Consider the following 144,179-nt stretch of genomic DNA (forward strand, 5'->3'; position numbering starts at 1 on the left):
ACAATGTTAAATTTTAATTCTGCCATTGTACCCCAGATGCACTGTTAAATAAATGTATATTTCTGGCTATGCAACAAAGGGAGATGAAGCAAACCTGAATGCTACTGATGCCACATAAAATGGGAGAAGGGTTAGGCAGGCTCAAATAACCATGAGCAATAGCTAATGACATGGTAACATCCAAGCTGCACCCTAGTTAATATGGTGTACGAATATCCGAGCTTACAGTGTACTGACACTTGGAGGAGTACTCCTGAGCAGCTGTAGTGGAGGTGCAACTTCAAGATGTAGAAGTGAGTTCTAGATGCCATTAGGAGTATGGCCTAGGTTACATAAGGTAGGTAGGCACTTCATATGGCATAGGGTAAAGTACCCTATGTTTGTGTAAGAGAAAGCTGGAGTAGACCGAAAGGATGATCCACACTGAAAGGGAAATGAGGGAAGGAGTAAGGGGACATTATGTCGGTAGGGAGTGTCTTTTTGTAGTAAGTGGTGTATTTGATTGTGTTTATAAGGAGAGTACACCACTATTAAATTTTTTTGGCCTACGCCAAGCAAGCAAAGTGAACGAACTCACTGGTATTCTGTAACCTTGATAAAATTGCATGAAGAGGGAAACAGAGGTCCAAGGTTTGTTACCAATTCACAGCATAGAGAGCATAAGTGTATCAGTTGCAGTAAAAGCAACAGAAGTTTGCAAATGCACTTCAGAATGTAAAGCCTCTGAGCTGAGACTAAGGGTGATAATGAGTCTGATGATACATATTTCACTATATGTTGCAGATCATATCCCAAGAATAACCGGGGGACAAACCTACCTCAACAATAATGAATTACCATGTTTTGTTTTAGGCACTGCAGAGAATATATGTTTGAATTGGTAGACTATATGTTATAAGGGGATTAATTGCTTGCACCCGGGAAATTTTATAGTTCTATGGAATATGAGATGTATTGGGTAGGGTTTAAAAGTACTTTTCTCAGAGGACGATAGTCTTAATTTAGGATATGTTACCTATTTATTTTCTTACATAAATTGCTGAATAAAATGAACACATGAATAAGAGAATGGTACGTAAATATACTTACCAATTGCCTGAGTGAACAGATGGAAATATGAAGATGGACCAGATGTCTGAAAGGCAGTGATGGCTAAGTAGAAGTTACAAATAATGGAACAATTGTTTTGGGTGGCTAGCCCACACAGATTATGATAAAGTTAATGTAAAATGGTGTAGTGTGCTTAATGTTGTTATGGAAAATTCTGTTAATGAAACAACTTTGTTGAAAAGATATACATATAAACAGAAAGGTGTGGCAGTACTGAGTAATTACTAAGATTTGCATCTTCCAAACACTGAAATATAAAAATAACGGTATGGGATTTAGTGTAAGCTACATTCTCATTTTGAAATGAGCTATAAAACATTATAAAATGGCATATTGCAAATTAATTTTTTTATGAAAGCAGTTAGAAGTAAAGAGCAAAGAAAGAATTATCATCTATGTTTATTGAGTTAAGCGCAAAGTCACTTGTAAAAAAGTGAAAGATAATTTTACTTGTTTAGGTAGTGGTGTTCTCATGACATCTTTCATCTTAAGTGATGAGGGGGGAGGGGGGGGGGGGAGGATATGAGAAGTAACATACCACTTTGAAGAAAGCAATGTGTTGGTATTCCCTCTGTCTGTGTACTCACCTAACAATGGATAGTTGTGACCTTGAGTAAGCATTTTTGTTATTTTAAGTGTTTGTTTTGGGTTGTGCAGGGAAATTTTGTTTCTTTCACACATGTCATGAGAGCAAAAGTGGGCTTAGTGTCTCTGCAAGGCAGGGTTGATGGGCAACAGGATTTGTGTGCACAGAGGTACCTGCTGTTCATGGCAGTTGTTCCATGAAAATGCCACCCCACCTTGTAGGTTCACTGCGGACCACAGAACCTCATCAGGTCAGACAATGGTCATGACATCACTTGTCATGAGAAACTCATAGAAGACAGATAGAGCTAAATGCCAAAGGCTAATATGTATAGTGAGTTTTGAAACTTCCTGGTAGATTAAAACTGTGTGCCGGACCGAGACACGAACTCGGGACCTGTTCGAGTCTCGGTCCGGCACACAGTTTTAATCTGCTAGGAAGTTTCATATCAGTGCACACTCCACTGCAGAGTGAAAATCTATTTCTGGATAGTGAGCTTTGTTAAATTCATATGCTATAGTAAAATTTTATGTGGAAAAAACACACACACACACACACACACACACACACACACACACACACTCTCTCTCTCTCTCTCTCTCTCTCTCTCTCTCTCTCTCTCTCTCTCTGCAGTCTCTGGTAACTGAAGCCACACTCCGAGCAGCAGCACCAGTGCATGCTGAGAATGGTGATGGGTGGGGGTAAGGAGGAGGCTGGGGCAGGGAGGGGGAGTGGGAGGACAGTGAAGTGCTTGAAGTGCTGCTGGGGAGCACGCAGGGACAAGGTGGAGAGAGTGTAGAGCAGCTATGTGCAGTCAGGATGTTAGCCAGGTGGGAGGGGAGAGGTGAGGAGAGAGAGAAGTAAAAAGACTGGGTGCAACTGTAGAAGAGGTCTGTGCAGTGCTGGAATGGGAACAGGGAATGGACCAGATGGGTGATGAAGGTTGGGGCCAAGAGGGTTATGGGAACATAGGATATACTGCAGGGAAAGTTCCCACCTGCACAATTCAGAAAAGCTGTGGTTGGTGGGAAGGATCCATATGGCACAGACTTTGAAGCAGTCATTGAAATGAACGATGTCATGGTGGGTGGCATGCTCAGCAACAGTGTGGTCCACTTGTCTCTTGGCTGCAGTTTATCAATGGCCACTCATGCGGACAGACAGCTTGTTGGTTGTCATACCCACATAGAATGTAGCACAGTGTTTGCAGCTGAGCTTGTAGATTACATGACTGGTTTCACAGGTAGCCCTGCCTTTGATGGGATAGGTGATGTTTGTGACTACGTGGTGGTGAGAGGATGTATGGGACAAGTCTTGCATCTAGGTCTATTACAGGGATACGAGCCATGAAGTAAGGGGCTGGGAGCAGAGGTTGTTTAGGGCTGGATAAACATATAGTGTAGGTTTTGTGGACGGCAGAACACCACTGTGGGAGGGGTGGGAAGGATAGTGGGCAGGACATTTCTCATTTTAGGGCACGATGAGGAGCTCAAACCTGGCGGGGAATGTAATTCAGTTGCTCCAGTCCAGGGTGGTACTGAGTTACGAGGAGAATACTCCTCTGTGGCCATATGATGAGACTTTGGGAGGTGGTGGGAGACTGGAAACATAAGGCATGGGAGATTTGTTTTTGTACAAGGTAGAGAGGACAGTTACGGTCTGTGAAGGCTTCAGTGAGACCCTCAGTATATTTCGAGAGGGACCGCTCGTCACTGCAGATGTGATGACCACGGGTGGCTAGCCGGTATGGAAGGGACTTCTTGGTATGGAACAGGTAGGAGCTGTCGAAGTGGAGGTATGGTTAGTGGTTAATAGGTTTGATAGGGACAGAGGTACTGACGTAGCCATCTTTGAGGTGGAGGCCAACATCTAGGAAGGTGGCTTGTTGGGTTGAATAGGACCAGGTGAAGCAAATGGGGGGGGGGGGGGGGGGGGGGAGTTGTTGAGGGTCTGGAGGAATGTAGATAGGGTGTCCTCACCCTTGATCCAGATCGCAAAGATGTCATCAGTGAATCTGAACTATGAGAGGGTTTTAGGATTCTGGATGTTTAGGAAGGATTCCTCTAGATGGCCCATGAATAGAATAGCAAAGGATGGTGCCATGCAGGTGTTCATAGCTGTACCCTGAATTTGTTTGTAGGTAATGCCTTCAAAGGAAAAGTAATTGTGGGTGAGGATATAGTTGGTCATGCCAACTAGGAAGGAGGTTGTTGGTTGGAGTCTGTCAGGCGTTGGGAAAGGTAGTGATCAATAGCGGTAAGGCCATGGGCATTAGGGATGTTAGTGTAAAGTGAGGTGGCATCAATAGTGATGAGCAAGACACCAAGTAGTAAAGGGTCAGGAACTGTGGAGAGTCAGTGGAGGAAATGGTTGTTATCATTTATATAGATTCCGGGTAATGGGTTGAAGGTGTTGGTCTACAAGAGCAGAGATTTTTTCAATGGGGGCACAGTAACCGCTACTATGGGGCATCCTGGATGGTTGTGTTTATGGACTTCAGGAAGCATGTAGAAGGTAGGTGTGCGGGGAGTGGTAGGGGTGAGCAGAGGTATGGACTCTGGGCAGAGGTTCTGGGATAGGTCTAAGGATTTCATGAGAGACTGGAGATCCCGCTGGATTTCTGGAATGGGGTCACTACAGCAAGGTTTGTATGTGGATGTATCTGACAGCTGGCGTAGTCCTTCCGACAGGTAATCTTTGGGGTTCAAAACAACACCAGTGGAACCTTTGTCCGCAGGTAGGGTTATAAGGTGGGGATCAGGTTTTAGATGGTAGACTGCGGTTCTTTCTGCAGATGTAATGTTAAGTTTGCATGTTGAGGGATGTGGGGAATGATGGTGAGGCAAGGTTCGCTGTTAAGAAATTCTGGAAAGTTAAAAGGGGTGATTTGGGGACAGTGCGGGTGGTTCATGGTTGGATCGAGGAGTGAACTGAGTTAGGCAGGGATCAGTATTGATCTTTGGTTGAGTCTGATTGGTAGGGTTGATGACAAAAAAGTGTTTCTGGGAGAAGGAGAGAAGGTCTTTAAAAAGTCCCATGACTGAATTTGGGAATGGGGCAAAAGGTGAGGCCATTGGAAAGGACTGATATTTCTGTGGGGCTAAGGCTTCTGAAGGATAGGTTCATGACTGTGTTTCAGGTCTGTTTTGGTTCTGGAATCTGTGTGGTGGAGGGAGGGAATTTTGAAGGGTGGGGTAAATGTAGTAGGTCTGCGAGGCAGGGTTTATGAACTGCAAGGTGACATGGGGGAGGTTGTTGTAGGAGTGGACAGTGGTACTCCAAGGTGGGAGTCGGGATTGAGCAGGATGGAGAGCTTTTTGTGGTGGCATTGTGCATGCTGTTCTAGCTCCTGGAGGGCATGAGTTTCAATGTGTGTTATGGGTTTCAGGAATTTCGGATTGCATACCACTGAACATACCATTTGAAAGACCTCTTAAACCATTTAGTTTCTTTATATTTTCAGCTTATTTGGCACTTACATGGTTTTTATATAAATGTATATAAAGAAGAACTAATGAATCCAGACATTTTGAATGGTAGCTTTTTTTTCTTTAATCTATTAGGAATGGTCTTGAAATCATACGTGTCAGTCCTTGTCCAGAACCATACAGGTACTGTGGTGGCTCCGAACCTCATGATAGTGTGATGGTAAGGTTATGGTTTCACATTTTCTCACTTCATTTTCAGTGGTGCCAAATACGCCATGGGTGGGTAGTTGGCAGCCCGTGGGCCACATCCAGCCCACAATTGGATTCAATCTGGCCTGTGGAAGAAAGTTCGGATGAACATTAATGAGTGTACTCTCAATAGTGTATGTACTGAGGCATATATGCTGGTGTAGTGTGTCGGGAAAGGAATGCCATTCATTTCAATCCTTTACCCCATAAACATTAACTTATGAATGCTATAGTTTTGACTTTTTGCATGACATGGTAGTCCACAAGCTTAATGAGCATGTGAATCAGATGTATGAATCAGGCCTGCAGGCAAGGTTGCCCATGCCTGAAATACCCTATCAGCAAGCAAAGGTTGCCCATGCCTGAAATACCCTATCAGGAGCCATGTAACTGTGACCCATGATTGGAAAGTAGTGAGCTATTTTGTTGGAAACAATAAACCCCTACCACAGGCAGTAGATGTTCACATTTGGCAAAACTTGTTTTTTGTAGATGTAGATATAGAAAAATTTCACATTTTAGTGTGCAAGCTAAACAGGCAAATAGTAAATTTTGATAAAATATGTAATTCGCTTTTCCAAATGGTGCAGTTCTCGAGTTTTTTGAAAATGGTCCTCAATTACTAACATTTGTATGCTTTTATTTTTAAAAGAATCCACTTTTAAACTGTCAACATGCAGCCATATTTACAAAACAATTTGTGGTGCAAATATAAAATGACTTGTTGCACATCATGATTTATCATGCAAGTGGTCAATAGAATATACCACTAATTAACCGCTAATTTTTTGAGAGAACTTGTTTCCTTCCAGGAAAGTCTGAGCTTCAGATATGTTTGAGGATACTACAAAAGACTGATGTTAGCAACATTTGTCTAGTCTGTGCATACAAATGTATTACCCCATTTTCAAATACTTTCTAGTATGGACTGTGCAAAAACTTTGAACAGTGTGGAACCACATGGCAATATCAAAGATGGTGCAAACAAGATGAGACAGGAAAGCATTTTGCTGTGAAAAAATAACAAACTTAACATGAATGTGAATAGTATTCATTTCCTGACTGTTACAAATTTTTCTCAGGTGTCATCATTTCTCAATGACAAAAACAACAATGTACAAAATGTGAATTAAAACACCACAGGTACCTGTAGTGATTATAGACCAAATATCAGTGATACCAGGAGAAATATTAAAATGCTTGAACCAAGATGGGATAAGAGAAATATTGAGATTATACAATAACAAACTTAATATGAATGTGAATAGTATTCATTTCCTGACTGTTACGAATTTTTCTCAGGTGTCATCATTTCTCAATGAGAAAAACAACAATGTACTAAATGTGAATTAAGACACCACAGGTACCTGTAGTGATTATAGACCAAATACCAGTGATACCAGACGAAATATCAAAATGCTTGAACCAAGATGGAATAAGAGAAATATTGAGATTATGTAATAAAATATATGACAGTGGTGAATGGCCTGAGAACGTTCTGACAACAGTAGTAATTCCATTACCAAAAAAACAAGGAACCAAAAAATACAGCGAGCACAGGACAATCAGCCTCATTTCACATGCAGCCAAAGTGATGTTAAGAATAATTAATAAAAGACTTGAAAATGTAATGGAGGAGAATCTTGGCAAGGCGCAGTTTGGCTTTAGATGGAATACGGGCACCAGAGATGCAATAGGGCTCCTACGAATCTTGGGAGAAAAGTTTATTGAAAAAGGAAGAGACCAATATATGTGCTTCATTGAGGTAGAAAAGGCATTTGACAATGTGGTTTGGGACAAGCTGGCGACTATAATGAGGGAAAAGAGAGTGGACTGGAAAACCAGAAGACTTGTAAACTCATTATATCTTAATCAAGAAGTTTCAATTAAAGTGAGAGGAGAAAGTACAAACTGGATCGGACTAGGAAAAGGAGTAAGATAAGGATGCTGTCTATCACCTACTCTTTTCAACCTCTACTTGGAAAACATGATTGACCAATGCTCATTAGATGACAAAGGCGTAGAAATTGGAGGAAGAAGAGGTTTGCTGATGACATGGTCCTTCTAGCCATAGGGGAAAATGAATTACAGGATTTGGTGGACACCATTGAAACTAACAGAAAAAAATATGGAATGAAAATTAACACAAATAAAACAACAGTATTGGCACTAGGAGAAAATAAGGAAATAAAAATTATGCTGAATGGAGAAATACTAGAACAGGTGCAAAATTTTAAGTATCTTGGAAGCAGGATAGACACTGACTGGAAGTGCACCACAGAAATTAAAACAAGGATAGCAATGGCAAAAGAAGCATTTTATAAGAAAAGGAGAATTTTCTGCAGCGGTCTGGACAGAGAACTCAGGAAGAGGCTCATAAAATGTCTTGTATGGAGTTTTCTTCTATGTGGCGCTGAAACATGGACTATGAGGAAGAAAGACAGAGAAAGGCTGGAGGCTTTTGAGATCCGGACATGGCAGAGGATGGAAAGAATAAGTTGGATGGACAGAGTAAAAAATGAAGAGGTACTGAGAAGAGTGGGAGAGAAAAGACAGTTACTAGATGTAATGAAGAGAAGAAATAGAAATAGGATTGGGCATATATTAAGAAAGAATGATAGGCTGATAAAAACAGTTTTAGAAGGTTATGTAGAAGTGAAAAAGAAGACAGGAAGGAAGAGATTCCAGATACTGGATGACATGATGGACGGTACGACATACAGCAGCCTTAAGAGGGAAGCAATGGATCGCAGAAAATGGAGAGGCAAAGGATCTGCGAATATAGCAGATAACTGATGATGATGATGATTATGATCAGTGACCTTCCAGCAACAAGTATATGTGAAATTGGCATTTATGCTGATAGCCAAGGGAGAGGAATAGCCTCTGAAGTGCAAATTATATGCAGATGTGAGATCAAAAGCATGGTAAAAAAGGCAGAAATTTCAAGGCAGCAACATCAGCCAGCCATGAAAAAATTTCAGCACTAAACAATAGCAGTTTTTCTGTCTTTCTCATGGGGACAAACAATGTAGGAAGGAACAATGCAAAAAGATTTTGTGCTTTCCCTTAAATAGAGACTGCACAAATTCAGAAATATGAATGTGATAGTGAACTGGTCCTGTATGAATAAGGAAGTAGAAAATACAAGTAAAACTTGTGCAAAATGTAAGCTGGGAATTTAAAAATGCAACAGTTGATGTAAGCTCTCCAGGGAAACAATTTCATACAGCATATGGCTTCTACATCAACAAACCAGGAAAGGCATTTGTAAGTCATAAGATCTCAGATATAGTTCATCTGAAATCAAACATGCACTGAGGTATTATGCAAGTCATACCTCTGAAAGGCAAAAGTGATGCATGTCTCGTATTCAGCTTGTGACATTATAAAACAGAACTGATTTCTGCTAAGACCAAGAACGATGATGAAAATACTTTTGTAGCAGAAGTAAACATCCCAGCAGTTCCAAATTAGGCAATTACAGGGTGTGTAATTTGGATTAGCCAAATGCAGATGAGTGCTTGCAAACCAGTGATAAAACATTTATGCTGCTGCATGTCACAATCTGTTGTATAAGAAATGAACTGTTATTATTGGAACATTTTTGTACCATTAAGGATGTAGATGTGACATGGTTATGTCGATGTGACATGGTTATCAGAAAACTGCCTAACAAAAAATCATGTTCACAGTTTCGTTCCTCAAGAATATGTTGTAGCTTATGTAATGTATAGGAAACACAGAGAAGTTGGTGATTCTGGAATTTATATGAAGCAAAGTTTTGAAAATTAGACACAATGCCATCTTGCTCAGAAATAAATAGTAAAAATTAGTAGTATAAGACTGACTGAAGAAATCACAATAATTGTTAATCTGTATAGGTCTACAAATGGAAATTCAAATGTATTTTTGAAATTTTTGAAGTAGCGGTTAAGAGCCTTTATAAGTTTAAAGCAAAGGTTGTTATCCATGGGGATTGCAATATTAAAACAGGAAATTCAAAGCAACAAGGCTCCAGAATATTTTTTTTTTCTTTTCTTTTAAAAAAAAAAAAAAAAAAAATATTTTAAGATCATCAGACTTGCATTGCACCAACAAGATGTGTCCTACTTGTAAGGATGCAAGTCTAGACAACATCATTTAACAAATGTAGAGACTTATGGTATATTTGTTCCCCATAAATAAAAAAGTTAGCTCCTCAGATAAATGCAAAACTTACCAACATTAAAGAATTCACATATAGAGGAATATGTGGCTAACCTTGCCGATGGGAGGTTTCACAGATTGTGTTCAATTGCTTTTAACGCTTTATCATAGAAAATTAATTTATTCCAATTGTCATGCCAAGGGGCCCAGGTTTGATTCCTGGCTGGGTCGGAGATTTTCTCCACTCAAGGGCTGGGTGTCATGTTGTTTTCGTCATCATCATCATTTCATTCCCATCAACGTGCAAGTTGCCGAAGTGGCATCCACGCAAAAGACTTGCACCAGGCAACCGGTCTGCCCGACGGGAGGCCCTAGCCACACGACATTTAAATTTTCAACTTATTCCAATGCATTTAGTGTGGCGTTAATAAGAGGTCAGACAGAGGAGCACATTATATTATTTATTGACAACTTAAAGAACACAAATTTGGACTCTGTATATGAGTGTCAGACAGGCAAAACTGCTTCCTGGCAGATTAAAACTATGTGCTGGACTGAAACTCGAACTCGGCACCTTTTCCTTTCACAGGAAAGTGCTCTACTGGCTGAGCTACCCATACACAACTCCTGACTCATCCTCACAGCTTTATTTCTGTCAGTACCTCATCTCCAAACTTCACAAGTTTAACACTCCTGAAAGAAAGGATATTGTGCACACTTGGCTTAGCCATAGCCTAGAGGATCTTTCCAGTATGAATTTTTCACTCTGCAGCAGAGTGTGCAAACATATGAACCTTCTTGGCAAATTAAAACTGTGTGCCAGACTGAGACTCAAACCTGGGACCATTGCATTTTGCAGGCAAATGCTCTACTGGCAGCTATCCAAGCACACCAGGAAATTTTATATCAGCACACACTCTGCTGTAGAGTGAGAAATTCATTTTGGAAACACCCCCAGGTTGTGGCTGAGCCATGTTTCTGCACTATCCTTTCTTCTGGCATTGCTAGTCCTGCAAGTTTCACAGAACAACTTCTGCAAAGTTTGGACGGTAGGAGATGAGGTATTGGCACAAGTAAAGCTGTGAGGAAAGGTTGTGAGTTGTGCTTGGGTAGCTTATCTGGCACAGCACTTGCTTGTTAGTTTGTGTCTTGGTGGAGCACACAGTTTTAATCTGTCAGGCAGTTTCATATCAGTGTACACTCCATTACAGAGTGAAAGGTCCATTCAGGAAAAACTGAAGTTGAAAATGATTTTAATGAATTTTTTTAAAATGTGGAGACTTATGGTGATTTTTTTTAAAATGTGGAGACTTATGGTATTTATGTTCCCCATTAATAAAAAAGTTAGCTCCTCAGATAAATGCAAAACTTACTAACATTAAAGAATTTGTTACCAGGGAAATGAATCACAAATACACCAATAGAAATACAGCAAACACTGACATTCCTAGGCACTGGCTGCTAACCAGTAACTCCCATACACTGAATGCCCTCGAAATATCTTACAAGTTTCCTCTCACTGCTCGATCCTTGCCATTTAAAAATTCAAAATGAAATTATATGACTTGCTCATATAAAAATCCATCTTACAATATAAAAGAGATCTGTGATATGGACAATTGATATTAATAGTTAAGATTATAGCTGTACATAAACTATTTAATTTGTACATGTAAAGTGAACATTAATTTTAATACTTTGATTCCAACTGCAACTTGCTATCACTGAGAAATCCTATTCTACTGTATGTGGTCAACGACAACTAAATGATGTGAATTTGAACTGATTTTGTAAATGGAAGTGATCTGCATTGTTCACCGTTTTCTAGTCATGTGGGCTGTTAACTGCACAAAGATTCTCGAGAATATGAGCTTGGAATTCAAGTGCGTATTCAATCCAAAAACTAAGTGAAATTCCATCAGGACCTGATGCTTTGTTTGCTTTAAGTAGTTTTAATTGATTTTCAGTACTGGTAGGCACTGATTGCAACCAAAAATAGAGCTTAGGGACATTTTCATCATCACACGGAGTGTGTACAAGAAAGCCAAACTAGACACCCAGGAGTACAAGGAGTGTTTATCGTGCAAGCAGAATCATTAAGGCTAGTGAGGTTCAAAATGAATCTGATGCTGAACTCATGTGGACAAGAGTAACTTTGGTAAGTGGACTTAAATTAATAACTGGATATTTCTACGGACCACAGTATCATTAGACTGTGTTTGTAGAGCCACTCAAATATAGCCTAATTCTGACAGCACGGAAATATGCTGAGCATAAGGTGCAAGTAGTAGATAGTAACTTTAAGCTGCCCAGCACTGACTGTGAATGTTACACATATATTATTAGTGGTAAAGACAAAAACAAAAACAGTCCTTTGAAGTAATACTGAAAACTGTTTGACAACTTCCTCAATCAACTAGTTTGACAACCCACACATGAAGCAAATATTTTAGACCTCCACATTTTAAGAATGTCACCAATGAGTAACAAATTACTGACCATGATGCTGTTACAACAACAGTTACCAAAAGAAAGAAGACCATCCAGAAAGTCAGGAGAGTTTTGTATTTGGTTGTACTAACAGATAGTTACTATCAACTTACTTAAGGATGAATTGAGAAGATTCTCAAATGAAATTTTCAGTCTGCAGCAGAGTGTGTGATGATATGGAACTTCCTGACAGATTAAAACTGTGTGCTAGACCGGGCACGTGCTCAACCAACTGAGCTACCCAAGCACAACTCATGACCTGCCCTCACAGCTTCAGCTTTTGAAAATATTTCATTCCAATACAGTGGCAACTGCAGAACAATTGTGGTTAAAGATAAAATCCTTATAATCCACTGTCTGTATAAGTACGTTCTGAGTAAATTTATATTATGATACCAATGACAATAATACTACTTGGAGAATGTTGGAAAAACAGAGATTTATTTATTTATTCCACGTGATCTGATGGTACACAGTGTGTTGCAGATGTCGGAAAATATCAGTTAACATTGTTAATACATATTAACACAGGCCTATAGTATCCTAATGTATTATATTGCTTAATGTTTTCAATTTAACACAAATAGCAAGATTACTGTTCTAAGTATTCATTTACAGAGTAAAAACAGTGACACAACAAATATGACTTCATGGCTTTGGGAAGATTGTTGAACGGTTGGAGGCCCATGTGGAAAGCTCCCTTTTTGCAGGCAGTATGCGTCAAGCACACAAATATTGAACTAAAAACTGTATCTAATCACTTATCTGACTATAAACAAATAAAGTGTGGTGTACCCCAAGGATCCGTATTCGGACCCCTTCTGTTTCTTCTGTACATAAATGATCTAAGCTTAAATATTGATGCACACAAATCAATCATATTTGCAGATGACACCACAATTCTACTAAAAGGAGACGACGATGAACAGTTACAGCAGACAGTAAACACGGTCACGAAACAACTTAGCAGCTGGGCACAGAGTAATCAGCTTGTAATAAACAGTAAGAAAACCGTTGCTCTAAAATTCCACAATGTTCCTAATAAGGACATGTTTATCCCATCAGTCTCTATCAATGACGAACCAGTTGGTAACAGTACTGACACCAAATTCTTAGGACTTTGGCTGCAGAGTAACATCAGATGGAATAAGCATATTGAATATCTCAATGCAGAACTGAGCAAAACATGTTATCTTCTTTGTTCATTAAAATCATGCTGTAGTGAGAAAACAGTATTGAATGCATATCATGTGTACTTTCATTCTCGTCTTAGATATGGGGTCACCTTCTGGGGAAACTCTAAAATAGCTAATAGCACTTTTAAACTACAAAAAAGGGCCATTAGAATCTTGTTTGGGTGCAAGCCTAAAGACTCTTGTAAACCCCTGTTTAAGAAATCTGGTATTCCCCCATTACCATGTGTATACATTATGGAAACCCTTTTGTTCTTTAAATTAAATGTAATAGGCAAGGACCAGAGACTACAAAAAAACTGTGATATACATGAGCACTTTACCAGAGAAAACAGAAACTTACATATTACTCAAATCAGCACAGCACTGTGCCAAAAAGGTACTTTTCACATGGGAGTTAAGCTTTATAACAAACTTCCTGAAAACATAAAAGCTATCACTGAGGTCAATACATTTGGAAAATCTCTAAAGTCACATTTACAGCATCACTGCTTCTACTCCATTGAAGAATATTTATATTTATGAAATGTGTTATATAAATACTTACGTGTAAAGTGTATTATTGTAAGCTTAAATATGTATGCCTTGAAATTACTTTCAGACTGTATATTTATAACTTGACTTGTCCAATGTCTTATGCATAAGCTGCTATGTAGACAACAGGATCAATAAAATACAATCTACAATCTACACAGTTGAGTGTTTGTACGTAAAACATGCAGATTTGTGTTTTTCCTGGTGTTGTGTTCATGTATTTCATTATTTTTTATGACTCTGGTGTCAGTTGGCACTATGTGGTTTCTGAAAAATTTTAAGTCTCGAGAATGTATAGGCAAGGCAGTGTAAGGATTTCCAACTTTCTGAAGATGGGTTTGCAGGAGTCTCTGGGTTTTCTCCCAGTAATAATCCTCATTGCTCTCTTCTGGATTCTGAATGTGCTCAAGCAGTTGAAATTTCCCCAGAATATCACACCATATTTTAGGTGGGCTTTTATGTAAGTGTAGTAAGCGCTGGTTAATGTTTTCAGGCTATCACATGATTTCAGTACACTCAATGCATAACAGCCAGTACTAATTCTGGCATTTACCTTTCCTGTATGTGTATTCCATTTCAAGTTATCTTGAACCCACAGACCAAGGAATTTGAGAACAGTGTCGGTATCTATTGGCTGGTTATTTACAGTGACAAATGGCTGAGAGGAATTGGCATTTTGTGCTGTGTGAAAGTTCATGGAAGCTGTCTTTTTGGTGTTGATAGTTAATCTGTTGATTTTAGCCCAGTTGCAGAGTTGTTCAGTGACCAAGTTCACAGCTTACGATACTCTTGCTACAAGTAACTTCAAGGAAGCTGATAGAGAAAACTTAGTGGCAACTCATGAATGTGTAAGGAAGCCTGTGTGTGAAGCCTACAATAATTTTAAAGATCTATCAGAAAATACCAAGAAGTTCTGTTTATATGTGAAGTCAATGAATGGATCCAAACATTCCATTCAATCTCTTATGCATCTATCTACTGTTCAAACTGAAGACACAGACAGAAAGTTGAAATATTAAATTGTGCATTTAAAAAGTATTTACACATGAGGATACTCAAGTAAATATTCAATAATTGATATTAGCATTTCCAGTATCGAAAAACAAGTGAGACCACTTAAAGCAACAAAGCACCAAGCCCTGACAGAATTCACATTAGAATTTCATTGAACACACTGTGGAATCAGACCCTTTGCTAGATCGTATTCATTAAGAATATCTTGTGCAATGAATAATCTCAAGTGAGTGAAAAAAAAATGTATGTCACTCCTTATTACAAGCAAAGGTAAAAGATGGAGGATCAGTATTACAGACCAATACAACTGTGTCTCTCTGCAGGAACTGAGAGCATATTTTAAGCTACGATATTATGACATTCCTGGAGAGAAACGAGATTCTCTCAAAAACCACAGCTTGCTTTATTCATACACAACATTTGGCAAAGAACAGAAGTAAGTAAACAAGTAGGTTCCATCTTCCTAGATTTCCAAGCAGTTTTCAACACTGTACAACATTATCAATTACTAATCAAGATATAATCACACAGAGTTTTGTCACAAATATGATAGGCTTAATGAATATTTTATTAATAGAATCCAGTATCCAGTGAGTTATACTAGTGGGCTAATCTTCTATAGAGGTGAAAGTACCATTGGGTGTGCCCTAAGGGAATGTAATAGAATCTGTAATGTTCTCAATATACATAAACAATGTATCAGATAGGATCAGCAGCACTATAAGATTGTTTTCCGATGATGCTGTTGTATTGTCATTGGTCAATCGTAAGAAAATGCTTAGACCTGCACAAAAGTCCCACTTGTCATAATGAAAGGAAACTCTCTTTAAATTGAGATAAATGGAAGGTAATGCCTATAACAAAGAGAAAGACATAAATAGCATTTGATTAACAAGGTTAGTGGTGAACATCTTGAGCATATCACATTGTGTAAGTGTTTGGCACTAATACTAAGAGGCAATATTTAAGTGGGAGGGTAGTGTAAAATCAGTGTTAGGAAAGACAAATGGAAGGCCTGGATTTGTTGGATGGGTTCTAGGAAAATATCGTGCATCTGTAAAGGAAACTGCATACAAGACATTAGCACATTCAATTCTACAGTACTGTTCCAACGTTTGAATTCTTTGTCGAGTGTGCATTAGGACAGACATTGAACGAATTCAGAGATCTTCAGTCAGGACTGTAATAGGTTGGTGGAGCCCATATGAAAGTGTAACAGAAATGCTTGGGGAACTTAAATGGGAATCTTTGAAAGAAAGAGGCATAGTTCTCAAATCCTATTGAGTAAATTTAGAGAAAATTTATTCAAAAAAGAGAGTATAACCATTCTGCTGTTACCATCATATATCTTGTGTAGTAATTGTGAGCTCAAGATAAGAGACTTTAGAGCACATATAAAGGTAAATAGATAGACACTTTCCCTCAGTGGATATCCAAATAAAATAAATTGATAATTTTGGTGTGGTGTAGCCTCTGTCATACACTGTACAATAGCTTGCAGATTACATGTGGAGATTTAGAGGTTTTTATCTGTCATTTCTTTTTTCTCTGCTCTGTCTGGTGGCTATGGGTGAGTTTTAAGTTACCTCAAATATACTTCAGTACACATGTAATGTTGTCATATGTCAGATGTAACCAGTGTAACATGAGGTAGCTTCCTGTGTAATTTCCCCTTTTTGGTACTCTTTGTCACTAGGAACTTGCCTTTAATAGTTGATGGACTAATCATGTTTCAGGATACACTGTTTACCTCATATTTGATGGTGTAGTGGATAAAATACTATTTTTCACAGTATTTTTGTGGCCAAGCAGTGGAGACTGAATGGAGGGCACTGTAGTGTTTGGGAATGGTTTACCTTGGCAGCTACTTTCTGTTACCTGAATTTAAGTGACACATTTTAGTCATTGCTGTAAAAGAGATCAAGAAGAAATCTGGCTATAAAACTTTGTACTTCTTTCAGGCTTATGAATGTGAAGTATATCTGTAGCTTGAATTTTTTACTGTTACAAACGTACAGGGTTTGTTCTATTGCAAGTTGAAAAATTGATAGAGATTTCTGTAGATGAACTCCTTGACACCTGTCCATGCCAGATGTTGATCCAGTCCTTACATGTCAGCATTGAATGAAGAAAATATGGGAATCTGAAACATCACAAAGGACTCCATGTGCAATCTTGAGAAGACGAAGTCTGCTATAATGAATGCTGTGAATGATGAAATCTCCACAAACACTGATACATCCTCAAGTTAACCATTTACTTTCTTGTTGTTTGAACACTATAATCCTCATAACATTTCTTTTTTGTACTATATATTCTTAATGGATGTGAGAGATCAAGTCCTCCCTAATCTAAGTTAGTTAATTTTCTCATTTATAATGTCTCAGCATGTCCCAACACTTTTACTATAATCTAGAAATTTGTGCAACTCCAACAGGCTTCACAGATTCTCAAAACAATTTTCATTTAAAAGAAAAGCTATACGCACGGACGGCCTCTATTTGAAGTCTTTCTACACTTTTCCTCTCTCTCTCCTCCCCCCCCCCCCCCCCCCTCTCTGCCTCTTACAAACACACTGATGGAAAAAATTGCAACACCAAGAAGCAGTTGTGACATAAAAAAAAGATCATAAATGTTTATTCAAATTGCCCATCACTCACATAAGAGTGCTGTTAGTAGCACCACTATGAGGATGCAAAGCAGGCTTACTTCAAATACACGCTGTAACGGTTGTGAGTGTTAGTTACCTTTGAAATTGGACATGGTGAATTGATATTAGTCAGGGATGCCTTTAAGGTGTCAAAGATGCCATTATCAACACCTCACTGAGCTTGAACAAGATTGTGTAATAGGGCTGTGAGAAGCTGAATGTTCCTCATGTGATATTGCAAAGACTTGGCAAGAAAGCAGCCACTGTACATGACTGCTGGGAGTGATGGTCAAGAGACTGTACGTTCACAAGAAGACTGGATTCCGGATGGTCACATGGTACTACTGCGGAGGAAGACCATCTTGTTCAGTGTATGGCTCAGTCACATCGTACTGCATCTGCAGCCACAATTTGAGCAACAGTTGGCACCAGACACAACTAACAGTTACAAACCAGTTACTGCAAGAACAGCTCTGAGCCAGACTCCATGTAGCACATATTTCACTGACCCCAAACGACCACTACTTGTGACTTCAGTGGGGTCAAGCAACAGTTCATTGGAGGGCAGGGTGGAGATCTGTTGTGTTTTCTGATGAAAACTGGTTCTGCCTCGGTTCCAGTGATGGCTGTGTGTTGGCACGAGGAGGCCAGTTGAGGACCTACACCTAACCTCTCTGCATGCTAGACACACTGGACCTAAACCTGGAGTTATGGTCTGCAGTGTGATTTCTTATGACAGCAGGAGCACTCTCGTGGTTATCCGATGCATCCTGACTGCAAAACGGTATGTCCATCTGGTGAATCTACCTCTTGTGCTGCCATTCATGAACAGCATTTCAGGGGGTTTTCCAACAGGGCAACGATTCGCTCACATACTACTGTTATTATCCAAAATGCCCTACAGAGTGTTGACATGTTGCCTTGGGCTGCTCGATCACCATATCTGCCTCCAATCGAGCACATATGGGACATCATCATACAAAAACTTCAGTATCAACCACAACAGCATTAACTGTCCCTATATGGACCTAAGTGCAACAGTTATGGAACTCCATACCACAAACTGGTTCCCAACACCTGTATAACACAATGCTTGCATGTTTGTGCGTTTGCATTCAACATTCGATGGTTACACTGGTTATTAATGCAGGTGGTAGTACTAGCAGTCAAGGGTGTATAAAATTTGCTAAGGAGAGGTGGAAAACAGAGTAGTGTTCTCATAGTGCAGGCGAAGGGTGGAAGCATTTACAAAATAGCTAAGTTTGTAAGTTGTTTGTGTGCCATCATAGTTACAGTATTCCAAAATGACACTAACCAAAATTGGCGTCAAGGCAACTGTGGTGCACCATGGACCATAGATGACAGGGGAGAATGACAGTTGCAGAGAAGTCTACGGGAGAATAGACATAAAACTGCAGAACAATTGACCTCCCAGATGAACCAAGGGGCTACCAACAGTGTCTCCTTGATGAACATTCTCTGAACATGGCTGCATATGGTTCTCCACAGCAGGCAAGTAGTTCATGCACCCATTCTTACTACTGTCCGTCGGTGACGAAGGCTGGAATTTGCATGGCTATACCACAACTGGAAGTCTATTTAAAGATGACAGGTGGCCTATTTAGATGAATCACAATTTATACTCTTTTGGACAGATGGCCATTGGCGTGTACTGCCTTGCAATAATCGTCAGGCGAGGAAGGGAATGTTATGGACTAGGGAATGGTTACCTGGCATTCCCTGAGTGATCTCATCATTCTGGAAGGCACAGTGAATCAACACAAGTATATATCTATCCTTGGAAACCATGTCCACCCCTACATGCATGTTTCTTTTTTTCCTCAGCATGATAGCATCTACCAGCAAGACAATGCAATGTGTCACACAGCTCACCATGAATGCGTGTAATTTGAAGAGCACCAAGATGAGTTCACAGTCTCTACTTGCCATCAAACTTCCCAGATTTAAACTTAATCGAGAATCTGTGGGACCATCTCAATCAGGCTGTTTGTGCCATGGATCGTCAACTGACAAAACTGCTGCAGCTGGCCACGGCATTGGAGTCAGTATGGCGCCTCGTCCCTGTCGGTACCTTCCTGAACCTGACTGACTCTTTCTGCATGTCCACACTCCAAAAAGATTGTTATTCAGACTTCTAACAGGAGGTCACATTAATGTGACAGGATCATATATCAATTAAATGAAACACTTTTTGCCTTGTTACACAAAACTTTATTATTTTTGTACAACCTAGGTTTCTGGTTGTATGCCAACTTTCCGGTACACACCAATTCCAAATATGGCAACCAAGCAAAGAAAAAAACATGCGAACTAATTTATCTATAAATGTTCAACTTAAATTACGAAAGTTATCTTTGTTGACTATTTTGGTAGGGTTAAATTTATATTGTCACCTTATGACACTCATTAATAGAGGATTCCTCTATGAATAAATGTACACTGGAGTGCAGATATGTATACAGGAAAGGGTATTTGTACAATTATCTACTTACTAGCTGAGGTGCCTGGTTTTACTCAAGGAGTTTATATGAGATTGTGAGGTAGCTGGAATAAAAGGATAAATTTTATAAAGTATAAGAGGTAAAAAAATTATACTGAAAACTATTCTAACTACTTACAATACTTGTTAAAGTATAAGAGGTAAAAAATGTTATTGAAAACAATTTACAATATTTGTTTATAAACAACATTTTCCATTTTGTTATCCACGGTATATATGTACAATTTTTTTTAAATTTCCTGCTCAAGAGCAAGATATGTATAGGTGACCATGAGAGAAGCAGAAGTCTTTGAGGTTGATGCCATAATATTTTAATGGATGTTGCAGGGCATCATATGAATGGTGTACCTCTGCAATGCGTTGTAGTCCTGCTCTTCTTCATTGTACAATTATATCACAGCTTGTGTTTTCATTGTCCCAAATTACAATGAAGACTTTGTTATCTGAGGTGAATTAAATCGATGTAACTTTGTAGTCAGTAGAAATCATTTGGTCTAGTGCTGTTTCAAAACTGTGTATCAGTTGTGTATCAATTTATGTGGAGCTGCTTCCAGTGGTGGTAACTTAATTTTTCCACTCATGCAACAGAATCCTCATGTTTCTCTACAGAATTTTTTTCACATTGCAAAACTGGCAGATTTTATCCATATCTCCAGTTCTGATGTGTTTGTTATATTCTTTTGTTGGGTCGTAATGGAATGCTTGAATTGATAAGTTTTACCCTGTTCACTTGTCTTTGCCCCTGATTCTCCTAGGATAATATTTTCATGGCTGGCTTGAGTTCACAGTCTTTTATTATAAGACTGTGTTCCAATTCTTAATTCTTCCATCTGTTCATTTTGGTATTCTTCAGTTTCTCTGCTTCTCACAGTGCTCATTGTCGCTCGTTGGGAACCTAAACATGCTCACGCTCTTCGTCTGTTCACTGTTCATTCCAATTTTGCCATTTTGCTTCAGAACTGGCAAGATCTCCTCCTCTTTTATATTTGGGCATTGTCTAAATAAATCAAATCAACATTTTATTAAAAATTACACTAAGTACACTTTATACACTTTTCACATTTTTCGATTTATATTCAGTCACTGACTTCTCACTTCACTGTTTGTTTTTATTCACCCACTGCACTACTTTTTTAGTTCCTCCCTTCGTCACTAATAAGAAACTGACATTTGAGCCCATGAAGGGTCTTGCTTTATATACCCCTACCAATGGGTAGCCCCACCAGTGGTGAATTCCAGAATGTACCAAAACGGCTTCGAGGGGTCCACAATGTTCCAGAACATTCCATAACATTCGCGAGTGTTCTGAAATGTTCCACAACGATCTGGGATGTTCCCAAACATTCTGGAATCTTCCCGAATGAATAATTGAATTGAGTTTGTTCATTTAACAGTAAATGTTGGAATACATAGATATATGTGGTTTTTTTCATATTGAGTGAGCTTTGAACCTTTCCCGTCTGTGTGTGGAACTTCTACAACTATTACATATTGTGGTTCTTGTTTAAGCAATGTTCAGCAAAGGATGGATGTGGCTTATTCATCTCCAGTTTGTACGGTTTTCTTTGAGCCTATTACAGATCTACTTTCCAGTCCAGCCTATATAGCAGGACTGACGATTTTACCAGATTACCTTATAAACTGTACTTTTATGATGTCAAATTGTTTATCTTCTGAACTGAAGAAACATCTACCTAATGTCTGTGGGACACTGATGAAAATTTGGATCCAGAAACACAGAAACTAGACACAATCACCTTTTATAATTCAAATGGAGCAGGAATCAATACCCAGATGATATACAATGTTTCAGATCCAGGTATCAAGAGGAGAGAGTTTTTGAAAACTCTTGAAGTTGGGATTAATGAAGGACCATCTCGAACCTCAAGAACCAAAATCATGTCTTTACCCAGGAGTATCAAGGAATATCTATACAGCTTCAGATACAAAGGAATTGAAATGCCCACTGTAGGAACACCATGAAAAGTCAGGTGCCAGTGCTACCTTTCATAAAGATGAAAAATATGGTAACAATTATTACATGTATTTCACGTAATAAACTGACTTGTAAAGAGCAAAGCACTGCACAGCTCAATACAACACCTGTTTTGAAGTCCAAAAAGACCAAATTAACATTCATAGTTGATCAAACACACTCAAGATTTTTATTTACATTTATTGCTTTTTATTTATGTTTAATTGCTATTTTTTTACAAACTAAACTCACTGCATGTCTATAATAACCATAAATAGCTGCAAGTACATAATTTAGGCACCAAACTTCGAATCAGGAGGATGGTGAGCACAGTACAGCCGTTCTGAACAGGGTAACAATTATTACTTGTATTTCATGTAATTATTGTCTTGTAAAGCACACAGCACTGCACAGTTCAATGCAATGCCTAGTTTGAAGCTCAAAAAGACAAAATTAACTTTCATATGTCCTTCAAATGCACTCTTTTATTCTGTGTTCTGTTCTGAGTTGAAAATAAAAGTTTTGATTAACATTTATTGCTTTTTATTTATGTTTAATTGCTATTTAAACTCACTGCATGTCTATAGTAACCATAAATAGCTGCAAGTACATAATTTTAGGCACTAAACTGTGAATAAGGAGGATGGTGAGCACAGTACACCATGCAAGCAATAAAGGAACAAAAAGAGGAACGACTACCTTAGGGTTACCTGAGAATATTATCAATAATGGTGGATAGAAACTCATTACTTGTAGCTTTTGTTTTTAAACAATGGAGAGTCCAGGATGGAATAACAAAATTATGAAAAAGATATGTTGTTGCCCATCATATAGAGAAGATGATGGGTTGCACACAGGTGAAACAAAAAGACTGTTATACACTTAAACTTTCAGGCAAAAGCCTTCTTTTGAAATACAAAACACACACACACACACACACACACACACACACACACACACACAAGCACGACACACACACTGTGTGTGAGTTAGATTTAAGTTTTCAGTCAAAGTGCCTTCTTCCAAAATAGTAAACAACACACATTCACACCAACACAACTCACACATGCTGTGTGAGTCGTGATTGTGTCAACGTGTGTGTTTTCTATTTAAAAAGAAGGCATTTTGGTCTAAGAATCATATGTATAGCAGTCTTTTTGCTGTGCCTGTCTGCAACTCAATGTCTCCTCTATATGGTAAGTAGCAATCTATCCTTTTCAATTAAAATATAACAAAGAAAATCTATCCAATTACATTACAATCAGTCCTTTTCATAATGTAGCTATAATTTTTACTGTATTCTTGGGAATTGGTAATAGAAAGGAGATGGTGGATCATGTGGAATGCTGCAAGTTTTTGAGCTGTTGGATGTAAAGAGCTGAAATGAATGTGTCAGTGGAGGAGTCTTTCCATTAAACGTTAAATTCATGGTTCCCATTTCCTATCTGTAAGTTGAAGTCTAGGAAATTAATGGTGGAACCCCCTAACTTCTCATATAGACTTTTATGTCAGTATGCCACTGGTTACTATTTTCCATGAAGTTCTGGAGCTGTCTAGCGGAACCTTTCCACATAGAAAGAAGATTACCAACAAACATATCTGTACCAATATACTCAATATTTTACCAGTAGTTCACTCTTAAGAGAACATAGTTGAATCAATTAAAATTTTAGTTTTATGATGAGTTTGGGAAATGAAAGTGACACATGTAGAAATCTACATGTATGCAGAAGTCCAACACAACTAGGAATTGACTTGGAGATCACTGCTGTGTTTTAGAGAGACCACTCCTGCAGTAATAGTAAATGGAACAGTTTCAGAGGCTGCTGACATGACACTCAAGTACAGAAAGGGCAATGTGCATAACAGCAGTGCATTCAATTGCATCTGGGTTGAGGGTCTCCAATACATGTGACACTCCATCTCCAAAGCCATGCAGACATTAAGCTTCTTAATTGTCACCATGTCAATGGTGTACTGTGAGTGTCTTGCTACAGCAGAAAATTAGTGGTCCCAGAGGCAGCTGCCATTGTCAGTGACATGCTGATAAAAGTGTTGCCATTAACAGATTAATTGTAACAATGGATACACAGACTATAGAACAGCAAAATTTTGTACATGGCTGCACGTTCAGAGACCGTGAATAGTTACAATTGAAAGAAAACAACCCTCGGTCACTATTTTTAATGAATTAACCGGGTTTCAACACTGCTAGGAGTGTCTTCCTAAGAATTTAAATCTAAGAATTGTCTATAACATGGTCACAGAATTATGACTAAAAATGTATGATACAGAGTATAAGTACAGAATCATCGTGAAAGACTGGCAGTACTTATATGTCATTTATAAAATAATAAATATGCCAAAAGCGCATTAGTCACAAAGATATTTAAGATAAAAAATTGTGATGGCGAGCCACTAAGGACTGCTCATTACTTACGCTGTTACAGGTTGCAACCTGTAACCGTGTAAGTGACGAGCAGCCCTTAGTGGCTCGCCATCACAATTTTTTATCTTAAATATCTTTGTGGCTAATGCCCTTTTGGCATATTTATTATTCTATAAATGACATATAAGTACTGCCTGTCTTTCACGATGATTCTGTACTTATACTCTGTATCATACATTTTTAGTCATAATTCTGTGACCATGTAATAGACCATTCGTTGATTTAAATTCTGAGAAAGACACTCCTAGCAGTGTTGAAACCCGGTTAATTCATTAAAAATAGTGACCGAGGGCTGTTTTCTTTCAATTGTAGCTATAGTACAGCCTATCAGTCATCAATCCAATCCTTGACAATAGTAATTGGTAAGCACCCACAACCACCTCCTCGCTGTGGGATACAGAAGTCACCAAACCACATTTTTGTCTCGGTTCACAGCCATGTCACATGGCATGGGTATGGAAACCCTTCCAATGGAGACTGGGACTATAAAAAAAGTTTGCCTGCATAAATGAGGCATGATACCTAGTGATGGCTGGGTACAAATATCAAACTTGCCAACTGGGTACCTATGTGAGGGATGTTTACACTGCATGAAGTGGGATCCCTCCATCTCTTTCTTACGGAAAACAATAAAGTAACCTACTTCATTTGCATCTCACTGTTCACCTGCAGCAACCTACGCAGAATATGTATGCCTTAGATCCATCTGTGACCAAACTTTTCTAGTTGTGGAGAGCATTTTAGATAGTAGTTACACGTTCCATAGATCATTTGAACAATTCTTCTATCAAAATGATGTGGAACAGGTAACTTTATAGGATATGTATACATGATTAGTGTTACCATTAATGAACACATTATTATTTTAGTCCTACTCACGCAGCCACACATTTTTTATGTATATATACTGGCTACCAGTTGCTAAGTAGAAATCTGTCAATGGTATAGAAGCAGTTGTCAAGGAGAAATGATTTACAATCAGATTTCAAACTTGCTTCACTATCTCTACGACATTTTATGTTACTGGACAAATGATCAAAAGTTTTTGCTGATGCATACTGACATCCTCTCTGAGCCACTGACAGCTTTAATAATGGGTAAAAAAAGGTCATTTGCCCCTCTAGTGTTGCAGGTATGTACCTCGCTGTTCTTCTCAAATTGCGGTGGATTATTAACGACAAACCTCACTGGCCAACATACGTATTTTGACGGTGCAGTTAAAGTGCCTAGCTCTTCATAGAGGTATCTACATAATGTCTGTGGGTGAACACCACATATTATTCGCTCACTTTTGTGCAAATAATACGTTTTTTCAAAGTGATGGTTACCCCAGAAAATTATTCCATATGACATTACTGAGCAGAAATACACAGGATGTTGATATGCTTTTTTCCAAGGTCAGCAATTACAGAAAGAGCAAAAGTAGCTGAACTTAATTGTTTGAGAAGCTCGGTAAAAATCTTCTTCCAATTCAAGTTTTTGCCAATATGTATACCCAAAAATTTGGAACATTCTACCCTACTTATTGACTCCTGCTCATATATGATAAATCAATTGTTGCTAGACTATCCATTTACAGAACTGAATGCGGTAAGTTTTTTCCAAAATTCAGGGAGAGTCCATTTTCAGATAACCACTTAATAACTCTTTCGACAACTTCATTTACCAACTCTTTGGTTGCTTTGTCTCTAATGGGATTTATTATAACACTATTATCTTCTGTAAAAAGTACTATTTTGTTTGCTGAATGTTAAGGAGAAGGTCATTCACATACATAAGGAATAGGAGTGGTCTAAAAATTGAACCCTATGGGTCTTCCTTTATGATTTCACCCTCCTCCCCCCCCCCCCCCCCCCCCTCCAATCACTAAAATAATCTACCTTTCCGACATTATGTGAATTATTCAGCACAACCTTTTACATTCTGATTGCCAAGTATGATTCAAACTAGCTGCGAGTAAAGCCATCAATTCTACAATCATGAATTTTTCTGCAAGAGTATCATGGTCTACACATTCAAACACCTGGGAAAGATCACAGAAAATACTAACTGGCAATATATTATTATTTAAGGCTTGTACTGTTTGATGAGTGAATGTATAAATAGCATTCTCAGTCGAGCAACCTTTCTGGAAACCAAACTGTGATATGCTAAGTACGGTACCTTGTTTCCGCTTAAGTGTGCGACTAGTCATGGATACATTACTTTCTCAAATATTTTGGGGAAAGTTGTCAGTAAGGAAATAGACAACAACTGTTTCAGTCTGTCTCATCACTATTCTTATGAAGTGGTTTAATAATTGCATATTTTAAACTGTCTGGATAAATTCACTGTGCCAGTGATGCATCGCATGTCTCACTAAGGACATTACTTATTAAATTGTAATAACTTTTCAAAATTTTGTTTGAAATTCCACCAACCGTACAAGAGCTTTTGTTTTTTAGAATTTTCAGAATTGTATTAATTTCAGTGAAGGATGTTGGGTGCTATTTCTAGTTGCTTAAAGTTTTGTGGAATGACATTTTTAATATAGTGTCTTGCTTCCTCAACTGAACCATTTAATCCTGTATTTGCTGCTTCAGTTTCCAGTTGTTGTGAAAGCCTATTTGAAAACATATGATCATATTCTTGTACACTAGTCTGAACACTGCTTACAGATGTACTCACAATGTAACTTTTTTCCCTCTCTTTTATTTCAGTCAATAGATACTGCCTACACAAGTCCATATTGTCAACCATAAACCCCACAAGTAAGTATATGTTCTGCAAGTCAATGTAAGAATATTTCACTTGTTTACACAGAGGTCAACAAAAGGTCTGTGAGTTGTTATTATGAGCACTCTGGATTGCTTTAGAGCTAAAAATATTCTTTACTTCGATTGAGAAGGTTCCAAATACTATCCCATATGACATCATGGAATGAAAGTATGCTCAGAAAAAATCTCTGTGAATTGAGAAGGTTCAAAATACTATTCACATGACAGCATGAAATGAAAGTATGCTCAGAAAAAAGTCTGTATTTTACAAAAAGTTAACAACATTCTAAACATCAAAGTACCTGTTTTCAGCTTAGCTGCACTTGCCAGTATTTTGAACAACTGTGATTGAGAGACATAGTAAGTCATGTGATAGAGGTAAATTAACAGCAATTAATTCATCTATAAAAAGCCTTTTGCTTGAAATATACAAAAACTTTAGTCAAAGATCTTACAGGAATCCTGGAAAATTCAAATCTTGTGTAAATTGATTCCACAGATTGATTATATGAGCAACCCCAGCATTGAAACACATTTTAAACAGCTGCAAATGGGTAGAACAACTTTCCTGACAGAATTTCTCATAGGTTTTACTTTTGGCACACTGCAGAAAAGCTACTTTTCAAACTAATATTCATCAAAAATCTCTGCTGCGGTTAACACTATCACATCAGATGACTTGAAAACATTGAAAGTCACATCGATGCTTGAAATTATATTCAATATCTCAAATGTCAGTGAGTTGAAGGACCATGTGACATATTCTAAGCTTGAACAAACTGATACTGTTTCACAAATGCAGCCGCTCTTTCAGGTAGGAATCAATAAAAAATAAACACAAATTTAGGAAGTGTCAGTCTCGTAAAACAGGGCTAATTATCTTTATAAATAACATCTTGCAAGCTTTGGACCCAAAGGAACACACAATTTTTGCCTTCCTCAATTTCCAAACATATTCAACACTGTATTAGTGTTAATATAGTAACAAAAATAATAAATTTTTAACAATATAATGTAATACAGATGCAGACTCTTTAGAGCAATACACCAACATTCTCACCTCAGCCTTCAGTGGATGAATTACCCCACCAGCCTAGTTAAAAATCAGATTTCCTGTGTCATCACATCCAATCCTGGTACTGCTGATCCCTCCAAAACACAACTTTGGAGCACACCACTTGTCACTCAGTATTATCCTGCTCTTGAATATATTAATCAGCTATGTCAACAAGGCCATGACTTCCTAAAAATCATGCCCTTAAATGAGATCCATTCTGTCTGAGATTTTGCCCACCACACCTAGAATAGATTTTAGTTGTCCTCCCAATCCCCACAATATTCTTGTCAGACCCTAAAATGCTCCTTCTGCACCCATGTGCCTACCCTATGGTTCTTGCACTTGTGACTGTCCCTGATGCATGACTTGCCCTATGCACCCTCCTACCACCACATATATAAGCCCTGATAATGGCAAAACTATCAAAGGGAGGGCCACCTGCAAAACGATATGTCATATACCAGCTGTTATGTAAACACTGTTTGGCCTTTCACATTGGCATGACTACTACCCAGTTTTCACTTGGGATGAATGGGCATAGGCAGAGGGCATATGCTGGCAACACACAATATCCTGTTACAGAGCATTTCTACAACATGACAGTCATGAGCTCGGTGCCTGTTTCACCACATGTGCCATGTGGATACTCTCTCCTGACACCAGTTTCTCAGAACTCTGCAGATGGGAACTAGCACTACAACATGTCCTTGGTTCTTGCCACCCACTTGGCCTCAGTTTACATTAATTTATTCCATCTCAGCATTTCTTCACATTAACTACTCCTTCCATCAGTCCATTTTTGTTTCCTACATCTTTAATTTTCTGACCCCTCTATTTTTCACTGCGCCCCTCCCACCTCTGTTACATACAGTGCACTTAGCTTTTCACTCTTATCAACTCATGCACAATGTTTTAGAAATAATCTCTGCATATTACCCTGTCTTCCAACCTTAAGCTCTCAGGTTTTCAAGTCTCGTCTGCTGCAATCCCTGAGAACCAGTCCTTCCTTCTCATCCCATCCGGTAAGTCTCCCCTGACCCGGGGTTCTGGGTAACTTTTCTAAATTCCACCCCTTTTTCCTAAAGCTCTCCATTTCCTATCCCTTCACCCCTCTTCACTCCCCTTCAACTCTTCTGTTGGAAGAAGGAGCAACTGGCTCCAGAAGCTTCCGTAAGTAAAACCTTTTTTGATATGTGTGTTCTCCTGCCGCCACTTGGTGAGTAGATTTTTTTATCTACTGTTTTAGTGTTGACTGACAACAAACATATAAGTAATGCACTGAAAGTAGGGCAACAGGGCCATAATATCTTTATTGACTGATGTAAATCATTCAAACTGCACAAGTTGTAGTGACTCTTGCTACTCAACATACCTTCAACAAAAGTGACACTTTTTTTGCCATCACTGAATCCAACTCATGAACCCTTTTTGAAATAAAACTCTTAGTGCACTTTCATCTCTCTTTCTTCACAGTCACTTTCACTCAGTCCCTGAAGACTGTCCTTCATTCAATCAAAACGTGGAAATTGTACAGCGCCACATATCAACTGTATGGTGGATTTGTGTTCCGGAAACTTTTGGGTACTCCTTGTAATTTTCTGGTCATGTGATTTGAGTTTACATTGCAATGGTTAATTGGTATAGTTTTCATTCTTAAGCATTCACCCCCCCCCCCCCAATGGCCTCTCAAAGAAATCTTTTAGTTATACTTTTCAGCCTCAGGTCAAATATAATTTTAAAAATTCATTAACAAAACATATACTTGTTCCCCAGGGACGTGCCTGGTCTCTTTAGTCCCTAAGCTGCTGGAATGCTTTAACATGTAGTTTACTATTGTCAGTACAGCAGATTTCCACTAAATTAAGGTGATTACACCCTTGTCATCCCAAAAAAACAGCCACCATGACTTCTCATATTCTTAGGTCTTGGAGGTCTTCCATGAACTGACTCTTTGTTTCTCAATCATAAAGATATGACCACATTTCATCTCTGCCACCAGATCACAAAAATGTCAGTTTCTTCAAGCAGATCACAGCAGACTTGCCCCCTTGTCTTTCTGAAATTGAGTGTTGTCTAATGAAATACCCCTTTTAGACATATTCTTTTTGATAACATAAGCATTGCACCACCTCATGTATGACATTGTGACCACAGTTGAAATATGCAGCAAGGTAAGGAATTGTGACATATTAATCCATACAAATCAATTATCCACTTGCAGAAAATTTGTGTCATGTGGCTGTTTAATAGTCTCTTGCTGTGATATTTGTATTTAATGTTGGTTTCACCTACTGTATACATTTTCATCCACCTGTTCTCACTGGTCTGGTCAATGCTGTCACCTTCGTATGCATGTCAGACAGGTTTCACCACATCTTCATCAAAAACTCAGTGCTTCTGCTTGGAATCCATTATTCACCTAGATAGAAAAAAAAAATTTCTGAAATACCTGTACAGAGTAAGAGTTACTCCAACTACATGAGCAATTTGAACAATCTACATCGCCTTAGAAACAAATTATGGCCTATTTTCTATTATCTTTGGTACATTTCTCACACAAATAAACAATGTATATATACAAGTAAGTGACTCCTTCAAAGAATGCTCGGATGTTATCATTTACAAGTAACATATGAGATACAGGAAGAAGGACACTCTAGTTACTCATCAAACATGCTGTTACCCACAGGAAAGCATCAATGCTGCTGGATAACAGTAAATAAATTCATGACAACTTGGACAAAATTTCCACCAATGACAAAGAATTGGGGTTTGCTTTAAATGATGTTAAATGCGTATTTATATACAGAAGCAGATGAATAGTACTAAATTATGACATTAATGATAAGCATCTGTATTAAGTTACAGTATATAAATATTTAGGGTAATATTAAAAAGAAATATGAAATGAAACAGATACATGGAATCAGCTTTAGAGGACCTGAGTATAAAACATTTGTTGGACTTATTGTGGGAAAAATGTGAACACATATAAGATAAACAAACTGACTGTGTCTCAGGATTGCCATAAGAGCAGCTTGAAGAAAGAAGTCAAAGGAATTTAGATATATTACGACAGGTGTTTAACCAGGGGAACCAGGGGCCAGTTTAGTCCATAGAAAAATTACACAGATGTGATCAGGAAAGTTATATGGGAATCTAAAACAGCTTTCATTGATTGTGTTCCATACCTTTGATAAATCAAAGAACTGACATACTGTAACAGATGAAACTGTTTCAGATGTTACAATATGTCATTTCTACATAATGTGGGAATGTTTATAGGAAAGGCAATGAAATGCTGTTGAACAAATGTACAGATATAAAGATGCAAACCTCCTCCCATGAACCATGAACGTTGCCGTTGGTGGGGAGGCTTGCGTGGCTCAGCAATAAACATAGCCGTACCGTAGGTGCAACCACAATGGAAGGGTATCTGCTGAGAGGCCAGACAAACATGTGGTTTCTGAAGAGGGGCAGCAGCTTTTTCAGTGGTTGCAGGAGCAACAGTCTGGATGATTAGCTGATCTGACCTTGTAACATTAACCAAAATGGAGTTGCTGTGCTGGTACTGCGAACAGCTGAAAGCATGGGGAAACCACAGCTGTAGTTTTCCCTGAGGGCATTTACTGTATGGTTAAATGATGATGGTGTCCTCTAGGGTAAAATATTTCAGAGGTAAAATAGTTCCCCATTCAGATCTCCGGGCTGGGACTCCTCAGAAAGATGTCGTTATCAGGAGAAAGAGAACTGGCGTTCCAAGCATTGGAGCGTGGAATGTCAGACCTCTTTGTCGGGCAGGCAGATTAGAAAATTTAAAAAGGGAAGTGGATACGTTAAAGCTTCATATAGTGGGAATTAGTGAAGTTCAGTGGCAGGAGGAACAAGACTTCTGGTCAGGTGAATACAGGGTTACAAATACAAAATCAAATAGGGGTAATGCAAGAGTAGGTTTGATAATGAATTAAAAAAAAAAAAAAAAAAAAAAAAAAAAAAAAAAAAAAAAAAAAAAAAAAAAAGGAGTGCAGTATAGTGAACACATTATAGTAGCCAAGATAGACATGAAGTTTATATACCAACTAGATGATTAAGAGATTGAAGAAATGTGTGATGCGATAAAAGACATTATTCAGATACTGAAGGGAGACGAAAATTTAATTGTCATGGGGAACTCGAATTCGGTGGTAGGAAAAGGAAGAGAAGGAAAAGTAGTGGGTGAATATGGATTGGGGGTAAGAAATGAAAGAGGAATCCGTCTGGTAGAATTTTGCACAGAGCATAATCATAGCTAACACTTAGTTCAAGAATCATAAAAGAAGGTTGTATACATGGAAGAATCCTGGAGATACTAGAAGGTATCAGATAGATTATATAATGGTAAGACAGAGATTTAGATAGATTATATAATGGTAAGACAGAGATTTAGGAACCAGGTTTTAAATTGTAAGACATTTCCAGGGGCAGATGTGGACTCTGACCACAATTTATTGGTTATGAACTGTGGATTAAAACTGAAGAAACTGCAAAAAAGGTGGCAATTTAAGGAGATGGGACCTGGATAAACTGACTAAACCAGAGGTTGTACAGAGCTTCAGGGAGAGCATATGGGAAAAATTGACAAGAATGGAGGAAAGAAATACAGTAGATGAAGAATGGGTAGCTTTGAGGGATGAAGTAGTGAAGGCAGCAGAGGATCAAGTAGGTAAAAAGATGAGGGCTAGTAGAAATCCTTGGGTAACAAGAGATGCTGAATTTAATTGGTAAAAGGAGAAGATAAAAAAAATGCAATAAGTGAAGCAGGCGAAAAGGAATACAAACGTCTCAAAAATGAGATCGACAGGAAGTGTAAAATGGCTAAGCAGGGATGGCTGGAGGACAAATGTAAGGATGTAGAGGCATATATGATTAGGGGCAAGATAGATGCTGCTTACAGTAAAATTAGAGAGACCTTTGGAGAAAAGAGAACACCTGTATGAATATCAAGAACTCAGATAGAAAACCAGTTCTGAGCAAGGAAGGGAAAGCAGAAAGGTGGAAGGAGTATGTAGAGGGTCTATACAAGGGTGATGTACTTGAGGGCAATATGGAAATGGAAGAGGACGTAGATGAAAATGAAATGGGAGATGTGATACTACGTGAAGATTTGACAAAGTACTGAAAGATCTATGTCGAAACAAGGGCCTCGGAGCAGAAAACATTCCATAGCCTTGGGAGAGCCAGCCATGACAAAACTCTACCATCTGCTGAGCAAGATGTACGAGACAGGCGAAATACCCTCAGACTTCAAGAAGAATATAGTAATTGTAATCCCAAAGAAACCAGGTGTTGATAGGTGCAGAAATAACTGAAATTTCAGTTTAATAAGTCATGGCTACAAAATACTAACACAAATTCTTTTAAGACGAATGGAAAAACTGGTAGAAGCTGACCTCAGGGAAGATCAGTTTGGATTCCGTAGAACTGTTGGAACACGTGAGGCAATACTGACCCTACAACTTATCTTAGAAATTAGATTCCGGAAAGGCAAACATACATTTCTAACATTTGTAGACTTAGAGAAAGCTTTCGACAATACTGACTGGAAAACTCTGAAGGTGGCAGGGGTCTAATACAGGGAGCAAAAGGCTATATAAAATTTGCACAGAAACCCGATGGAAATTATAAGAGTCAAGGGGCATGAAAGGGAAGCAGTGGTTGGGAATGGAGTGAGACAGGGTTGTAGCCTGTCCCTGATGTTATTCAATCTTTATACTGAGCAAGCAGTAAAGGAAACAAAAGAAAAATTTGGAGTAGGAATTAAAATCCATGGAGAAGAAATAAAAACTTTGATGTTTGCCGATGACATTGTAATTCTGTCAGAGACAGCAAAGGACTTAGAAGAGCAGCTGAATGGAATGGATAGTGTCTTGAAAGGAGGATGTAAGATGAACAACAACAAAAGCAAATAGAGGATAATGGAATTTAGTCGAATTACATCAGGTGATGCTGAGGGAATTACATTAGGTGGTGGTGGTGGTGGTTAGTGTTTAACGTCCCGTCGACAACGAGGTCATTAGAGACGGAGCTCATGCTCGGGTTAGGGAAGGATTGGGAAGGAAATCGGCCGTGCCCTTTCAAAGGAACCATCCCGGCATTTGCCTGAAGCGATTTAGGGAAATCACGGAAAACCTAAATCAGGATGGCTGGAGACGGGATTGAACCGTCGTCCTCCCGAATGCGAGTCCAGTTTACATTAGGAAATGAGACACTTAAAGTAGTGGATGAGTTTTGCTGTTTGGAGAGCAAAATAACTGATGATGGTCAAAGTAAAGAGGATATAAAATGTAGACTGACAATGGCAAGGAAAGCATTAACGAAGAAAAGAAATTTGTTAACATCGGGTATAGATTTAAGTGTCAGGAAGTCTTTTCTGAAAGTATCTGTACGGAGTGTAGCCATGTATGGAAGTGAAACATGAACAATAAATAGTTTAGACAAGAAGAGTATAGAAGCTTCTGAAATGTGATGCTATGGAAGAATGTTGAAGATTAGATGGGTAGATCACATAACTAATTAGGAGGTATGGAATGGAAATGGGAAGAAGAGAAATTTGTGGTACAACTTGACTAGAAGAAGGGATCAGTTGGTAGGACACACTCTAAGACATCAAGAGATCATAAGTTTAGCACTGGAGGGAAGTGCGGAGGTAAAAACTGTAAAGGGAGACCAAGGCATGAATACACTAAGCAGATTCAGAAGGATGCAGGTTGCAGTAGTTACTCAGAGATGAAGAACCCTGCGCAGGATAGAGTAGCATGGAGAGCTGCATCAACCTGTCTCTGGACTGAAGACCACCACCACAACAACAACAAAGTTGCAGATGCAGTGCACAAAAAATTTTGTCTCACAGTTCTTTTAATTTAATAGTAAAAAAATGAGTATACTCAATAATGACAAATCATTCTCATGGTGACAGAAGGAGGTCTAAAGTTGTTCTATTGGTTTATGCGGTTTATATTAGCTGCATACGTAGCATGTTAAAAATCACATTGTTCAATACTTACATTGATGATGCAGTCTACAGGTGAATTTCTAGGATAAACATTGGGATACACTGTAACAATTCTGTATCATTAAAATCACTCCTATACGTTGATGGCCTTAAACTGATTTTTTTCAAGAGAAGACAATTTACAAAAAGCAATTTATGAACTGAATAAAACATGTACAGAATATAGTATGAACGTATTTTCAAATAAATTTAAGTTAATGGCAGTTTATAGACATGATTCAGGGAGAACTAAAATTGTAGTTAATGAAAAAATAGTAGAACAGGTAGAATATTTTAATTATCTTAGATGTAAAATATCATATGAATATGAAGGAAGATACATGGATTAAGTTGAATAGATTTGAAAATATCTGAGGAACAGTTAACAGAACTTTAAAGCATAAAACATAGAATGAAAAATGATTGAAATTTTATAAAACATTCACACTGCCAACCCTATTACAGTAGAACATCGAATATCCAAAGAAGCCCATCCCCCTTCCCAGCAGCACCACACCAACACCCAAAATAGCAGCCATTTGCACTCCATTAAGATCACTTGTGTCAACTTTGGCACACAATGGAAACTTGTGATATAAAACACCTAAACTTAAATGTGTTGTCCTTTCTATGAGAGAGAAATATGAGACTAATAAAAAGGTTAGATGAAGATGGATCTACAACCATGTTATCTAATGAGTATAAGGTTGGTGAGTTGACAGTTATGGATATAAAAAGCAAAAGATGAGCATCACAAATTTTATATCTAAGCTTGATTATACTGATGGATTGACAAGTTGTAAAACTATGAAGCTTGCCATGTAAACATATCTAAATGATGATGCTTACAAGTGGTCTACACAAAAAAGATCATAATGAGAACCTATCTCTGAACACATTCTATTTGAAAAGGCAATTCAATTTAATGAAAATCTTGGAGTGTCATTGAAGTTTAAAGCAAACACGAGCTGGTTCAAATGTTTAAGTCAAGACATGGCACTTGTGAGCTGCAAATGGAGAAAAACCATCTGCTAATTCTTTCAAAATCTAACTAAGGGATGTATTGATGGAAGAAGATTATGCTCTCGAAAATATTTACAATGTTGATAAAACTGGGCTCAAATGGAAATTTTTGCCAATAAACTCTTGGTTCATGTTGTGAATTAGCAGCACCATGTCCTAAAACATGAAAGGAGTGTATTACAGCTAAAAGCTTGGGCTAATGCCACTGGCAGCTACAGAATGCCTATGTTCATCAATGGTACAAGTAAGAAACAGTGTGTTTCAAAAATGTTAATATTTCTGTGATGCCGACTGTTGACACCTTACAAAAGCACACAAGGATAGATATTATGATTCCAAAATGGTTCATGGTTTTTATTTATTTATTTATTTATTGTTCTGTGGGACCAAATTAACGAGAAGTCTCCATGGTCATGGAACGAGTCAATACATGGAATTATAACACGATAGTAGAAACAGATAAAATGAAATATAAAAAACATATTCAGGCGACAAGTCGTAAGTTTAAATAACGAAAATCAACAATGTAACACTAGAATTTGCTTAATTTTTTAGCTCTTCCAGGAGCTCCTCGACAGAATAGGAGGAGTGAGCCATGAGGAAACTCTTCAGTTAAGACTTAAAAGAGTTTGGGCTACTGCTAAGATTTTTGAGTTCTTGTGGTAGCTTATTGAAAATGGATGCAGCAGAATACTGCACTCCTTTCTGCACAAGAGTCAAGTAAGTGTATTCCACTTGCAGATTTGATTTCTGCCTAGTATTAACTGAGTGAAAGTTGCTAACTCTTGGGAATAGGCTAATATTGCTAACAACAAATGACAATAAAGAAAATATATACTGTGAGGGCAATGTCAGAATTCCCAGACTATTGAATAGGGGTCGACAAGAGGTTCTCGAACTTACACCACACATAGCTCAAACAGCCCGTTTTTGAGCCAAAAATACCCTTTTTGAATCAGAAGAATTACCCCAAAAAATAATACCATATGACATAAGCGTATGAAAATATGCGAAGGCGGCTACTTTTTGTGTTGAAGTGTCACTTATTTCAGATACTGTTCTAATGGTAAATAAAGCAGCATTTAGTTTCTGAACCAGATCCTGGACATGAGCTTTCCAGAACAGCTTACTATCTATCCGAACGCCTAGGAACTTGAACTGTTCCGTCTCGCTTATATTATGCCCATTCTGTCTGATCAAAATATCGGTTCGTGTTGAATTGTGAGTTAGAAACTGTAAAAACTGAATCTTACTGTGATTTAGCATCAAATTATTTTCCACAAGCCACGAACTTATTTCATGAACTACATTATTTGATACTGTTTCAATATTACACACAAGATCCTTCACTACCAAGCTGGTGTCATCAGCAAACAGAAATATTTTTCAATCACCTGTAATACTAGAAGGCATATCAACCCTTGGGGAATGCCCCACTTAACATTGCCCCATTGGGACTGAACATCACTACCACTCTCAATATTGCGGAGAATTACCTTCTGCTTTCTGTTCTTAAAGTAAGAGGCGAACCAACTGTAAGCTACTCCGCTTACTCCATAATGGTCCAACTTCTGCAGTAATATTTTGTGGTCAACACAGTAAAAAGCATTCGTTAAATCAAAGAAAACACCTAGCGTTCGCAACCTTTTATTTAATCCGTCCAAAACCTCACAGAGAAAAGAGAATACAGCATTTTCAGTTGTTAAACCATTTCTAAAACCAAACTGAATGTTTGACAGCAAATTATGTGAATTTAAATGCTCCAGTAACCTTGTATATACAACCTTCTCGATAACTTTCGCATACACCAATGGCATAGAAATAGGTCTAAAATTGTCAACATTATCAATGTCTCCCTTTTTATAAAGTGGCTTCACTACCGAGTACTTTAATCGGTCAGGAAACCGACTACTTCTAAAGGAAAAGTTACAGATATGGCTAAGTACTGGGCTAACATACATAGAACAATACTTCAGTATTCTGCTAGATACCCCGTCATATCCGTGAGAGTTCTTGGTCTTTAGTGATTTAATCATTAACTCAATCTCCCTCTTGTCAGTATCATGGAGGAGCATTTCAGGTAACAGTCTCGGAACTCTTTTTTCTATGAGTGCTATATGATTCACTGTTTGGACTAGGTTTCTGTTTAGTTCACCTGCTATATTCAGAAAGTGATTATTAAATACTGTACATATATGCGACTTATCAGTAACACGGACATTCCCACTACGTACTGATTCAATATCCTCGACCTGTCTCTGCAAACCAGCCACTTCCTTTACGACTGACCATATGATTTTAATTTTATCCTGAGACTTAGCTATTCTATCTGCATACCACATACTTTTTGCCTTCCTAATAACTTTTTTAAGCACCTTACAATACTGTTTGTAATGGACTGCTGCATTTAGATTGTGACTGTTTCTAACGTTTTGATATAATTGCCACTTTGTTCTACAAGATATTCTTATCCCTTTAGTCAGCCACCCAGGCTGCATGTTTGTGCTAGTACCCTGTTTTGAACGTTCTAACGGAAAGCAACTTTCAAAGAGCACAAGAAAAGATTTGAGGAAAGCATTATATTTATCGTCTACTGTATCAGCACTATAAACATCTTGCCACTCTTGTTCCTTGATAAGGTTTACAAAGGTCTCTACAGCAACTGGATCAGCTTTCCTAAACAATTGATGACTATATTTAACACGTGTTGCAGCACAAAAATCTTTTAGACTTAAAATTTGTGCATCATGATCTGAAAGGCCATTCACCTTTTCGCTAACAGAATGCCCTTCTAGTAATGAGGAATGAACAAAAATGTTGTCTATGGTTGTTCTACTGTTCCCTTGCACTCTCGTTGGAAAGAATACAGTTTGCATAAGATTATATGAATTAAGGAGGTCTACCAGCATCCTTTTCCTTGCACAATCACTTATACAATTAATATTGAAGTCACCACATATAACTAACTTTTTGTATTTACTATAAAGTGAACCAATACCTCCTCTAGCTTTAGCAAAAATGTTGTGAAATTGGAGTCTGGGGATCTATAAATAACAACAGTTAGAAGTTTAGCTCCATTAAATTTAACCAAACCTGCACAACATTCAAACACCTTTTCAGTGCAGTACTTTGAAACATCAACTGACTCAAATGGGATGCCATTTTTCACATACATGGCTACTCCCCCACACCACAAAGAGCTCCTAGAAAAGCTGCCAGCCAACCTGTATCCTGGTAAAGGAAGCCTCTGAATTATCTCCTTATTTAAGAAGTGTTCAGATATACCAATAATTTCAGAGTCAACATCTATAAGCATTTCACTAACTTTATCTCTAATACCTTGTATATTTTGATGAAATATACTAATTCCCTCATTACTTGGATACCTACGCTTTGTTGAAAGTGGTTCCTTTGTTAGAGAGACTTCCCTTAAGCAGGAATACCTATCAGCTGACTTCAGTCTAAAAAAGGTGCAGCTCTAACACCCACTACTGCAGGAATTTTCCCATGAGTGATCCCACCACCCCCACCTATGCTGTCACCTATAAGCTTTGCCAACCTCCCCTTCCCATACCTGTTGAGGTGCAGGCCATGTCTAGTGAAACCCGTCCTGCTGACACACTCCACCGACACCACTGAAATGTGACCCATGCTTTCTGTCATCAGTGCACCCCTAAGTCTCATGTTATTACGCCGACGGCTGTATTAAGATGAGGCCGATCGTGATGCTAAAACAGTTCCACGAAATGCATATTTGTGTTGCCAGTCTGAGTGGCTATCTTTTCCAGGTCACCATGTATGTCATACTCCCCATCCCTATCAATACTATTACCAGTTCCACGAAATGCATATTTGTGTTGCCAGTCTGAGTGGCTATCTTTTCCAGGTCACCATGTATGTCATACTCCCCATCCCTATCAATACTATTACCAGCCCCACCCACAATCACTAACTGATCCTCTTTAGTGAAATCCCTACATAACCCCTCCTATGTCAACAGTCACCTGAGGTAATCCTGCATTAGGCTTCACAATGGTGGTGACCTGGTACTCACTCCCCAACACTTCCTGCAACTGCTGGCCTACACCTCTGCCATGAGAACTACCTAACAGCAGAACCTTCTTCTTCCTCTTCGCCTTTGCAACTGTCCTAGCCACTGTAACTGCTCAGGTCTGCTGCATACTTCCTACATCTACAGCTACTAGAGATTCCTCTCCATTAGACTCTGACAGTTGGTCATATCTATTGCAAACACCAATAGTAAAACTATCTGAAAATCTTCTTCTCCTAGCAGATCTCTTGCCAACAGCCAGCTCCCATTCCCCAACCCCCTTCTCCCTCCTCATCCTATCTAGCTCCTCCTGTGCATTTTTCAACTGCACCTGAAGGGCACAGATCTTACACTCACGCTCCTCTATCAACTTACTCTTGCTGCATAACCTGCAGTTCCAGGAGAGGATCTCACCAGAATGCCCACTGGCTTCCCCACTGCATTCCCCCCAGTGAAAATACTTCGAACCAGTCTCACACCGCAATCCACTACTCACGAACCTACGGCAAAGCCCACACTTCTCACTCATGGTAAAATGTTACAGTTGTTGAAACAAGAAAACTACTTTATCTAAGTTCCGCTACTACAATAAGAAGATGTTAAAAACCTGGCTACAATAATCACAAAATTACTCTACAAGGGAAGTAACTACTATTATTAACAGTACTAATCAACAAAAAATGAGAATATAACACAAGACTAATACAGAAAGAGAATCAAACGTCTAATGACACAATAATGAAACTGAAAACAGTTCCCAAAAGGTTCTTCTGAAATTATTTCACCAGAAAACACCAAAAACACCGACTGAAGACTACTAAAGTTCCTAAATAAACCACTACACACAAACAATTAATTAGTACTTAGCTTTTGATGCGCCGCTATAGCTGCAACTGGTCAGCGCGGAATGTAAACACAGGCAAGAGGTTGAGTTGCTCGATACAAAACACTCACAAATATCAGGTCACACCACAAGAAAGGCAGAGGTGAATGAAGAAACCACTAATAAGTCACTTATATAGTAAATATTATCACAAAAACCGTTAAAATATGTATCTGAAACCTAAAAATATATAAAAACTTAGAGAGCGATCTCACACGCAGTCACTCGCTTATGATGTCAGACCAAAGACTTCTGTAACCTCTGTAAAAGCTCATCAGTTAAATAATGGCAAAAGGTAGAAAACATTACTGCTCCTTGACAAAGCAGCAACTTATTCATCATGTGTTATCTTAAATGAAAAATTACAAGTTTGTGAAAGTGATGTTTCTTCCACTTAACATAACCTCCTTATAAAAGCCCAGGATCAAAGTGATATTGAGACTTTCAAATGGTACTAACGAAAAGAAGTGTTACATAAGTTATTGTTAGAAATATAAGAGGAGGTAGAAGGAAGTCTGTTAAGCTTTGCCAAGAAAAACACTTGCTTCATGTCATGAATTAATAGAACCTGGTCCTAAAATATGAAAGGATCATATTACTGCCAAATCGTCATGAATGTGATGAAGGAGACATTCAAAAATGAATTAGAGTTGAAAATACAGATCCAGGGCACCAAATCCTGTATGATAGCAAAATTGTAAACCTAATCACTGATGAAGCTGATGCCACCAGCATTTCATCAACTAGTGGTCCAGAAAATGAAGATGAAAACATACCTTCTGATTCTAAAGCATTTACATGTTTCGATACTTCTTTGCGATGGTTTGAGCTGAAGATGAAAGCAGTCATTATCAGATAACTGTCCTGAAAAAAGTATGTGACTTAGCTGCTCGTAAGCAGGCAGGCTTGCTTTGACACACAAAATCAAGGATTTTTTTAAGCTTTAATTGCTTACATGTATAACGTACATGCAAAATGCATATGTATTACATATTTTTTATTTACTGGACTGTACTACATACATTCTTACTGTAATTTCCTTTGTAATAACAAAAGACATTCATGTTGTTGTAAATATATGTATTTTTATTGGTAAATAAAAGTATACAGTACAGTTATCTGAATAAATCGGTATTCTGCACATCCATGTCCCCCATTTAGTTCGGATAACTAATGCTTTACCATATATGGAAGTGAATCGTGGATACTGAATAAAAGATAATAAAAACAAATACAAGGAGTATAAATGAAATTTCTTACAGCAGTGAATTTAAAAGACTAGATAAGTAATATGAAATAAAGATATTTGAAAGGAGTTGAGAATTAAAAAACAAAAAGAAATGGAATGAACATCTACAAAGAATGGATCTACAGAGGCAACAAAACAGTGGAAGAATATTTAAACTTATGGCAGTATTACTATGCACAATTTCTAAAGGCTCTTAGCAATCAAATAAAACTATGGAATGTAAATAAATAATGTGAGAAATATTTCTGCAAAATACTATTTTCCTTAAATGAAAATGTGATACTAATTGCACCTAGACCTTTTAATTTGGACCTTCTTTGATGCATGAAAGTCTGATGATTTTGTACCATTCAAAATGTTTTTGCTCATTCCCTATATTAAGTACTTAACAGTATTGGTGTGCCATACCAATAAGCAGCCTTGTGAGTTATTAGTAGTATGGTATTCTGCCTTACAGCAGGTCTTGTCATGGGTTAAGCCTCTTCCACTTTTGTCTGTCCATAGTCAGTCTTTTCATTTCTGAATATTTGTTTCCTTTGATATAGTCCAGCATTTGATATCTTCTTTTTCCTCTTCCCCTTTTTCCCACCACCGTTCCTTCTGTTCCGTCCTTTCATAAACAGTCCCTCCTCAAATAATGTCCAATCCAGTTCCGTTTTCTATTTCTGATGGCTTTCAGCGTGTTTTTGTCTTCTCCAACTCTTCTTAATACTTCTTCATTCCTTACTCAGTCTTCCCAGTTCACTTCCGCCATTCTTCTCCACATCCACATCTCTAGTGCCTCCAATCTTCTTTCATTTTCCTTCCTCAATGTCCAGGTCTCCACACCTTATAGTGCAATGCTCCAGATGTAACATTTGGTAAATCTTTTCCTCAGATCTTTGTTTAGTGGTGAATATAGTGTTTATTCATGTGTGTTTTTGTGTGCAGTGAGTGTTTCTATTATTTAGAAAAATGAATGAAGATGTTGCATATAGTCCTTCTGGTGGCTTGCCATCAACTTTTGTGTCACTTCTGTGATGCATTAACCCATTACATGTTCGTATCTTTTACAAATTATAAGACAGGTGCCCTGGGGGATGAAGATGGCCATCTTTGCAGCCAATGTGCTATGAGCCGATCCCCATACTTTAGCTTCCAGCATAAGTGCCAAGTTAAAGTGTGCAGATAGTATTTGTTCTCTCATTTTGAAATGACTTCTGTCAACAAATACTATCACAGTTTGGGAACAATGCATAGAGAAAGAAATTATTCAAAAAAGTAGGTGCTGCAACAACAAAAACAAAGAAGCAGAGGAATCTCTGAAAGAGTGTTTCCATAATTTCAAATTGCTATGTTAAAATGAGTTGTTACAGAATCTCCCACTGTTGAGTAGAATTACTTAAACTATAGACAGTCTGCTACAGAAACGTTAAGAAATTTCTTTTAAAAATATGCAAAACAGGATAATAATGAGAGCCTCTGTCATAGTTCAAGAATTGTCATCTCACATGCTAAGAATGTAATTACAGTGCAGTAGACTCTTGACTATCTGGCCTAATGTGGTGGAAGGTCTAGCAGGATAACAAAAAAGCCAGGTAGGTTGGAGTACTATAAATCCTCTCTTCCAACCTCAAACTTACCATCAAAATGCCCTTTCTTTATACAAAAACTGTATTTTATTAATAATTTCTGCCTTATTTCAAATACATGCTAGTTATAATTGTGTTGTTATGTAAGTACTGCATCCTTCAAAAATTCTACATCTACATCCATACTCTGCAAGCCACCTGATGTTGTGTGGCAGAGGGTACCTTGAGTACCTCTTTCGTTTCTCCCCTCTATTCCAGTCTCATATTGTTCGTGGAAAGAAAGATTGTTGGTATGCCTCTGTGTGGGCTCTAATCTCTCTGATTTAAAAAAAAATGGCTCTGAGCACTATGGGACTTAACAGCTGTGGTCATCAGTCCCCTAGAACTTAGAACTACTTAAACCTAACTAACCTAAGGACATCACACACATCCATGCCCGAGGCAGGATTCGAACTCTCTGATTTTATCCTCATGGTCTCTTCGCGAGATATATGTAGGAGGGAGCAATATACTGCTTGACTCCTCGATGAAGGTATGTTCTCGAAACTTCAACAAAACCCGTACCGAGCTACTGAGCGTCTCTCTTGTACAGCCTTCCACTGTAGTTTATCTATCAACTCCGTAATGCTTTTGCGATTACCAAATGATCCTGTAACAAAGTGCGCTGCTCTCCATTGGATCTTCTCTATCTCTTCTATCAACCCTACTGGTACGGATCCCACACCGGTGAGCAGTATTCACGCAGTGGGCGAACAAGTGTACTGTAACCTACTTCCTTTGTTTTTGGACTGCATTTCCTTAGGATTCTTCCAATGAATTGTTTATTACATGAAACATAAAACGCTCTTCAGTGTAAAGTATAAACGTATGATTTCAGACGTGAAAAACCAGTGTGAAAGTTTCAGGTTTGAGGCACCGAAAAAGTCTTTGTTAGATGACTGTTTCTCTCCCTTGGCCATCTTTCACACTGCAATATCCTTCCACTTTCTCAAACAGATGATATCAGCTGTCATTGCTTCCATCTGCTCACTAATTTACTGCAGTGCTGCCACAATCATCTCGAACCCTTCCAAATGTTGAATAAGATTTCTTCTTTCATCTAAGTTTGCTTAGTCCTCTTATGTTACTTCCCTCTGCATCACTATTTCCACAATATCATTATCAGTTAGTTCATCAACTACATCATTTGCCATCCATTCTGTGATGTCTTCTGCATTGACGTCCTCAGGGGCTGATACATTTTTGAGTGATAGACAGTATCACCATTTCCATCTCTGACTTCAGTTTCACACACGGATTCAAAGTTAAAATGTCCATCAATTGTACAACTGTTCACCAGAAACTCCCTCCTCATCAATTAACTTCAAAAGATAGTCTTTAAACAATGGCACAGCCAGTTTGTCAGTAGATACAGCCTCTCCACTAATGGTAATCTGGTGAATATTGAATGTTCTTTTCCACTGATCCAACCACCAATCGGTGACAGTAAATTCTGAATCTTGCCATTGAAATTGCAATGCTTTTCCTGCAATATTGGCCCCATAAGGGGCAAATGTTTTCCTCTTATATGTTCATGTCACAAAAATAAAACTTCCTTAATTTCTTTATGCTTACCTTTCAACATTGTCTTCGTTACTTTTATTTTACTTCCATTAGCTTGGTAAGCTAACTACTTTTCTATTTCTTCCAGTCTCCAAACGTATTTTGTCTTCCCCCTGACTTCCAAGTAACAGTTTTGGCTGCTAGCCCAAGAAACAGTCACATTATAACACACAGTTTCATATCTATAGTCAGAACAACTTTTTTCACCCATTTTGGAGTCTGTAATTAAAACATAAAGAACTACACAAAACAATAATTTAACAATGCACGCACTTTGATGTCTGATATGTAACTGAAGAAACAAAGAACACACGGTTTCCAACAGAGCTGCTGTCTATATGTGTCCATTGTTGTTTTGAATGCTGGAAGAGGTCTCATACTATAGTTTATTGAAGAGTGGTTCTGGTAATTTATCCAATATTAACAATACGGAATGGACTTCAGTACTGCGATTCCAGATGTGCTAGAAGCACAAAAGACACACAAAACATTTTGAAAGGCCACACAGCATTGTAACCAGTGCCACATGCTAAAGCTATGAAAAGTACAGTATGCACAATAAATTAATCCTCATTTTATCATGGACATGTATTATTGCAGTATTGATTAAGTTGGCCAGATAGTACGACAACTGAATAGTCATGAGCTGGATACTTGAAAGTGTACTAAAGAAGATGAACTAAAGAGCGTAATAAAACTGTAAAAGCAGAATGTAACTACTAATCACTGTAACATTTTAAACATACATGTATACTGAATGCAGACTATCCATTAATGTATTTCCCATAGATAAGATGTTTATTGAAGGACATGTGAGATTTACAGGTATGCAGCATTTGTTCGATATTCCATTTGGTAGGTTGTCGTAGATTCACAGTCAGCAAGTGCATTTGTGTTGCTGGAAGAATAAGGAAACTGGAACAAAAAAAGACATTGTAAGACTTTGCAGGAAATAAACAATCAATATTTGTCTATTGTTTACAGCATTTTCCGGTGCTAGAGGAAGAAATCAGTCATATGACAAATAAATACACAGAACATACACACAAGAATGGTCCATATTCAGAAGCTCATTAAAATTATTTTCCCTACAGTACATGGGCCCAACTATCACCATCAATCACCACAAAATACAGTATAGCACATTGATTGCAGAAGCTTCTGTGCATGTTTCTCATCATCTGAAAATTCCTGGGAAGGTTCAGGGAGTAATTGAGTGTAAATTTTGTGTTTTGTTAAGTCTTCAGTTGTCTCTACTTGTAAAATATACAATACAGTAATTAAAATGCTCATGAGTGTGAAGCATTTCTGCAAACATGGATTAGGCACTATTCAGTTATAATGAATAGCTGGCTGTAGTAATAATTCATCAACTTTAATTCAAAGTGTTGTTGACGCTTTGAAACTACTGAAGGATCTTTTTAGAGCTTCGGTATTCTCAATGACAAGCTGGATATTGACACTGTCGCTATAATATTGAATGTTGCATGTATGTGCTCTTCATCTCACATGTGTACTCTTCATCTCAATATACGCTACAGGTTCTGCTTTTGGGAAAGCTAGATCTAGTCTGTTGATTGAGAATGTGGTAGGTGTTCTGTACGTATAAAATTGAAAACTTTTTTCAGGGCAAGTAATCTTACTGACTTGACTGTCATGACTGCAGTGGCTGTTGAATGATACTATGAAAAACGAAAACTTGTTGAAATTACTACAGGTCATGATGTACTATTTGACGCAACAGCTGAATAAAGTCTTATGCACTGAATGAACTGTTTAGGACATCAGAGAAAAATTAGCCAGGCAAATGTTGCGTTTGTCCATTGGCAGTTACAGTTGTCATTGTGCTGAGGTTGAGTCTTGGTTCAATGATGAAAATTGTGCAGGTAGGAGCAGAACATGGTGGTATATCTGCTTCCAGTGGCAAGTATTACATAGTCAAAAGAAGCTTTTGCAGTCTTTCTCCTTGACAAGCTGAGCAAATAATTTCTTTACCACGTAACAGTAGTTTTTGTTTTTGGATTTGTGAGACAAAGAAATGGCCTTTAGTCAATATTCTGGGGTAATTAATGAATATACAGGGTGTCTCTCCTATTTTTCTCTAGTGTTTCTGCAGATATTTTCAGTTTTGTTTTTGCAACATGTAGCTGGTGTCAGCCCAAACAAATCCTCCTCATCATGTCTTTCATAAATGCCCAGTGCCAATAGAAAGTGTTGGTTTGTTACATACTGCAACCAAAATGATTTTTAAATAGAGTGCTCCTGGATTAGTCTAGTGTGTTACTCATTCTATCAATATGTATTACAGAAACAGTAAAATACAAGGAATAACCAGCACTCAAGCAGCAACTGAGCAGTGCGCTGCTGCGAGGTGGTAGCAGTCAGCATGGGCCAGGTTGGTGCTGTAGCTGCTGGAGTACTTATGTTTTACTGTCCCTGTTAATACAAATGCTAAACCGAATATCAGTCTGGTGGAGTCTCCTATCTGAGGAATTTCCAACCAGAAACTGGCCAATTCCTGTAGCAGCAAATAAATATCACTTATCTGCACATTAAATAAGTGCCCTCCAGCAGGTGAAGAAAGGGTTCTTCCTTGCACCGAGGGTAAAGGGTACGAAGACCACATTAAATATTAAATATTGGCTGACTCCTCATAAGTACCCACTCCTTCATACTACAGTAATCTACACCACATAAGTGCTCGCCCCTTAAAGAGAAAAAGAAAATTGTTACTTGACTTCAATATTAATGTTATGATTCCTCATGAATCTTAACAGTATTCATCAACCATACACCCTAGCGCGCATTACTTAACCTCCATATTAATGTTATGATTCTTCAGAAATCTTCACATTATTCGGTCCATCATAATACACCTTAGTAGGTGCTGCACTCTAGCAAGGGCACAGAGATCTCTAGATCAACATACAAAATTTATAATAATTAAATATCATTTCATATATAGCTAAACTTCCTCCCCCTTCATGTACTAGCAGTTACTCATATTCTTCCCACTATGATTATCTAATTACTTCTCAATCCCTTACAGTTAATAAGACAAATGTATTGTTATCAATGAAGCTTCCAAAAATAAACACAGTTTTAAATCTTTGTGAAGCCAAACGTTTTATCCCCCAAGCAACTCCTCATAGTCTGAAGATCCTGGAGATACTTCAATATACTAAATTTTGAAATGGCATATTAGTCAATTGGTAAAGCTTTTCATAATAACTGTCACATTATATCTGCATTAAATTCAATAACACTTATTGTCAGTGTTGGTGTATCATGTTCTGTAATAATTCTAGTCTCTTTACGAATTTGTGCTACAAAAATGTATGCCAGTGAGAGTGTCTTCCACTCTCCTCAGCCTGAGGCAGTGGACCAGTATGGTTCAGTGCCACAAAATTACTAAGTGCCTCTGGTATGATTAAATATAAGATATTGTATGCACCTGTAGTAAATAGTTCACTTGCTGACACATACTAAATCTTATGAATGCTTTCTTCATGATATTAATCAAACTTAAAGTAATAATGCTTCTTTACGTGGAGCTCACACATCTTTTGTCCAAAATACAAATTCTTCAACTGTATACTCAATTCATGTTTGATATAGTCAAAGTTGAAGTAACTATGCATATGTGGATCATGTATCCTTAAAGTTATGAAATGAGGTTCCAACTTCAATTTGTAGTAATATGAGCTATTGGTAATAGCAGCAGGCAGTAAATCTTCAGTCGGAACTTCTTAGTAATGAGAGAGCTTGGTAACTTGCCAGAAGTTATAACAGTCAATAAGGTACTGGTAACAATGTACAAAGAGATACAGTTAGTAATAACTGAAGATAGCAAATCCTTACTAGCAGCAAATGCTACTAAAAGCTCTGTACTAACAATAGCTGAAAAATTCTTAGTGGTAGCTGAAGATCGCATGTTCTCATTAGTAGCAGATGACAGATGGTAACAATTTGTCAGTAGCAACTGAGTCTATCAATGTATCAGTACTAATAGGAGAGAGTAGTTTGTTATCTATTAAATGTTGAGTCACTTCACTATCATCAGAGGATTCTCCATAACCTGTAATTCGTCTAACGGTTGCATGTCATTTCTGATTATTGTAACAGTTTTCACATTCTTAATTATCACCTGTTCTAAATTATCTAATGTTTCTCATAACTTTGTTTCTAACATGTTCTTCATCCACTGTACTATCTTGCACTAAACTAATAGCAACAACTTGTTCAATACTGCCATCTACTGTTTCTTCCACTAAATTTAAACGATCATTGCACTCTCATATTAATCATCTATATTAGTTATTTCTTCCCTTTTCTCTAGTAATTCATTACAGAGAGCAGACTAATGTTAAACCTTAATAACACGGTTTCACTATTATGTGGCTCATCTGTATCTCCTTCTGGGAACCGAGCCACACCCTATCCTGTCTTAATATATCTGTGATAATGTTTTGCTTTTTCTATAACCTGGTGACTTTCCCCCTTTGTTTCATTTGACCTGTTATTACTTGAGCTATTGCTGTTTTGTCATTTGTCAAATAATTTATCAAGTGTATTAATCTGTTCAAGATACTCCAATAATGTTGATACCTTTTCCCAATCTTTACCAAAGGGTTTATCCTTTACCCTCCATGGCAAACTACTAATAAGCACCGGCCACACTGTGGCCGAGCGGTTCTAGGCGCTTCAATCCGGAACCACGCTGCTGTTATGGCCGCAGGTTCAAATCCTACCTCGGGCATGGATGTGTGTGATGTCCTTAGGTTAGTTAGGTTTAAGTAGTTCTAAGTCTAGGGGACTGATGAACTCAGATGTTAAGTCCCATAGTGCTTAGAGCCATTTGAACCATTTACTAATAAGCACATCTAATAAATTGCCTTCTATAATAGGCTCATTCAAATATTTTGCTTTATTGAATTGGCATTCAACAAAAGCTCTATATCCTTTCTAACTACTATTGTATGGTTCTGAGTTAAATAATTCCAAGAATATATTTATTTTGTACACCTTCATTCCAATCTTTGGATTTAGAAACTGTCTCAGAATCTTCCAACTGTAACACACCTCATTGTGTGGTATCTCTCCTACCTAGCTTACAACAAAATGGATTTTTTTATGTCACTCCAGATCTTGAGTAACATACCTTTCAATGTTTTCAGAAATAATACTTCTCTTTATGTAGCAAACGTTGGAAATCCATGGATTAACCCTTTGTGGCGTACAGCACATAGGTAATTGCAACCTTTGTCTTGTAATTTAAATTTGGCTATTATATCTTCTAATTATTTTCTTATCTAAAGTCTTGCACTTTCCAAGTTTAGATAATTATTTATTAGTGATACCTATCTAGTAGACCTTTTATTCCTTTTAATGACAATTATGAAAGGGGCAGATTGCTATAACAGAGGTGTTGATCAACAGACAGGCACAACAAAAAAACTACTAAACACATCCACCAGACAGCCTTCTTCTGAATTAGAAACCATACACATAGTGTTCCTGTTGTGCCTGTCTGCGACCAATATCTCCGCTACATGAAATTGCCTACTTTCAGAGCTACGACTCGTACATCTTCGTTACTGTGAAACATATATCATCTACTAAACAAGTACTCATAGCACTTTAAGGTATGCATTTTAAAGATCAGATTTACAAGATAATTTTTTCATGTTTTGGTCCTTACTGCCTGCACCCAAAATACGCAAAACAAAGAGCTTGTAATAGAAGACTATTTTTCAGAGTACTGAAGATGAATAAGTGCTCATAGCTCTTAATACATGCATTTTAGAGCTCATGTTTACAAGACTTTTTTGCTTCAAATGATTGTTCCCATCACATTCATTAATACTGACCATTCCTCCTGAGCCACCTTGAAGATGTAGAACTTCTGTGTTGTGGTGAAGTATTTCATCCATGACAATATGTTTTGTAATCTCGTTCCTTACACAGGATTCAAATACAACTGTAGAGATTTGTAACTGTTAGAGCTCTGAGACCTTTAAAGGGAATGTCAGGGTATCAAAGGACAAGTACCCTTCATCAGAAAAGTTCCAGGACAGGTTTTTTCCTAGCTTCTATTGATGTAGTCTCCTTGGCTGTCTGTACACAATTGCCAACGTTTCTGGAGGTCTTGGAAGCAAAGCAGAGTATTTTCAGCTGTGATGGTTGTAAGCTCATTTGCCACAGCCAGTTGGATGTCTGCAAAATCCTGATGAAGCTTTCCTTCCAGCCAGCTTTCACTCACAGAAACAAAAAAGAATCACAAGGTGAGAGTTTGGGTGAAGATGATGAATGTGGGATGGAATAAGAGAATGTCTGGCAAGATATTCAATAAGAAATAAAGTGGTATGAGGTTTTGCATTGTCATCCAGTATGAACCAGTCCTGAGAATGCCATAAATCAGGATGGCAATATCGAATTGCTCGTTGCAAACATTTCAAGATTTCATTGTGGGATGGAATAAGAGAATGTCTGGCAAGATATTCAATAAGAAATAAAGTGGTATGAGGTTTTGCATTGTCATGCAGTATGAACCAGTCCTGAGAATGCCATAAATCAGGATGGCAATATCGAATTGCTCATTGCAAACATTTCAAGATTTCATTGTAAAAAGTTTGGCTTGCTGTTTGACCTAGAGAAAACATACTCATGGCGATCTAATACTTTGCCATCAAAGAATGCGATCAACATTGTCTTGTTCTCAAAGGCAGTCGTTTGACTTTTTTCCGAGGCCGCTGTCCCACGACTCCACCATTCAGCACTCTGATGCTTCACGTGAGGGTCATACCGGTAGCACCAACTTTCATCCCCAGCAATAATCTTTGACAGAAATGTGGGATTACATCTCACTCTATCCAGTAGTTCTTCAGAAATTCTTCAACCTTCCACTTTTTGTTCATCTGTTAGTGTATGAGGGACAAGTTTTGCATTAAGTTTAAGCTTCCCTAAATCTTCGCGTCAAATCTTATGAGACACATCACAATTCAAATTAAGTCCTTCTGAAATCATACACACGTTACACGGCAGTTTTCTTGCAATAACTGCCTTACATGGTAAACATTTGCATCAGTATGTGCTGTAGACATGCGACTAGCTCCAGGACTGTTTTGCACTGAATCTCCACCTTCGCAAAACCTTCTGCGCCACTCAAAAACACGACTTATTGAAAGTGTCTTACCTGCATATGCTTGCGTAATCACGGTCCTTGTTTCATTAGGGGTTTTCCCGAGCTAAGCACAGAACTTGATGTTCACTCCTCACTCACAATCAGCACCCATTATGTCACCGTAACTAATGTGCAAAGAACCCAAATGGTGTGTTGGTAAGCACAGCCCTGCCATCTAGTGAGTTTGCAAAGAAACATAGCCAAGATCATTTCAAGGACCTGCATATATCAGGTAACATAAACACGTTTGTTCCTGTTTACTATTGCAAAATCAAAAATTTAAAAAAAAACTCTGTCCTGGAACTTTTCTGGTAAAGGAAGTAGTTCACAGTATATGAGCTGTTTAAAAATATGGATTTTTAAACGGTTATTAAGATAAGTAGAAAGTACCCATATTGGCAACCTTTGAAATGTATCACAGGAAGATAATAACTGCTTACAGGAACTTTGTTTCTGTGAGATCTTTTTGTGGATAAGCTAAAAATGCCCTTCACAGTTAATCTTGGAATCAATATGAATTTAAGTTTGATATTTGTAGTTCATATTTCATTACAGCAGTTCACTGATTGCTAATTAATTCAAGAGAAAGTCAGATGTTTCCAGCAATATCTTAAGCAGAATTGAAATATTGTGATGCACAGAAAATTTAAGTTTTATAATCATTTTAACAGATGAAATACAAAGTTACGTAATAGGGCAGATTATTCATAGCAACGCTTAAGGAGAACCCAAAGATACAGCTTGGCAGTCATCAGTAAAAATTTTTAGTAAGAAACAATATACATTTCTGACACACAAGCTCCCAATCTTCAATTCTCAGAGCTTTTTAACTGTCATGCTTCCAATGTATGAGTTTACAAATTTCTTCTTTATTTCCAGGCCAATGTTTGATGTTGCCTGATTTCATACATTCAAGGCAGCTGCTTTCTTTTGGATAAGCCTAACTTTTTAAATAGTATTCCTGTCATTACCATCTGCAATATTTGTGTGTAATGTTTAGTTTTCCTCTTTAATGAAATCAGTTGGTTAGACAAAATATTGTAAATTATTCATGTGCTCTTACAATTCATTCTTGCTACCACAAGATTTCGGTACCATTGCTCCACTTCACATTGTCATAGGTGTTCAAGATATTAAGATGTATTTTCTTATTTCTTAGACAGCATCAGCATAGCTTCTTGAGTACCTTCACATTTTCCAAACACACAGTTATTGTTGTTCAGTCCCACTGGCATTTCTCTTTAAAATTTCTTATTATGCATGATAGTTAACATGCATGTATCATTAAAGTGAATATGTAAATGCTTCCATGTCTCTGCTTGGACATGTTTTGGAAGTGTAAGCGTAGTACTATTTTTGAAACATAATGTCAATTATCACAAAACAAATTTTGAAAATCATACTGAACAATGTTCTGATCCCATTATTTTAATAGTTTCAGTAGCTCCCAGGGTGTTTTACAGGCATCTTTGTCACTGAAACTTTTGATACGTCACAACTTTCTCAAATTCAAACAAGCTGAAACACATGATCATGTAGTTATTATGATGTTTGTTAATTTTTGTTTAATCTACTTCTTTGCAATGTCACTTCATTCTAGAATCATTTTCACAGTTATCCATTCTCTACTGAGTTCATTGATGTCCTTGCCTGCCAGGACTTTATCAACTGATCAACAAGTCAACTCACAAGAATCAGCACTGAAATGTACAACAGCATGACCAAGAAAATTTTGACTGTTATGACCAGTGGTAATGTCTATCTGAAGAATAACACAAAGGAATCTGTAAAAAATGCAATGTGATCATCACCAGCAGTATTGTTAAGTGTCCAATAAAATTCTGATCAAATTCCAGGTCTCCAGTAAACATATGAGCAGTTTTTCTGGGCAAAGACAGCATAAAAATAAACTGTGAAGTGAGTTACTGCTCTGGTGATGATTATACACAATCCATCAAGAGGCTCTGTCCATCACAAGCAACTGTATTGCAATGAGTAGTGCAAATACACAAGAATACCTCCATCAGATCTGGCACAGTCTGAAATGCCCAACCAAAACTCTCAGGCCCTCACTCCCAGTATCCAGTCAGTATGGCCTCAATCTGGTAGTTCTATGTCTGCTTTGACATGTTGAAAGTGTGTTGTGGTGGCAGTCACTGATAAAATGGTGTCCAGTTTGCTGCCCTTCTGGATGAAAGGCGATACTACGAATAGAGGAGGGAATAGTCATGTAGGTGCAATAGTGGTGGTTGTGATAGTTGTAGGATGCAAAATGGTAGGTACTGTCTAACTGTGGTGCTGTACCTGTTTCGTTAATACAAGGTGGTAAGTGCAGGGGCGGCAGTGTTGCTGGTGACTGCATTAGGAAGAGTGCATTCGGTGGAAGGGCATTTGGGACCAAATGGCTATCAGTGGAGTTTGTCTACAGCTTGATTATGACTGGCAAATCTGAGTTTGCATGCACTGGCCTGCAAGAACAAAGATAAGCATTTGTGCTGCAACTGTTGTGTCAATAGTAAGAAACTACAAAGATGCGGTTACCCTTGTGGTTAATCATAACTACCAGTGATCATTCTCTATGCCATCTAAAGGCACATACTCAGACTGGAGCACTATCCTCCTTTTTGGCTGGTCAGGCGAAGACAGTGACTGACAACAATGACTGCATAAGGTAGAATCATAGTCTTTGATCTACAATGCCCAATATGCGCTCAAGAAGAATGTTAGCCATGCTTGAGTACACGTTTTACCCAATGGCTTTCCCATCCCATTCTTTGAAAGTCTTGTACAGTTAATACTTGATTTTTTTGTCCACTTCCCACAGACAGTATTTTCAGTATCCCTATTGTGTCCTGCCAATATATGGAAAGCTGGACCAAACTCTTCATATGGGTTACCCCCTGCGGCTGTGTGGAGAAGGCCCTAAATGTTAACTTATAAGGTCTGTTGGATAAGCAAAAAAATAATACCCTTGTTTTGCACTGAACAAGATTTACTATGAGTTATTGAAAGATGACTGAGTAGTGACATAATATTCGCTGACGATCTACGCCTCCCTGCTAATTTTGTTGGTGAGTGGGGTCCTGGTCACTTGCCTCTGCTAGTTTTGTCTCCATGACAGAAAAATTATTTATGGTTTTCTTCATCCTTACACAGGTCAAATATGTGGCAGAGGCACAATGGTGTATACACATTCATGTGCTTGCTGGTTGGTATAGAAGAACATTATGAATCAAATTGAACAACAAAATACAACATAGACGGTCATTAAGAAAACTGAGTGAACAACATGGTCTGCAGGAAAACGTTACTGGTAGAATGGACAGATGTGACAGAGATGCTTTAATACAACCATAATTTTATAGTCTGTAAGAGGAGAGAGAGGAAAGAAACATCTACATTCACATCTACAGCTAAATGATTACTATTCACATACAAGTGTCAAAGGGTGGTAGACACCTTTTCAAACCAAACTGCACATGTTTGGAAACATTTGTCAGGTTAGATGAAAAGGGTGCAGGGAATAAAAGTCTTCAGAGACAGAAAAAAACCTTTACTGAAAAAAAAAAGCATTCTATTCAAAATATGGACATTTTTGCACAACTATGATATCAAAATACACTGCTGTGTAGCATTCACTACCATATTGCTCCACCATGTGTGTTTTAATATCCAGGGACTTTTGTTGGCATGCAGTCCACAGTGTGTGGGGAGAGGCCTATGACACTGCACTGAATGTTTGTAAGATGAACCATCATTGAAATGCTGCAGGTCTTAAAAATATTGATTATGTGCAATCACTGCACATCTCTCAAATTACCCTCTACACTGACAAAAGGCCAAAAGCATGACAGCCCACCTTCCTGCTGTACTTGTGAGAATGCATGCTTGAGATGTGCATTGGTACCTTGCTGCTTTCACAGTCTTCTATGAATAAAATAGAACAGATAATACATCAAACAACTCCTCTACTCACTGACAACAAGAACCTAATGTTGCTGACCCTGATTCTGTTATTCCAGGTGTTCTGTTGTCCACCTTCTTCACACATCACAGTGTCCGGGATTTGTACTGTTGTTTGGAATAGGAGTCTAAGTGGCCAAAGTGTATGTGTAGCATGTTACCTGGGTCAATATAGTGCTTCCTGTTGCCTGTAACATGGCACTGGGCATTTCTGTTCAACTCTCTTTGGGATACCTACGCAAATAGATGTAGACAGCAGTTATCAGGTGCTGTTGTTGATCATAGCCAACGATTGTGAGGCACCCCTTGAATATTTTGAGTCTTGCGGTAGGGGTGTAAGCCAATTTGGTGGGAAATTTTCCATGTTCCTGACAATTCTTGCTGTAAAGAACAATGTGTGTACAACTTAAGCTTGAAATGATCTTTCAATGCAGCTGACAAACTTTATAGAACACATGAGCTGCACTTTCCCTTCCATGAATGGTGATCATACAAATGGCTGTAATTATCAACTTTCCGTGGTCAAAATAGTATTGAGTAGAGGTTTTGAAATCAGTAAACACAAACTATGCTAGTGATGAGGGTGCTGCAAAACTTTTTACGCAATTTTTGTCTCTTGAATAGCATGTGAGAAAAAATATTTTGATACAAGCTGTGATTTCTCTATTTTATAACAATATACATGTGAGTGGAAAGCAGTGGAATATTTTGCAATTTGGAGGAAAAAGTAGTTGATTTAAGTTTCAAGAAAAAATTTCACTGCTATGAAAAATGCCTTTCCCTTCAATATTGACATCCCAGGTCACTTATCATATCTGTGACCTTCTCTCCCCTATTTTGTGAGAAGGCAAAATGAATGACCCTTCTTTGGATTTTTCATACCAGTATGCTGTGCACCAGTGAAGTTTCGAACTGTTCTGGCAGATGGCAGAGCCATAGTCAAAATGGCATCACTTATGACTCATGTTACAAGCAGCTCCATGATCAGCCACACTCGGATGCCATTATTCATGCCGACCAGCACATCACAACTTGACAATTGGCTCTACAGTTGTCGGTCGGCAGTGGAAGTGCATCTGCAATGATTGAGACTCTCGGATATTCAAAGAGGTGCTCATGATGGGTTCCACAAATGCTCAAAGTGGGCTACAAGATTCAAAGAAAGGCCATTTCATCTCAATTGTTGGAGCTTAAAGATTCCCTACGGGCAACACACTTCGAAGATGATGAGAGTGTCAGTCATGCAGTGAAAACATGTCTATGCCTACAGAACAAGAGCTTCTACCAGCAGAGAATACATGCTCTTCCACGACGTTGGCATATGGCCATAGAATGTGATGGAGACAATGTAGAAAAATAGGACATGAGCAAGGCATGTTGTTGTATATTGTCACTAAATTCTGACTCTTTAACAATAAATATGTTCTGAAGAAAAAGGGGAATTACTTATTTAACGATCCTCATATTATGGTATATATTAGAAGGGAGGCTTTCAAATACTTTTCCATTGTATATTTGTCCCTTTCTGTTACAAAATGAAGTGCATAATTTTCCAAAATTTACAACTGCAAAATCAGTGTCTATACTCTGAGTGATAGTTGCAGAATCTCAGTGCATTTGTTGATCTGTACTATATATTATTTCCAATTCATGTTGTTATAAATATGTACAAGTGCATATTTAGAGACTAAGAAACATGCAGGATTCAAAAATGTCAACATCAAGGTGGAGGAGGTGCAGTACCATGGACAGTGGACAACTGTACAGAAATGCTATTCAAATCAGCAGCAATACAGACAACTTTCAAAGGATAAAAGTGTTTGATTTTAGGGGTATAGTTTTCGAAAAGAACTAGAAGTTCTGTTACACAAGGCTGTTAGACAACTCACACGCATAATAGTAGTGGTTAATATAAATACTAACACACTGAAAGAAAGCTGTTATACTAGGAGTTTCAGAGATCTAACCAACACTTACGATCTAAATCTAGTAGCAAATAGTCCCACAATATGCAGTAGAGATACAACACTGTGAACATAACTATAAATAAATGCAGGAAGGAAATCAGAGACCCTAAAGAAGTCACTAATATTTTCAATCAACATTAAGTTGAGGTAGTGAACAACTAAAAAAGCAAAATTCTCCTGACACAAAATGATACAAAGCACTCCTCATTAGACAAAAGTTTTTTCCTTCTCCCAACAAATGAACCTGAATTAGTAAAAGTAATACACTGATTAAAAACATAAAATACTGTGGGAACACACAGTATATCTACTACACTAATTAAATGCTGCCTGCAGTATGTGGTAAAGCCTCTGATTTTTCTCATAAACTTAACTGCGGAAGAAGGAATATTCCCAACATGTTAAAAAAGAGTAAAGTGATCCCTAATTTTCAAAGAATGCAGCAAGTAAGAGCCAGGAAATAACCAACCCAATAACTATTACACCTGCCTTTTCTAAAATCATAGAATGTGTGAATTAAAGACAGAATAGTAAATTTTATAGAAAAATGCAATGCTTTGAATGATGCCCACCATAGATTTACAAAGGGTAGATTAACCAGTACAGCAATAGCTGAATTTATAGTGTGCATAACTATGACACTAGATAATCAAATGGAAGTATGTTTTATGTTTCTTGACCTTTCTAAACACTTTGAATGTGTATGCCACAACATATTATTAGGAAAGCTTAAGTGCTACGGTGTAAGGGGGAACACAATCAACATCATAAAATCATTCATGGAAAATAGATAACTGTGTGTAGGAATAAAGCAAAATCTGAACAATACTATTACAAATGTCTACTCAAATTTTGAATCCATTAAATATGGATCAGTGCAGGGCGCATCACTTTTTATTTTATGTGTAAATGATATGATCAAAATAGTAGGTGGAAATGCTGTCATGTATGCAGATGACACTTCAATTGGTATAAGTAGTGTTTCAACAGACGACTTACAAAAGCAAGCTTCTCTAAATATGTAAAAAATTATTCCAAAAGAAATAATCTTTTTATAAACATAAATAAAACCACATATACGCAAATACCTGCAAACAAAACGCATAAATTGAACGATATTGTCGTCAAGCATAAAGACTTGGATCTAAAAGAGACAGAAATTTATTAATTCCCGGCTGTGACAGTGGATAGGTACTTGACATGCCAGTATGTTTTTAATGAGAAAAATGTTGAGGACAATAAACACACCAACACTACTAACAAGCAATATGAGCTAGTGCATTCACAAATTTCATATGGTTTCCTGGTCTGGGGAAATTCTGCAAAAGTGCACATACAAAGAGTACTAAACCTACAATAGATACCTGTAAGATGCATAGCAAAATTATCTCCTAGACATCCCTGCTGAAATAAATTCATAGAACAAAACATTTTAACAGGAGTGTCGCTATAGATATGTGAAACAATTATATTTGTAAAAAGTAACCATGCTGCATTGTTAAACAGAGATATCCATAACTATAGCACAAGAAATAAAAATGATTATCATATTGAAGGAAATCGACACAGATTAACTGAAAAAGAATCTGCAAAAGCAGGATGCCTTCTCTACAACAGATTGCCAATCTATATAAGGATAACAGACAACATATCTGTTTTTAAAAATAAACTAAAATATCACTTGATTAAAATTTGTCCATACAGCATTAAAGAATACCTTCAAGTAAAAAATTAATGTAATGTTTCATATGTAACTGTGAAAATACGTAAAAAACTTTCAGAAAGCATAAATTGATTATTAATCATTGGTAATTATGTATGTAAATTATGTTTATATATCAATGTTTTTAGATACTTGTATTTTAGAGGCCTTATTTGAAGAAATCAGTCATTTTATTGATATACGCATGTAGTTACAAATTTTTGAAAATTGTAATTTTTCAAACTTCATGTAAACTTGTCAAGCACCATTGTACAGGATGGTCCACAGCCATAAATAAATAGCTAAATACAGGAAAAAAGCAAATGGAGAGCTAAGCAACTAGTTAAAATGCTATTTACATTTGAAACATAGTACCTATAGTTTTATACATATACAATTATGTTAAAGTTTCTTGAGAAGAAATATTGCATATCATGTGATAGTTCTGTTCATGTTTCACAATTACTGGTACAATATGGATACCTACATTGAATCATTTTAATTAGCCCAAAAAGAAATAAAAATCATACCTCAGTTACATACAATACCACCAGTTCATGCAATTGAAATATAATTTACACGCCCTAGGCTAATCTGAAAGGCTTAGTTTTTTTAAAAAAAAAAAAAAAAAAAAAAAAAAAAAAAAAAAAAAAAAAAAAAAAAAAAAAAAAGAACATGGATCATATTCACAACAACTTGCTATGATGTGGAACATGACAATTGTTTGAAAACAATATATATTTACTCTGTGAAAATATTGGTACATGCTGGATTTTGTAGAAATTCCTACTACAAACCTACAAATCTAGTACAACCACATACAGATACTATGTATTTAAAAACATATCTATGAAACTGAAGGAAACATCATCAGAAGAAATCGTGTTATACCAGAAGGTACAGTAGTACTGTCATAAAATATAGAGCTATTTATAGAACTAGGCCTAATGTGTCATCTACTACTTAGGAGCATGTATAATTAAGTGTCAATAATGACAAAAGTGTTGACAGGTAGCCTTGCATGATAAACTCTATAAACACAGGAATATAACATTAACAATTTTTTATACCATGACAAGGAAAATTAATGTTATTAGTTAAATAGTAATAAATCAACTCAAATTTGTTTTACTTCTAGAAAAGCAGGAATCAAATCTTCTATCTACATTCAAGAGTTAGGCATATGAAGAAAGATTTAATATGTTTACCTGCTTTACACACAAAAGCCAGAAGCAGAAACTGTACTAGTACTATATGACCAGCTGTTTCTCCATCTTCTACAGAATCACTTGCCACAGACTTATCGCCAGATGGAGGACCAGGTTGTCCATCTTCGTTTTCATTTTGTTCGTCTGTAACATCCTCTGGATTGCCTGTCGCTTCTCCTTCTGCGTTGCCTGTCGCTTCTCCTTCTGCATCTCCGGTACTCGATGGCGGCTCAGCAGCATCATCATTCTCATCAGGATCATCTGCAGCCTCACTATCTTCAGTATCCATTGCCTCTTCATCGGTGATGTCGAGGTCGTCAAGCAGTTTATACGACTGAATATCGCCAATCTTGTATTGTGAGACTTTAGGTTCGAAATGTCTATTAACACCAGCATCCACTGCAGTGGATAATCTGGAGGAAGTAGTTTTATGCAAAATAGTATTGCTCTTGTACGCAGTGAACGAGGTAGTCCTAAGACGTCGATATTTGCTATCATAAATGCTGTTCTCCATTGTAGGGGCAAGACCACTAGCATCATCCATTACAGTGGAAGATGGAAGCGAAATGAATTTTTTAACTTGACTGTTGGTGGCAGAGTGCTTTCGGGATAGTGAATCCCCATCAAGTGTCTCATCGTCTACTGTAATATAAGGTTTAAATGGCTGTTTAACAGATTTGCTTTCCAACTTCGTTTTCCCGACTGACCTCGATCTTGGACGAGCACCAACCGCTGGTTTCCTTCTACCGCTTTCATGCTTGGTAGTGCCAACGTCTACTATTACAGGCTGTTTAATCATACTTGCTTTATAACCTGAACAACTTTTTTTTACAAACAACTGGGCAAATCCGACAGGAACACTGTGTAAGCTTCGACTTCTATCAATTATACTGTTTCAAAGCTACTGATCTAAATAAAACAGACAACAGCGAACTCAAAGTAATATTTGTGGCGGAAAAGTAGGCTAAAAACACACCAGAAATTCAGGTGAGATCTGTATACATATGAATATTACTCGTGATTTCGATTTCAATTTCTACATCCCAACTGCATGTTCCTCCTTATGTTGTTTAAATTACGACTAGCTTTATCCAGAGATATGGACTCCACGTGGAGAGTACATATTGTTGCGCAGCAGCTTCTTTCCAACATCGCATAATATTCGCTCTTCATTTACTAAACTGACCAATGACGTCAAAAATCAAAAGATTTTCTTCCGTAAGGAGCTTGTACAGTATAAAAGATGAAACATAACCTGTTTCGTCATGAATGTTGAATCGCTAAAATTTTCTTTCCCTAATACCAAAAATTGCAGGTCCCTGTAAGAACATTTTTACAGCTGTCCTGCCACATGACTAATATATGCCCCTATTACACGATGCACCTAAACCAACTTTTACACTGCAGCGAACACAAGCGAACGTGCAACAGTGAACGAGAATTCTCTCTAGCGTTAACGGTAGAAGCGCGTGCGCAAACGGCTTTTCGCCCCGCGCGTAATGTACGCTGAATTTCGCTTGTCATCCGCTGGTTCTCGATTTTTGTGCGCACCATCAAAGGTAGTTCGTGTCCCTCTCCGCTTTGGCGCTAGCAATACAGAAAGCTTGCGTCTGCTATCTTGTCCACTTTTATTGTCGTTCAGTCGGTGAAATGAGTGCCATGAGGGATGGAGTGGGCTGTAGAAAATGTTATGTATCTGATAGAAGAATATAGATATACACATGGTTCTACAATCGAAGAGATACACCTCGCAAATGCTATGCAGTGAAATTGCACAGCCATTAACAGTAGTAATAAATAAAAGCCTCCGAGCAGGGGAATTTCCAGACTTCCTGAAAGTAGCACGCACAGTGCCTGTTTACAAAAAAAGTCAGTCCACGTGAAGTGTCAAGCTACAGGCCCATATCTATAATACCAGTACTAGTGAAAATGATGGAGTCTGTAATGAAAGAACAACTATTAAGTTACTTTGAAGGAAATAGTATTTTTTATGATGCACTACATGGCTTTCGGAAGGGCAGGTCAACAACAACAGCTGTATTTGACTTAGTTACAAACATAAGTCAGGGTTTAGAAGGCAAAGAGTCTATAGCACTAGTACTCTGTGACCTTAGTAAGGCATTTGACTAAATTCCACATAAGGCCCTGCTCAGAAAGCTAAAAACATATGATATAGGGGAATCTGGCCTGCAAACTCTTGAATCCTACCTGAGAAACAGAAGACAGATTGTCTCCGTGCAAGGAACTGATACAGGTGAGAAGAAGCTACAGCATGATGTGCCACAGGGATCAGTAATATGGCCCCTGCTGTTCCTTATCTTCGTAAATGTTATAGGCTCCAATGGGCACACCTTGCAGTTTGTGGCTGATACAACCTTGTTCTCAAAAAGAGAAAATTTTGTACAGGCAGTCCAACAAGTAGAAGTCTTGTTCAATAAAGCTAAGGCCTGGTTTATCATGAACAAAATGAAAATTAATGAAGAAAAAACTCAGAGGATGATATGCATCCTCAGCAATACTGGAGCACTGGCTAACACAGCAGATGTCAAACTTCTGGGCTTTCTCATTGATTCCAAATTAACCTGGCAACAGCACATCAAGCATGTATGTTCCAAACTTTCGTGGGTCCTGTGCCACTTGAGGAAACTGAAAAGTATAGTACCAGAACAGTGGCTGCTAACTGTGTACTATGCAACGTTCCACAGCCACATCAGTCATGGGCTGCCGTTTTGGGGCCATTCTGCAGACTGCAAGAATGTGCTCTTACTGCAAAAGAAAGCAATGAGGATCATTACTTCGGTCATATAGAAGGTGGCGGAAAGTGTAAACTGCGAGTGTGTTAGCTCTACAAATATAAACGTAAATTGAACGAAAAATGTACGACATACGTAAAAATAAGTGAATACTGCAATGGTAAATGCATTGTGCGTGATATTATAACTCAAGTGTCCGGAAATTCGGTCTAGAAATAGTGAACTACTGGTATGTATATGAAGTCAAATGAAATGGCTCATGAGTGTGATGTGTGCAATGTTCTACCACACGGAAATACAGCTGTTGAAAGTGAAAATATACCATGTAAAAAATGTGTAACAGATATCGAACATTTAAAAGAGTGTATCATAAGTATGCAAGCAGTGATTAACACTTTAAAGAATGATTTAACGAAACTTCGAAGTGAAAATACCGAACTGATAGGTTATCTGAAATCGAGTGCACCAATCAAAACAAAACCGACAGAAACTGTAAATAGTGAGAAAGAAAAGCAGCATCAATGGATCAGAAGCAATAATACTACAGTGAAGGACTCAAGAGCTTGTGTTATGACGTGCCCTTACAAAACCAACAGCGTTAATACAAATAAAAACTGTAAAAAAAGCGATCGACCTGTGCCCCCAAAAAATGATACACAGTGATAACAAGAGACAGAACATATTAATTCTTTCTGACAGCCATGGTCGTCACTGTGCAAAAATTATGATCAGTTCTCAAAATCAAAAACACTACATCTCTTCCGTAATAAAGCCTAACCCACAGTTAAAGGACGTGGTTTCTAACATAGACGGGAAGACGAAAGAATATACGAAAAATGACAGTGTCATAATTATAGGTGGGACTAACGACATCCTAAAGAAATTTTAGGATTTCAAATGTGCCTTAACAGATTCTTTTCATAAGACAATCCACACAAAAGTTATCTTGTGCGTAATTCCGTGCAGATACGATGTACCAGAACTGAACAACAGAATCTATGCTCCAAACGAATTCTAAATGAGGGCTAATGAGGACTACAAAAAATTATGAGCATGTAATGGTAATCGACGTCAACACATTCCTCAGTAGAAGCGATTATGCAAAGTTTGGACTTCACTTGCGAATGGAAGGGAAAGAGAAATTATGTAGACATTTACAACTAGCAGTAGGTGCCAATCTGCAAATATCGGCTCTAACATACATACAATGTGAAGACCTTTCAGCAAATATGACAGTGAAAACACAAGAAGAATCAGCAGCAGAAATGGACTTATCCAACTCAATAGTTATGAAAGGTAAACGAGGTGGCGCAAAAAAGAACTGCACTACACCTTCATCACTCAAAGAAGACACAGCAAAACAAAACTACCATCGACTAAACCAGGCTATGATACCGGCTAAAGCATCTAACCCAAAAAAAGCAGCAGAACCAAGTTCCACACCTGAAGATATTCAAGATACAACAAGAAGAACTGGGCACAGGAAACCAGAAGCAGTAGGCCTTCCTACAGGAGACCCACTAAGAACATCGGCAGATACAATCTCAAAAGTATCACCAAGGACATCTAATTTTACACGTATCAGTGAACACCAACAATCAACTACTACCACCCCAGCAACAGGAGGAAGTTCAGCAATTCCACTGAAAAGAAACGTAAGACGACCATCTACAATATTTTTTATTCCCAAAAAGCCTCTAGACCAAATTAGGATTATTAGTTCACCTATCAACACCACCTCCAGTAGCAGTCCTTGCAGGAAAAACAGAAACCACCTCAACATCGACCACACAAGTAAAATGACCGGAAAGATGGAGAATTGCCCCTTTTTACCATCAGGACATTTTCTTATGACCAATGAAAAAAACCAACTCATGCTTCTAGATGAGAATGAAGATTTCCCACACAATTTAAATTCAGGAATAAAGGTAAGTGGTCAACCAAGTACAATCAGAACAAACCTAAAATCTCACCAGATCACTTTTCTTCATCAGAATATACAGTCACTTAGTAATAAAGTAAGAGAGCTTGAAATCTTGTTATCAAGTGAACTCAGATATGTTAATATACTGTGCTTAACTGAACACTGACTGAAAGAAAATGAGTTAAAGACAGTGAAAATAATGGATTATGTGTTAGCAGCACAAACTTGTAGAAATCAGTTTACACATGGAGGGAACTGCATATACATAAAGAAAGATATCGAATTCAATAACTTAGACAATGCTGAATCCTTAAACACTGAGAAGGCATAGAAATTCCAGCATTCAAGTCAATTTTAATATGTTTATATAGATATCCAGATACCCACCTAAAGAAATTCGACACTCAGCTAGATACTTTACTAAATAAAGTAGTAACAAATCGAAAAACAGTTCTTATATGTGGAGACCTAAATGTAGACTTTAATAAGCGAAGCAATTCAAAATCTGAGCTGATGAACATACACTCCTGGAAATGGAAAAAAGAACACATTGACACCGGTGTGTCAGACCCACCATACTTGCTCCGGACACTGCGAGAGGGCTGTACAAGCAATGATCACACGCACGGCACAGCGGACACACCAGGAACCGCGGTGTTGGCCGTCGAATGGCGCTAGCTGCGCCGCATTTGTGCACCGCCGCCGTCAGTGTCAGCCAGTTTGCCGTGGCATACGGAGCTCCATCGCAGTCTTTAACACTGGTAGCATGCCGCGACAGCGTGGACGTGAACCGTATGTGCAGTTGACGGACTTTGAGCGAGGGCGTATAGTGGGCATGCGGGAGGCCGGGTGGACGTACCGCCGAATTGCTCAACACGTGGGGCGTGAGGTCTCCACAGTACATCGATGTTGTCGCCAGTGGTCGGCGGAAGGTGCACGTGCCCATCGACCTGGGACCGGACCGCAGCGACGCACGGATGCACGCCAAGACCATAGGATGCTACGCAGTGCCGTAGGGGACCGCACCGCCACTTCCCAGCAAATTACGGACACTGTTGCTCCTGGGGTATCGGCGAGGACCATTCGCAACCGTCTCCATGTAGCTGGGCTACGGTCCCGCACACCATTAGGCCGTCTTCCGCTCACGCCCCAACATCGTGCAGCCCGCCTCCAGTGGTGTCGCGACAGGCGTGAATGGAGGGACGAATGGAGACGTGTCGTCTTCAGCGATGAGAGTCGCTTCTGCCTTGGTGCCAATGATGGTCGTATGCGTGTTTGGCGCCATGCAGGTGAGCGCCACAATCAGGACTGCATACGACCGAGGCACACAGGGCCAACACCCGGCATCATGGTGTGGGGAGCGATCTCCTACACTGGCCGTACACCACTGGTGATCGTCGAGGGGACACTGAATAGTGCACGGTACATCCAAACCGTCATCGAACCCATCGTTCTAGCCATTCCTAGACCGGCAAGGGAACTTGCTGTCCCAACAGGACAATGCACGTCCGCATGTATCCCGTGCCACCCAACGTGCTCTAGAAGGTGTAAGTCAACTACCCTGGCCAGCAAGATCTCCGGATCTGTCCCCCATTGAGCATGTTTGGGACTGGATGAAGCGTCGTCTCACGCGGTCTGCACGTCCAGCACGAACGCTGGTCCAACTGAGGCGCCAGGTGGAAATGGCATGGCAAGCCGTTCCACAGGACTACATCCAGCATCTCTACGATCGTCTCCATGGGAGAATAGCAGCCTGCATTGCTGCGAAAGGTGGATATACACTGTACTAGTGCCGACATTGTGCATGCTCTGTTGCCTGTGTCTATGTGCCTGTGGTTCTGTCAGTGTGATCATGTGATGTATCAGACCCCAGGAATGTGTCAATAAAGTTTCCCCTTCCTGGGACAATGAATTCACGGTGTTCTTATTTCAATTTCCAGGAGTGTATTAACAGCCAATAATTTGGAGATTACAATACACTCCCCTAGTACTACCATAGACCAAATATTAATTAGCTCCAAAACAAAATATAAATCAGTTATAATTAAAGCTGGACTGGCAGACCATCATGCACAGGCTATAAGCTTTTGTGTAAGCACTAATCTATCCTATAATTATATGAGGAAGACTACACACATGGGCAGAACTTTCAGTAATACTGCAGTACAAACATTCCAGAACTATCTCCAACAAGAATCATGGGTGATAGTGTATAGTACAGAAAATATTTCTGATAAGTTTCAGACGTTCATGAATATTTTTAAATATTATTTTGATCTTGCTTTTCCACTGAAAGCCAAAACAACCCAAACCACTAAAAGCAACAAGTGGATTACTAGTGGTATAAGGAAATCTTGTGCTAGAAAATGGTACCTTCACTATATTGCAAGAAGCTACAACACAACTCAGGAGCTTGATAGTTACTTTAAAAAATATAAATCTATCTTAAATAAAATAATAAAGGAGGCAAAGAAACGAGACAGTGACAAATACATAGAACATGCTTCAAACAGAACCTAAGCAATCTGGCAAGTTGTAAAGAAAGAAACCCAATCTTACAAAAATAGAGTTAATAATATAGTATTAAAGGCTGGCTTGGAAAACATTAATAACCCACAGAAAGTAGCTAATATGTTTAATAACTATTTTATAAGTGTAACAGAGAAACTACTACAACAGACCTCTAATAGAAAACAGCATACAGAAACAGGGAAAAAAGTCTCAAGCGCATCAATGTTTCTGTACCCAACAAATGTAGAAGAAGTACAGATTACAATAAAAAGTCTCAAAATGAAGCACTCTGCAGGTATAGATGATATTCTGATTTCATTATAAAGCAGTGTGGAGACTTGATTACTGAGCCCTTAACCCATCTATGTAACCTATCTTTTGCTACAGGAACTTTTCCTTCATGTTGAAAATAGCAAAAGTAAAGCCATTATACAAGAAAGGAAACAAAGATTATATTTCCAACTACAGACCACTGGCACTCCTGTCTGTTTTCTCAAAAATATTAGAAAGGATTTTCAATAAGAGGCTTACAGACTTCTTAGAGGATAATGGCAATCTGTCAGAATCACAACATGGATTTAGAGCAAACCGCTCAACCGAATCAGCAGTTCACTCCCTTCTATTAGAGGCACTGATAGCATTAGACAACAAAAAACTTACCATGGGCATATTTTTAGATTTGTCAAAGGCATTTGACACCATAAACCATGACAAATTGCTACACAAGCTAGAAAATCTTGGCATTAGGGGAACAGCCAACAACTGGCTCAGTTCTTATCTTAAGAACAGGGAACATTATGTGGAAATATATAAAGAAAGGGACATTGTCATTAAGGAATATAATGCCAAGCTACTGACTGTTAAATATGGAGTGCCACAAGGATCAGTAATGGGTCCTGTTCTGTTCTTACTCTATGTAAATGACCTAAATATATGCAATGACAGCAGTAAAATATTTCAATTTGCTGATGATACGAGTGTTCTAATTACAGGAAACTCAGAAGAAACTCTTGTAATAAAAATAAAAGAAGCCACTGACAGGCTAACATGTTACTTTGATGACAATGACTTAATAATAAAAACTGTAGCTATGGATATACACGCAGCACAAACAAAAAATCTGACATCACCCAATCAAGAGCTATATGGACAGACAATTGCCAAAACAGTCTGTACCAAATTTATTGGACTTCATCTACAAGACAACTTGAAATGTAAAGCACATATTGAGCAAATGAACAAAAAATTAAGTACTTCTTGTTTTGTGTTACATACATTAAAATTGTACCAGCTACAACACCCTTCAGTGTGTATATTATGCAGTTGTACACTTTCACCTCTGGTATGGGATTATGTTCTGGTGAAATTTTGGAGATGCGATCAAAACATTCAAAATTAAAAAAAAAGAATTATAAGAATAATGGAAGGGGTAGATAATCGCAAATCATGTAGACCATTGTTTCAAAGAAGGATGATCCTGCCAGTTCCTTGCATACATATACTTGAAAATATAATGTAACTAAAGCAAAACTTACATACAAAAAGATCACTCATCACTCAAAATCACACAATACACAACTATGATACAAGACAAAAATTAGATGTACATGTTCAAAGCGCCAACACAAAGTTATTTCAAAATGGGCTCATCCATCCTAGTATCAAACTATACAATGCCTTACCAGATACCATTAAACACATACAAATCACTGGTCACTTCAAATCTAAACTGAAGTCGTACTTGATTGATCACTGCTTTTACACAGTAAATGAATATCTACAAAACTAAATTTTTCTGTGTTAACCCATTGTAGTCTCATTCAGAAGAACATTTGTATTTTATCTCTCTGTATATAGTGTAACAACATTTATTTAAGTATTCATCATTAATTGATACATTAATGTGTGTTATTATGTACAAAGGTATATTATATGTAAAACTGTTAATATTAACATAAAAATCCAAATATCGCTTGCACATTGTGCAGCTGTAGATGAAAATGGATCAATAAGTCAAGCAATCAATCAATCAAAAAAAACAGACCACTGTAAACCTATTTTCACCAGGTTAAGAGTTCTGTCTGTTTACAGCCAGTATATATTGAACTGCTGCTTCCACATAAAGAGAAACCATGATATTTACAGAAAGAGAAATGAAGTTCACAGATACAGCACTCGCAACAAAGGCAGTATCGACATGCCAAGGTGTTGATTAGCAAAGACACAAAACAGCTTCCCAATGGTGGCCCTAAAATTGTTTAATGCTCTACCTGATGAATTCAGTCTTTACCATAGGACCAGTTTAAAACGACTATTTTGTGCAAGCTAAAAGAGCAACCCTTCTGCAGTATTGAAGGATTCTTCTCTAGAAATAGCATAGTGTTTACTTGAGCTGCAGCTCAGTTCCATGACTCCAACAGAAACCATTATATTTAATTTCATTATATACTTGTATCTATTTTATTGTTGTGATATTATTGTAATCTAATTTATAACTTAAATAAATCTTGCAGTATTAAATTACTATCATAGTAGAGTTATATTCATGTATTTTGATAATGTTGTAACTTGACACTGTCTGTCCAGTTGGGGCTGGTGAATGACATTTAATTGGTAGTAGAGGTAATAAAGGCAAATAAACATGATTCGTAGAAAATTGCTGAAGCTGTCAAACAGTCTAATGGGGGACATGACAAAGAACCTGCTTGTGAAAAGGTAGCCTTTTCATTACATGTTTTCAGACGTTCAGAGTGCGTAACTCTTGATCGTGAACACCTAGGATGTTGCTGTATTAAAGCCTGATCAAAGAAGACCAAAACTAGTTGAATAGGTGAAAAAAAATTCTTGGAGCAGCAAATTCTTGTACAGTGGTAGGTGGGAGTGACGTGAACAACAAACTAAGGCTCCTGACATGGGGTGTGAGCGTAGGTGTGGGGATACGTTTAGAGGTAGCTTTTTTATGTTGAATAATTCGAGAAAAGCGGCTTGTAGCGAAATTGTTGCAAAGCATAAAATTAAATTTCCTATAAAAAAAAGCCCTACTTTTTTTTCTCTTGCTCCAATAGTTTCTGTGTTGAAGGGGATAGAAAAATCGAAGATTAATAAAACAGTGTTTCAATAGTATAAAATTAATGTTTACTGATAAACGAAGAGCGATGAGAACCAACATTAAATGTCACCAATGAGCTGGTACTCCATACGGGAGGGAGAGTGTTTATATCCACAAAGTGTGTTATACTTCATTGAATACAGACATAAGTTGCTAAGTGGAGCTAAAATTGTACCACAAGGAAAGGATATAGACAGATGTAGTGTTCTTCGAGGAAAGGCAACTTCCCACACAAGTGTTGCTCTCTTTTTTGTTTACAGGCAGATTACACCTCCTCAGCCAGTTCTCTTACGTGAGTACACAAAGTAACTTCACAGAATTTGTGTCTATGTAGTGGATTTATTTTCAAATTATTAAGAGAATACTTATTTGCAGTTGCTGAAGTAACTTTTTGTAAAATACTTTCCCATAAACGATGGTTGACAAGTAATTACCTTGTGTGATGTTGTTAGTGACCTCTGTATTGTTTGAGGGAAAGGGACTGGACTGGTAAATGTGTTCTAGTCATTTGGTAGTGAAAATGAATGACTAAAACTTACTACACTTCTCACACCATTACTTACAGTACTGGTAGACTGCATAAATATCTTCCATTAAAGAATTACCGGAATATGTGGAGAGCACTGCACTGAGTGAAGCCACTTACTGCACACAACTGTAGTATATCTTGTAAAGTCAGTATGAATATGTCTGAAGGAATGGGACTGATGACATTCAAGTTTAGGTGAAAACTTTATAACGCTAAGATCACATAAATACTTCTTTATTTACAACAACTGGTTTTGACAATCATTGCTGTCCTCTTGAGGGAGTTCAAAATTTTTTGTTACAAAACGAATTCATTTAGAGTTGGAACCTCACACCGAATTTTCACGTTATCGGATAAAAAAATAGCAGATTATACAAAGGCTTCTCATAAATAAAACATTAAAATTCAAAAAGCTCCTTGTGCACATGAGCACGACCATGAATGTATCGCTCACAGATGATTGTTACACCATAAAAATCGCTGTACACGATAAAATGCACGGTAGCACATATGTTTACATTAGCTTGACACAGTCTAATCACTGAAGATCCTCCTTACATGGCATGTAAGGAACATACAACTTTCGAGTTATTCAAGAAAACATAGAAAAGTGACCTTTCAGTGTACCACTGCTCTAATGCTCACACCCCAGTGGTTCAGGAACTGAAGTGTGTTGTTCATAGTGCTACCTCTGCCACTGCACAGAAATTCACGACTAAACGATTTTTTCCTGTAATTTTCTTTGTTGACTGAACTATTATGCCAACACTACTGCATGACATTAGATCAAATATTACACACACACACACACACACACACACACACACACACACACACATATATATATATATATATATATATATATATATATATATATATATATATTTGCGCACTTTGACGTCTCAGCGCGATTCCTCACATACTAATATGTCTCTCACGAAATTTCATCCTGCTGTTATTTCCGGCAGTAAACAGACATTAAACATTGGCAATCTGGCAACACTGTAATCACCTGTACTGTGACTACTTCCGTGAGGATGTAGGAGTAGAGCTGCACAGTATGCGCAGGAGCTAGTGTTTTGGGTTAGCATTCAGGAAAGCAAGGGTTCAATTCTGGGTCTAGGCATATTTGTCTCATTTGATAAATGTTGTCTGTGGTATGGTATCTGCCGTCTTAATCTTCATAAAGCGATAACAGTGGGTCTTCTATAAAGCATTTGCACTTACTTACTTACTAAGTACAATCGTTTTCATTGGTCAACTATTAGAGAAGCCTTTTGCACATCATGCACATGAATTGTTTCTCACCACTGCATCTACTAGGTTCCAAACCTGTTTTCTTTGTATCCTCCCTCAGTGGTACCATCGAATAGTATCGACTATTATTCTTGCCACATTCACTTCATTACATTTCGTTGGGGCCATATGTCAGCAGTAGGACTAGCAACGTGCTTTGCAAATAATTTCCAGACTTAGTTACCATTTGTATGTATTATCACCATAAGCCACTAATTATGCCTTTCGATGTTGAGTCTGATAAGCCCATACTGTTTAGTATAAGCCACTAATTATGCCTTTCGATGTTGAGTCTGATAAGCCCATACTGTTTAGTATCTCCATGCATTGCTATCATTATTATCGATGGAAATGTGGAAACATCACGTCCATTATCGTTAGGGAAATAGTATAACTCACTTAAACCTTGAAAACCTTCCAATGTAGCAGCAGTAACCGATCTAACAATGTATATATATATATATATATATATATATATATATATATATATATATATATATATATATATATATATATATATATATCAGATACTGCTGCTACAATGGCAGGTTATATATGTCCACTCATTTGTAGTGTTTCATTGAGGTATTTGAAGTTTGCCGTTTTGTAAATCGTGCCGTACTGTGTGTTCATAGATGAGAGTTTCTTTTTGCTCATAAACTGTGTTTTTTCGTAAGAGATCTGTAGTCCAGTTTTGGAAGCGATTTCATGTAGTTTTTCAATAGCTCCTTTTGTTTCGCTTATACCTTACGGGACAATCGCCACATCGTCTGCAGAAGCCAGACATTTAATCTGTAAGTTTCCTAAGGTTATCCCCTGTTGCGATATTTCCCATTCTTTTATTACTTTGTCTAACACTAGATTGAAAATGAGAGCAGAGAGGCCATCGCCTTGTCGTCGGACACCTGAGCGAATTTCAAAGGGCTCTGATAGTTCCCCACAGAACTTTACTTTGGAAATTTCCTGCCTTGTAGCAGCAGTAACCGATCTAACAATATATATATGTATATATATTGTTAGATCTACAGTACTACATGAGATACACTGTGACAAATGAACAGGCATAAAATACCAAGGTGAAGCTAAAGACATGAAGCTCACAAGAAGCATGGACAGAGGACCAGAAACAGAAACACAGCGAGCAATAAGGAAAGTTTGGACAGCAAGGAAGGCAGCAAAAGGAATTGGCCATGTAGTTAAGTCTAGCTGCGCTCTTTAAGGGCAAAACACCAATAACAATAATAATATGGTTTAATTACTGTAATAGTTTGTTTATGCAATAAATTTTGAAGCTACATTTAGTTTTTGGTATCACTGTCTGAGACACCATGCATCTAATATCACTCAAACTGTTGTGCCTCTCAAAATTTGTTGAATTATTTTATGCATCACATTTTATAATTTGATGTGTGTCTGAGAACTTAAAAATAACTCAATTCCTATTTTCTTTAAGAATGACCATCAATAATTACATGTAGTATACTCCAACTTATATATACTGAAGCCCAATGGAAATGGTATAGACATGTGTAGTCAAATACAGAGATATGTAAACAGGCAGACAACCTGATGAATCCATGGAGAATGCATGCCACCAGGGGACTGTTCAAGATGGTGAAGGCTCTGTAATGGTGTGGGGTGTCTGCATTTGGAGTGATATGGGACACCTGATACGTTTAGATATGACTCTGACAGGTGACACATATGTAAGCGTCCTGTCTGATGAACTGCATCCATTCATGTCCATTGTGCATTCCAATGGACTTGGGCAATTCCATCAGGAGAATGTGACACACCACACGTCCAGAATTGCTACAGTGTGGCTCCAGGAACACTCTTTTGGGTTTAAACACTTTCACTGTCCATGAAACTCCACAGACATGAGCATTACTGAGAATATTTGGGTGCCTTGCAACGTGCTGTTCAGATGAGATTTCCACCCCCTTGTACTCTTATGGATTTATGTATAGACCTGTAGAATTCTTGGGGTCAGTTCCCTCCAGCACTACTTCAAACATTAGTCGAGTCTATGCCATGCCGTGTTGTGACTCTTCTGCGTGCTCCTGGGGGCACTACACAATATTAGGCAGGTGTACCTGCTTCTTTGGCTCTTCAGTGTAGTATGAGGCATAACATAATTCTACGGATATTGAGAGAAGCCTGACTTTGTTTGAGTGATATTAGATGCATGAGGTCCCAGACAGTGGTACCATAAACTAAATATGTGTTCAAAGTTAATCGCATAAACAAATTGTTGTAGAAATTAAATTATTATAGATAAATAAAGATAATGTATAATATTGTTTAACCTACTGTTGTTCAGTTTTGGGATGAAACAGCACCAGCCTAAGTGTTATAGATCAAGAGTAATGCAGTCTGTAATTATGGGACGAAAATGCTACCTGTTCGTGAACAGCTCGCCTTGGCTGTTTTACACGAGTGACTTTCTGGTCAAAATCGACTTCTCGTAGTGTGTGCACCTTTCATTTCTATGTGTATGTCAGCAGCAAACCATGACACAAATGTTTATGTGATATCAAATGATCTGTGAAATGTGCTGAATGTGGAGTTCTAAATTTCTGAGTATGTTACAAATTGTGCATGTGCAGGAGAGAACCATGGCGGCGTACGCTAATATTGAAAGTTATCCTATTCTTGCCAAGCTTATTCCTTGTATGAATATAATGCTTGTGGTTTTGACTTCTTAATGTTTGTTGTTTCTGTGACCCACTGGAAAGGTCCTGATATTTTCCCTATTAGTGCTCTGCTACAAGAGAGACGTAATATGTGTAAACAAAAAGGTATTTTCATTCCACGAAGAAAAGACTTACACTAAGCTTAAACAAGAAAGTAAATAGATGAACGTGTTTCAATGAAAATTATTTCAACAGTTAAAAAGTCGGAATATTACGGGAGAAAAATAATTATCGATGTTACTTTTCTCTAAACAAGAAAACACTATACGAATGACAAAGTTAAAGCGCACATTTTACTGCTTACTCGAAATTGCTTGATAGTAGTAGTAGTTTATACATGTACTTGAGGAATAAATTTCGACGTTCTGAAATGGCGCTATTTGCTGCGTTCTACATATTGTTTGACAGTAGAAGTAGTAGTAGTAGTAGTAGCAGCAGCAGCAGTAGCAGCAGTAGTAGTATTAGTAGTAGTAGCAATAATAGTTTGCATATTCTCTCAGGCAAATAAATGTAAAAGTTCTAAAATGTTTGGACAACACTTCTTTTGTTCTGTCAGTTCTCTTGACTATAAAGAATTTGCAACACGATCTTTGACAAGAACTTCAATTACGAATTCTACTTTGGTCATGACATAGGAGCAAAATTGGAAACTTGCCTTTAATACTTCCAAGATGTTAATTACACACAGAGTTGTCAAAGAAAAGAACATTGAAAGAATGAGAAATGACCTGAGACTAACAGAGTGATCCAGTATATTAACGAGTGAGAAAGATGTTATTAATGAATGCTTTTCCACATTCATTTCCACCATAAAACATGCAATAGACAGTAAAAGCCTCCTAATTACTACAAGATACAAGATTAGCAACAGGCACAAACCAGAACATACAAAAATTTGGTACACACCACTTCTCAATAAAATCAGAATACTATTACTCAATTCTGAAGGACAAAATTGCAAACAGTTTTGAGAAAATAACAACATCAGCCTAATAAAAATCTACAAACCTGAGCTTAGAGCAGTACAATTCAAAGCAAATCAAGAGTACATGTTAAACTGCAAAAATAAATGTAAGATAGCCTGAAATGAAGTGAAAAGTGAGAGAAAACGTGGGGAAGAATGAAATCACTATTCCAGTTAACTATAACACTCCCAACGGATATTTTGTAAGCTCTACAAGTCCTCTTGTATCATAAAATGATAATACATCTGATGCTGGGGCCTCATTTTTGCAATCACAGAGTAAATCAAATGACAGTTTCGCTTTGAGAACAACTGTTGCTGCACACATTACTAACGCCATAAACAAGCTGAACAGCTCCAGAGCAGAGGACTTCTATGGGTTCAGTAACTATGTTCTAAAATCTACAAATAAGGAAATCAGAAAGCCTCTGCTCTATCTTGTAAACAATTTATTTTTGATGTTAGTACTTTCCCCGCATGCCCTAAAATTACAGATACATTTCCTGTAAACAAACCAGGGGACAGAAGTATACCAGATAACTACAGACCAGTATTAATTGTCCCTATAATATCTAAAATCTTCGAGAGCTGCAAATATATATATATACAGATCTACAGGCATTTTCAGAATAAAAACTTACCGAATGAAGGCCAGTTGGGATTCAGGTGAAGTCAATCGACCATAAAAGCTGTTGAAGGTCTGTTAACTGCAAGTTTCAATAATTATGGAAGGAAACTGATCGCTTGTGCTACACTTGGAGACTTATGTAAATCTTTTGATTTTTGTATCACATGATATTATTGCAAAAAGCTAGAATACTATAATTCTAGAGATAAACTACTAAATTTGGTTAAATCCTACAAAAGCAACAGAAAACAATTAGTGCATATCAACAAGGAGACGTCAAAACTAATGAAAATTAATAGGAATCCCCCAGGGCTCTGTCCTTGGGCCATTCCTTTTCATTGTCTACTAGCTTAGCACCTGCTACTTTGCTCACATAGACTATATAGTCTGCACATATTTTTTGTTTTTCTTTAATACAATTTTTGTGTTGTTCACAAAATGCAACACATTCTAAGCTTTTCACACTGATTTGGACGATAGAAGCATTTTTTTCCAATGTACTGACTAAAAAGCGATTCTGATAGCTAAGGTTTTGTTAATCCTTATCGCAAATCATTGAACTCTGAGACCCACCATTCATTTTAAATGTGATAGCACTGTCCAAAACCGCAGCCTCCCTTTGCAGTATCTTCATTCTAATACTGGACATGTGGCAACATTCATCAATCAGTTTCACTTTGTCTGTCTTGCAATAATATATATTATTTAGAGTGCAAAATTGTGTGCCTGCTGGACCATTGTTTCACATTATGTATAATAAGAAGGTTAAGCCCAATTGACCACATGTTTTTAGTTACTACATATTTTGCTCTCAATTGCATTTTCAGATTTTTTATTTTATAGCCTTTTTCATATGCACCAACTTATATTATTTTTCAGCTATAACATGGAGCTACTTTCTAAGAGGAATAAGATGTTCTGCAGGTGATTCAAATTTTGAAACTTGGATGCAAGAGCAGATATGTGATATAGGTCAGGAGGTAAATGGGAGCCACAGCATCATTGATGGTTCTAACGCTGGTTCTGATTTTATGGTAGTTGATGGTCTTCATGAAACATAGAGCAATACTAGTGAAGCAAATGCTTTATCAGAAGAAGATCTTGTGAACTGTGCTACAGATAATTATTCGCAGCTAACACAGTACATATATGGCGAAGATAATTTCAATTGGGAATGTGCAGAACCTGTTAGAGCAAGAATAACATTTCATTACAACATTTTGAAGGGAGCAATGATCACACTAAAAGCAAAAATCGAATTTTGGCGGTAATGCCTACTGAATCTCAACTAAGTGAATTTTTTGATGACATGTTGGAGGTATACAAAGTGATAGAATGGAAAAGAGGCAGATGTGTATTCAGTATCTCACATCAAAGTAAAAAATTGCTTATCAAAAAAAAAAAAAGGTTCAAATGGCTCTGAGCACTATGGGACTTAACATCTATGGTCATCAGTCCCCTAGAACTTAGAACTACTTAAACCTAACTAACCTAAGGACAGCACACAACACCCAGCCATCACGAGGCAGAGAAAATCCCTGACCCCGCCGGGAATCGAACCCGGGAACCCGGGTGTGGGAAGCGAGAACGCTACCGCACGACCACGAGATGTGGGCAAAAATGGCTTATCAGTGCACCAAATGTTGTCAGTCAACTTGCCTAGAATGCAGTATGTAGATGTGTATCAACCACGCAAAAGCCCTCTAAATTAATATTTTCAGTTAACTTGATATTGATTTCGTTTACATTTACTGCAATACTTCATTTATACTCATGATTATTGTGACTTTGCGTAACAATATTAATAGCCATTTAAGGACTCACGCTAAATGACTACAAATACGTATGGTGTTTCATTTTCATTTTGAATAATGTAATCAACAAACTCTTTATAAGCGCTGAATTTTATTGCATCCACTTATAATGTGGAATAGTTGACTATTCACCTGATTTTTGTCAGCTAATATGAAGATATGTGATAAAAAAAATTGTCGGGTCTATGAGACTGCATGTTCATAGTTGCACACATTTAAGAGGTGTTTTAGGTTAAGGGTTAATTATGCCTTTGTATTCTTGTGGTGATATTTCCACAGAGACTTTCATTCGCTGACACATATTTCTTTATATCTAACCGAGAAATGAAGTCCCGATTTCATAGACTTAGCTTTAAACTTTTTAATATAATGAACAATTTTCTTAAAAATTTTCATCCCCTATTTGACCCTCTGAGGCTTTTAATTTGCCAAAACAGTCAAACATGTATCTTTTTTATTTCTAACACAGAAGACAACTACAAAATTTTGTAGATTTTGGTTGAAAAAGTTTCCATTATGAAATATTTCTGTAAATACTTTTATCCCCTGTTTCACTGCCATAGGGGTTGACATTCCAAAAACACTCAAGAAATATTTTTTTATTTCTAACTGAGAAACCAAACACAAATTTTTAAAGATTTAGCTTTGAAAATGCTTTCATAATGAACTAATTTCATAAAACTTTTCATCCCCTATTTCACTCCCTTAGGTGGTTGAATTTCCAAGAACACTGAAACACACATTTTTTAAAATTTCTAACAGGCAGTCAAATGCCAATTTTCATAGACGCAGCTTTAAAAATGCTTTAATAACAACTTAATTTTTAAAATAGCTTTCACCTAGTATTTTATCCCCTTAGTGGTTCAGTTTCTAAAACTGCTGAAACACATATTTTTTAAATTTCTAACCAAGAAACAAAATGCCAATTTTCGTAGTTCTAGGTCCGAAATTCCTTTAATGAAGAATTTCCAAAAAGCTTTTTGTAGCTGAAGTATTTCCAAAAATATCTTTGTAAACAATGCCCGAAGTACATGACCCACCCCATGCTCTCCATGTTTAAAGTTTGTATTCTTAGTGGTTTGGACAGCTCTCCATATTTCAACCTTCTGTTCTTAGCGGTTCAGTCTGGGTAATGATAAGTCAGTGAATCAGTCAGGCCCTATTTCATCCGCTTAGGGATTGAATTTCCAAAAACAGAGAAACATGTTTGTCTCATTTTTGACTGAGAAGCGAAGTACAAATTTTCTCAGATTCAGCTTCAGAAATGCTTTCATAATGACATATTTTATTAAAAAGTTTCATCCACTATTTGACCACTTTATGGGCTGAATTTCCAAAAACAATGAAACACGTATTTTGTTCTGTATCAGACTTTCCCGACGTAGCAACTGCTTCAAGGCTTCGAATCGGATAATGTTGTGGAAACTGCACAATCAGCTTCAGAAATGCTTTCATAATGACATATTTTATTAAAATTTTTCATCCACTATTTGGTCACTTTATGGGCTGAATTTCCAAAAACAATGAAACATGTATTTTGTTCTGTATCAGACTTTCCCGACGTAGCAACTGCTTCAAGGCTTCGAATCGGATAATGTTGTGGAAACTGCACAATATTTCAACGAGACAGCTGTTCATCATCTGCAAGTGCGTACTGACGTGTTGCTGCAATAGCTCACCAATATATATGCTGAGTCGCTAGAAAAGAGCAGGCGCCAAGGGATGGGGCTACATTGTCATCGTAGACGAATGGTAGAGCACGGCGACCTCCAGTGTCCTCTGCCGGGGAAACGAACCACGGTCTTCACATTCACGACCCGGGAAAAGTACGACCGCAAACAGATGCCCGGTGCGCGCGCGGGCAGTGTGTTGGCGACCAGTTTAAGAGTGCGGACACTGAGTCTCCTCTGTGTTCACTCGGATTCGTTCTTCGGCGGCCGATGATGCCTTAGTACCACCAACGCTGGTTCTCATGCCTTGCTGAGTTGAAATTCTGTGCCTCTGTTGATCAGGTCGTTACTTATATGTATTTCGAATGCTTCTTTAATGATGGAGTCACAGTACGTGGAAGCGAACGAAAGGACCTTTGCCTGTCCGTATGTAATGCAGTGTCCTGTGTCACGACAGTGTTCAGGCACAGCAGACTTTTCTGGCTAACCCATTTTGGTGTGAGGTCTATGTTCAGCACATCTATCCTTAATAACAGTGCGACACGTCTGGCCAACGTATGATTTCCCTTACTGGAACGGGCTAAGCTCTGATGATAAGCTTCCCGCATCTGACATGATTCTAGTCCTAAGAACGAGAGTCTGTAGCACGCTACTGTGCTGAGATGGATGATGACGGCTCATACCTCACAGCTTGTAGATATAGGTCTGTGTGCGTGGGTTAACGAAATGCACTGTGACCCAAGGAACCATCTAGTTTTCTGTGGGACCAAGATATCTGAGAATGGGAGGTCTCCATTTCTCTCCACTTCCATGGTGAAGCAAATGTTCATATGGATGGAGTTAAGGTACTCCAGAAATGCAGGGAGCGTTGCTACTGCGTGTGGCTAAGTTACAAAACTGTCGTCAGCATATCTCCATAAACATTTAAGTTTCAATATCGCTGACTGCAGTGCTTTTTCCTTGAAGTCTTTCATAAAAAGGTTGGCTATTATAGGAGACCAAGGGCTACCCATAGCAACACTGTCAGTCTGATCGAAGTATTGTTCATTAAATGAAAAGTAAGTCAAGGTAGCGCAGTTTGAATAGATATAAGATGAAATAAGGCGTTAGGCTTGCAGGGCCATAACCAGGATGCCCGCACCGAAGCAGAACATCAACACTGAAGAAAGGAAAGCTCTCTGTTCCTTGAGAGAAAACACAGAAATAGTGATTTTACCTGCTGACAGGGGAAACGCTGTTGTTCTTTTGCCTACAACATCTTATTTCGGCAAGATGACGGATTTAATGCTGGATTTAGCTTATCGTTTTCTCTCGAAGGATCCAACTGACGCAGTACGATGGAAGACATCAGCGCTCCTCAAATCCAGCCAGTTTCCTTAACATCTTAAAAAGAGCTTAAGAGTACAAGCGCCCATTCCACCACGACTTCACGGGCTGAATAAGATCCATAGATTTACACAAGTAACTCTGGTAGATTACAGACGCTAAGTTGGAAAAGGACAGCTTACATTTGTTCAAACACGCGCTTACCTCGACTTACGTTTTATTTAATGGACAATATTTTGAGCAGACTGACGGTATTGCAACGGGTAACCCTTTGTCTCCCATACTAGCTAACCGTTTTATGGGAGACTCCGAGGAAAAAGCACTGCAGTCAGCAGTGTTGAAACCTAACTGTTTCTGAAGATATGTGGACGACAGTTTTGTTGCTTGGTCAATGGAGCAGCAACGCTTCCTGCATTTCTGGAATACCTTAACTCCATCCATTCGAATATTTGCTTCACCATGGAAGTGGAGATAAATGGAGACCTCCATTTCTTAAAGGTCTTGGTCCGCAGAAAACAAGACGGTTCCTTGGGTCACAGTGCATTCCGTAAACTGACTAATACTGACCTGTATCTATGAACTACGAGCTATAAGCTGTCATCACCCTATCAACGCAGTGGCGTGTTACAGACTCTCGTTCATAGGGCTAGAATCATGTCAGATGCAGGAAGCTTATCATCAGAGCTTGGCCTTCTTTGCTCTGCGTTTGCACAAAATGGGTACTCTCATGAACAGATCCGTAATGCATCTATGCCTGCACACACAAAATATCAAGAACAGCCAGAAGAAACGGAGAACTCTACGAGGTTGGTTTTTCTACGTTATGTTTGTGGTGTGTCGTTCAAGAGTGGTAGGCTGCTAAAAAAACGTCCTCTAGCGCAAGTGCAAACTCTGCTGCGTTATGGTAAAGATAACCTAGGTCTAGGGCGACCAGGGATATATAAATCCCGTGCCAGTGTGGGAAACCATAAGTTGGCCAGACGTGTCGCACTGTTGAGGATAGATGCTTTGAACATAGATCGCACACCAGACTGGGTCAGCCAGAAAAGTCTGCTGTGGCTGAACAGTGTCTCGATACGGGACATAGCATGAAATATGGAGAGATAAAGGTCCTCTCGTCCACTTCCACGTACTGCGACTCCGTCATTAAAGAAGCAACCGAAATACATATAAGTAACGACCTGATCAATAGAAGTATGGGATTTCAACTCAGTAAAACATGGGAACTAATATTTGCAGTACTAAGGCGTCGTCGGCCGCAGACGAACGAATCCGAGTGAGCACAGACGAAGAATCAGAGTCCACACACTTAAACTGGTCGCCTGGTCGCGAATGTGAAGACAGTGGCGCACTCCTACAGCCTAGGACACTGGATGTCGCCGTGCTCTACGATGACGCTGTAACCCCACCCCTTGGCGCCTGCACTTTTCTAGAGAGTCAGCATATATTGGCGAGATATTGCAGCAACCCATCAGTAAGCACCTGAAGATGACAACTGTCTCGCTGAAATATTGTGCAGCTTCCACAACATTGAATCACATATTTTGTTACTTTAAACTGAGAAATCAAATATGTGTTTCATGGATGTAGCTTTTAAAATGCTCAAGTAGTACATTAATAATGATCTAGTTTTAAAAAAATTCTCTCATTATTTCACTGCCTTGGGGTTTAATTTCCAAAAGTGCTGATACATGTGTTGTATTACTTCTGACCAAGGAACCAAATACCACTTTTTGTAGTTCTAGCTTCAAAATTGCCTAAATAGTGACATATTACCAAAAAAACCTTTCATCTCTTGTTTCGCCCTGTTAGGCATGGAATTTTGTAAATCCCTGTCTTAGACGAGACCCTTTCCAAATTTTAGGTTTCTGCCCATAGTGGTCTGGGCTGGGAGATGATGAGTCAGTCGGTCAGAACATTCCTTTTATGTATATAAAGGTTAATGATTTCTGAATCTATAAGGCATACACAACAGTTTTGTATTTTAAAGATATGACAATGGTCTCAACTGGTGAGAATATGCAGGTAGTTATAGCTATTTGAAAAAAGTAGTTAGTGGTGTAAAGCTAACCAGCTAAGCAGAAATAAAATGGACAGAGGAAATACACTTTAATGCACAAAAAGAAGAGAATCAAAATGTCATACTGCTGGGCTTCATAATAGACCAAGGACTCTCATAGGATGAGTATATAAAATATCTGACTAGTAAATATGCATATATGATTTTCCTACTGTATTCTATCAACAAAAAATTACTGTTTCTCTGTTACTATGCATTCCTTCAGTCACAGCTGCAATATGGGGTACTGTTATGGGAAAATTCACTAGGCGCAAACTGAGTTTTCAGACTGCAGAAAAAAGCAGTCAGATGTATTCAGGGATTGGGGTCTTAGAGAATTTCTATAAGAAACACGTCAGTCGACTCAATATCACACACTCAGACCTTCATATGTATAATTGCTTAATATATGTCAAAGAAAAGTTGCACAAATTTACTCCAAGAATGAATGTACATATGCACAGTACCAGAAACAACTGCTTGCTATACATACTATATTCAAGGCAGACACTAACACGTAACAGCTACAAACATTGAAGTCTGAAGATGTATAATAAACTGTCACAATCATTAAAAATCTTCACTCTAAGTAAATTTAAGGTAGTATTAGAGGTATTGTTTTAAAAATATGGCTTATTATTCACCAGATGAATACCTCGAAAGTAACCTGAAGGTCATGTATAATGACAAAAAAAACCTAAGTATTAGTAAATGAGACTGTCGCAGCTTTGTAACCATAATATACTTTTTCTTTCATCTAAAATGTACTATACCAAGTACATAATGTGAAACTGAAAGGAAAATGTGTGTAATTCTGTAATTAATAATCAGATGTATTATGGAAGAGGTGATGTGTTTATTTATGTACGATTCTGTAGATATGTAATGGCATACACTAGAATGTAAGTTGTATAATCACAATCATCAAATTTTTGAAAGTGTTAAAACTGTATGAATTTACCTAAAAAGTATAAGTACATGTATTACTTCAATTGACAAAGTCAGATCGTGGTAAACATGCTGAAAGGCTAATGAATAAATATCTAAACATCAATAAAGTCTATTATCATTGCTTGCTCCTGAATTTTGTTCCTATATTTCAGAAAAAAGGGTAGCCCCTCATAAAGTTACTTTAGCATTCATATGTCAAGCTGCACAGCATACAGCCCTCACAACACGTATAGTGTCGGTGCTGACATGTAAATGAAAGGTCCTTCAAAACAGGCTATGCTCATAACAGGAATCAAACGCCAGGGACACTGTTTTAAACTCACTTGTCTTGAGTAGTTAATTGGGACAAGAAAAGTCAGTCGTGTAAAAGGGCTTAGATGCTTGCACTAAGTTGGAATGGGGTGAACAAGCAGTAGCTTCGTAATTATTTTATTAAAAATGAAAAGCACAGTAAGTTTCTATTATGCTGATTAAAATTTAAAATGTAAGGAACACTTGATCATTCTCATTGCTTATGTTCATGCTTATCTGTAATTACATGACTAATAAATCCCTGCTACTGAGTTTTGAGATAAATAAAAATGGTTTATCTGGGATTGTGAGGGCATTTTTATGTAAAAACGCTAAAAACTTTTTAAAATAAAGTAAATGTTATTAACATTCTTCATCTTTATTCTTCATGTCTACATATTTTTTTCTCTATATAGTCACTGCAGTGCTGAATGTATTTCTTCCAACTAGAGACCAGCTTGTTGATAATATCATTAAAGAATATTTGACTTTGTTGCTGGAGCCACAACCTCATCTCCGCTTGAAGTGCTTCATTACTGTAATAGTGAAGTCATTGAAGGAGTTCTTTAAGTTTTGGAAACAGGTGAGGTTCAGAGTAGCCAAGTCAGCACTGAATGCAGGATGACCGATGACAGTGAACCCAAGGCATCAGATTGTTGCAGATGCCTCACTTCTCGTGTGTGGTCTGGCATTGTTATGCTGAAGGAGAGTGTGCTCCATGCATGAATGATCTCTTCTGTTTCTCACACACTGACATAGTTACATTGCCATGCTACATGCTGCAATTCAGAGCCCTCTAGTTTGAGAAGGTTGCAAATATGTAGTCACGAAGAATAAAGACGTAATAGAATGTTAATAACTTTTATTTTATTTAAAAATCTTTAAGTGTTTTCACATAAATATTTGGAAGCATTCGGTCGAATAACCTATGTGACAGACAGCATGTATATTACACATTTCATTACTCATATTTTTTTGTCATTATCTCATTTATATCTACATTAATAAAATCATTGAAGTACTTTGCATATGTCACTGCTGACATCAGAAACTGTCTGTTACTAGCTGCAGTGACTGGCATTGTCTGTGATTTTTAATATCTGCCACACAAAGTGATTAGCCCTGTGCCCTGTTGATACTCATAGCAAATGCAAGTTAGCTGGGAAAATGCAATTGCTTTAAATCTAAAGGCATATTTCAATCACTGGGTGTCAACAGGTATGTGATGAATGAATATGTCTTCCCCTGTGGCATTCATATAAATCAGGTTCTAGGGTCCTGTTCTGAGTTTTGCAAATATACACCAATTTCATACCAAAAGTTTAGTAATAACAATTACATCATAGATTTTAATAATAAAAATAACTGTGAAACATGGACTAAACATCTTACAGGGTATATATCATAAACAACAGCATCTAATCAATAAATAGGAGTTTGCAATCATGTTTCTGTCAAATTCTAGAGCTTTTACCCATCCTGCAATCTAGTGAAGTCTGATGGTACTATCTCTATGATGGCTATTTCAGCTGTAATTTACTCTCATGACAGGAATTATAATCAGTTTGCGATAATATATTTCGTTTGTTAGGCTTTTAATTTTTCATTAATTTTCTTCGTTGTTTCATCTGAATACAGAAAATTCAAGTTTGTCAGTCAAGAACTTTGAAGTATATTGGTGATATATTTTTCGAGATATTCAGGATATATATATACACACACAGGATGGTCCAAAAGTCCGGAAACACCCTCATAAAATTCAAATGCAGTAGCAAACAAGGAAACAGAGTCCCTACACACGAGGAACGGGAAGGGGGGAACTTTATAGGCTATGCCACCAACATGGCAGCCATCTTGAAAGCCGCCATCTTGGATTCAACTCCAAAATTTAAAATAGGAATGTGGTCATGTGACGTATCAAACAGATAGAGAATTTCACCAGAAAAACTATGCCGTTGTTATTTTAAACATTATGCAATCTTATGTAGACAGTGATCTTCTTATCATCTTGAAAGAAAAGTATGTAAATTTTCATCATGATCGAAGTAAAACTGTAGAAATATGTGAACTACAAACAAGTGGACAGTCTTCTTTCTATATATAGAGATTGCAGCTTCTGAAATGCGCGACAAAGAAATGGTTCAAATGGCTCTGAGCACTATGAGACTTAACTCCTGAGGTCGTCAGCCCCTAGGACTTAGAACTACTTAAACCTAACTAACCTAAGGACATCACCCACAACCATGCCCGAGGCAGGATTCGAGCCTGCGACCGTAGCGGTCACGCGGTTCCAGACTGCAGCGCCTAGAACCGCTCGGCCACTCCGGCCGGCAAAATGCGAGACAGTCAATAACATAAATGTCTCTGGTTGCTAATAACCAGTGTTAATGTTAGCCTTTCTTGCAGTTATGTTGATAGTAATTAGCATCCTGCTTTTAAATGTCCTCCTCAATTGTAACGAGAAAGTGGCAAAAAGTGTCAACCTACGTATGGATAACGCTTAGGACTAGTACTAAGGAAAGGTGGAACTGCAATTTGGTGTTAAGTTCAAAGCCTCCATGCATTTCATGTTTATATATGTTTCCTGACACTTTAACAGAACAAACAGTAATAAATACTCGCGTTTTCGAGGTACCTTAAATTCAGGTATCATTAAAACTGTGTATTTTGTAATATACAAGTGTAAGTCCGAAAACCACCAAATATGACATGTTAACTTCACAGACACTGAAATCCTGTCAGCTGCATGATTATCACATGTTCTCTTCTGTTCCCTCCACTGTAAACGCCTCGTCACAGGTAGAAATACTGATGGCACATACTAGCGAATCTTTGCGCATTGTTCCTGTGAATGCTCATTCACTCATGTGTACTTGTGATTACTTGATGTAAAATGAGCTTAAGGTGACATGACGTTAGTGGCAGAAATATACCAACCGGAAGTGCCAATGATTGTAATGTGTGAAGTATCTCTCTCTTCATCATCTGTGTGTAGGCTAGGAAATAAATGGGAAGCATTCGGCTCGATTCACACGGTGGGCAACGTCACGTCAACGTCAGTGACGTCACACACCGTGAAAAATTCACTTGCATTCACACTACACAGAACGTCAAGCGACGGCAAAACTTCAACCACGTTTTGGTGCTTTATTGGAAACTCGCAGAACACGAGAGAGGATGGCGAACATTATTATATTTAGTCTTGATGAACTTGCTACGATTGCAATTGCTTTAGATGATGAGGAAAGAGAGCAGAAATTGGCAAGGCAATCAAAACGAACGTGGGTGAAGAAAATGATTTTGAAGAGAATGTGTGAAGGCAAATATCACACATTGTATAAAGAGCTGGAAGAAGAGGAGACATCGTTTTATAAATATTTACTAATGTCGAGACAGCAATTTTTTAATTTGCTGTCTTTGATAAGCAACAGCATCAAAGCAGATATAAACATGCTCCGTGCAATTTCTCCACGAGAAAAACTAATGGTTTGTTTGAGATGAGTCTGATGCTTCAGCTTTACCAATTCCTTTGAGGGTTCCTGTGCTGTACCTTTGCGTATTTTATAGAATAGAATATTTATTGTAATACTGCACACTATCAACAAAATGATCTATAGGCTAAACATTCACAATTTATGGCCCCTTGTTATGTAGATCTAAGTCTGCTACAGTTCGTCCTTCATAAACTTGGCACTGCAGAGAACCAACTGCACACTGTATATGAATGTGGAACATCGAAATTTTTACTGCAGTTGTAGTTAAAGAAGCTGTATCCATACGAAATGTTGAGTGAGACTCAGTACGAGAAAGTGTGTAAATAAATACTATACATAAGTAAAATATACCCAAAATGGCTATGTGGCGTAGAATACTCATATTTGCTTCGGAATGATAAGTATTACATACAAACATAGTCGAAATAAACTTTCACGACTTGCGAATAATTGTGAAATTGGAAAGTAGGAAGGCTGTAACCTCTGCTAAGCGTTTTCACCTCCTAATCGTGAGTACATAAATACATAAATAGATGCAGGTGCGGTGTTATACATCTAAATACATTACATACAAAATAAATATAATCTGCTGTAGGCCTACAATATTCATACAGTTATTTACCTTCTTTAAACAAAGTGTCGCTGTATGTTTTGCAGCTCATGTCATACAACTCCACATTTTGGCGAGCAAGTTCGATTAACTTCTCGTCGTTCATGTTTATATAAAAACATTTTGTAACTAAAAATTCAGTAGATATTTTCAATGTGGAGAACACTGCTATCAGAATCGAACTCGTGACATGCGAGCAGCCGCAGAACAGACAGAAAAGTAACAGCCAATCGTAAGCAGTTCGCCAACCACGTGACCCCCACTGTCAACGTCAAACTATTCTTTCGAAGTATACCGGCCGGCAGGCAAACTGACGTTGACGTGACGTTGCGCACCGTGTGAACCTCGCCATTTGAAATCACTGGACGAATATTTTACGTCACGTGACCCGCATTGACGTTGTCATGACGTTGGCCACCGTGTGAATCGAGCCTTCATTTCACACTAGGTGAGGAGATCCCTGCGGCATAGTGACGTAACGCTACGTCATCGTGACGTAAATAAACCTAAATCGACCTATGCAGTTGTACCATAGAGGTTGCACGATAACGTGAAAGCTAAATGTAAATATAGGTGTAGAAACGAAGTTAAAGCAGTTGTGTGGTATGCTCATACCTGTTGAATTACTTATTAAGCTGCAATCCCAACAATTTTGGATGTTATTGTGTGTTTCTTGAAGATAATGGATGTCTGAACGAAGGAACCATAACGAAAGAAAAAAAGAAATGCTTGCAGTCATTTTTTTTAATCCGATGAATCGTCCATAAATCATGTGGACAGAAGCGTGAAATAATTAATTATTAAGCTGTAATCCAAAGAATTTGGGATGTTATTCGGTATTCCATGAACACAACGAAAGTAAAAAAAAGCTTGTAGTCATTTTTTAAAAAAATCCCATGAATCATGCATGATTGTGTCGACCTAAACGTGAAATAATAAATTATTAAGCTCTAATCCCAAGAATGTGGGATGTTATTGTGTGTTTCATGAACATAGCGAGTATCTGAACGAAGGAACCATAATCACAATGAAAGTCAAAAAAAGCGAGTAGCCATTTTTTTTTAAATCCGATTAATTGCACATAAATCATGTGGACAGAAACGTGAAATAGTGAGAAATTAAAGTGTTTCGTATTTTTATAAAAGCCACTGGAGTGTACATAATTTTTCTGGGCAGAAACGTTATACCGACAAATTAATGTGGTTCCAAAGATAATAGCGAATATTGCTGGAATTTTTTTTTTTTTTTTGCCTTCATGTTGCAGATAAACTCAGAAAATTTTGCTGATGATTATAATATATAGTGTAACCTGTTCATAACACGTCATTATTTTTCTTTATACGCTGTATACTGAGAAAAAACAATGATATTTCGTCTATAATTGTTACTCACATTTTAATATTTAAGCAATATCAGCTATAAAAATGATACTGAACGCTGACTGTCACAATGGCTGAGCAACTTGAGAAAATAACCTCTACAACGGTTTGTACACTTGGAAGATCCAAGGGATTTTCTATCAGAGGAAAAGGAAGATGATAGAAACACTATTATCCATCCAATTATATCAATTTCACTTGGGAACGCTGTTTTCCAGCAGTTTTAGACTCAGGCAGTCCTGTTTTTGTTGTAAGCCATGTCATGTCTAGTCATTGTTGTAAAATCACAGTCTGTCCAGTACTTCGCTTGCAGAAGACACGAATTAAGGGTGCCATTGCCGGGAAGAGTGTGGATGTGGGGCAAAAACGAACATAGATTTTAAGTGTCAGGGTCGTAGTCTTTCAGCAAACTTCGTGATTGGGCCCCTCCTGTCCACTCAAATGATCTTAGGGGTAGACTTTTTAAGTGCACATAAGGTGATGTTAAACCTCAATGAAGGGTAAACTTGATTGTCTACAATCTGAGGAATGAATCTTCCCTCAAGAGGAAGATGCTAATTGTCTATGTTTTCGAAGAGAACAAAATCTGTACTCCTCACAGATCAGCATCTGTGACAAATTAAATTTAGAATATGATTCGTGACAGAACACTAATAAGGTCATAGAAATAGATCGCGTAATCCATGAGAAAGTAGAAAGCGCACAACAGTGCTCAGTGGGTGACAAATAAGACCTTGCAAACATGTTGCATAATCCTGCTGAAAACTCCGCCTATCGTCCTGGCACCATTAAAGGCTTTAACTATAAAACCTTACCATAAATTTAGAGTGTCACCATATGTCGCTCCTGCATACTATAGAGAAAAGTTTAAAGCTGAAATTCAAACTACGTGACAACACGGAATAATTGAGCCAGCAGTAAGCTCCTACACTATTCCATTACACATTGCTAAGAAGAAAGATGGCTCGATCTGTTTGGTGTTAGATTCGATACAAATTAATACCATTATACTACCAGAAACCGATAGGCATCAAACTATTGAGGAACTCCTCCAAAATTTCTCCAGAGTAGGTCCTGTCTTCAAAAAAAAAATGGTTCAAATGGCTCTGACCACTATGGGACTTAACATCTATGGCCATCAGTCCCCTAGAACTTAGAACTACTTAAACCTAACTAACCTAAGGACATCACACAACACCCAGCCATCACGAGGCAGAGAAAATCCCTGACCCTGCCGGGAATCGAACCCGGGAACCCGAGGTCCTGTCTTCAGTTTACCTCCGATCAAGATTTTGGCAACTTCATCTAGAATGCTGACAATACACGCCATTCCTGTGTTTCGGTACATGTTAACAATTCTGCAAGCTACCCTTTGGGTTCAACATTTCTACAGTAGCGTTTATTCGTGGGTTAAATGCTATTGTTACTGATTATTTGAAAAACCATATCATGGCTTATGTCAATGACATCCTTATAGCAGAAAAATCTTGGCACCAACGTAATAGAATTCTAAACTCTCTGCTGCAATTCTTCCTTGACCCAGGCATTACGGTAAATCTGGATAAATCCGCACTTGGAAAATCTAAGGTAAAATTTTGAGGCCATATGATTTCATCGGCAGGCATAGAACAGTATCCCGACAAATTGGAATGCATAAGATTGATCTCTTCACCCACTAATAAGCGAGAAGTTTGCTGATTCCTCGGATGAATCAGTTCTTATCATAGATTTATGAACTTAAAAATTATTACAACGCCAAGATCGTATGCTCTCATAGGGAAAAATGCACTGTGGGAATGGGATGAGCAGGCAGAAAAGGAATTCCAAATCTTGAAGAAAGCGCTGCTTAAAGCTAAAATATTAGGTCATCCGGACATATCCAAAGATTTTTACTTGTCCACAGACGCTTTCGAGGTTGGGCTTTGGGAACAAGAGGTGGAGGAAAATGGTGTTATTGTACAGAGGAAAATCACAACTACTTAAAACTAACTAACCTAAGGACATCACACAACACCCAGCCATCACGAGGCAGAGAAAATCCCTGACCAACATTTATACAACTGTACTGTTAGTATAAGGACTACTCAATTTTTTTTCGAGTGAATAGACAAGAGAGAACGAAATTACTCAAATCGTGGAACTGGAGCTGTTGGCCATTGTATGGACTTCTATGCAATTTCATTATTTTCTATATGGTAAAAACACCAAGGTCTATACAGACCATCTTGCATTGGAATTTCTAATGTCTTCAAACTGACACAAGAGTCCCTAAGAAGCTGGGCTCTATATCTTCAAGGATTTCAAATGAGTATTATCCACATCCCTGGTGAGGATAATATTATTGCAGATACACTGTCTGGTACACCCACTGGACTTTCTAGAAATAACAAGGACGTTCAATATGACAATAATTTCAGTCTTCTTTACACCAAGAAAGTCATTTTTGAAAATTTCGTTTTGTCCTCATTATAGAACATTGGGAAAGTGCAGGATAAGGAGAAGCATGGACAGAGGATCAGAAACAGAAACATAGCGAGCGAATGAGGGAAGTTTGGGCAGCAAGGAAGGCCATGTAGTTTAGTCCAACTGCGCTCTTTAAGGGCAAAACACCAATAATAATAATAATAATAATAATAATTTCCTGTACTAATAACCTTTTGACAGGTGTCAGAGGAAACTTAACTTAGCAGCCACTCCAGAAAGAAGAAAACTTATTATTTGTTAGCCTAGACACTAACGAATTTCTTCCTTTAGAAACCAAAATGACGACAACAAACATGCCAGCGCCCCCTGCAACGAAGACCATCAATGTGAAAATAAGAGTGTTATGTAACATTTATACAACTGTACTGTTAGTATAAGGACTAATCAATTTTTTTTCAGGTGAATAGACAAGAGAGAACGTATATTGAACATTATTCCATAGTGAATACAACAATGAAAATGCTAACTATCCCAATCCCCTTTACTACAGTCTACATCCTGTAGAAATATGGATCAAATTTATGTGTAGTATAGATTCCTGTGTGTTTTATGGTAGTTAGGGTGATGGTAGGATAGTACCTCCATCCCCCAACAAAAGTGCACTTCTGATCATACTGCTAGAGCAGTACGATATTATTCAATATATGATTATTAAGACATTAAGTTTACTTAAGTAAATCACTGGTATATGTCATTGTTAAGATTTTTAATCATATACACCAAATACTATCTGTGCAGAACAATATTTGTATTAGCATTCTTGCCTATAGCTGCCTCAAGCACCATATCCTATTTCCATATATACAAAGCATTTGTTATGCAATATAATAATTTTTGTATCATTTTGTGTTTGACGCAAAATATGTAAAGCATTTCTTAGGCAAAAAAAGTTTTGTTGTGTCTTTTTGTGTATGACACTGTACAATGCAGCACACTTTGCTTGATTTTTATATTATATGCAAATACTGCCTGTGCATAATTACTTAATACTCGATTAACACTTTATATGTTTGCCTTAATAAGCTCCAGAACCTCATATCTTAATTAGTAACTAAACAGTTTTCATAATGCCACACATATGAGTTTTATGTACACTAATTTTAGATTCACATTAATATATGTGTGACCCATATGAAACAATTTATAAACTTTCATTCATATACACTGCATGTGCAGTTACTTATTTAACTATTTTCACTTATGTTTACAAGAATATGTAAAAATTTTTGTAAAGTTGTTACAATAAATATTTTCTGTCTGTAGGGCACCGAGTAACTGGGATCTGCCAGGGCACAAACAAATTACAAAATGCACACGCACACATGATGTCTGCAGCAAAGTGATGGCTGCAACCAAGGAGGTGTGTCATAATGAAACATTTCTGTGATAAATACCTGTTCTTGAATGGCAATCAGCAATCAATTCTGAGCTTTGCCTTTGAGAGCCACAATTACACAGTGCTGTCTCAATGAAAGGACCTTGACAATACAAGCCACTGTGTTACCAAAAATGAAGTTTCTCCAAGTGAAGTGTTAGTAAGATGGACACTGTACACACTGCTGCGTGATTCTACTACACTCTATGTTGAGGTTTTAGTGATATAGACAGTAAACACACATTTACACACAGTTTATGATGTTGCTTCTCCTCTTATATTTGTACAAGTGTGCAAAGTGCAAAACAATACAAAACTCCATGTGCAGTGAACGTTCCCTTCTTACAAAACAATAATACTCTACATGCTTTTCTTGTTATTTTTCTAAACTTTACAGTTTAAAATTTTTCATGTATTAGAATGCGCCTAATTACTTTTTTTTAAAGGCTCCCTAAACTGTTTCAAATTAATTGAGTTAATAATGAACAATCCGTCTAACATTAATAGAACTTCTACATCTATGTATTTTGTATAAATATTTGAACATTTTTAGTAAGCAAGAAATGTTTCATTATATTCTTTGTAAAAGCACTATTTACTGTCTAACCTATATGTTTATATATACATATACTTCATAAATAAGAATTTGTATCTCCTTTTGTCCTATTTGTACATAAGCCCCTTTCAAATTCTTAAAGAAGCGACAGAGAGGCTATGTAAGGAATGTGTCAGAACTCTCTATTACATTGAAAACAATATAGCTAACATAATGCTGTCCTTTGCATTGGGTAAGATTGAAAATAAAAAAAGCACTCTGATATCGATAGTAACAATCTGAGGGTGAAAAATGGGAGCGTGATTTTAAGTACTGTTTTTAGACGAGGTCTATATGTGGGAGTGGATGTAGTAGTGTCAGTCAAGAGCTTGGAGACAGAAGACACGTCATGCTGCCCTCGGGTCGGTGATGGGAGATCTTACCACACTCAAGGCCTGATTTCATTTATACAGCCCAGTGACATCTAGATGGCTTAACTACGCTTGAAGATGGAATTCAAGGTAAAACTCACAAGCATAGCGCAAAAGCAACTGCAAGGTTAGGCTCGTGTTGTTAGCCCGAGTTTGCAATAATCCCATATTTTGCTTGGCAGTTAAAGAAGCCTCCTTATCCTCCAAACAATAATTATTATTTTCCACATCTAATTAATAAATATGACTTCGTTATTAAATGTTAATGTGACTTCGAAACTGAAATAATTTGTTAATCTGGCACTCAGCCATTACTGATACCTATGTCATTGTCATTGTCTTTGTGTATTATTGGTCATGATGATTTCTAATGTTTTAAATAGACTTAATTTATGAAATCCCTTCTCACAAGTTAGTTAGTAGTTAACACGATCCAAGCAAACTCCTTTTTATGAAAGTCATTCTTAGTAACTATGAGCTTTACCCACCGCTGCATGTTGTTGCAAATTGCTGTAAACCACGTGTAGAAAGGCAGTCATCTAAAGAGGTGAATGCAAAACTTAGGGCCAAAACAGAGACACTGACAATGTGACATGTAAGTAGCAGGACTAGTGGGGGGTGTCGCTCCAAAGTACCGTTATCCAAGATGTCGGTGATGACATCATCCAAGATGGCGGCTTTTGGCAGGAACTTTGAATTTTGGTGGGAAGATAGGTCAATTGGGCTACCTCCACTAACCTAACCCCCTTCCCTCCCCTCCCTGAGAAAATGGCGGGAAGTTAATCAGGACAATGCAACACACCTCCAATAAAATGGTGGGAAAAAAGGTCACTTGGGGTACCTCCACTAACCTAAGTCATCTGACCACCACCTCTTCCTAGGGACTGACAGGATAAGGACTCGGCCAGTGCTGGGTGTAAGTCTTTATTCTGCATGCAGTCCTTATTAAAACAATTAGAGGCAGTACAACCATCTAGTGTGTTCACCATGAGGTCCAGAGCACAACTGACCTAGTACTCAGTACTGCCACCAGAGGGTGCTGTAGTCCATTCCGTGACGTAATCCAAGTTGGCGGAGGGAAATGGAAGGAAACAGTGTGGTCACCATGAGGTATGGAGTCCAACTGACCTAGTACACAGTATCGCCACCAGAGGGCGTTGTCGTCCATTCCATGACGTAACCAAAGATGGCTGTCTGGAGGGAAAAATGAGCCAGTCTGTGCTGCGCTGCTGGAGAGAGGTAGGAGTGTACTTTATTTATTTTGGAACAATTTATTTAGGGATGGATTTTAGATAGTATATTTATCACACTGATACAAAACACACGCTCTGACATTCTTGGGGTCATACCACACAGACTACAGACCTGTAAACTAGTAAATTACTGAAACAATGCTCTGCAGACATGCAAGAAACTCCTAAATTACCGAAATAATTCCAGTTCACAGCACACAGAGATGCACACTCCTCCTAAATAATGCAGTACACTGATGTGCAGACACGAAATCAACTCGTGAGCTGTCTAAATAACGCACAGCACACCCTACAGACCTGCTCGCAAAATAATGCAACAGACACGCAAACAACATGCAAGGACATCGCCTGCCATCCCCTGTCCACTGGACTGCACAGGTGGCTACCCCACAGAAAGCTACCATACTTGCACCCAAGAGTTGGGATGCACAAGCAGCTGTCAAGCTACGCACAGGTGCCCATTCAGGTACTTCAAGCATGGTGGTGGCATCCCTTTCATACTTGACACCTGAGAAATTCCTCTCGAAATACGTGATCACCTAGGCACCGTTGCTGATGGGATCAGAAGAGAGCGAAGACGTATTCGCAAAGTGCAGATGCTCGAAGGTCACACATCCATTGACACCACCGTGAGCCACCACCAGACGCAAACCAGTGCAAGCCATCATTCTCACGCAGCTACGGAGAGCATGTCAAAGTCACCTCTACAGTTAAAGTTCTTTGAGTGTTATACTGATGTCACATATCTATCTAAATAAGTGCCAAGTCATCCTCTGAGCCCCGCACACGTGTTTTCCCTGCTGCTGGTGTGATCCTTCTCTCTACCTGTGGTCCAGCGATGACTTAACTGCCGATCGACTCACCCTCGCAGACGCTGCTGAAATCTGTCCCATTATAGCACAGGCTGTTTTCTCCCAAGCGATTCTAACAGGACATGCATGACTTGTGGCTGACGCATAGCTTCGCGTAGCTACATACCATCGCAAGTGCATCTCGCAACATTCTCAATGTTATACTGTAGCCACATGGATATCTAAAATAAGAACCAAGTAGAACTCTCGGAAATTGTATAGTGCCCCAGAAATACTTAATGTGCGCTTTTGTAGGAGGTTTCATGATGTCTCGGCTCGTATGCACCGAAATTCTTGCCCTAAGAGAACATGTTAACGAAAATAGCGCAGAATAACATCGAACGCATTCTTCCTCGCGATTCTGATGTGGCACCCGGCTCATCACATGTTACCCTTCCTGCTTTCAACATACGCAAACATTCTCACTGCTATGTGGAGACTCTTATATTGCACCACAAAGGATGTCTTGTGAATGGATTGTGCATTATGATTCGGTCTTATCGAATTTTCCCACTGAATTACTGATGCAGCCGGTGTGGAGGCACCGCCCACATTTCTTTTTCTTTCTGTAACTGAGGCTTTCAGCAGCAAAAAACTATTTTACACAGATCGCCATATTGCACTGACAAGTAAACCTTGCAAAATGCCCCTAAATATCGTCAAATACTGAAAAACTGTTACTCAGTTACACTGTTTTCCCACTGAGGACAGGAGCTTGTACATTAGACTGCGAAACTGATCTCCAACGCAGCAATATATCACCATGTATCGTGTTGATGTAGTAAACATACAATTTTTATCCTGCACCATACAAAATCCGCTCTTCTACATCATTCATACATTTACCACAAAGACAGACAGCACCGTATACACCCCTCGCAGCACTAGATATTTCTCTGTGAGGTCGGCGGTCATCCATATTCGATGGGTGACCAGAGCACCCTCAGTGGACCGAAGTCACTCTCACAACTGTTCTACAAATTCGAGCTTGTTCTCCCTCGGCACAAACGCTTTACTGTTTCTGGTACAAAACTGCTTCCTTGCTTGCTTTTCTACACCCATCTCCAGACTCTGGGATTACACAACACTTGTATTTTCGCATGCTTTGCCATAATATTATACCATTTTCGCGGTACTTCCAAATATCAAGCACACAGCAGTATTCTACCAAACGATCATGCAAGTTAATTCCGGAGATATAAACTGGGAATTCTTTCTCTACAAACCCCAAACTCATGTGAGGTGGAGCATGCTCTAGACCACTGAGTAACTGGAGACTTACCCCATCTGTGAGGACCTTTACATGAAAAAAAACTCGACAAAAGAGAAATATAGTAAACTGATATTTCCACTCACTAATACCGATGTCGGTGATGTAACAGATTCCCAATCATCCCTATAATTTACAAAGTCAAATAATGTATTTCTCATGTCTAGAGAACAAGTAAAACTGTCTTCCATCTGCTAGATGCATACACCACAATTGATGTTCTCTCAACTAAATAAAGACGCAAAATGTGAAGAAGCAGTCAGCCGACAGTTTACATGAGAGGGAATAACGGTCCAGCAAAAACACACCTCCATATTCAATCTTCTCAAATTTCCACACGATCACGAAATCTATCCAACACATACTAAGAATTAGTTCGCTATTTGGCCGTCTAGAGGACAATAAGGTTAAGTCACCCACATTCCTACACTCCAACAGGCCTCTCCATTCAGTTAGCTCCTCCTATTAATGGGAAACGTGAATCATCTCTGCACAGATCGACACAACGGCATGCCAAGCATGCACAAGTAGAATCATCATCCTAGGGAATCGGTCACATACATATTTTATCCCTGTACTTACAACTAAATGTTACAATCACGGTCTCAGTTAAACGACATTTGACAATGAATGAAGTATCGGAAATACACCCTGTTGACAGCTGTGGCTCTGGAAATAGAAATACCAGTACCATTCTTGTGACTTGACATACTCTTCCCTTTGCTACCACAGTGCTCGATGTCAGATACATACCTTCCTTATGAATGGACATAGTCATTTCCTTTGCACATGCCAGAACACAAACACACACTTTATAAGCATAATGCTCAAGGTCAACCTATCACACCCCCCCTACTACTAGGTATAATTCTTCGTCAATAACTGATCGCTGGCGATATGAAATAATACTGACCGAAAATCAACTATGGGTGGACATGTCTCATAAGTTATTTCTTGCAAGTGCCACCACCGTGTCTTAGAAAGAGATGTTTAATCATCTTACAAACTGCCGGATGTTAAAGAACCCAATCCCAACAACTACTGTATGTTACTGTCCCATGCGATCTTGGTTCTACATGTGCAAACAAGTATCCATGTTAAAAGCTATACTGCCTTTATAAATACACATATGGCATTACCTACGAATCACGTGGATTTTCCACACAACTACCGAGACAGTTATCTTAGGAGTGTATATTATCAGACCATCAGTCCGGTTACAAGTAGCCCACAAAGCAACCTTGTCATAAAATCGCTGAATTTTGAAAGTGATTCAGTTAAGGAACATGGTACAAAACCGCTATTTGCAACCCCCCGTCCCCCCACCGCCGCCACCAGATATATCTCCAGTATTTGTAACGTATTCTGTCTCTCTACCATGTCAGAGGTTCTGCAATATATCCACTGAGAAGGATCAGAAACAGTAGTAGATGGTGTGCTGATTGAGGTCGTAGGAAATGTACACTAGCTTTTCAGATCTCTAGTGTTATGCTATCTGCTAGAAATTATGTCTTTCATTCAACCACATACCTACGTTGGATCCTATGGAGAAGTCCTCTAATAATTACAGTCACTAGTGAATCATATTTCTGGCACTCTCATATCTCGAAACGAGCCACCTTTCTCGAACCTATCTGCTGCAGTAGAATTCCAACATGGTTTTAGGTAGGCCCTATGCATCTTGCAACTAGCGCTCACACTCTGCACTACCGTCCCTGCAGCTTTGTGCATGTGATTGTTCCAATGTAAGTCGGAACTGAGTAGAAGTCAGAGAAAGCTATATCTTCAACCTTATTCAACCCATGTAGAAACAGATGAAACTGAGTTACTGCAACACAGCTGTGTTTTGGCCATTTGACAGAAACGAAGCCTGTTCCTGCAACATGAGGCAGTAAAAAGACAGTGCAGGAACTGGGGGAAGGACATGGATTTTGTTACCCAATAGAGCACGTGTTCAGACATACCGCATGATTGGTCCACCTGCTAGCCCTATCCCAGATGTGACGTGTGGTGGATCAGCCTCCGAACATTGGTCCTGATATATATAGTGTGCGGCAGATTTACACTCGAACGCTAACTCGAATGTAGTATATTGTGGATCTGCATCCCAACACTGCTCCGTACATTGTGCATTGCAGATCCACCTTCAAACTCTATCCCGTGCACAGAATATTCTGGATCTACATCCCAACATCACTCCGGATATAACACGCGGTGGATCCACATTCGAACAGTAGCCTGGGCCTACTGTGGGTCCTTGGAGCCATCCGCGGCACATAAATATACACAGACATACAGAAAACGGAGCAAACGCTCTCCAAATGTGGAGGTCACTGGATACAATCAAGTACAGTGCTATACTACGCCTCCTGATCGGCGCATCTGGGCTAGGTGTTGGCATATGTACTACATTTACAAGCAATTTTAGAACTCAGAACGAGAGGTTATGTCATAATCGCATGGGTGCAACTGACATAAAATCGATAGAATTGCGGAAAATGACAGGGGGATGGGTATAAATTTAACAAATATACACTGAAATGCGGGGAAATTGAGGAAGTACTTGCATCTCTTCAGGTGGGCGCAGAGCAATTTGTACATGGGAACAAGTATGCGGCACTAAGAGGAATCTGAGAAAACGTCAACATGGAAGTGAAGGGGATCAGGAAAGCAGTGAATTTTTTTTCCGTCGAGGCAGAATTATACTGTATGTCTACCGAGGAACCAGTCACACACGCGAGTTGACTACTCTATTTGATGCTTTTCAGGAAGACAGAGAACCATCCGCCTCTAAACGTACATGCATCTGCGTTAAAGGATGACAGAGAGTGGATGGGGTGATCGATTGAGATGGAGTTGTAACGATGTACAATTTAATGGTAGACTGATGATGGATTCTAGAGAGTGAGAAGTTGCTGTAGGTCAACTTCTCCACTGTTCTGTCAGGACGCATCAGTCACGTGACATAGCCTGCATTTGACTCGTATATAGTCACATGTTCAGTATATGATTTAAAGGACTGACTACTTGCGATTGTTAACGGTAAACCTGTCAGTCATCAGAGCACTTCCATCTCATGTGTGATGAAACGTGACACAATCCTCTAATCAAACTATGATTTATGCGATGTACTCCATCCCCCTGTCGCATCTTGGGTGTATAATCAGGATTTCAGCTTCGTAATTAAGTTAGTGATGGGTGCTTATGAGGAACTGCAATCTCCGTGTATACATTTGCATGACAGATGCGCTGTTTCCAGAGTTAGTGTCGGACACTCCTGCTATGCTTTTATGTGTTTCCATGTAAGAGGTATTCCACGTTACTATCCATAATTTTATATGGGGCTGATGCAGGCATAGTACAATGTCTGAAGCGCGATTGGATGTGAACAGTGGACGCTACACATCTCTGGAAAGCTATATTGTGCTCGTATCACACAGAGCCAATGTTTTAAGGAAGTAGTTTTCTCGTTTTATGGCTCGATAACATAGTTTATCGAGGAGAAACCGGGAAGAAGGATGTATGTCACGCACTTGAAATATATTTCTTACACTGGAATAATAACAGCACTACATTCCATACGACTGATAGATCGGAAGCTCAAGTAATATAACATTATAGCCCGTTTCAAGGGCGGAACGTTGTAGCCTTAGGAGTGAGTGTGTGTATGTTCTCTCTTACCAGTACCTTCCAGGTACAGATCCTAGACTCTGGAATAATACTTAAAAATTGATAACTTGGTTGATTTACGTAAAAATGCTTCGAACTCTCTCTCTGTCTGGAGCTCCATCACACATAAAAATCACCCGTTTCTTGTTCTTCTTCACTGTCTGCTATTACACCACTACACTTTCAAATCTGTTACTATACATCGACAAGGAGTGCTAACTTCATAGACATAGGCACATCTCGAAAAATCTTGTGGACTTGGATGGGCGAGGACTCGGTATGCTCCATTCATTCACGAGACATGGAAAGTAGTGGTCTGCTTCTGGTCGACTGCAGATTAAATCGGTAACGGTGCTGCAGGGCCGGTTGGTCAATGACAGTGTGAGGGAGTCTTTCAATCGCTAATTTTACCCTAAGACTGCGAGAATGCTCTGTGACTCCCATCAGCATAGAGATAGATCGTAAATTAAGCACTATGCTAGAGGTGTTAGAAATATGTTGTGCGCTGTCTGATTTACTTTGATGATGGATGTGTTCGAGAATTAACAATGCATGGACTTACTGCACAGTCGCCTATTCACTATTCACATTCGCAATGATACTTGCAAAGTGGCGAGGGGGTGGTTTATCTATGATACTGAAATTGGGAAACATGCTGTCACATCCTTGATCAGTGTTGAAATTACTGTAAAATTGGTAAAATTGTTCACACAATCAGCTGTAATGCTTATCGTTTCAGTACATTGGGGAAGTCTTTTCCATCCCATCCATCCACTGGTATGCTGTTGGTTACCACATAATGATTGACTGACGTCGCTTGTTTGAGTAGGAGAAAGAGTTTTTGGTGGAGGGACAACACCTTCTGGGGACAAATGGCTAAAAATGGCTCTGAGTACTATGGGACTTAACATCTGAGGTCTTCAGTCCCCTAGAACTTAGAACTACTGAAAACTAACTAACCTAAGGACATCACACACATCCATGCCCGAGGCAGGATTCGAACCTGCGACCGGAGTGGTCGCGCGGTTCAAGACTGAAGCGCCTAGAACCGCTCGGCCACACTGGCCGGCACGTTCTGGGGACAGATATCACCGAAATAGTGATCGCGTACATGATTGCAATATGAGGAATCAGTTGAAATGAAATGCGGAGTCATCAGCTATTCCCTCACTGTGACAATGAGTTTAAATGTAGAGGTCGTCAATCACTTTCGGACAGCAGTTCGGAAACACTCCACAATGCTGTCAAACTCTTCCAGTTTCCCTATGTTGTAAGTCTCTTTCATTTACAATCATCCAGTGTGTGCGGTATGTTATGGAAGGTGCAGTAACAACATGATTTACACCATGTGACGTCAAGTTTTCTGAGAGAGGTAATGGATGAGAACGTGTTAATGTCACTTTAGAACCTGACACAGACGTCGAAGTCGTGGCGGAAAAACAAAATGTATGGCAGTGTACAAAGCGTGTTACAGCAGAAAAAACAATGTTCCAAACAACGACGCAGGGTCACAGGGAGCATCTCTTGCAACTTACGATATATTCTGTCTGATATGGTCATCCTCCTACAGTATAGGCGATGAAAATTTAAACTGGTCTGTGCAGTGTATCAATACCTGTATATTTAATAGGATCATCACATGCCTGAAGATGGCACACATGCGGTACTTGTTTTCGATATGTGGGGGGAGAGAGATGCTGTAAAAATCTTACTGAGTACTCTATCGGATGAAGTCAGTGGAGCTTTTATAGTTCGTAGTTTTTCTCTGGTGCATGGAACAGAACAACAATGATATAATATTGGGGTTATAGACGTGAATGGACCCTGAGGGATGTGGATCTTCTGTATATGCTTGTAGTTTGAAGAGGCACCACAATCCGGTAGCAAAATCCACGTCCTTCTCCCAATTCCCATACTGTGTTTTATACTACCTCATGTTGCAGGAGCAGGCTTCGTTTCTGTCAAATGGTCAAAACAGCTCTGTCGCAGTAACTCAGCTCCATCTATTTCTACACAAGTTGCAGAAGGAATTAGATATAGCTTTCTCTGTCTTCTACTCAGTTCTGACTTACATTGGAACTATCACACGCGCAAAGCTGCAGGGACGGCAGCACAGAGTCTGAGGGGTAGTTGCAAAATGCTTAGGAGCTACCAAAACCATGTTGGAATTTTACTGCAGCAGATAGGTTCGAGAAAGGTGGCTCGTTTCGAGATACGAGAGTGCCAGAAATATGATTCACTAGTGACTGTAATCATTAACCCGCCAGGGTAGCCGGGAGCGCTAACACGTTGCTTCCTGGACTCAGGTAGGCGCACCAGCCCCGGATCGACGAGGGCCGATGTGCCGGCCAGCCTGGATGTGGGTTTTGGGTGGTTTTCCACATCCCGCTACGTGAATACCGGGCTGGTCCCCATGTTCTGCCTCAGGTACACGGCTCGCAGGCATCTGAACACATTTCCACTATTCCATGGATTACACTCGACGCAGACAGTTGGAGTACACTAATTCCATCCCGGGGGGTACGGGGTGGCATCAGGAAGGGCAGCCAGCCACCCCTTAACCATTAACATGCCAAATCCAATTAACGATGGCTGACCCTGCGTAACTGCAGGACAAGGCTCAAGCGATAGATAGACAGAATAGTGACTGTAATCATTAGAGGACTTCTCCATAGGATCCAACACAGGTATGTTGTTGAATGGAAAGACTTGATTCCAAGTCACAGACATCATTTCTATCAGATAGCGTAACACCAGAGACCTGAAAAGCTAGTGTACATTTCGTACGACCTAAATCAGCACACCATCTATTACTGTTTCTGATCCTTCCCAATCAGTCATCGCCTATAACTCGGTGGATTTATTGCAAAACCTCTGACATGATAGAGAGACAGAATACGTTACAAATACTGGAGAAATGTCTAGTGGTGGCGGTGTGGGGGGTTGCAAATAGCGGTTTCATACCACGTTACTTAGACAGATCACTTTCAAAATTCAGCGATTTTATGACAAGGTTGCTTCGTGGGTTACGTGTAACCGGACTGATGGTCTGATAATATACATCCCTACGATCGCTGTCTCCATAGTTGTGTGGAAAATCCACGTGATTCGTAGGTAATGCCATATGTGGATTTATAAAGCCGGTATAGCTTTTAATATGGGTGCTTGTGTGCACATGAAGAACCAAGACCGCATGGGACAGTAACATACAGTAGTTGTTGGGATCGGATTCTTTAACATCCGGCAGTTTGTAAGATGATTAAACATCTCTTTCTAAGGCATGGTGATGGCACTCATAAGAAATAACTTACGAGATATGTCCACCCATAGTTGATTTTCGGTCAGTATTATTTCGTATCGCCAGCGATCAGTTATTGACGAAGTATTACACTTAGTAGTAGGGGGTGTGTGATAGGTTCACCTTAGCATCATGCTTATAAAATGTGTGTTTGTGTTCTGACATGTGCAAAGGAAATGACTATGTCCATTCATAAGGAAGGTATGGATCTGACGTCGAGCACTGTGATAGCAAAGGGAAGAGTATGTCAAGTCACAAGAATGGTATTGATATTTCTATTTCCGGAGCCACAGCCGTTAGCAGGATGTATTTCTGATACTTCGCTCCTTGTCAAATGTCATTCAACTGAGACTGTGACCGTAACATTTAGTTGTAAGTACAGGGATAAAATATGCATGTGACCGACTTCTTATGATGATGATTCTACCTGTGCATGCTTGGCATGCAGCGGTGTCGGTCTGTGAGGGGATGACTCACATTTCCCATTAACAGTAGGAGGTGTCTGAATGGAGAGGCCTGTTGGAGTGTAGGAATGTGGATGACTTAACCTTATTGTCCTCTAGATGGCCAAATAGTGAACTATTACTTAGTATGTGTTGCATATCTTTTTCCTGATCGTGTGGAAATTTGAGAAGATTGAATATGGAGGTGTGTTTGCGCTGGACCGTTATTCCCTCCCATGTAAACTGTTTGGTTGACTGCTTCTTCACATTTCGAGTCTTTATTTAAATGATGTGAAAGAGCGGATTTGGTATGGTGCAGGATAAAAATTGTATGTTTACTACATCAACACGCTACAGGGTGATATATTGTTGGGCTTGAGATCGTTTTCCCACTCTAATATTCAAGCTCCTTTCCTCAGTGGAAGAGCAGAGTAACTGAGTAACAGTTTTTCAGTGTTTGACGATATGTAGGAGCACTTTGCAAGGTTTAATTGTCAGTGCAATATGGCTATCTGTGTAAAATAGCTTTTTTGCCGCTGAAAACCTCGTCTGCTAAAAGAAAAAGAAAAGGCAGACGGTTCTTCCATACCGGCGGCATCAGTAATTCGGCGGGTAAGTTAGATAGAGTGAATCATAATGCATAATTCATTCACAAGACATCCTTTGTGCTAGGATATAGGAGTCTCTACATAGAGGTGAGAACGTTTGCTTATGTTGAAAGCAGGAAGGGTAACATGTGATAGACGGGGTGCCATGTCAGAATCGCAAGGAAGTATGCATTCGATGTTATTCTGCACTATTTTCGTAAACAGGTTCTGTTAGTGCAATATTTTCCGTGCATACAAGCCGAGACATCATGAAAGCTCCTACAAAAGCGCACATTAAGTATTTCTGGGGCACTATACAATTTCCGAGAGTTCGACTTGGTTCTTATTTTAGATATCCATGAGGCTTCAGTATAACATTGAGAACCTTGCTAGATTCACTTGCTATGGTATGTAGCTATGCACAGCGATGAGTCAGCCACATGTCATGCATGTCCCATTAGAATTGCTAGGGAGAAAGCAGCCTGTGATATTCTGAGACAGATTTCTGCAGCATCTGTGAGGGTGAGTCGTTCGGCAATTAGGTCATCGCTGGACTGCAGGTAGACAGAGGGATCACACGAGCAGTGGTGAACACATACGTGTGCAGCTCAGAGGATGACTTGGCACTTATTTAGATAGACATGTGACATCAGTATAGCACTCGAAGAACTAAAACTGTAGAGGTGACGTTGACATGCTGTCAGTAGCTGCGTGAGAGTGATGGCTCACACTGGCTTGCGTCTGGCGGTGGCTTGTGGTGGTGTCAACACGTGCACACCCTTGGAGCATCTGCACTCTGCAAATAGGTCTTCGCTCCCGTCTGCTCACGTCAGCAACGGTGCCTAGGTGATCACGTATTTCGAGAGGAATTTATCAGGTGTCAAGTATGAAAGGGATGCAACCACATCATGCTTGAGGGACCCAAATGGGCACCTGTGCATAGCTTGGCATCTGCCTGTGCATCCCAACTTCTGGTAGTGTGTGCAGTAGCCTCCTGTGTTGTTCAGTGGACAGGGGGTGGCAGGTGGTGTCCACACATGTTGTTTGCGTGTCTGTTGCATTATTTTGCGAGCAGGTCTGGATGTTGTGCTGTGCATATTTGGACAGTTTACGAGTTGATTTCATGTCTGCACATCAGTATACTGCAATATTTTGGAGGAGTTTGTATGTTTGTATGCTGTGTACTGGAATTGTTTGCATGTCTGCAGAGACTTATTTCAGTAATTTACGAGTAGTTTACAGGTCTGGAGGCTGTGTGGTGTGACCCCAAGCATGTTGAGCATGTGTTTCGTGTCAGTTTGATAAATATACTATCTAAAATCCATAAATAAATTGTTCCAAAATAAATAAAGTACATTCCTACTTCTCCCCAGCGGCCCAGCAAAGACTGAGTCATTTTCCCCTACAGACAGCCATCTAAGGTTACATTATGGAACTGATGATAGTGCCCTCTAGTGGTGGTACTGTGTACTAGGTCAGTTGGACTCCAGGCCCCATGGCGACCACACTGTTTCCCCCCATTTTCCCCCTCCACCTTATATTACATCATGGAATGGACGACAGCATCCTCTGGTGGGAGTACTGTGTACTAGGTCAGTTGTACTCTGGACCTCATGGGGATCACACTGTTTCCCTCCATTTCCCCCGCCATCTTGGATTATGTCAGAGAATGGACGACAGCACCATTGGCGGCAGTACTGTGTACTAGGTCAGTTGGACTCCGGACCTCATGGAGAACACACTGGATGGCGGTACTACTTCTAATTGTTTAAATAAAGACTGCTTGCAATATGAAGACTTACATCCAGCACAGTCCGGGTCCTTTTCCCACCAATCCATAGGAAGAGGTGGCGGTCAAATGACTTAGGTTAGTGGAGGTAGCTCAAGTAATCTTTGTTCCCACTATTTTCTTTGGTTAGTACAGGTGTGTTTCATTGTCCTGATGGAATTTGAACTTCCCACCATGTTCTGGGGGGAGGGGTGGGGTTAAGTTAGTGGAGGTAACTCAATTGACCTATCTTCACACCAAATTTCAAACTTCCCACGAAAAGCCGCCATCTTTGATGACTTCATCACATGACGCCACTGCCGCCACCTTGGATGACGTCATCGCTGCCATCTTGGATAACGGTACTTTGGGGCGACACCCTCTCCCCCCCCCCCTAGTTCCCCTACTCATGTACTCTAATCCAGTAAATTCCATTGCTCAAGTCAGACTCTGTATAACTTGTAAATTCTTGTTCAAATATGCAGTCAGATAGCTTATCCAAATGTTAGGTTTAAGTCTTTCATGTAACGATATGTTGAGGACTTAAATGATGGCGTAACTGTCACCCATACAACATGCACACAGTGTTATGCAGGTTAGATTCTCTGTTTACTGATAGCTCAGATTGCTTATTGAGTGCATTTTCACAGATGAACATAGGCAATATTTGTTGTAACTACGCTAAACACTTCAAAATGTTCTTTTACGTATTTTTCGCACGTGGAAATATTCAGGATTAGGTTCCCTCGTTTATCTTTGATTAAACTGTGGCTTTTCCTTCTTGCAGTTCAAGTAACTTCTTTAATATTTTTGTGAACTCCAAAGAAGCTTAACGAATAATAAATGAAAAATGAATTGGCGACCTTAAGAAGTACAGTATTTGCGAAATACTGACAGGTCTTTACATTAGCGTTGCTACAGTTATTAAGAGAGAAAAACCACTCAGATAATGGAGTCGGAGGAGTTGCCACTTGTATTAAGGTGGGACATGTATGTGAAAACATTGAACTCGGATTTTGTAGCGATCAACGTTTAAAGCTGGTACTATAGAATCATAAATTAATAAAAACGGCAATAGTAATAACTACAACGTGCAGAGCAGTAGCTGGTGATTCTGGGATCAGGAAAATGAGGAAATTTCTTTAAATGTATATTATCAACTAGACAAAGATAGCGCCAAAAATGTATGTACTACCAATCTCTTCAAGTAAAAGTGGTGGCTAACATTTTACAACTATTAGTCGATATACAGACAGATGCTACACATAATTAACTTACCCTGGGGACTAGAAGACGAGAATCGTGAACTTAATTACATAGATCTTACACTAATTGTAATCAACGATAAGATCTCTTTTGCCACTTTTAGGAAAGAAACTAGTACAGACCAAGTTTTACCCTCCAGCTCAACACATCCCTAGTCTCATAAAAAAGCCTTTTCCCATTCAGCTGTTCATCAGACTGATTCGACATATTTATCTCTGGAGAAAAGTTACAGTTTCAAGGAATTAAAAGAAACTGTAGCAGTTAATAATGGATATGAACCTTCCTTAGTTGATAGTATTTTCAAAGCAAAAAGTAACAGCAGAGTTACTACGCAGGGGTGTAGATAATTTTTCTTATGCAGGAGGTTCAGTTCTGTTCAAGAGCAAAATCTTCATTCAGTCAGTATCCCAACATATTATCAGCAGCTGAACTTACTGTTTCAACGTTTAGAAAAGAAACATAGGTTGAATCTACCGAAAATTCTAATACAAATGAATGGAAATGAAAGCACTGCAGTAGAAAAGTTGTGACATATATTGATGTTGACATGAATCACAAGTATTTAGTCTCTATAAACTACATCCCTTCAAATGTATACTTCTTCAGCAATAGCTGACTTGGATAGAAAGCACTTTACGAAGCACAACAAAAATTGTACAAATAGGCAAATCATTAGTCAATGTGAGGAATATTGTTTCTGACACATGTTTATCCTAGAAGCGCTTTAGGGCTAAACAGAAGAAGCATTGCACGAACTATTGACGATGTCCATACCTAGTCTGTTGTTCTACAGATGAATTTGTGTGCCTGCGATCTTTTTCTAAACCTCTGGATCGATTTCAACCAAATTTGTATCACAAACAGCAACTTCTTGAGTATTAGCACTGTGAGGCTATGACCTCCTAGCTCAATTAGGAACGAAGATAAGGGCAAAAACTTTTTTTTAGCCTCTGCCATACAGTCTGCCCTATATGACATGTGAAGTGTGTGGGAATAGTATCAGCCTGCCTTATCAACCTGCCTTGTAGGGTGGACTACATGTCAGGAGCAAGAAATGGATCTCCAGCCCCAACATTTAGGCTGCCCTACACCACAGATGAGTTCTGCAGCCGCAGTATCAGAATGCTTTATAGACTTCCTTTACATGACAGGCTATATGTCAGGGGCAACAAATGTTTGTCAATTTCCTGATTTGTAGGCTGCCCTGCACAACAGAAGTGTTGTGGAAGAAGTAACAGCCTGCTTTATCGACATGCTTTCTATGGGTCATGCATGCAAATGGCTGTGAGGAGATATAGGTGGACAGCGTAGGGAATAGACAGAGAGAAAAGACAAGAGCAGATCGGGAGGGAGAGAGGGGACAGGAGAAAATGGAGAGAGAGGGGCAGAGGAGGGAATGGACAGATATAGTGGGGATGGAAGGGAGGAACAGAGAATGAAGGAGGAGAAAGTGGGTGGAGATAGGTGGACGAGTAGATGGACAGCGAGAAAGTGGAGGAGGAAAAGGAGGTGAACATAGTGATAGGTGGAGGAGATGGACTGAGGGGTGAGGAGGGGATGAACAGAGTGGGGTAGAGGATATGGTAAGAGAGAGGGGGAGGAGACGGATAGAAAGAGGAAGGAAGATGGGAAGATGCCAGAGACAGGTGGAAGCTGTAGTGGAGCAGTGGGCAGGTGAGAAAGGGAGAAGCAGTAAGTTACAGGTGGAGATAGAAGGCAGAGGAGTTGGACAAACAGAGGGATCAGGAGGAATGAAACTACAGAGAGAGTGTGGAGGTGGTGATGTACAGATAGAGCTGGCAGGATCAGGTGGACGGACAGAGAGAGCGAGGTAGAAGTGAACACAGAGAGGTGGGAGGGATAAGATGGAAGAGAGTGGGAAGAGTAGATGGTGTCCCATGCCAATCTTGTACAGGGCAGTAAGACAGGTAAAATTTCCAAAGTCCCGGAGTTAAGCTATTGCACTAAATTATGGCAATGTCGAAACGAGGCTGCTGCAATGAAAACATTTCGACACCGCTACTGGGTCAGGGCAAAGCACAACATCGACGTTTATGGCGAGCCAGGCAACAGTCTTTAGCAGAATGTAGCTGGTCAGAGCAACCAGACAGGGTCGTGTCACCTTCGTTATGTGACGAAACATAGGCTAAGGTGAAGAATGCAACAAACGGTAACAAGAACTCTTGTGAAACAGTTCTATGCTATAACAAACTCGCTAAGCGAGCACATCAAAAGGGAAACCGCTGATACCTTTGTAATAGCAAGCCCTAAGCAATCATGACGAATGATTTCGGGTAGACATTAATCACTACTTCACTCCATAAATACCCTAGTAGTTTAGCTCGTAGGACAGCCAGTCAGACAGATTAATGGTGTACATGGCGTTCCCACTAAGTTCCATGACTGCAGGGAAGTGACCTACAGTACAAGTCTGTTGCAGATTTCCTGTACACTACAGACGACAACAGTTGCTCCTACGAGAGATGGCTATCTCGCCACAGTCACCAGTTGCGGAGATTAACACTACAGTCTGCCTCTGTCGCTGATAGGAGGACCTAGAGGTCTTTCTGTCCTACCAGGATCAAGACATCAGCGTTCCTGACATTCCGGTGTACTGAATAGGGTCTGCCTGGCGGGCAGGCTAATATCATCAAATTTCACAGGTATGTGGCAACCGTCATTGTTGTATGACGGATGACAAATAAGGTTCATGAATGGTAGGGGACAGAGCACCTTCTATGTCGGCATGTGTAAATTTAGTTCATGTACTGCTGTCATTCACTGCCATAGTGTCGTGGTACAGCCAGAGTCAGGGCCATCGCAAGCGGTAGCCAGCTGAAATGAAGTGTGCGGTGTTAGCTGCCGTGAGCTACCTCCTGACACAAAACCAACTCTGCTCACGCCCTCCCAAAAGTCGTCTCTTGCAAAATCGGTGACAGGAAGTGGTCGTGCTTCTGGCGCTTGAAGCATCTATGTGAGAAGCATTTCATACAGAGCCACACTAGTAGCACAATCATGGGGTGAGTCGCTTAAACGCTTTGTTTCCTACATAAGTATGTTTTGGTGGTGATCATGTCCAGAATAAGACACAGTGAGTTCAGAGTTACATTTTGCAAAGCATAGTATTAGAATTTAAGGGGAATTACAGTAAAGTGCATTTTGCACAAGCAGATAGTAACATTTTTGATTTGTCTAGGCACAGAGCGCCTTGTGATAAGTTTATTGCTGTAATATATTCCACTTGCGGTATGGTCATGCAAAAGAGAGCTTTGTTAAGCGTCACTGGGTGTCGATGAGATGAAGTAATAAGTAAATTTTAGTATTCATTGTAGTGTACATTGTGTGTGCTGAGTAAGGCTTACTGTGATAGAAAAGGAAACTGCACAACTATGCCACAAACACGAGCAGCTACTACACGCAGACATGGTATCAGCTCTGACAGAACAGGTTAAATTAGCAAAAGAACAGAGCGAGTAAATGGCACAGCAGTTACACTGTCAAATGAGAGATCCTTCACAATCAGATCCTGGTGAAGTTAAGTCAATACTGGCAGTAGTTTCCCCATCCGTGGATCCTGTAGCTGCTAGTCTTATTTCCTTTTTTTCTGGCAAAACATCGGAGGATGCCACTACTTTTTTTTCAGGACGTGTTATCCGCAGCCAGCTTGTACAACTGGTCAGAACGAACAGAATTGCAGATGGCGAAATTGCACTTGACGGGTAAGGCTAAGACATATATCATATACGATGAAGTTTTAAGAAAAGTAACCAAATTTACAGAGCTGTCGAATCGCTTAAAGCAACAATATGGAAAACAAAAAAGTGCTCGTTTCTTTTGAGAAAAGTTAAGTAATTTGAGGCAATTGCCAAATGAGACTTTCAAAGCGTTTTCGGACAGGATACACAAGTTGAACGCCCAAATGTACGAGTTGACTTACAGTCCTGATGCTGATGCAGTTTTACTGAGAGAGGCTGAGAACAGGGTGCTGGATGTGTTCCCAAGGGGGATTTCTCCAGAATTTTTCTGGCAAGGTGAGAATGGAAAATTCACTATTTGTAGCAGCAGCGCTATAGGTACTCAACTATCTGCAAGAGACAGCTATTGCTACTAAGTCTCGGAATGATCAGAAAATGTTTGTACCGAACACAGAATGTTATCACTGCCGAAGAAAGGGTCATTTTACAGCGACAGTGTCACCAACCGCAATGTTTTAATTGTCAACTGAACGGTTATAAGGCACAGGAATATAGGTCGAAGATAAAGGGTAACTATAATGGGAAAAAGGAAATCATTAAACGACAACGGGAGTCTTCTTCCGCCGAGAAGCGTTTCCATTAAATAGAAATGCATTCAGTGCGCATGCAGAGACTGATTATTCGTTGGTGGCTTGTTTGAAAGGGAAACAATATGAATTTTTGGTATACACAGGGGCACACGCATCGGTTGTCAGTCTGGCCCTCGTAGGTTCTGCAAGAGCAGACTACAAGAGACAAAGTATAGGTTGGGTGCAATAGGCGGCAATGCAGTTGATCCAGACGGGACAATACGGCTCGGTTTAGAATATGAAACACAAGGTTTCATGAGCAAACAGAAGTGTTACTAACCATGGGACAAGCAGTCTCTGTGGTATTGGGTTAGATTTCCTGGTTAGGCATCATGTTAAAATCAATATTTGGCAACGGACGATTGAACTCGATGGTAAGTTATTTCCGTTGGCTACAACATTTGCAAATGTTTTTATATCACAAGGTGCAACCATTGCAAAGGTGGCATCGAATAAACTGTGTATAAGTGCATTAAAAGTTGTTTTGCATGACAAGATACCAGTAGGTACAGGAAAGCTAATCTGGGTACCTGTAGACAGTAAAATTCCGTAGGGTGTAGTGTGATGAAATGAGTCTTCATACCTGCATTACAAGAAAAAGTTAAACACCTTCAGGTTAAAAATAGGGCATTAGTGAAATCATGTTAGTATGATATAAGGATTTGTTCAATCGCCCGCATCTCGTGGTCGTGCGGTAGCGTTCTCGCTTCCCACGCCCGGGTTCCCGGGTTCGATTCCCGGCGGGGTCAGGGATTTTCTCTGCCTCGTGATGGCTGGGTGTTGTGTGCTGTCCTTAGGTTAGTTAGGTTTAAGTAGTTCTAAGTTCTAGGGGACTTATGACCACAGCAGTTGAGTCCCATAGTGCTCAGAGCCATTTGAACCATTTTTTTGTTCAATCCACAAGGAGTGTTACCTGCTACACCAGTCAAACAACACAGAATACCGACAGGCAATCATCCACCAGTATTTAGAGCACAGTATCGGCTACCTAAGCATTTACAGCCTTTAGTAGAGGAAATGGTGAATCAGCAGTTATCAGATGGGATTATAGCATATCGTAATAGTCTGTGGTCATTGAGCATTGTGATTGTAGGGAAGAAGTCACCAGATGGAACAAATAAATATCGCTATTGTTGTGACTACGGATTCTTAAATGAAAAAACAGTAACACATGCGTACCCTATCCTAATATTACTGACACTTTAGATAATTTGGGTCAGTGCAATTTCTTTTCAGCCTTAGGTTTAAGATGTTTGATGTACACGCCCAGGGTAGATCTAAAAAAAGCATTTACCACAACTTCTGGTCACTACCATTAATGAAGTATGCCTTTTGGGCTAAAAAACGGACCAGCTACATTTCAAAGTTTATTAGATGGAGTCCTCAGAGGCTTAAAACCAGAAAAATGCATTCTGTATATCGGCGATATAATTATATTCGCGAAAAGCCTGGAAGAACACGTTCAGCATTTGGAGATATTTGACAGGTTGAGAAAGGCTCGACTTAATGCTTAACACTGATAAGTGACACTTTGTACAATCACAAGTAAACTATTTGCGGCATATTATTTGCCAAGATGGAATAAGGAGAGATCTGCGCCTTACATCAGCAGTACAGGACTTTCCGGTCCCTCAGACAGTTAAACAGTTATAATCTTTCCTTGGATTAGCAAATTACTATAGAAAATTCGTGAAGGGATTTGCTGAAGTGGCACAATCACAAACAAAAATCAAATGGCTCCATGCACTATGGGACTTAACACCTGAAGTCATCAGTCCCCTAGACTTAGAACTACTTAAACTTAACTAACCTAAGGACATCACACATATCCATGCAATCACAAACAAAATAACTGCAGAAAGGTATCATGTTTAGTTGGGCACCTGAGTGTCAGACAGCATTTCAAAATTTAAAGGACATATTAACTTCAGGTCCGATTTTGATTTTTCCAGATTTCACAAAAGGATTAATATTGTCATGTGATTCAGGTGGTACATCTTTGGGAGCAGTTTTAGAGCAAATCGTTGATTGGAAAGAACACCCAGTGGCATATGCATCTCATCAGCTTAATAAGGCTGAACAAAATTTTTCTACCACTAAAAAGTAGGTGTTAGCATTAATATACAGTATTTCTTATTTTGGATGTTATCCATATGGATGTAAGTTCACATTGATTACTGATCATATAGCTATAAAATGGCTACTGGGGTAAAGGATCCTTCAAGTCGTCTAATGAGGTGAGCTTTGAAACTAAGTGAATTTCGATATGATGTGATTCACAAACCGGGTGTTAAACACAAAAATGCACACACACTTAGTTGGAAGATTGGGGCGTTGCGGGTCTCTGAATGTGATCTGAAAGATCTGAAGAAAGCAAAGCAAATGATAAAGAGTGTCAGGTGTATTGTACACAGCCACAGCTTGTCGTACAAGATAGGGTTTTGTCTAGAGCAACCAAGAGTGGACTGCGTGTCACAGTTCCAGCAGCTTTGCGGACAGACGTACTACGGCAATCACCTGATCATATGTTATCGGGTCATAGGGGCAATACAACAGTAGCAGAAATGTTCTGGTGGAGAACAAGACGCAATAATGTTCAACAGTACATCAAGGAATCTATTCCATGTGCACAAAGTGCAATTACAAAGACTACCAGAGTCTGACTATCCATTTCAAATGAGAGGAGGAGATAGTTTGGGCTGTTTTGCAGGAATTACTCGGGCAACAAGTATGTGTTAACAATTATGGATCACTTTTCAAGGTGTCTGGGAATGGTAGCAATATCAGATCAGAAAGCAAGCCCACTAGCTCACGCTATTGTGAATCAGTGGATACTTAAATTTGGGGTGCCACAAACGATTATTACGGCCCAGAGCAGGAATTTCACGTCCTCTCTCATTAAGCAGTTGTGTCCCTTACTGAAAGTTAAGAATTTACATATAAGTCCATTTTACCCAGAGGAAAATTGTAGTACAGAAATAGTTCATAGGACTATATCTAAGATGCTAAGCCATTACGTGAATTCTCAACACCTAGAGTGGATGTACATTTAGATTTTGTAACTTGCGTGTACAGTTCAGAAACTCATACACGAACAGGGTTATTACCTTACAAGATACTATATGAATGCAAAAAGCCTTCTCCATTTGATGTGATTCAACCAAAGTTGGAAAAAAAGGTGAACACGTTAAGTTATTTGCAAAAACTCTAAAGGAAGTCTGGTAAAAGGTAAAATGGGCTAACACAAAAGCGCAATAACGCCAAGAGCATGTGGGGTCAAGTAAGAGGAATTTACCACAGTATCGGATAGGTCAGTGAGTATTATTTGCAAACCCATACATTCCCAAAGTTTTAGACAATGTTTTACGGTTCTTGCCAGATAGATGAGGTAAAGTCACTTGCACATGTGAAGTTACAATTACCAGGACCAACTTCAGTAGTCCATATCAGTAGAATTAAACGTATTCAAGGGAGCATAAATTCTTTTTCTGAAGTACCAGCGGAAATGTCACATACTAGAATTAGGAAGCAAAATAATAAAGAAATACCGCAGAATAGACCATATATGCTGAGACCAAGGAATACGTAGTTGCGGATGTAGAGAGACATGGGTATTAGTAGGATTTTTTTCCTTTGTGTTCACTGATTCATGTAGTGTACTTAGGAGTATACGTATTTTTGTTGTGTTCCCACTTTTTTCTAAGGAAGAAGGGAGTACATACAAATTATTTCCTACAGGTGATGGCTAGGATGACGCCTAGATTGAGTACAGATTGGAGTCTTATTAACAGGAGGATTAAATTTTTGGTTAATGAAGTATTACTTTGTCCTGCACAAGTAGCTCAAGCAGGTAACCGATCACGTGAAGTGCAATTATTTTTGAGAAACATGAATGCACCAAAGTGTAAGAAGGTAGTTACGAAGCCATGGACAAATTTTACACGAATCGGAAATCATTGGAACTGTTATAAAAACAAGAGTTTTACAGGAGTGACAAGGGTAAATTGCAGCTTAGCGGTATATTAATCAACGGAACTGAACTTGATACACTGGGAGTCGACTTTCATCTACCAGCAACCATCATTGGCACTACAGTAATTACTAGTGTACAACTGACGTATTAGCCAGAGGATACCTTGAGCATTTTACCTATTCAGAATACTTTCTTTCTGAATTAAACACTAGATGCTATGGTATTACAGAGCATAGATAAATTGATTGATGTAGAAGAGAGAAAAATTGTTTTCGTTCAAATATTAAGACATGTTCAGGACACAGTTGCCATCAGTGTAGCAACCACTAGTATAATCGCAGTACTAACAGTCATTGGTGAAGTTTGTCTTTTCCTAAGGAGTAAAATAAAAAAATGGTTCAAATGGCTCTAACCACTATGAGACTTAACATCTGAGGTCATCAGTCATCAGTCCCCTAGACTTAGAACTACTTAAACTTAACTAACCTAAGGAAATCACACACATCCATGCCCGAGGCAGGATTCGAACCCACGACCGTAGCAGCAGCGCGGTTCCGGACTGAAGCGCCTAGAACCGCTCGGCCACAGCGGCCGGCTGGAGAAAATAACTACAGTAGAGTTAAACCCCACACACGCGATCCCTCTTGAATGATTTGTATCAGACAGGAGAATAAAAGCTGTAACATAGGTCAAGTTGGTGAAGAGTTTTATAAAGGGAGTAAGATTATTTTTCTAAAAATTCGGGACGATTTTTTTTTAGAGAGGAGGGGTATGTCGCATGCCAACCTTGTATATGGCTATAAAACGGGTAAAATTTTCAAAGCCCCAGAGCGAAGCTATCGTCCTACGTTATGGCAATATCGAAACCAGGTGGACGCAATGAAAACATTTCACCACAAAGATGGGGTCAGGGCAAAATACATCAACGGCGTTTCTGGCGAGCAAGGCAGCAGACTTCGGCAGAATGTGGTTGGTCAGAGCAGCCAGACAGAGTCGCGTCACCTTCGTTATGTGACGAAAGAAAGGCTAAGGCAAAGCCAACAAATGGTACCAAGGGCTTCTATGAAACAGTTCTATGCTATAACGAACTCGTTAAGCAAGCACAGCAGAAGGGAAACCGCTAATAGCTTCGTAATAGCAGGCCCTATGCGGTCATGACGAATGGCGTCGTGTAAACATTAACCACTAATTCTCTCCATAAACACCCCAGCAGTTTAGCTTGTATGGCAGTCGGTCAGAAGATTGATGGCGTACATGACGGTCCCACTGAGTTCCATGACTACAGAGAAGTGACCTATGGCACAAGTCCTTTGTAGATTTCCTGTACGCTACGTTCGACAACTGCCGCTTCTGGCAGAGGTTGCTACCTCGCCATAATCACAAGTCCTAAGAGTTCAAGACCACAGCCTGCCTCTGTCACTGACGGGAAGACCTGGAGGTCTTTCTGTCTTACCAGGATCAGGACACCAGCGTTCCTGACATTCCAGTGGACTGAATAGGGCCTACCTGGACAGCAAGCCAATGCCGTCATACTTCACGGCTATGAGGCAACCGTCATTGTGGTATGACAGATGACAAAGAACAATGGTGAGTGAGAGGGGACAGAAGACATGAAGACCGATTGCTACATGATTCCTCAGTGTGCATTGACAGACAATGCCAGCTATGAGTCAAGACGCTGCCTGTATTTTTATGGACATAAATAGCTATTTCTGAATCTTCTTTCGCTGCACCTATTGGCCACCACAGGTCACTGCCATCCTTCTGAGGAAAGCTGGCAAGGAGCGAATTGGGGTAGTGGCTCCTGACATAGAACCAACTTCACTCATGCACTCCCAATAGCCGCCTCTTGCAACAGATATAAAGAGAAGAGAGGAGGCGAGTTGTATTGGCAGCATAAGCGTGAATTGCAGGGTCTACCCATGCGCATGAGCACAGCTGAATTGAGAGAGGGGGAAGAAGATGAATTTTTAGAGAGGGGGAGAATGAGGTACTTGGAGAAAGGGGGAAGGAGGGGGTTGACGGGGGAGGATGTGATGAACAGAGAGAGGGAAGGTAGGGATGGACAGGGAGAGTGTGTAGGAGAATGAGTTGAAGAGGGAGGACGCAGAGGAGATGGACAGGTGGACAGAGAGAGGAGCAAGGAGGGGACAGAGACAGAGGTAGCAGGAGATGGATTTGGGGGAGGAGACGGTTAGAGAAAGGGAGAGGAGGAAATGGACAGGGGAAGGGAGGAGGAGGGGAAGATACAGGTGAAAGGTGGAGGGGGACAGTGGCAGATGGAGCAGGAAATATATAGCTTGTCCAACTCTTTTTAAAGCAATCCCCCTAATACTACTTGGTATTCATCAGTAAGTTTTCATGACGCTTGCCATGGTGCCTGCTGATCTGAAACTAAGTGGCACTGCACTAGCCATACACAGTGGACTACTTGACCTTGTGTTGTGGCATTTATTTACTTTTATTTCACAATCATAGCCACAAATAAGTGCCACATGTGAACATGAATGTCTGTACTGAGCTTTCATGAGACTTTGTTACTTCCCTGTGTCTTTTCTATCACAGCAAGTGGCCAGATTGTACTATGAGCTGCAGATGTTTTTGTCAGTACTGTGGGAGATTTTGACCCATAACATTTCACTCACTGTGACAGGCCATAGGGCTTTCCATCCTTTTCCACGCTTTCTCTGCTGAGATGACACAAGAAAAGCTTAACATGACATACAGCTGCTGGCTTAAGACACAAAAATCAAGGTCCGCCATACTCGATTTATGTGATTTCCCCGTATTCAACAATTTTCACCTTCCTCCCTCATAATATCAATTTTTCCTGTTTTACAGATCGACATAACTGAAAATACCCTCAAAACTGCATGCTTTGAGGCATAATTTGTAGATAAAGGTTCGGCAGCCATCTGGAACTATTACCGAAATGAAATTTGAATCAAAAGCGAAATTCTGCATTCCTATGGGCATAGTAATTAAGTCAATGTAATTAAGTGAGTAATGAAACGTTATCTGTTCATTTTAGAACGTTATTTTGTGCTTTGCAGTACATATATAGTCAAGTCTCCGTTCTTAGTGTTTTTACTCCAATTGGTGTGTCTTGTAGAGCCTTGCCCTTATTCTCTAATGCTTTAGGCCGCTAGAAGCAGGCTACTGTTTAAATGGTAATCCTCTAACCTTAATACTGAATGAATGACACAAAATTTGCATTTACTGCTAAGTAATGTCAGCATGACTAATCCAGTATTCGGTCTATGCGGTATCAATACATTCCAAAACGCGTGCGTGAAAATGCGATTTTTCGTGGGCTCATACCTCGGGTTCTATTGATCAAAGAGATAAGGGGGCAATTGTTCTGTATAGCCCTTTGCCTAGCAATCATTTGTACAGGTATCAGAAGAGCGGGCCTTCTGTAGCTATCGTACAGTACAGGGCCAAACTTTAAGCATTACACATTTCCTCCAACCCACGCAACGTGAACAAAGCAATTTCTTCTTTTGTGTTAGATGTGGTACAGAGGGGACCTAAGGGGGTTTATAATAGCACTGACAAAATCCCAAAAAACAATGATTTTTGGATATGAAAAGCCCGCCTTGTATTGTTGCCAAATTTGTTCAAGATGTCGGATCTAAGATGCCGGACGTAGATGTGACAATGTTGCACTCACATCAAGGTGGGAAGTTCAAATTTTGGCGGGAAAATAGGACAACTGGGCCACGTCTACTAACATAACTCCATCCCCCTCTCACATACTGCCTTCACCCATTCTCCACTCCCCTCCCCCATCGGAAATTGGCAGGAAAAGGACTCAGTCGGTATCGGCCTGCTAGGTAGGACGCCAGCACGTCACTCGGGAATGACAGAGAAAAGATGACTGAGAGAAGACGCCAGCCAATTGCACACTCCCTCTAGCACGACAACGCGACAGCAGCGGCCCCTATGCGAAGAGGACTTAAGTGCTGCGACCGACTGGAGACGCCCCAGTTCAAGCGTAGCTTAAAGATTAGGCACTTGTATAACAGCGTCAACGCTATCTGCTTGCACTGTTTATGTAGAACAGGCTTAGAACTTTGTATATTGAAGAAGATTACTTATTTTGTATGTCGCCCTTTGCTTGCGACACATCTGTGTAGTTGCGAAGTGAAGTATTGTATCTTTTCATATTGTAATAAAACTCATTAATATGACTTGTTTGAACTGTTTATCTATCGAACCGAGTTCACAGGATTCCTAGACTCTACATATTTGATGACGAGCATGGAGATATAATAGTCTCACTCAATCAGCCAGCAACAGCAAGAGAAGAATAACCATGAAGCAGCAGCAGCAACAGTCGAGATCCAGCACAGCCCTGCAGAACTGGAAGAAGTGGAAAAGTAAGTATCCTCTTGTTTGTAGTTAGCATTGTTATTGGTTGTTTTCATGTACTGGTCTGTATGTAATGCTTCCTCCTCCTTGTTCAGCAATAGCCCTCGATATGTCAAGGCCTGCACGAGCAGACTCCAACATGGTCAACCTCTGCTGCATCTGGACTCACAGTAACCTCAGCCACCATCTTGTCAAGACATGCATCAACCTCTGGACCTGCAGCAGCAACAACCTCCAGCATGTCCAATATGGTAATTACCACCTGGGATCCTGTAGCACATATTGCCCACATGCTACAGCAGGACAAGAAGCTGTTACTGTTTGTTCCACCAATTTGAGCGATGAGGATCCTCGGCTTTTTCCTGTTGCCTGAAATGCTGCTGGTGGTCCCACACAACAGCAATATGGAGGTCAGTACTGGTCACCAACATATGACCCATCCCACCAGAACATCCCTGTGGTAGCACAGGGGTAGAGTGCAGATGCTTTGGATAGGAATGTTCCTCACATAGCCCACTTACTGGGTCAAGACAAGGAGGTGTTATTGTCTGTCCCAATTCGTGTGATGAGAACATGTGGCCTGTTCCCAAGGCCACCAGTGCTACTGGTGATCCTAAACAACAAGATGGAGAACAGTACTGGTCACCAACATATGACCCATCCCAGCTGAACATCCCTGTGCTAGTGTGGGAACAGAGTGCATATGCTACGGATAATAAGGTATCAGGTGTGCCCATGCTTTTCAGTTCTATATATAACTCAACTCCTAGTGGAATGGAACATGTAGATGTGGGTAGAAGCACATCATGACTGGGGCTTACATGTGAGGACAGAAATTGAAAATGTATCAAAGAGTCTTAAAGTGCCTCTTTCTAAGTTCGACTGGAACGAAATATGTCATGCAGAGCACTATATCAATCAGCAGATGGCTATGGAGTTTTATTGAACTTGTACCCCACCGGACATTTGCCTTACTGATGTGACACTATCTATTATAACAGTGAATGATGACTGTGCACTATGTGTGAAATCAGATGAGAAGTGTGTTTATCTATGTCACACCTCAGTTATGAACTTACATGATGTGAGTACTGCGCTAGGTCTTGTATTGGAGAGACTCAGTCTGCAGTTGCCAAGCATAAACTCTGCATAAAATGGTGTTGTAAACTTTCTATGTGTGCACAGTGTAGATGTTGATGTTTGGACCAGTAGCTTTGTTTATAGGTTAAATGTTTGTGTGAAAAACCAGAGTATTATGAAGTGCCCATCAGTTTGAAGGAGATACACATGTAATTATATCAAAAGGCTTTATTTGGGATATATTGTACAGGTGCAAAGAAGATAAAGAATGAGTCTGATGATTTTTATAAATACCTCATCCAATGTTCAGTATTTAAATAACTAATGTGTTTATATGATCTCACACAGTGTTTGCATTTTATTTCACACCACTCTCATTGTAGCCCATACTATTACTAATAACACTTTTTTCAATGCTGCATCTATAATCATGCTGCAGCAGCAGTCAGTATCAAACCGAATGATGAAGTTATTTCTCTTGCAATATAGCTCAGTTGGTTAAATGATGGAGCTATAGTGCCTAGACATATTAGTACCATCGTTACAAGTACGTCTTTCTATATATGTCCACTACTTGTCAGTACCTGAGATAGTAGGAATCGTGGCAGAATGGATGAAACACCCTCATCACAAGAACTTTGCTGTTGGTGACTAGTCGTGTGAAAATGAAAAAGAGGACCTGAAGAAGAAGGATAGAATACTCCTTCCTGATAACATATGAGCAATTATTGTAGGTCTATCCAATTGTGGCAAGACTAATGTTCTCATGACGCTGCTAATACACGTAGATGGAGTCCTATTTGAAGATGTTTGCGTATTTTCAAAAACACTGTTTCAACCCAAGTATCAGCTATTACAGGAGATGTCGTGCTGTGTAAAAGGCATTACATACACGACATTAATTGAAAGCAATGACATCCCCCCCCCCCCTAAAAATGGAAGCCAAACACTGTGTTCATATTTGACGACGTTTTTGTGGAAGACCAAGCCCAAATCCGACAATATTTCCATTTCGCTCGTCATATGGATGCTGACGTATTTGATCTAAGCCAGACATTTTCCAGTATCTCAAAAGAATTCGTTAGTGGTAATGCAAACCTCATTATAGCCTTCAGACAAGACAACCTGAATTTAAAACACATTTACCAATCACATGCAGGAACTGACATGTCGTTCAATGATTTTGTAAAGAGATCTGCTGATTGCTGAAGTCATTCACAGTAATGGGTTTTATGTTATTAAAAAAACAAGAAAAGTGAATGATGTTAGGTATAGGTGAAACCTTCAAGAGTTTCTTTACATATAGCCTGGTAAGAGAGGTGAGTACATCAGTATAAGGTGCATGTCTGGCTCTCAACCCCAAAGAATGGATGTACAAAGACGGAACATCCGCTTGTACACGTATGCAAAAATTCAAACTATCATGCATAAAGTTGGAGGTAAGCACACGGAACTAGAGAAGTATTACTGGACTCTTCTGAGAATGATCAACGCATTAAATGAGTTAGTTAGTGAAATCGGTAAGAAAGTAACCGACTTAAGTGAAAAGGTTGAGTCTATTGCGGGGAAAATAGATGTACAGACCCTTGTTATTGAGAAGAGGGAGCAGGCACATAATAAGAGGAAGAAGAGCGGACATGTAATGCCTCACACTGTAGAGACACTCCGTCAGTATTTCTTAAGGCTACTCTATAGCTAATTTGTATAGGGTTACCTTTCGGCATTGTCTACTTCTTCTGAGGGTAGTGTGAATTTTTGTCATCTTTATTTTCAGTGTTACATGTTTGTGTGTGGGCACAGGATTAATTACTTAGCTGGTGCAGTTCTTCTTTTCTTCAGGGGATACTGCTTTATCATCTGTCGAGCAGTGCGATGGGACGCTGGTAACGCTCTCTGGGATCAGGTGGGGCCCCTAGGTCTCTGATGAGGGGGTTTATTGATGCCGCAGTCCTTGCGTAAAAACGGCGGGCAATCTCCTGGTGTCTCTGGGGCACTTCCGGTTCTTCTGCTGCTTCATGAAGATATCGGTGCAGGAATTGAGGGTGTACATGGAACACCCTGTGGAGAATCTTGTCTTGGAGGGACTGCAGGCGCTGCAGGTGGGTCCGATTAGTATACACCGAGATGTCGACAAGACATTCGAGAGAAACTACGCTTACTGTGGTTAGGGTATGTGGGTCGACAGCAAACACTAAGAGAGACCATTCAGCCGGTTACTGAATCTCTCAGGCAGCTTTCAGCAAAACAAAACCACACAATAACAATGGTGTTCCACTGACGAATTTATTATCCTTCACGCCCCTGGCTGGATAGATAGAATATTCATCATCATCAAGGGAAGACCATACATACTGGGTAGACAGCCTATAAATGTAACTGATGACACAATACGGTTGGTGATAGGCGGTTTGAGTGAACACCTGGCTTAATGAATCTGTTTTCCTGAGACCTATGAAAAACCCATAAATTATTCAGTTAACGATAGTAAAATTTACCTGAAATACTGCATTTGACTAATGTACATAACAAGAAATATAAAACCATAACAAAACCAATACTTGATGGTGAAAACAACAACAATGGCAGCGATGATGATATTGACATTGATCATAAAACAGTGAATAATCGAATCCTTCAGTGTATATATTATGATGACCCCCAATGAGCTAATAGATCATGAGTTGCTGCAGATAATACAGCTCATTTTCAGTAAACTCTGAGCTTAGAGAGAGAGATAGCACTGAATAAGTATGGACAAAGTAGTTCAGGAACTGAGCAAACCTGCACACAAAACGTACACTTGTATGCATGTTGTGATTAAAGGTTTGCTTATGAAAATGTAAAATTGTCTTCAAGATGGATGAGAAATAAATGAATTGTTACCTCATAACACGTGTAAGATTTCTATTCACCCTGTTCCCACTTTGACAGTGTACAGTTTTAACCAGATACTATGTCTGTGGTTTTCTTCAAGCACAGGAGATATAATTTTAGTCATGTTTGCTATATGTCTTTGGAAGTGGACACAGTCACGTGTGTCCTGCTGCCATAAGGCAATTCGTGCTGCATAATAGGTGTAGCTCCATGCAACCATTCTGTGTATTTTGTAATCCTCTGTTTTAATTTTCACCACGTTAATAGCACTCATCTTCAAAAAACTCATGTTATCTGTGTCATGGACTTCCTTTATATATGCACAATGCAATAGAGGATAGGTTTTCTGAAAATAAAAACAACAAAGGTATATGGCAATGAATTTTCTGTTTATTTAGTTCACACAGATACATTCAGTTCTTGAGATACAACATAGATCCTGAGATTGCAATTTAGTTTTTCAGATTACAGTTCAGGTCTTGAGATTACGGTTCAGTTCTTGGGGTACAGTTCTCTTCTTAAGGCACAATATAATTCTTGAGGCACAATATAGTATTTGAGGTACGATTTGACTCTGATATTCCAGTGCAGAGATACTTTTAGCTTACACACTACAACAGTAACACTGGATGAGAATATTTTTTACCATTTTTTTCAGCAGCACAGGATGAGAATGTTTACAATTTTTCCACATACATAAATCTACACTAAAAACTAATGCAGAGATAGTTTTATTTTACTACTAGAACTGACTTCCACAGTCCAAGTAGCATAACTTTTACAATAATTCTGATGGGTACACATGCCCACCCACCCACCCACCCACACCCACCCACCCACCCACCCACCCACCCACACACACACACACACACACACACACACACACACACACACACACACACACACACACATAAAGCAGTAAATGAGTTTTGCTACTTGCAGAGCAAAATAACTGATGAGGTCAAAGTAGACAGATTGGCTATGACAAGGAAAGCATTTCTAAACAAGAGAAGTTTGTTAACATCGAGTATAGATTTAAGTGTCAGAAAGTCTTTTCTGAAAGCATCTGTATGGAGTGTAGGCGTGCATGGAAGTGAAACATGAACGATAAATAGTCTGGACAAGAACAGAATTGAAGCTTTTAAAATGTGGTGTTATGGAAGAATGCTGAAGATTGGATGGGTAGATCTTGTAACTAATGAGGGAGTACTGAATAGAATTGGGGAGAAGAGGAATTTGTTGCATAACTTGACTAGAAGAAGAGATCAGTTCATAGAATATCTTCTGAGGCATTAAGGGATCACCGATTTGGTATTGGAGGGCAGCATGGATGGTAAAATCACAGAGGGAGACCAAGAGATGAATGCACTAAGCAGATTCAGAAGGATGTCGGTTGCAGTAGGTACTTGGAGATGAAGAAGCTTGCGCAGGATAGAGTAGCATGGACAGCTGCACCAAACCAGTCTCTGGACTGAAGACTCCATCTTTTTTTCCACACATGGTGTATGTATATACCTGTGTACATAGTACACATAAATAAATAAATATTTACATGGCACACACACACACACAAAATTACTTACGCTATGGCAAAAGCGTCATACCACTCTGCGGACACTGTCTCTCTGTCTCGCTAACACTCTCCTTCTCACTCAGAGTCTCCCACACCTACTCTTTTTGCAAGTGCCTCAGTGCCTTCCACCCCTACTCTTTTTGCAAGTGCATAGCTTGAGTATGTGAGAGTTTCAATCCCATCATCACAAATGACCATTTTATCGTCATGCGGTGATAGGCTGATTTTAGACTGCACCACAGTGTACACCTCATGTCCAGATCGAATACCAGTTTGCCGTACCATACACGGCAGCTGCAGTGCAGCACCACATAATGGTTCAAATGGCTCTGAGCACTATGGGACTTAACATCTGAGGTCATCAGTCCCCTAGGACTTAGAACTACTTGAATCTAACTAACCTAAGGACATCACACACATCCACACCCGAGGCAGGATTCGAACCCGCGTCCGTAGAGGTCGCGCGGTTCCAGGCTGAAGCACCTAGAATGGCTCAGCCACTGCAGCCAGCCAGCACCACGAACACCACTGTATGGGCACTACAATCAGTCTTTGATATAGAGGGCTCTCGGTGCCACATGAAGCATACCCTTAGTCTAGGTGGCACCCTCCAATGTGTGATATGCCTACATTTTTCGTTGCAGACCTACAAACTCAACAATGCACAATCCATTCACCTCATCTTCCATGAGGACAACCCTTCTTGTTATGTGAAACAATGGCGTAAGGATTATCCGACATGCATGAGGACTGCCAATTCATTACCATCGTGCCTCATTACTTCATATGGATCACAGTTCCTCACCCAATAGATGCAGTTACCTGTATCCATATAAAGTAATTTGGGAGATGTGAAATGAGTTTTTCTAACTCATAATGAAAGCGATACATGTGGAGTTTGGGTAGATCTAGTATGCACATCCCCACATAAATAGGATTCATAAGTTCTACTGCAGTCTTCGTGATTTCCACAGCAACAAAGTTCTTAATGACTAAAGTGACCCACTTAAAATTTAATCTGGCAGTTACGCCATAACGCCCATCCCATTCGGTTCTAATCAAGATTACGCTCGCTCCCTCAAATTATCCATTGTTTAACCAAAAACTGAAATATTCATTAATATTTGAAAATCTTTCTCAAAGTCACACGTCACAGAAGCTCTCTGTCTCGTGTTCAAAACAAAGTACTCGTTCAATCAGGGGGAATGCTTGAAGGAGATAGTCTAGGTGATTCTAGTAGAGGATGGAGCTGATTAGAATCAGTAATGGGACAAGGGAGCCATCAGTGTGTTTTGTTAGTGCGGGTTGCCTACCTCAGGAGTAAGTATGCACTCAGGAACAAATCAATTGTTCTCCTTTGATTGACTGGTAATGACCCCTGGGGATAATCTACCTTTTTCAGTGACAGGTCCTTAACATATTGTTCCCCTGCCCCTCCCCCCACAACCCTCAGGAAACCTCCAAACATCCTCCTCCTCCTTGCTGATAGAAATACACTTTCAGGTCTGAGTTGCTCGAATAGCTCCCTCTCACTCTTACCACTTTGATTGACGACTTAATTAAATTGATCAGTTAATTAACCATTCCCCCTCTCCCCACCCCTCCCATACTGGAATTGGTGGCTCTGTGGTGCAGAGAAAGGATTTCACGACAGGATATTCAAGGATATATTGTTTATTTATTAAAAAATAGGTTTGCAGGGGCTGGATTTCAATTTCTCATCATTCTCTACTGTTTGGAAAGATGCAGGTCTTGTAAGAAGTAATTAAATCGATCGCTACTTTTCCATTCCGATCGCATACCTATCACATGTAATTACAATGGTAAAAATCTTTCAAACATGAAGCATGTGCTGTCCACTGGGCCACACATAACACCACCACATACACTACCAGAGTCGGGGTGCACTGGCGGCCGCTGCAAAGCGACGACACAGTCGTCAGCTGTCAAGGTACCCGCAGGTGTCTGTTCAGATCCTGCAAGCGGGAGGCGGCGGCATTCCTTTTCTGTCAAAACATGTCTTTACCTAGCCACTGTGGCTGACGCATAGGCTTCGTATCTGCGGCTCCAGTGCTGAGCGAGATGTTTTCATAGCGGCTCACCCTCACAGGTGCAAATGAAAGGTTGTCAGTGTTATCATGACATCAAATGTCTATGTAAATAACAGCCAAGTCTCCCTCTGAACGCACTATAGAAATCTGTTGCAATGCTTTCAGAAACTGTTCACAATAATATCGCAGAATAACACCGGTTGCATTCTTCCTAGCGATCCTAACGGGACAGCCCATCCATCACATGTTACCCTGTCCTGCTTTCAGCATAGTCTCAGAAATGGTAAATGTTAGCTCATGTTCTCACCGCTAAAAAACTTCATCATGTCTGTGCATGTTTGCAAAAACACCGTTAATCATAAAAGCATACCCGTTATTTGGAAAGAGAGCACTGGATAAGCACAAACAGGACAATCAGAACAATTACTTAAACAGAGTTCGAAGCACTGTCCTACAGAAGAGAAAAATTGTTGGAATATTCGGTGTCCTACAGCTGCTTCATAGTCACGCCTCCCTCGTTTTATGAAAAACCATTCATCAGAATATTTTTCTTGGAATTAACATTTCCTTTGGTACTTTGAGTTCTTGAAGCAATCAAACATCTTATTAACAAATTAACAGCGATACAACTCAGTGAATTCGAGAATCACGTTGCTGTAAAGCTTAAACTAGAGTGACATAAGGGACACTGATGGTGGTACATCAATTCGGCATTGTGCATTCGAGTCATAGGGCTTAAAGTGGGGGGCTCATACTTTGAAATACGATAGGTAGCATATAAAATGTATATCACATAGTAATGGTACAATTGTATAGGGAACGTGTAGTAATCAAAAGCGTTCATGTTGCGACACCTCTTAATCAGCTTCATATAAATATATGAGAACACATTACACACATTTCTTGATGTCAACCATTCAGACACGGTGTAAGCAGTAACATTCTCTTTTTCTGACAAGTCTGTAGTCCTCAAAGTTAATTGTCATAACATACTGAGGAAGTAAGAGCTCCAGAATATCTTTTTTAATGTGTGGTTACAGCTCTGTTGTTGAACAAGCATAGTTGCACAGTCACTATCCCCCCTTCAATAGCGATAATTAGAGCATGACCCTACTTTGCACAATACACTCACTATCACTCCTCAGAACTACGGCACTACGTTATCAAGATATCCTGCACATACTTGAAGTTGAATAAGTGAATGACGGTGGATTCGTAGTGATTATTCAGTTACATACAGCTGGTGTGCTGAAACAGATAAACAGAAGTCTGCTGTACACTTGTAATAAAGTATTCTTTGCATTCAGGCCTATAGGAGATTTCTGCACAAAATGGTATTCCTTTCTGAAAATTCAGCTCCCACACTCACATGTTATAGGATAAAAACAGGTCCATGCCATTAAGTCACCGTTTCTTGCACATGTAACAAACAAAATCTTTGTATGACACTCTTACAGGCTCTTGTTTTTTTTTTTTTTAACGAACTCAATTTTACCAGCTGCAACAATAGATCCATCTCGTGGTGATCCTCCTCCTGCTCCAAAGTGTTAAACAGGTACGGTGCTCAGCAACAGGAACTTTAAAATGTGTTTAGACTCAATACAGAACAATTTTGCTGTTTTCCACCCATCTGCTTGGCCCATGAAAATTAACTCCAAATGGACGTACTCCAGTGTATATTGCACTCACAATGATTTCTTAGTCGGGGGAATTTTTGTGATCTGGGTGGTGGTCGCTATAACTTACTGTCACAAACCCCCTCTTGGTACTCTGAATATATAAAAGACGCCATTCTGTGTTGTCTGGATTTACAAGTATCGAAAATACGAAAAGGTTTCTTGGAAGTGGTGAAATCAAAAAATCGAAAAGACGCTAGGAGTTTTTAAATTGTAATTACATCCTTTATTCATCGACAAATATTTGAGGGCGGGAGGCTTTTTTGCAGTGTGATAGCGACTCACAGCTGGTGCCAGTGTGGAAGTACCATAACTTTTTATACACCTGTAATTGATAGTCAGAAATGTTATAATGCTGCTTGAACGTAAAGGTCCAGTACCTTACGTTCCGACATATCGCCAAACGTTTGTGGGAATTAATCAAACCACTATTCACGTAAAAACAGAAAAAAGTATGTATGTCTAATCGTAAGGGAAGGATAGATTTGACGTGGTAAATTGTGATTTCAACGCATTGAGGAATATATCCGAATGTAAGGGGTGACAGGCTCATTTCGAAACAGCTCACAATATAGCAGCGCAACGGATCCACTGAACCTGCTATAGTGTACAAACAAGATGGGCAATACGGCTGTAATAAATCGTCCCCTCATCGGCAGTCCTAAGCGTTTTCCTTGTTGCACTATTGACAGTGATGTTGATCACAGTACACCAACCCGTGATGTCTTTCCAACCCTTTCGTCCGTGGGAGCATTCTCGATTATCACATAGTGCCAGATGCCTGTGTCTTATAACACTTGCTTTTGAAAGTCCTGGAAGGATGCAGCACCTTCCGGACGCGCTGACTGGAATACTTAAACGTCAGATCACACATAGCTGGGGTGAGTGTGAGTGATGTACACATGTAAACAATAACTGCACTGCTTGTATGAAATGTGTATATGTTACAATATAAAGTTACTGTCACTTATGTCCCGGCATGTCCAGAGAAAATGACTGTGTGTCCTACTGTTAGGGAGGTATGTATTTGGTGTGGAAAACTGCGATAGCCGTAAGGGGAATGAAAGATTTTTTTTACATGGAAATTTATGTGCCCTATAGATACAGAAACACAGTCGTCAAGAGGAGACATTTCCAGCACATCGCTCCATGTCAGATTGCACCAGAAATCCTATTTAATTGTAATTGCACTGATAAATATGTGCCTGGTTCCCAATATTCTTGTGAGTCAGGAGATGGCCGCGGAAAATGTAGCAGCGACCAGGTAGGTCGCGGCGAGAAACAACATCTCAGCGTACACCTTTGTTCCATCTGAGGCTTGCCCATCATTTGTACACCAGTTCAGAGAGTCCAAGTAAGCTTCCAGCTTCGTACGATTTGACTCGCGGCTGCCCATGGATGGGTGATTAGTGAACTAATACCCAGTTTGCGTTGAGTCGCCTTTGGGACCACACATATCATGTGTATACTCCACTGAAATTTGAGGAGATTCAATTTGTGGTGGGGGTATTGATAGCTTTCGAACTCCTACCACTCAGGTCCTCCTGGGGCGGGGGTCGTCCACAGCCAGCTGGACTCTCTCTGGCTGACAAACACTTCATGGCTACGGTCATGGGCTGCTTTTACAGCAGCAGTTTCCTCTGTTGGCGCTGCACTGAGGCATGGTGAGCACGTGGGATGTATTTGACGATCTGTAGACCACTTTTGAGGGGTTTAGCTTTCATTGCACTATAAGGATTAGTACAAAATAGTTTTTCCACTGAAAGTCTCGTCTGAAGAAAAAATGGCGGACAGTGCCCCCCACACTAGCAGCAGCAACTGTTTGGTGGTAAATTCACTAAGAGCCAATCAGAATGCTCCATTCACTCACAAGACTACCACTGGTTCGAACAAGGTGGGGACGAGGTATCTACAGAAAGTTCTGAGAGAAACGTTATGTCTTTTTTGTTCATGTGATCAAAGACAAGCTGAAGCAGACCCTCCAACTCTGGTGTGATGCTGTCTCTCATCCGCCATTGTAGAATTATGACATCTCAATACCAGGAGCTGTTGGACACCGAAAATTTCAGCCATTTTTCTCTTCTGTAGGACAATGCTTCGAACTCCTTTTGCGTACCTGTTCTGATTTTCCCATCAGTGCTTAGAAAGTGCTCTCTTTCCAAACAACAGGATTGTTTTTATGATTAATGGTGTGTTTGCAAGCATGCTCTGACGTGATGAAGTCTTTTAGCAGTGAGAACATGAGCGAACGTTTAGCATTTCCGAGACATATGTTGAAAGCAGGACATGGTAACGTGATGGATGGGCTGTCCTGTTAGGATCGCTAGGATGAATGTAACCTGTGTTATTCTTCGATATTTTTGTAAACAGTTTCTGAAAGCTTTGCAACAGATTTCTATAGCGCATCCAGAGGGTGACTTGGCTGTTATTTACATAGACATGTGATGTCAGTATACCACTGACAACCTTTTATTTGCACCTGTGAGGGTGAGCTGCTATGCAAACACCTCACTCAGCTGTGGAGTCACAGGTATTAAGGCTATGCATGAACCATGGTGGCTAGGTAAACACTTGTTTCGACGGGAAAAGGATGCCGCCACCTCATGCTTGAGGGCCCTGAATGGACAGCTGTGAGTGCCTCAGCAGCTGACGACCGTTTCGTCGCTTTGCAGGGGCCGCTGCTACACCCCAACTCCTGCCAGCATATATGGTGGCGTTCTGTGCAGTCCAGTGGATGGCGCATGCTTCTCGGTTAAAAGATTTTTACCAGTTTAATTACATGTGATAGGTTTTTCATGACAGTATTCCTTGCATGATCGGAATGAAAAAGAAGTGACCGATTTAATTACTTCTTACAAGACCTGCATCTTTCCAAACAGCAGAGAATGATGAGCAATAGAAATCCAACCCCTGCAAACCGATTTTTTTAATAAATAAACAATATATCCTTGCATTTCCCTTTGCGCGATTCTTCCTCTTCACCGCAGGGCCACCAATTTTTTGGTAGGGGAGGGGTGAGGTTAGGGGGGAGGGATGGGGGTTTACGAAAGGTGGAGTGGTTAATTGATTGATCAATTTCGTTAAGTAATCAATCAAATTGATAAGAGTGAGAGGGAGCTATTCAAACAACTCAGACCTGAAAGTGTATCTGTATCAGCAAGGAGGAGGGGGAGGGTTGAAGGTTTCCTGAGGGCTGTGGGAGGGGGGTAGAGGGGGGGGAACAATAGGTTATGGACCTGTCAATGAAAAGGGTAGATTATCCCCAGGGGGTCATTACCTGTCAATCAAAGGATAACAACAGATTTGCCCCTGAGCGCATACTTGCCCATAATGTAGGGAATCTGCACTAACAAAATGCACTGATGCCCCCCTAGTCCCACTACTGATTCTAATCAGCTCCATCCTCAAGCTGAGACACTGTTGGTGATTAGAATAATCGATAGTGTATCTCCACTTATTTCCCATCGTTGTCATTGGTTATGGGGTGGAGCCTCGTCATGGAACTAGTTGCTCTAGACACAGTGGCAAATCGGCGTGCGCATCATGCAAACTAATAGGGAATGTAAGTTCTGCCTCTGTCACATACCCTACATCAGAATCAGCTGCCATCCCTCCATGATTCTGCCATGTAATCCCTTGCGTTCGTCTTTGGGCACCCATCGAAACTCATCAACCGGCAGTGATTGTTGGATGGCATGTCCATTTAAGTTATTTAAACACTAGTATATGATGTAACTTGAATCGATGATTGCGTTGAACATGTCACCCATCCGCAGATTATTTGCCTTGGCGAGCCTATGGACATGTTGGCAAAGTCCCCCATGGGTCCCTTGGTCTAAGAAAAGAAGCATGTCAGCACCAGTCAATGCTGCATTTCATTTTCTTGAGCATTACATCCCAAGACAACCCAGGTGCCTTGTAACAAAAGCCAGGATCCAGAGATGCTGAATTCCCACCAGACATTCACGACATGCTCATACTTTGCATCCATTATGTCATCGTCTGTAAGATTGTTGGAAAATGTAGTTATGTCAGGTAGCCTGGTTTCATTGGGTTTTGACATACTATCCACATACTTGTATAGGAAAGCCCCATTCCTAGTCACAAGGTGAAACTTTTCGTCATTGGGAAATGCAGCTTGAGTGATTCATATATACTCCCAACGCAGAGCTTCAACGAGATTCTGGAGTGTCGCCTGCATAAAACGTAGCATGTCAGGAACCTGAGTGTACTTCTTGGTATCATTCGTTTAGAGAATGAAATGTATTTCTCGACACTCTCAGGTAGGACACTGACCTGATTTTCCTCCCAGCTGAAATCAGCCAAGTGCTCAACAAAAAGTGAAAGTCATATCCACTTAAATTATGGAAGAAAACGGGTGTTCGCCTTGGTAGCTGGTACTTCAAATTGCACGTATTGTGAGCTGTGCAATGGAACTTCTCTGTAAGATGACAGGAGTTTCCACTTTTCTATCTAACGACAGCCCACAAATATGACAGTCAACTGCATTATTGTACAGATCTTCATTCTCCTTCGGTTTGATCATGGGAACGTTGTTGCAGTAAAGCTTATCAACCTCCCATGAAAGTTTTTCGAGCTAAGTGAGCAGCCAAACCGCAGAATTATCTCCGACAATAGAGTTAAAGCGGTTAAGACTCGAATCATAGGACGATGCAGTTTGGTACACTGCTGCATGTGGTACGTGTTTTTCTGTAAAGGTGGTATGTGAGATCGTAGGGTCACCTTCACAGCAGGTCACAGGAGGGAGGACGCACACAAAGTCAGCGTACATTACAAATAGGCATTGCTGCTGATGGTGTGAATTTTTAAACTTTATGTCTTCGTCTTCCTCGGTAGGCATAATAACATATACCAGGTCCTTGGAAATGAAGTCTACTAGATGTGCTGCTACTAATGTGTCTGAGGAAAAATAATTGAGGCACCTTAAGTAAATATGCTATTTATGTTCATGTTTATTCAACTGGGAGGCGAGAAGGCGGGACATGTCTTTGATCCATATGTAGTGATAATTACCTTTCTCCATATTTTCCTCATTGGAGAACAAGAGCATGTTTACATGCATCTTACGTTTACCGCCAAATTTTGAGAAATGTAGGGGACCGACGACTATGTGCTGCTCATGCTCATCTGGCTTGCTTTTCTTCTCCAGCCATTAACGTGAACCGATATTCCGATATTCTGCACCTCAAATTTAGGTATATGTTGGATCTTGACAGGGAACTCGATACCATCAAAGTTATAACACCCACGAATATTATCACCTACATGTTATGTACCAGGATGCTCAGGATGATCTGTGTAATTGTAATTTTTCTTGCAAGCCAGGGATGACCATGCAAAACAAGCCTAATCAGTTTTATTTTCGTCATTGATGCAAGCGCTCATATTAGCTACATCCTTAGGGAGCTTCATACAGCTGGATCCTCCATTTACCCTATCATACACATTTGTATGGCTGTCCACGTGTAGTATTTGGCTGAGTGCTTTAGCTGCCTGTCTCACTTCCATATCGGAAAACTGGGTCAGTATAATCTCTTAAGACAGATTCAGGAAACCACTTGCCTATTCACGTGTTCCACGTTATCACGCTTCCCTCCCCCCCCCCCCCCCCCCCCTCCCAAAGATACTGAAGACTTGCCTCTTCAATTCCAGAATCAACTTTGGTGGGGTGCAATAGTTGGATGCATAGCACCACACTGCATTTAATAGAGGGATACCATGGATCATTGACGGCTTTGAGAAGCTCCTTTACCATAACAAGAAGGCACGCCCTTAGAAACCCAACAGGGTTCGCTGCTTAAAGGCGTCCACAATCACTGAGTATTCTAACTATGGTATGGTGATGAGGTCCATCCTGTTGATGACGGAGTCAGTGAAGTGGGCAGGAGTATGAAGCAAAATACCTGTCGTGGTCAGTGATGACTGTGATGAGGCTGAGAAGGAGAGTGAGGCGGCATTACTGGTTCAGGCCAGTGGGAACAGCCTGGCTGTGGTGATGGCTGCTGCTATACGCCTGAGCCACTAGCCTGAGGGGTGGTAGCCCATTGCTCGATCCATAGACACAGTGGTAGGATGGCTGTGGTGGTCGTGGTGGTGGCTTCAGCCTCTCGTGTTATGAGTAGCCTTGTTTTTGCTGGTGCAGCATGTCACATTGGATGCCGTTTGGTGATGTAGTTTTAGCCGCCATCAATACCTGCGTCACAGTGTGCTGCAGCTACAGAGATGGAGCCAGTGTAGAAGAGAGACAGTAACGAAAAATTGCTTGCTGCTGCAAGGAATGAAAGAATACAGATGACCTCATTGTCGTATAAGAAGAGTAATTACCTTACACGCTCTGGGTCCACGATGTGAACATTTCGTCAACATTGTCAAGTATCACTATCACCCCACCAGGAAAGTCATCCCCTAAAAGGGGCAGGTCACGATGCATTTGCAGCCCTTCATCTAGCGCCATTTCCCTGGCCCATTCAGGTGTCGCCTTCACGCCAGAATCGATATGGCATCTCCAATTCGTCTCGTCTATATCAACGAAAAGATATATATACAGATTTGTTAAGGAAGAAGAAACAACTTCTATACCATAGACACAACAAACAAAAAGTTAGAATTCTTTTTCTCCACTTACAGGACAGCTCTGCTACCTCACTGGATGCTGGAGACTGCTGCTGCAGTTGGTGAAGAGCCTGTCAAGGAACGCCTCTTGAAGACGATATATATACAGGGTTATTACAAATGATTGAAGCGATTTCACAGCTCTACAATAACTTTATTATTTGAGATATTTTCACAATGCTTTGCACACACATACAAAAACTCATAAAGTTTTTTTAGGCATTCACAAATGTTCGATATGTGCCCCTTTAGTGATTCGGCAGACATCAAGCCGATAATCAAGTTCCTCCCACACTCGGTGCAGCATGTCCCCATCAATGAGTTCGAAAGCATCGTTGATGCGAGCTCGCAGTTCTTGCACATTTCTTGGTAGAGGAGGTTTAAACACTGAATCTTTCACATAACCCCACAGAAAGAAATCGCATGGGGTTAAGTCGGGAGAGCATGGAGGCCATGACATGAATTGCTGATCATGATCTCCACCACGACCGATCCACCGGTTTTCCAATCTCCTGTTTAAGAAATGCCGAACATCATGATGGAAGTGCGGTGGAGCACCATCCTGTTGAAAGATGAAGTCGGCGTTGTCGGTCTCCAATTGTGGCATGAGCCAATTTTCCAGCATGTCCAGATACACATGCCCTGTAACGTTTTTTTCGCAGAAGAAAAAGGGGCCATAAACTTTAAACCGTGAGATTGCACAAAACACGTTAACTTTGGTGAATTGCGAATTTGCTGCACGAATGCGTGAGGATTCTCTACCGCCCAGATTCGCACATTGTGTCTGTTCACTTCACCATTAAGAAAAAATGTTGCTTCATCACTGAAAAAAAGTTTCGCACTGAACGCATCCTCTTCCATGAGCTGTTGCAACCGCGCCGAAAATTCAAAGCATTTGACTTTGTCATCGGGTGTCAGGGCTTGTAGCAATTGTAAACGGTAAGGCTTCTGCTTTAGCATTTTCCGTAAGAATTTCCAAACCGTCGGCTGTGGTACGTTTAGCTCCCTGCATGCTTTATTCGTCGACTTCCGCGGGCTACGCGTGAAACTTGCCTGCACGCGTTCAACCCTTTCTTCGCTCACTGCAGGCCGACCCGTTGATTTCCCCTTACAGAGGCATCCAGAAGCTTTAAACTGCGCATACCATCGCCGAATGGAGTTAGCACTTGGTGGATCTTTGTTGAACTTCGTCCTGAAGTGTCATTGCACTGTTATGACTGACTGATGTGAGTGCATTTCAAGCACGACATACGCTTTCTCGGCTCCTGTCGCCATTTTGTGTCACTGCGCTCTCGAGCGCTCTGGCGGCAGAAACTTGAAGTGCGGCTTCAGCCGAACAAAACTTTATGAGTTTTTCTGCGTATCTGTAGTGTGTCGTGACCATATGTCAATGAATGGAGCTACAGTGAATTTATGAAATCGCTTCAATCATTTGTAATAGCCCTGTATATACACTCCTGGAAATGGAAAAAAGAACACATTGACACCGGTGTGTCAGACCCACCATACTTGTTCCGGACACTGCGAGAGGGCTGTACAAGCAATGATCACACGCACGGCACAGCGGACACACCAGGAACCGCGGTGTTGGCCGTCGAATGGCGCTAGCTGCGCAGCATTTGTGCACCGCCGCCGTCAGTGTCAGCCAGTTTGCCGTGGCATACGGAGCTCCATCGCAGTCTTTAACACTGGTAGCATGCCGCGACAGCGTGGACGTGAGCCGTATGTGCAGTTGACGGACTTTGAGCGAGGGCGTATAGTGGGCATGCGGGAGGCCGGGTGGACGTACCGCCGAATTGCTCAACACGTGGGGCGTGAGGTCTCCACAGTACATCGATGTTGTCGCCAGTGGTCGGCGGAAGGTGCACGTGCCCGTCGACCTGGGACCGGACCGCAGCGACGCACGGATGCACGCCAAGACCGTAGGATCCTACGCAGTGCCGTAGGGGACCGCACCACCACTTCCCAGCAAATTAGGGACACTGTTGCTCCTGGGGTATCGGCGAGGACCATTCGCAACCGTCTCCATGAAGCTGGGCTACGGTCCCGCACACCGTTAGGCCGTCTTCCGCTCACGCCCCAACATCGTGCAGCCCGCCTCCAGTGGTGTCGCGACAGGCGTGAATGGAGGGACGAATGGAGACGTGTCGTCTTCAGCGATGAGAGTCGCTTCTGCCTTGGTGCCAATGATGGTCGTATGCGTGTTTGGCGCCGTGCAGGTGAGCGCCACAATCAGGACTGCATACGACCGAGGCACACAGGGCCAACACCCGGCATCATGGTGTGGGGAGCGATCTCCTACACTGGCCGTACACCACTGGTGATCGTCGAGGGGACACTGAATAGTGCACGGTACATCCAAACCGTCATCGAACCCATCGTTCTACCATTCCTAGACCGGCAAGGGAACTTGCTGTTCCAACAGGACAATGCACGTCCGCATGTATCCCGTGCCACCCAACGTGCTCTAGAAGGTGTAAGTCAACTACCCTGGCCAGCAAGATCTCCGGATCTGTCCACCATTGAGCATGTTTGGGACTGGATGAAGCGTCATCTCACGCGGTCTGCACGTCCAGCACGAACGCTGGTCCAACTGAGGCGCCAGGTGGAAATGGCATGGCAAGCCGTTCCACAGGACTACATCCAGCATCTCTACGATCGTCTCCATGGGAGAATAGCAGCCTGCATTGCTGCGAAAGGTGGATATACACTGTACTAGTGCCGACATTGTGCATGCTCTGTTGCCTGTGTCTATGTGCCTGTGGTTCTGTCAGTGTGATCATGTGATGTATCTGACCCCAGGAATGTGTCAATAAAGTTTCCCCTTCCTGGGACAATGAATTCACGGTGTTCTTATTTCAATTTCCAGGAGTGTATATACAGCGTGCGGCTGGTGTATTTTTTCAGCTTCCAGCATTGTCTCCAGCTTGAGCCACATTTTCACCATGTGAACAATAACAAGAACAAGGGTGAAATAACAAATAAACGAATGATACAAAAACAAATTACACTACTAATACCATGAAATTTTTTGATACGTGGCAGTTCTAGCTGCAGGGTTTCCACAAGAGGCTGGACCTCGACAAGAAGAGATCGTTGTGGTCCAGACTCCTGCCGTCTGCCCTCGCAATCCAGTATAAAATCCTATATTTGCACTATAAAACAAGCAAAAGAAACTAATTTACTGACGTGAATTTTTAACTCATTAATTTTTTTACCAATTTCTACACAAGAACTACATATTTCCAAAAACAAATTGATTACTTACATAGCAGTTCATATTCTTCTTCTTCTTCTTCTACAACTCTATTTTGTTTGCCACTTACACCGATGGTACTCGATTGTCGTTGAATGCTTCATTTTCAACAAACTGATGCACACAACTATGGAGAAACGACACTGGTGAACTTACGCTGGCGGAATGAGACAAGGCGAGGAGGTGGTAGGGTTTATATAGACACTGATTTGGCGGGACACAATGAGGAGTCCTGAACAGTATTTTCAGAAGCCAATAGGATTGCACCATTTCACGTGACCTGCTGATGGATGCTGGTCTGAACATGCAGAAGAAGTTGGTGCTGGGCTGCCAGCCACGGATTTTGCGCGCTTTTGCATGTGGGGTTCTGGAAATACCGACTTGTTCCACTGATCCGTTCTTTGTGCTGCATGTGCTCGTTAATCCGGCTGGAATGCCTCCACTTCCACTCACTGGTTCACCCTGTGGCAAGCTGCAGCCACTGACGGATGCACTGCTTCACAGTTTCTGGGTTATGACCATGCCCTGTGTCGCAAACTACTGTGATATTGTATTTAAAAATATTTTTTACGTGATGTAGGATCGTCTCCAGAGTTTTGACACCGTGTATTTGCGCTCATTTATTGTAGGTTCAATTTATAAACAATGTTCCCGTGTAACGTATTTTCGAGTTCGTTTGCATTCCTTTCTTTTACGCAATGTATTTCGGTTCCACACGTACTTGGGAAGACAGAGCAGTGTTTTGTGTGTGTGAGTGTATTTGAAACAAATTATTTAAAATTACATTTAACAATGTATTGAGCAATCAAACGCTTTATCTAATTTGTTTATTTGCGCAAATATTCCAGAGCACTATTGTCCTGCAGTTTTAATTAATATTTCCTACTGTGCAAGTGTATATTCAGTTTGTGAAATCGATCCCAGCAGATTGTTTAACGATTTATTTATGACACATCTTGAAGCAAACTACTGTGCAGCAACCTTTTTGAATGGCTGGATTTAATAACTTTGAAGCAGCTCATGCTCAAGGACAAGGGAAGGATATGGTATTTCCCACAAAAGCGACAAAGCGTGTTAAGGAGGAAGGCTGGGAGGTTTCACAAGTGTGCCATGACTTTTTTAGTCAGTGTTCAAGTGTGACAGTATTCTTTGGAATAAAACGTGTAATTGCATCTCAAACAGTTTAAATATTCTTTCATCATCTACCGCACTGCTGCTACGGTCGCAGGTTCGAATCCTAACTCAGGCATGGGTATGTGTGATGTCCTTAGGTTAGCTAAGCTTAAGTAGTTCTAAGTCTAGGGGACTGATGGCCTCAGATGTTAAGCCCCATAGTGCTTAGAGCCATTTGAACCATCTCGCATCATCTGTAAAGCTCTCTCTCTCTCTCTCTCTCTCTTTTTGTGCAGTGGTACATTTAGTTCCTGCAACATTTTCAAGATATGTAAATGAAATATTCCGCACATCACTTGAACACCAGATTTAATAACTCCTCAAGCAGCTCATGTTCAATGATAAAAGGTATCCATGTGCTGCAA

The 144,179-nt window shown here is 39.6% G+C and overlaps 1 protein-coding gene across 3 annotated transcripts; it reads right to left on the reverse strand.

Moving 5' to 3' along the window:
• Positions 1 to 5,338: 5,338 nt before the first annotated feature.
• On the reverse strand, positions 5,339 to 62,425 carry LOC126474020 (uncharacterized). Of its 3 annotated transcripts, XR_007586558.1 has the most exons (4): positions 61,594 to 62,425; positions 46,317 to 46,485; positions 30,454 to 30,580; positions 5,368 to 5,459 (listed from the first exon to the last, which is right to left on the reverse strand). XR_007586558.1 is itself a non-coding variant. In XM_050101425.1 (2 exons), exons 1-2 carry the CDS (start codon positions 62,390 to 62,392, stop codon positions 46,448 to 46,450), a joined length of 837 nt encoding a protein of 278 aa, XP_049957382.1. In that variant the 5' UTR covers positions 62,393 to 62,425; the 3' UTR covers positions 46,176 to 46,447. The 3 variants fall into 3 exon arrangements, 1 of the variants encoding a protein (XP_049957382.1); XR_007586559.1 differs by lacking the exon at positions 30,454 to 30,580 and having other exon boundaries at positions 5,339 to 5,459; XM_050101425.1 differs by lacking the exons at positions 5,368 to 5,459; positions 30,454 to 30,580 and having other exon boundaries at positions 46,176 to 46,485.
• Positions 62,426 to 144,179: the final 81,754 nt, after the last annotated feature.

The sequence above is a fragment of the Schistocerca serialis genome, chromosome 4 (genome assembly GCF_023864345.2).
Source record: "Schistocerca serialis cubense isolate TAMUIC-IGC-003099 chromosome 4, iqSchSeri2.2, whole genome shotgun sequence".
In the NCBI taxonomy this organism is placed as follows: Eukaryota; Metazoa; Arthropoda; class Insecta; order Orthoptera; family Acrididae; genus Schistocerca; species Schistocerca serialis.

What these genes read in the sequence shown, in the direction of transcription:
- LOC126474020 (XM_050101425.1), bottom strand. Translation starts at nt 62,392, where the DNA reads ATGATTAAACAGCCTGTAATAGTAGACGTTGGCACTACCAAGCATGAA. An exon ending in GGCTTTTGTGTGTAAAGCAG is followed by an intron (nt 46,486 to 61,593) that starts GTAAACATATTA and finishes TTTTTGTTCCAG; the next exon opens with TTTCCTTATTCTTCCAGCAA.